Genomic DNA, 144179 nt, shown 5'->3' on the forward strand with positions numbered 1-144179 from the left:
GTTTGTATGATTTGAAATCAAGAACCATGCGATACAAGAATTTGGTACATTTTTTTTAAACGTATTTTAAAGCTACAAACTTCGTGTAGAGATTCTATTCAACCTGTATTCATCAGCGTTTCTTTATGTATATAGGTATTTTGTTACACGTTGTATACAGGCTCTGAAAACGAGGTCCAAGTGGTAGCAAGTGATCAGGAACGTTCGAAGAGTTGTCAGAAAGTTAAATAAATAAAACATATTTTTTATGTTAAACGATTATGAGCTTTTATTGTATGGTCGTCAAGATTTGTCTTTTTTTATGTTGAAAAACATCAGGGACCGCCACCGCTCCAACCGTACAGTCAATTTATAAATAACTAGCGACCTGCTTCAGATTCACATGGGTGCAATGGTGATATTATGCATATAAACCTTCCTCTTGAATCACTCTATCTATTGAAAAAACCGCATCAAAATCCGTTGCGTAGTTTTAAAGATTTAAAAGCATACAAAGGGACAGGGAAGGCGACTTTGTTTTATACTATGTAGTGAAGTAAAACAACGAAGATCAGAGATAAACCAGATTTTATTCAACAGGTAACAGGAATAAATAATAATAATAACAATATCGCTAGACTACATGTCAAATAAATAAATAAAAACAAAATGTATAGGCGAGTAAAATTAAAAAAATATAGGTTTTTATATTGTTCGTCAAAACTAATCACTATGAAAGATTCACTATATGTACTTTGGAATTGTATATCACAGACTAAACAGGTATCTAATTATATTACTAAAGAATTTGTTTTGTGAGTCTAGATAGATTTACGGCGCATTCCAATAAACTACGGATCGGTAGATGTGCCTACGAGCCGTAGAATTTTGACACATTTTGTATGGAGCTTATGTCAAAATTCTACGGCTCGTAAGCAAATTTACCGATCGGTAGTTTATTGGAACGCGCCGTTAGTCGATATTATTAAGTCTTTGACTGCTAATAGAAAACTGTTGAAGGCAAATCCTCCGCTAACGTCGGTCACCGGTGACCACAACGGCGTTCAGTTTTAAGAATAATTTACCATCACCAAAAAAAAAGAAAAAAAATCTAAGCAAGCACATTGCCATGCCGCCGAATCTCTTTTATTTTTAATAGTGTCAACCACATTTTGAAATATATATCAGAAACATAATTTAAATTACTTAATTGAATTAAAATAAAATCATTTGGTAACAATAATAAAATTAGAACATTTAACTAAAAATCACAGTTTACTCATGTAAATTAATGGAGAAAAGCATTACGTACTAGTTTCGAGTCACAGAGAGACTCTTAATAAAATTATGAGCAGCGCGCGCAGACGCGACGACGATGCGCAGCCTTGGAGAAGTCCCTCTGTGACTCGAAACTAGTAGAGCTTTTCTCGATTAATGTACGTGAGTAAACCGTGATTTTTAGTCAATTTAGTATGTCTCACGATAGTTATTATAAAAAATACAACTTTTAACAAAATTTCTTTTAAAGAAGCCATCGACCAAATTCACCTAGACATACAATTCAATATTTTGCAAAACAACAATAAGACAAACAGACCTATTTTCAACTCTATCACGACAGGCGTTAAAATAAAAATTTCAATAGCAAATAAACAATGTCTGCCTTTTTTTAACTAGGACGAAATAACAATTGAAAACAATTTCCAAATGCTTTCCAAATATATACTTAATTGTAACATTTCACTTATTATAAGGACACTTTGCAGTTCCTTGGATTCAACAATAGCAAAACCTTTGAGCTAAACCTAGCCATTCCGATACCATAGAGCCTAGTGTGAGCTTTTTAACATTAACGCAATCAAAACACGTTCAGCCCTCTGATTGGTCAGTTAATTGGAGCAGCCAATCAAAACGATCGAACGTCATAAACATGCCAATCGCGTTATAGTAAAACAAACTCGCATTAGGCCCTAACTACATTCTATAATACTGATTTAATTTTATCTAGGAACAAATTTATATGAATTGACGTCATTTCGTTTATATAAATTATAAACCTAGTTACATTTTAGTATTTGTTTAAGGAATATGCTTGGAACAGCAATTATTTAGAAAAAAAGTTTTCATGCACCAATAATGCATCTAATCACAATTGGTGTTGTTGTCAATAGATTATAGACCTTATGTCTGAAGCAATTAAAGCTGTTTTAATGTACCAATCATTACTACTAAATAAGTAAGTAGTCACACATAGAATTTCATCTAAAATCTATGTAATTTGGTGTACTGTTTGTGCCAATTAATGCTCTATTCCTAATACAGTAACGTTTATTCTAATATTTTGTAAACTAATATGACATTAGTATTGGAAATACTAGTTTCTGTGAAACTAGGTACACTTTCTACATCAGATCTAAATCATAAAATAAATTGTACTATAATTTAAAAATTTAAATTTGCACTAAATGTAAGCGTCCACAGGCCCGCATCGTACGCATCACACGCAACGGATTTGAGTTATTCTTGTATAGAAACTAACACAACACATCCGCATCGTACGCATCGCATCATCAGCAATGCCTACATGCGATGCGTACGATACGTACGATGCGGACCTGTGGACGCTTACCATAAAACAGGCCCGTTTTACCACATTTGGTCAAGTTTCCATTAGTCCTAACATCACATTACTGTCATATAAAATATGTCAGTTACGTTTCTAATAAACCCAACCGCTAGTGGTGAAATAGTCCCGTATATAAAATTACAATTTATCTTCTATCAAAATGAAATAATTATACAAAAATATTTGCATATTTGAATTATATTTTGCACCAACAAAAATAAATAAATTGACGACTGACAATTTGAGACCAAAAAGACTTATTAGCGCAGTTACTTGCACAAATGTAACTTAGCTTTTGCGCAGAGTTGCGCAAAAGTTGCGCAAAGGATTTCATCAAATCTCTTGAAAATTGCAGCCAGTTAGACCATTAAAAAAATATGAAAGTAAGTGTAGTAGCACTCAAAATGTCAACCCCCAATAACATAATAATCTTATACAACACGTAACTTGTCTAATTTGCTACTAAACTTGCATGAACCACTACAAATCTTGCTGCCTTTAAAAACCCCTAACTCATGTTGTCAGATCCATTTATTCCTAGACACAAAAAGATCCAATTACTCGATTTTGTTTCACAATCATGTCTCACAAAGCGTTGTGGCTTAGCAACAGTACTCGGTACTTAGACTATGTCTTTAACTGAGATTTTTCGCTCTTAGAGCTCATTCTGGAATATAATGTTTGGAATATTATGTATGGAAGATTCATTTCTACCAGGACGGCTGAAAAGTCTTCTCTAGATATGGTCAGGCCTGCCATACACGGACTGCATACAGCAGTCAGGATTGAGTGCATAGTGAACTACAGACTTGTATTTAGGTAATTAAATGTACCGCTGGAGCAGTTGCAACTGATTCGGGCGATTGACATTTCATCATGCGGTCAAGCAGTCGTCAGGCATACACTGACTGCTCGACCTGTCGACTACTCTCGTCGTCCGCATACTTCCCGGGCGCACGCTTCGTTTGTTTATTGAAATTCCTAACAGTTCGAGCAGTTAAGCTACCTTGTTGACCAGTTATCATTGCAGGCAGATAATCTGTGTGCCGTCAGAACGGATCCGCTCAAACTGTTACGGTTTTTTGTCGTCATAAAGGCCACTACAGAATAAACTCACACGGTTTTGTGGTTCTTTCCCCAAAAGGCCACTACAGAACGAACTCGCACGGTTCTCACACGTATTTTTTTCAAATATGGTATTTCTTTTCAGACTAGTAATATAACTTTAACATAAATATGTGGTCTTTTGTAGTTTATTTTTCTCTGATCGAGCTGTCTGTGTATGGCGGCTCTAACGTTTATAACTCTACTAATGATATAATGATGCTAATGACATGAATCTTAGCATATGAATTACTTTTGAAACTATTTGAACTTACTGTTGTGATGTGATTGTACTGATGTGGATTTAAAAGTATTTAGAAGGTACTTTGTTTTAATACTTTTTAGCCGCCCTTGCATATCAACATCAACAGCCTATAAGTAGCCACTGCTAACCAAAGGCCTCTTCTCCCAATGAGAAGGGTTTGAGCATTAATACAAGTTAATATTTTAACACTTCTTTTGAAATAGAGAAGGAGTATAACAGATATTTATCTTTAGTAAATATAATTATGTATTATTGAACATCTCATTATAATTCTTATACTTAATATATTTCTCGAAGTTTCAACAGGCATATAACATTCTCCGGTAAATATGTAAATGTAGTACTTATGCATAATGGTGGAGCTTACAGCTACATGGCACATATGAAAACTATGACTGGGATATTTCTCAAAAGTAAAATATAATATATTTTTTCTGAGATTCCAAACTTCGAAGTGATTTTTAAAGTCTATGTTAAATATATTCAACATAAATTAGATCGAACACATAAAGTGACATTAATTTTAAACATTTTAAAGCATTGATAAGTCTGAACACTTTTTTACTAAAAGAAACATCCCAATGAGAACTACCGCGCCTGAAAATTGACACCAGATGTCGCTAGTGAGCTAAGGTCCCTTATTCCACAGATAATGTTATAAGTCAAATACATTAGACATTATATTTTTGACAACTCCCAATACTATAATGCGAAGACGACCTTTTTCGACACTAGCGCCATTTAGTGGTGTAAAAAAAACGGTCCCAAAATTAACTAAAAATAAGATATATAGCTACAATAACTCAACTGTTCACAATACCTTGACCCATCGCCGGTACGTTGAGTCCATGAACCACGTGGTACTATCGTCTATGGGATGCACTATGAAAGGAATGGATGACAGCCCAATACCCACTGCCATCCACTTCCTAGTCATAGGCTTTATTTTTGTAAATCTCTTCAGACCCATTGAAGAATATGTGCATAACCTGGAACATTATTTATGTGGATTAGTTCATTACATGCTGCATCATAAAAATACCATAACTGGTTGGGCAATGGTGAGCTTGCGGCTCGGATTTCTGGGTCGGGCAATGTAGGCACTATTGAGTACCAGGCACTGGCTTTTTTTCGGTTTTTCGAAAATTTCTCAGTAATAGCACTGAGTCCGGAATCATGCCCAGTATATGGCAATAGGCTGACCCCCTATTACATGGGACTTAAAACACAAATGGTGAAAAGTTCGTGTATATTATATAGCAGCATTAAGTGCCGTAATGTGCACCTCAGCCTACCCCTTCAGGGATAAAAGGCGTGACGTTGCGTTTAATCTGTCCTATCGCTTCGATTAATCTCTTGACTGATACTATATTATGATCTTAATTATTTTTTTACATTTGATGAGTCGACGTTTGGCCGCTATCTCGCCTGATGGGTGATTCTACAAACTACGGGTTAAAAGACATGATTTAATTGGTCATTACCTGTTAATGACGAATCCAGGTATGACGACAGACGCCAGCGTCTGCCATATGAGAACGTCACCGGCTTCTATGAGCACTTGTTTCGGTCGGCCATCTGTCTGTAATCAGTGTTGGATCATAATTAATACCTTAGTATGGAAAAAGAAAAATTATGTATGTCCGCATGGTCAATAGACACAAAAATAAGTAAAACAAAAAGACTGAAACTTTCTCGCACCTTCACCCCTATTATTAGAATGAAAAATTTAAATGTCATAAAATTATTCAACCACACAGCACAAATTAATTTAAATCCTAGGGTTCAAGTTGTAAAGGCTCTACGTTAGTAGTAGTATTAGTATTACCCGGAGCTGCAGAGCCCAATAAGCCAGAGAAGAAACAAGGAGACACCTTCACACTCTACCTAAGGCCAGCAATTGGATAATTACCCCCAAAAAAAAAGAATTATAATAAAGTGAGTAAATTATCCATACCTTTAACATTTTGTAACTTTTGTCCGCAGTATCGGCGAAGGTGTATCCAAAGGCCACTGCATAGCTGAACCGAACAAGCCTGTAGGAGACCAGAGCTCGGAAGGATTCCCCCACCTCGTTGGCATACCCTGCAACATGGATCTGTTCAGCGACCGGTACATCATGAGGGATGAGGGGTGAGTATCAGATGATATTCTTCTATATTCATGTTCATTAGATATATGAGAATGTTAGTTAACACCTTCACCGCCAACAAAAAACTGTTAAGTTCCTATAAACCTATAAAAAATGTATTCAGAAATCTTTAATGTACTATGAGAATTAATTCACAGAAAAAATCTCACTACAAGATGAAAAAATTATGATGAAATTAAGTCCATTATTACATACATCTTACAAAAAGGTTCAAAATAAATAAGGTTTTAGTGTAAGAAAAATAATGATGCAATACTTAATATATCTTTATATTTACCTAAGTAGCGGACCCATGTGTCTCGCCAGATATCCTTTTCCGCTGGTTCAGTCATAGTCAGGACAGAATATCGACTTTTCTGACTCAAAAAAACGTTAGAAAATTACTGCATTGCAACTAAAATTCAGACCATGTAGGATGAATGTAACTTGTATAATACTACACATAACTATACCATGATTTATGGAATTAAATTCACGTGTTGCTAATGAAAAATACGGAAGTTATGTAAAAAATAAAACTATTAGGTAACGAAGTACGGTTACAGTCGAGCTCGGTACGACTTCGCGAATGGAATGTTTTACATTGAATAACCTTGTCATCTGATAATTTTAATTGTTCAAATAGAATGTTTTGTTTCTCCGTCCCATTATAACACTGCTTTGATAAATAATTTTAATGAATTTTGTCTCATACGCTTCGTTCTTCCAATTGATTATTTTGACTTTGACAGTTTACAATTTTGACATTACATTTCAATGACAGTTCTTGGGTTGCCAGCTACTATTTATAATAGTCCCGTGTTTTGTACTATTTTAACGTACATAGAGTACCAAAAGAATTTGTTTAAACTTATAATTTAAGACAATATAATTAAAATTTGTTTCACATAGGTGCTTACATCATAAACAATCTAGACAGATTGTTTGTTGCAAAGTCTTCTTACCGTGTTGTACTCACTGAGAAACTGTGTAGTGTAGGTACCTACTGTTTTTTATTAATAATTATAAATCAGTACACTGATAGAGTACACGGCCATCGGCTTGCGTGTCACAAGTTCATTAGGCTCAATTTTCAAATAGCAATTAATAAATAACTTTGATTGAATTCAATATAATAACTATGCTTGCTTAGCTGTCCTTTACTAATTAAAAAACAATATCACACGTATTTTAATATTTGAGTATTAATATTTAAATGTAATGTAAACTCGGGCTGGGTTTATTGATGACATTAATGTAATTATTTTGATAATAATATACATGTACCACATTATATACCTATAAATTAGGTAAATTCATGAAATGGTAACATTAAAAGATTGACAAAGTTGCCATACACTTTTTTTATTTTTGGCAAAAATGTCAAAACAGCTGTTCTGTTCTGATAAAATTCTCAATGAAAATAAACAAAAGATAAAAAAGGATCACCGTTTCTGTTAAGACATTGATGATAACTTGTGGTACCTAAATTAAATGTAGTTACTTGTAAACAATCAAAAGTTTAATTGAATATTTATTAAATGTGAATGTCTTCGTGCAAAATTTTCGCAAATCCATTTATGAAAATATATATTTTAATGCTTATTCTGAACTAGGACTTGCTATTTGGACGTTTAAAGTAATATAATTATGGTCATCATGACAAGACGTAGGCATGGCGATTTGCCGCGAGCCGCGAACGGTCGAAAGGTACTTTTGCTGACTTTACAATCAGCTGTTCATTCTCAGTTGTTGTAGTAAGACGTGCGTTTAGGTTATATTTAGTGCTGTCAATGTTTGTATCAAACAAATCGTTGTTTTACGCAGTATTCAGTGAACTAGTGAACTAAAATTAACTAAAGTGAAAGTGTACAAGGACATTATTTGTGTGCATAATCTAACGTTTCACGTAATACTTAAATTGCAATGTAAATATTATTAAATCGATGTGCTGGATATCGCTATAGTCACAACACAAGGTATTTGCAATAATATTATAACTCTGTTGTTTCCTCAATGTGTTTCTGTGACCGAAAATAAAATTCTATTACTGCCAAAAACGACCTTCGATAGTGATGTGACATTGACCGTTGTCTAATTGTGTCGATAAGAAATTAATCAATGAACATTCATACGTTTCTATTGAAATATTATTTTGGATCGTAATTTGGGATGAAAATTAGTGTTTTTATTAAATTTTTACTCCCTAGTGGAATTTATTAGTTAATAACTCACTGACTAAAACTAATTGTATTTACAGAAATGAAGTCTTAGTTCGTAATTATAAAATTATTTATACCTAGGTATAAATGGCAATCTTATGGCTACCAAATTAATTATTTAAAACTTCTTAGAAGGAAAATTTTAGTAAATACCTACCTACTTACAGATGGCAAAGGTGAGGTGAAACTAGTTTGCTGAACCAAAGCGTAATTTTTCGAATTAGTGTCACGTCGTATTTTTTTAAATTGCTTTCGAAAATAACTAGGAGACGACCTTTAAGACGTTATTTATAGTAATTTCTCACGTTACTACTAAGTACACTACAAAAATCCTTCATAGACCTATTTAAACACGAAACATTACACGTTTTTATTCAATTTATTTTAAAAAATGTCGATAATATTTCTAGAATAGATTAATGATAATGTATTTCTTATGTACTACTTGGGCATGAATTACCTAGATATGTAGATACCTAACTATAGGCACCTACTTAAAAAGCCCAGACTCTTAGTATCAGCAAAAATATCGTTACGTACGCATTTTACACACATGGTAGGTAACTATTTGAATAATATAATAGTGTACATTTTATCACCTTTACAAGTACGTTCGTTAAAAATGAAGGCAGTTCCTACCGTTATGTAGATATCAGGTCTGATGAATAAACTTAGTCTAGATAAGGTCTACATGTAGTGTATGATCACTCATGCAAAAAATATTTAAATTTAAATGAAGTACTAGTTAAATTAAGTACTGTAAAATTAGATTAATTGTATTCGGACTGGAATTTCGTCCATGTTTATATTGAAAACGTATAAGTCGACGCTACAGATATCTCGGACCTCTAGGAATGTCATGATAAAAATAACCAAAGCTCAATTACCCAACAATCCTCAAATTCCTTCACCGCCCAAAAGGCCGGCAAAGCATCTGCTCCCTTTTTAACTCTGGTGATTCGGGGATAGACGACGCCGATTGCTTACCACCATGTGACTTGTCTACTCGTTTATCGGCTTATTTAAAAAAAAGCCAGGACTGCTCTCTGAAAAATAAGATTAACGATGATGAAATCAGTCAGTCCAGTAGTTTCAGTGTAAATAAACGACGTGATAGATGAAATACACTTTTAGTTTTTCATCTCATTACTCTGTTTAAATAAAAATGTCGAATCATTGTTTACTTAACATTAATCTCGCGTCTGGACTAACAAATAAAGTCATAAACAAAAACCTCATAAAGACTGACAAGATTATATTTTAGAGAGATTACAGTTCATCCACTTTTCCTTGTTTATGTTGATAATTTCCTCACAATCAATCGGACATAATACAGGTGTGTATATTATGTACACGAATAATGAAAAAAAAAACTAAGTGTTTATCCGAAAAAAAAAAACACTACTTCACATACAATTGACTTCAAAGAACAACAAGCATATCAATATTTTGAAAATTTACATCTGTTGAGAGGCGTAACATTGCAACAGTCACTTTATTATCTTACTCATTTGTATTACAATAGAAACGAAGTAATACTGAATACAGTACAAGCAACAATATCGCGCTAAATACCGAATATCATTTATAAATAACAGAATGCACTTGGTACTTGCATATCCTCAGTCTGGTCGAGCAGTCATGTGTCCATTTGTTGTTTTGTGTCGCACAGACAGACAATAAACAATGTATGCACATACATATATGGATATTCTGAGAAAGAACGGGACAATGAATGTTTATAGAGTTTGGATTATTCATTGCATCAAATAAATCGTTGATTGCTAAGTGACTGATTGTCTGTTTGCGAAGGTATTCACAGCTTTTTGTAATACAAGTATTTTTTACATTATCATCATCATTATCAACAGCCTATAAATGGCCACTGCTGACCAAATGCCTCTTCCCGCATGGAGAAGGTTTGAGCATTAATCACCACGTTTGCTCAAAGCGGGTTGGCGATTTCAAACTTATAATAAAATTAGAAGGCATCTCAAACCTCCGGGCCACCACGACATATATCATTTTTTAACATTAGTTTTTGTGAAAAACTTAGATCGATTTTGTTATCAACTTGGGCCATTAAAGAACAATTTAGCATTCAAGATAAATCTAGGTTATCATCTCATCATAACTACAATCGCTGTAGAATGATTATAATCGAAGCATAGTTGTTCGGATAGTTATTTATTTTTATCTCCTCATTATGATCGCTTTTACACTCCTTGAAATACAGTCTAATACTAGATAAATACTATTATTTTCCAAGATTATTGTCAATACAAACTATATCTACCTATCGATCATTTACTGTACCTAGTTATTATATTTTTCACACCTATTATTTTTAAACGATTATATGTAGATTAATCACATTCAGCTACAATTTATCGACAACTCGACAAGGTCCGCTCAGCACATCACTAGTAGCAATCAAAAGATAATGAACATCAATGTTTTTCGCTTTATTTTATACTTATTCCTATAGCCATTTAATTTTGTTTTTTTAATGTAAAGTATCCTAATAGGTAGCGGTAGGTTAAAATAATCTATTTGGACATTAAGTTTACTAGAGAAATTGATATATTAGGTACTTTTCTAGACTTGCTTAAACATCACAATTAGATCCACAAGTCATGGATTTTATTGCGTAATTTTAAAATGTTTTCTTTTAACAAAGTCATGCAGATTGACTTAAATAATAATCGTAGACTTGAGTAAATATTTACTTATGTAAATATTCATAAGTTAATCTTGGTTATATTTAAAGCTAGTATTAACGTGTGAGTGCCATGTTTTTTGCCAGAGTAACGTATCAAATTATGCAACATCAAGTTTTGGAACCATTTCTTTAGTTCCGCCTTAAAAACTAAGAATAATCGCATTTTTAACGTGACTGGCTCTACGCATTTACTTCACTGGATTACTTACTTCTACCTATTACGTAGGTTCATATTTCTCTCGTATCAGGCATTTACAATCACATAGTTAGTAGTTACTTAATTAAGTATGTTTCACGAAAAAAGCTACAATAAAATTATAGTTAGATGTTATCTATACTTACCAACATTAATTAAGGTCGGTACCTAACAACTCGTGACTCCTGAACTACATTCTTAAAGTTATTGTCCCACTATCTACCTAAGTACACACTACTATACACAGGACACATCGACCTATACAGAACCAGTTAATCATGATCTCGCTTCGTATAATCTTTCCTAACACTCGCCGGTCAGTTTACACTGGATAGTACAGCTAGATGTGGAACTGTGTACCTACATATTTATCAATCACCCAGGTGTCACGTGCGTTGAAGTCTTGCAACATTATTTTCCTCTTGCATACTTTACTTACCCATACTGACACAGTCACTGACTCATGTGTTACTGAGAAATTTCTAAATTAATGACAATAAAGCAGGAGTGGAGTTATGTTATCAAAACCTTTTTATAAATTCTCCGAAATTGTAGTCACTACATGCCATTTACGTGAGACCAGAGTCAATAAAGCCAATGTCGTGGTGGCCCGAAGGTTTAAGACGCTTCTCATGCATGAGAGTGTTCGAAACCTACCAACGGCCAAAGTACCAATCTGACATTTTCCGACTCATACGTACTTTCTAAGATTATTTAGACACCACCGATAAACGGTGAAGGAAAACATCGTGAGGAAACCTGGGCTTATAATTTCTAATTATGATAATAGTCCACTGCCGGAGCATGGGCGGCTTCTACATAAAAGGGTTTGCCATAATCTCCACGCTTAAAAGATTCAGGTCTATCAAAGAGCGCTCTTGGTCGATTTATATCAAATGTTCCTCATTAAACACTGCAGTCTGCAAAAATAGGGATGATAACAAATACATTTTCATCTGTCACTATTACATCACTTATTACGGTCCTAAGTTCCTATCTCCGGAGTTGCGGACTACCCAGCGGGTTTACCGCGGCTCCAGCTCAAAAAGCAGGTGTGGGAACGGGTGGTTTATTGTCAGTAGGTAAAAGTCTGACACTTCCTCTCGCTTCACCCAAGGCGGGAGAAGGCATTGGATGATTTTCCCCCCTCAAAAAAAAAGTTTCTTTTTATTCTGTGCCTAAGCATTGGAGCTTGGAGCATCTTCAAACCAGTTTCTATTTTTTTTGTTTAAATAAAAGTTTCATGACGTCACAGTACTCTCCCACTTTTTGTACATCTTTCGAATTACAAGTAAATACATACCACACTATACATATTATTATATGTAGATAGTATGTTTGTATACTTATGTATAGAATCAAGTAACACCTGGCAAGGTCGACCGGTAAAGCAAAAAATAAGTAAAATATCTGAATAAAAAGTTTTTATGTAGGTATTGTTGAACTGAAGATGGTTATGATGTTCTTTAGTTCATTTATTCTGTTGCTTTACCTTGTAGGTAATAGTTTTCAATTACTACATATTCATAAAGTAACGTCATTTTACAGGTTATTGAAGAAAAGCCTAGCTTAGCCTAGTATAGCTTATTCAACAATAACCTGGTCGGAGAAACATTCTCCATCCCCTATAGGGGGCTTAATAAGGTTCGTTCACAAGGATCGGCGCACCATGTTCCCATTGGGACCAGGGTTTCCAGATTTCATAGCCATATCAAGCCACCTTCTAGTCTAAATATCTTCATCTATCTTGTACACAAAGAGTATACATAGTTCCTCCTCCTAAAACACTGAAAATTTAGAAGACAGAACAATACAAAACATGAGAATACCACTGCCATATCCCTTAGCACAGATAGACGTGATATGATAATTAAGTGCTAACAAGTTAGCTCTATTCTAACAAGTCTAGATCAACAGATGTACGATAAAATGTAATAGCAACTACATAGTTAACGGATAACGTCACAATCGCCTTTTTAACATTAAACCTTCTTGTAATCTTTTCTGCATCTCTTTTATTTATTGCGTATAAAAGTACCAAGAGCCATAAGTCTTAGCAATTATTATAGCAAATTAACTTAGAGCAATGTAATCACACTAATATTATAATTGTGAAAAGTTTAGTTGGATGTTTGTCAGTCAATTACACTAACACTACTAAACGGATTTTGATTGAGCTCACTTGGGTGATTGGACTTTTTATTCGAGAATGCGGGTGAAGCCTAAGGCAGAAGCTACTCGTAGTTTCCAATAATTTCCATTGTATCCAGACTTTGTATTTCTATCTAATATTTGTTTTTAGGAGTTTGTCCTCCATTTCGTTTACATTGAAATACTTACCAGAGAAAGCTTACATTATTAAGTTAACCAGATTTATATGTTCATTTCAATAGTCAAGAAGCTACGATCCAAAGTTCAGATTAGGGGAACTTTTGGCTGATGATATATTGTGTAACTACCATAAAAACAGACCATAAGTGGTTTGCCAAACACGTTCATAACTTGCCGAATTGTTTTTCTGAACGATAGCACTATACAATTATAGACGTACTACCTAATAATAAAAATAAAGAGACGTGGAAGAAAAAAATATAATGATCGATCTTTCCTAGCCTATTACCTACTTCCAAAAATACCTCATACATCATCAGCCTGTAAGCGGTCACTGCTGACCAAAGGCCTCTTCCCGCACGGAGAAGGTTCTCACATTAATCGACTGCACGGTTGGCGCGATGGTTGGACAACTGACTGCCGTGCAACGTGTAGCGGGTTCGATTCCAGCACGGAGCAACTCTTTGTGTGATCCACAAATTGTTGTTTCGGATCTGGGTGTCACGACACACAAAATAATCTGAATAATCTTAGAAAGTACATACATATAGCTCGGAAAAAGTCACATTGGTACTTGCTGTTAGTAGATTTCGGACCCGCATTTCTTATGCATAAGGAGCTGGTGTCTTAAACTGGGCTACCACGACACGGACAAAAAATCCTAGGTCAATCAATTTGACCAGATAATCTGTTGATCTAATAGGCATGTTTCCTACTAGTCAAATCTAATACTTTTTTCGAAACGTCAAAACGATATTTTCTATGAACTTTGTATGAAATACTCTATTATGACGTCATCAGATTTTTACGTCAAATAGCAGACTTATTTCTAGAAATTTAGCTAGAAATAATACAAAATTAAGTAGTTCATCAAATTTATGAATGCGAGTGAAAATTTTTAAATATTTTATTGTATTGAAAAGTTGTAATATGTAATTTATTTTTGACCCAGTCATCATTCCTATTGTATGCTGTACCCATTTTTGACAGTATTTTGTGCAAATGTAGCCTAAGGCCGTGAACAATTTATTTATGTAGGTACATCCAAGGTTTAAAGAAACCTTAACACCGGAACATAATGATACAATTGTCATGTAAGCCTTCAAGATTCTGCGCCACCTCGTATCATTGGCAACATTGACCCTATTTCCAGATGTGGCCTTTGAGATAATAGACAAGGAAAAACTTGACATTCTTTAAATTAACTGTCCTTCAAAGGGTTTTGAGAGAAATTGTCGGAATCATACAATGGATATCATGTAACGACTTGTCAATTGACATGCTTTTCAAGAAATCTATAATCTTGCATTTGTTTAAATGTGTTCGACTTTTGAAATTTCTCAGTAACTAGTAGCACGGAGTCTGGAGTTGTGCCCAGTAAATATATGGCATTTGGCTCGCCCCCATATTACATGGGACTTAAGTATAACACAAATGGCGAAAAGTTGGTGTATATTATTCATTGGCATTACGTGCCTTAATGTGCATCTCTTCCTACTCCTTCGGGGATAAAAGGCGTGACGATACATATAGGTATATTTTTTAGGAACTGTGTTATACAGCCCACATTAATTTCGATTACCAACATCCATCCCATGAGATATTTTTTTACCAGTCTGACTGATAGCTGGACAAAAACTACTCCAATCTATTTTCCTTGAAACGAGAAGGAAGAATAGTAGTTGTATAAGTAAAATGTTTAAGTCACACGCAAAGATCGACCATGAAAGCTTTTCCTCAATCTGATGCTATTTCAGGGTCTGCAATTAATGATTACGCGTACAATGAGTAAAATGATACAAGTACATGGTAAAATAAATTTAAGATATAAATACAAATGTAATACTATAGTCCTTTCCATCATCGAATCACAAGACAATCGGCGAAACGCCACCGCTTCTTTGCCGGTGGAATTCTTTGCCGGAGTCTGTTTCCTGATGGGTATAACCTGGGTGTCTTCAAAGCCCAAGTGAATAGGTTGTTTATGAGCATACGAGGTCCATCGTAGGCCGCATCATCACTTACCATCTGGTGCCGGTTATTAAAGAAATCGCAGAAAGTAAATAAATATTGCGTCGCACTTTCCCGTGTATGCCTTTGATGGTGGGAATATTTACGACCTTGAAGCAAACGAAAGCAAGCTTTACGGGAATCCCCACGACATTACAAATCATACCCCTCTCTATTAATACAACATAAAAATGTTACCTATTGTCCACATTTTAATGTGCCAGTTTCTGACCGCTTGTAACCGATCTACTTCTTAATACCTGATACCTGATAATCTATATATTAATACGTGATGCAAAAACTTTGGACCGCTTTTTACGAAAATTGCGCGGACGTAGGAGCATAAAAGAACATCGGGCATTTTTGTATGGGACACTTACCTACGGCGAACAAAAATAAAATTAGGTACGGTGGATAGGCAATTAAATCTAGTTCACAATGGTATAGTTCCCATATCTGTGGGTCGTGGCAATAAGGAGAAATTGGACATTTAAAAAATATTTATAAATGTTTTTGGGCAATAATTGAAGAGGAAAAGGGGAATCAAAAATAATTAAAACAACATATTTTTCTCTTAACTTTTATCGAAGGACTGCGATGATGATGACGAAGGACTGCGATGTAGTAAGATAAGCTAGCTACCTGCGCGAGCGCAACATATGTATACCAGTTTTAGGACTATGGGCGAGAGTGAGAACGAAACATGCACATCAACTTGACGGATTTAGTCTGATTGGGTTTACAAAAATACCACGGAGTGATATTTTAACTTACTGAGCGGTCGTTTAGTAATTAGGAAAAATAGTCAACTTAAAATATCATTTTCATTTTACTAATTATTTCCATTTTCCCATTATTGTGAATCAAAATAACTACACAATATTAAATATGATTGCAAACACTATCATTTAAAAATATTTTGGTTTATGTTCGCGACTTTTAAAAAATCGGGTAAAAAACGCCCGATGTCCTTTGGTACACCTATAGTTTATGTGTAAGAAAAGTGCAGAACGCTAATATTTTTCAAAAATAATGTATAATATAAAGTACATTAAATCAATAAATAAAACATTACACACACTACCATGCATAGTATCGTATTTGACAAAACGTCAAAATTGACAGACATTGCGATGATATTCTCACGTCTCATATAAAAAAAGGTTTCTCATTGAAGGAGGTTTGGTTATTCATGATGCGCCGGAATATATTAATTTAAATTTTACAAAACTAATAGCAATTCGTTAAATAAAAATTATCCTTGAACGTATGTTAAGTGGTATTGTAAATTAAATCGTATATGGTCGAATTTCGACCACTAGGCGACCACTAGTCTTAGTTAAAATGCATTGAGCAAGTATTTGCGTTGGATGTTTGCTAAAAAACTGACCAAATATTGAACGTTGGTTGGTAGGTTACCGTACCTACGTAAGACGTATTTTCCAATGTGTAGATGTTGCTTAGCCATAAATAGAATTAGCTATAAGGAAAATTTATATATGCTTTTTGTTATTCAAATTATGAAGATGAATAATGGTTTTTATTATTCAAATTATAAGATTTGATAATAAAGGATAGACAGCTTCATAGAGTGGTCGATGAAATGTCGTTTATTTTTTACTAGCGACCCGCTCCAGCTTCGCATGGGTACAATGGTGATATATTGTGCATGTATACATATAAACCTTTCTCTTGAATCACTCTATCTATTAAAAAAAACGGATCAAAATCCGTTGCATAGTTTTAAATATTTTAAGCATACAAAGGGACAAAGGATCAGAAAAGCAACTTTGTCTTATACTGTGTCGTGATAAACCCCTAGCGTAGCTTGAAACTACGCGAGCTGCATCACCAAGCAAAACGTCAGCAACCATAATTAGGTCTCAATAAGATTTGATTCTGGATTTGACTCAGTTTTCGCTTATTCAACCGACTTCACAAAAAGGAGTATGTTCTTATTGTGTCTGGAACGTTAAAGCGATTTGGTTTCTGAATTTGGTACTGTTTTAATAAGTATTTTTCTATCAATATTACTGACAGATCGAACAATGCTTTCATTCAGATTGATTATAGCTTCATGGTACATACATACGTACGTATGTCACTTTTATTACAAAGTGTACCCCAAAAATAAACCTTTTTTACTTCGATTATGAATAGACTATAAATAAATAAAAGAAAACATTACGATAATTATCTTTCCATAAAGGTCAGAATGCCATGAACTTGCGCAGTCGCAATCGGAGTGATTACTGACATAACCACGTGTTCGCACGCACGTGATATACAACTCTATTATGATTTAAATTAAAAACTATTATTCTCTAAGAGATTATCTGTTATCATGATTGTAATCTGAAGTTGAATGACAATGCTAGGAAAATATTGTTAAGGAAAAACTAAGATGTATCTTTGTAAAGAAATGTTGCTTAATAGATTGTAATCAATACAATTGGGTAATAGGAAAACAACAGACAATACTGACAATACGAGGGAGAAGATACCTTCTTTTGTTAAAGAAATGATCAGTTCTTACCCTTAATACCAGTTGGCTTTACGTTTAAAGTAATCGAAATGAGAGCACGTTTGGCCCTCTGATTGGTCGGTTTATTCGAGCTGGCCAATCAGAGTGAGAACGCGCTTTCGATTCAATTACTTTTAACGTAAAGCCAACTCGTACTAAGGTTACTGGATCACCATCCTTCCTTAAGGCAGATATTCGTCACAAGAAAATATAATATAGCTAAAGTTAAAAGTGACATTATGAGTTATCGAACCCAAAATCTTATAACTACATATTTATTTTGCGGAAATAGGAAATATAATTTTAAGATGGTGGGATAATAGTGTAAGGGTGCTTTTCCGCCAGAGATGTGCTATGTAGCTATGCTACGAAGATGTAATAGCTAAGCTATGTAACTATGTGACCGTTTTCACTGATACTTAGCTATGTAGCTGTGCGAGGAAGACGCGCAGTTCGAGTATACAATGTATCCTCGAGCCATCCATAGCACACATCCATAGTGCCAAAGTTCGTTTCGACTAGTGCTATACTATGTTTACCAATGAATATGATTGGTGGAAGCCAAACGCCGAAGTAACGTACCATAGCACATCTCTGATGGAAAAGCACCCTGACAGTAAAATAAATATTTCAATGCTACCAGAAACATTTTGAAATGTGATAGAAATCAAGTCGATAGTTGTCAAAGATTATCGATTTGTTATCATAATAATATCTTCACAATCTTAACATATTTACAGAGATTGAAACCTAACAGGTGTCAATGATTACAAAAGCACGTGCTCGGAACAATATGATATATACGTTTTTAATTTTTAAACAGTTAGATCCAATTTCTTATACCTACCATATGCATTTGTCACCACCCCTTAGACAGAGACAGAGTAACAGGGCTCTTTGTTAAACCTGAACCTTTTTAAACTAAGACCAGCAAGTCGCCTTCCAAGTTTAGAGGTTATGGCAAACCTTGAGCAGAATAGGAATAGCAGTGGAGTGTCATTTACGAGGTGTTGATGATGATGATATATGACATATGACACTCGACTTTGCTGAATAATTGCAACTATTTAATTGTCATTGCAGAATACATATGCATAGATGACATATCCAAATGTTGACGTTAGAAAAATAAAAATATATTTTTTTTATTCAGAAATGTAAATGGACCCAATTGTCCAATACAAGAAAGATGAACGTTTTAAAATGGCCATACCCTGTTTTTTCCTATGTTGTAAGCTATATAATATCTATCTAAGCTATATCTAGACCTACGTACATAATGCTAGCTAAAATGATGTAGGTATTAGAACTGACGAGAACACGCTAATTAGTAGTCCTGAACGAGCATTATGCATTTAATAGTCACGTTATAGATCTACCTCTGTCCATAGGCTATTTAGATAGCCTAGACTAGTGCCGTAGGCTCGTAGCGTGACCCTAAGGAACCACGTGGGAGCTCTATTTATACATACATAAATAAACATACTTTGCAAAAATGGGTTTATTTCTGAATATCGGAGGCCCAATTACCCCGCTTTCCCAATTCCCGATTCCCCAACAACCCTTAAATTTCTAACCCCTGAAAGGCCGGCAACGCACTTGTAATGCCTCTGGTATTTCAAGTGTCCATGGGCGGCAGCGATAGCTTACCATCAGTCGATCCGTATGCTCGTTTACCATAAAAAAAATCTATTACAAAACGCATTTAGGGACATGCTAATGAACTGACCATACCAACATCTATGGTATTGTTATTATTTTCACATATTCCAGGATTTATGGGTAAATATTATATACGTTTTTCACACATCCAAACATAGTTGGCGCCAAATATGACGCACACAGATTAAACAAGGAAGCTTTGACAGTTGACACTTACGTCATTGATATGTCAAAGTCAGTATGATGTTCAGATATGCCTCCATTTTATCTGCATTTAGTTGATAATTTTGCAATCAGATGATGTATATCTACAAAGTAGAAACAATCTGCGTGTGTTACCGTTTAGTATGACTTATCGTGTCACGTTTAATGCTCACTGGCTGGTATATTGACGTCAAATGCCATTCGTATTTTATAATCATTCGATTTGTGATCTGTGTCTGGAAAATTGCAATGTATCGATAAAAATTACACGTGCTTTTTTGAAATGTTGATTGGTACGTGTTTTTTTGTTAGTGTAGGTTAATATTTGATTTATTAATTTGCTTATAGGTAGCATGATAACCATTTTTTTTATATTTGAGTCTTTGACTGCCAATAGAAAACTGTTGAAGGTAAATGTGTTAATTGGGTTAATTAGATGCATGCATTATTTTGCAGCAATAGATTTCTTACATTATTCTCAAAGACTTACTGCCGCACTCAAAGACATTATATGATTACTTGAACTATTCCTTAGTAACGATTTTGTTCCGAAAACAATTGCTAAGGACTGGGTTAAGTATTAAGTAACCATTAAATGACTCTGACTGACTTATGCTTTACTGCTTCATTGAGAAATTAGTTATGAAATTTGTTATCTGAGGCTAACCAAATCCACATTCAATACAAGACAAGTATAATCAAAAAGCGATGCAATTCATAACAATTATTTAACTCATAATGATTATTTAGTTCAATGACACGATCTACACCAATTGCGTTTGTTGAATGTTATCAATATCAAAAAGGTGTAAGCAACTATCGGCGAAACACCAAACCTTCGTATTTATGGCCAGTGATCAATCAGCTGTCGGTTGGCATCGACACGTTGCGCGGGAAAACCGGGCGGCCATATTTGCGATCGTAATATTTTTCGGGAGTTAAAAAAAATATTTTTTTTTTTGGTTTATGGTTGAGTTTTGTAAGTTTTGTCTAAAATGATATTTTAATAGTATGTAGTGGTGTCGTGGTTTATTTAGTAGCTAATATTATTGATGTGATGTAAAACTTTTGCATAAGATTAATTGTATTTGTTTTGATTTGAAAACTTTATCAGAAAAAGTTCGTTCGTAAGTCTTATTTGAATGTTTTTAATAGTAAATTAATAAATCAATGTGTAGATAACCTGCCTATACAATTAATAAGATACCTCAGCATAAAAATACGTTTTGTTTCCATTTTTACACTTTAATAATTTAAAACATATTTTTATTTAATTCTTTAAATGTTATACATAGGTAATGCATTGTTCTGGTAATGTACCTATGTAACAAAAGACAATCGGAATTCTCATCTTCGTTTTACAATTTAAGACCTACAGATTTACCATAACACGGAAGAAATACCTACGTAGAGTATCTAGGTACTGATGGCAAATGAAGACTGGAATAGCCTAGTCGTCATTATCATCAGCTGGCATACATCCACTGCTTCATAAAGGCCTGCCTTTAGTGTTTCTCAAAAAAGATCGTTCACCATTAAAATTAACCCCGTACTTCGCACACAGTTTGCGTTTCGTACAACGGGGTGCTATTACTTGTCGCCGGTGAAGATTCTAAATGATTCCATTTTATTTCTTTTCTATTCCGTGTTTTTTATGGAATATTCAAACGAGCAGACGTATCACCTGTTGGTAAGCGATTAGCGTCGCCCGTGGACACCTACAACACCTGAGGAGTTAGTAGTGCGTTGCCATATCAAAAAGGAATACGCTCTTTCTTAAAATTTTGGAGGTCGTATCGGTTCGGAAATATTGCCGACGACAGCTGGTTTGCTAGGTTAGTTAGTAGTAGTCAGGTGAAACCTAAAACTTAATTTTATGAAAATCATCATCATTATTGATTGGCATACCAATAACATGTCATAGTTTAGTAACTATGACATTTTCATTGTATTATTAGTATATCTAGTATAGTTACTAGATAACCTTGCTTACGGCAGCGGAGAATTGAAAATATAATATTTGTCTTACCGCGATTGTCTTAAGAGCCACTTAAATTGATTACAAGCAGAGAAAATATTTATCTTCCCGCGGTTGTCTTATTCATAACAAATATTTATAATTTGGTTGAGACTAGCCAGCAGATGATTCTCTGACATCTTGACAACCGTGTAATTTAATCTACGATCTTTAACCCACCTGCCAAACATGGAGATTTTGGCATCATCATCATATCTCTATAGATTTAACTAAGAAATAAAGATTTTTACCACATTTTATATACGACTTACCTATATTAAAATTCTATCTTTAATATGCAAATCTACCGACAGATAGGTAACGCACAGACTGCATACGTGCCGTAAACTGTCCTACAAAGCAATCGAATGTAATGTCAAAATTAAACTAATGTCAAGTGCTCTGATTGGTTCTGGAATATTCTGTCATGTATTGACAACATTGACAGCTAATTTATAGTCTGTTACGCGTTTCGTTTGTCGTTCGGAAAGCGTCTTTAACTTTTGACGCGAAAGTTGTCAAAATGTTTAAGTTTAATTAATATTTTTTATTGAAAGATCTCTGGATGAAACTCTATAATAATATTATATAACTCTATAATAATAATATTATATACTCTATATATATTATGAGGGTAACTGTGCACGATGCGTTGTTTGACGAATGCGTCTATCCTTAAATAACAATAGGCGGCCTATAAATGAGGCGCTTGCCTCTTGCTTAGAAACAATAAAAACTGACAGTTTAAGCAAGTTGTTTCTAAGCAAGCGAAGCAACGAAGCGGTAATATCAAATCCGCGATCGTTTTTGACGAGTACATGCATTTTGTCAAAGGACGCAACGTGAACAGTTAAGTACGCTGCTTCCAACAATCATAGCGAAATAGAGGCCAAACGTCAACCCACCAAATATAAAAAAAATAATTGGTACACATTACTTAGCACTAGTGGAAACGGACTCAGCTAAGCAACATTTTTATATGAAAAGATGCGTGTTACGGATGCGTGCTATGGATATGCGCTATTCATGGCTTCCCTACTATGATCATCATCATCATCAGCCGAGAGACGTCCACTGCTGAACAAAAGCCTCCCCCTTAGTCCTCCACGTAGAACGACAAGCCGCCACCTGCATCCACTGGCACCCTACTATCCACTCCCCCCCCTTTTTCCTACTATGGCGCCATCGTAATGTCTAACATCACGTCTTGATGATGTACTTAAGCTACGGAGATCTCTTACCATGCTGGATCTTAGCCGGGCTGCTAGCTTTATTGCCACCTGGAGTAAAATAAATAAACCAACAATACTTTAGACTATAATTTGTAATAAATAATGCGTTTAACATGACTATCGCGGGTAGATTCAAAGCACTAACTAGTTTTCATAACAAATAAGTATTTATATACCTACATAGGTTTGTTTCACATGAATCACACAATATCTAAGTATTCAACCACATAGCCGACATAAATTCCTGAATAGTGTAAACTAAAGAATGTTCTAGTTCAATTTGTTAATGTTTTTTTTTTTATAATTTCTCCTTCTTTTCTATAATATTGACATCTTTACATGTGTCCATTATTAGAATTTTTAATTCATTCACTCCAAGAGCCAGGGATTGGACATACGTATACCTACGCTCGCAACCCGATTGGTTCGATTCATGGATTTTCAAAGATTTCTTACTCGTTCCTTCAGGTACGTACTTGGGATATCTATAATTTTGTTACTGATATGTTTAAATATTCAAACGTTATTCAATTTTAGAACGTTTATAGAAATATTTCTGTCTCTACAAATACTTCATAAAGTGAGTAGTTTAAGTATCTACTACTTAAAATTTAGTAGCTTTTCTGTATTTGCCCGATGTAACAAGTACCTAATACATAATAGGTAAATCCTACAGATTTAAAACGTAGATCAGAATTCCCATTCTTTTGTATTGTGCTTGTTTTGAAAAAAGATATAAGATTTAGGAAAATTAACGTTTTTTCAAATGCCACCTTCTCTGTGTGAGAGGTCTTTGGTCAGAAGTAGCCCCTTACAGGCTGTTGATGTATGTACCTATGTATAATAATGCCATACGTTTATGAATTTAAAAATAGAATATAGAAAGTAACTGGCTGTATAAAGAATGCCTTTTAAGGTAATCTAAAAAAGGCTGTAAACAAAAAAATAATAATATCTGCAGGGAAATATGTACAAAATGACATATATGTACAAAATGACACAGGCGGTATTTTTTGAATTTGGCGGCCTTTAACACAAAACTGATAGTGTCACCACGCGGCCATAACTATTTCCTATTTTCTGGCAAATTTTGAACGCATCCATTTCATTTATCACAGTGTTATGGCCGACGACAGGTAAACACTCCTTGCAAGTTTTTTTCGCGCCGTCAAAGTTTTTATTCCAATGGTAATTTTTTTGTTATTGATACTATTAATGCAGTATTTTTTTAAAGATGAACATTTATCTTCAGACTAAATTACTTATTTTTAGAAAAAGAGCTTGTTTTATATTTATTTACAAATTTTATTTTTTTAAAACGCTGTATGGACAAAATGACATACGTATATAACGGACAAAATGACATACCTATGCCATTTTGTCCACAGCATCTACAGCATCTATCGACCCACAGCCTGAAGTTTCACCTCAGGCTCCAACAACAAACGCTCAAGAAACGGTTTTAACTGCTGCTACTACCAATGATCGTCCATCGTCATCTGCTCTTGCTGTTCCTATGGAGCTCATTGGTATTGACTTCTACTCCTAATATGTTGGAAATAAAATCTAAAAATGCGCCTAAAAAACGTATAGCCCAGCAAAACCTCCAGCAAAGAAAAAACGTATAGTCTCCAAAACATTGTTTGAAGACAGTAGAGAAGGAGATTTTCCCAATATCTCCCAAGACGATGAAGATGACTGTGCTTGTATATATTGCAACGACCTTTATTCAAGATCCTAGCCTGGAGGAGACTGGTTGCGGTGCTTACAATTTCAAATTTTCACGCTTCTTGCGCCGATTGCCCAAAAGAAGTAACGTTTCATTTGCGAATTATGCCAATAATTCCGTCACATTTATCTATATGTCATTTTGTCCATTAACGTATGTCATTTTGTCCGTAGCATATGGACAAAATGACCAAAGATACAAAGATGATGAATGTGAACTATGACTGTTTTGTGACCTACCAATAAAAAGTTTTAATACAAAAACAAAACTATATGTCATGTTGATCACCACCTGGATGTTGCTGAAGTTCCTTAAGGTACGGTGGCTCGTGCAGCTGGAGGACCTACAGAGGTTTGAGGTGGGCAAATTAAACGATCAGAAACCCAATCATTCCAACTTGAATTGCGCAATCGTTTTGCCACACTCGACACGGCTACTAACTCATTGGACGAGGAGTGGAATCGGATCAAAGTGGCCTATACAAAGACCAGCTCCATCGTTTTAGGGCTTAAGAGCACCCACTCAAAGGAACTGGATGCGCAACGTACATGGGACCTGATAGAAGATGACGGAGACTTCATGAGACGCCTCGAAGCCCATGACGCTGTTCGAGCCGAACTTAACGTGCAATACCGTCAAAAGCGCAAAGAAATCTCGCTGTACCCGCAAGGATAGAAGGCAGTGGGCCTATTGCAGATCGTGCTCAACAGGCTGCAAACACAGGCAACTTAAAGGAGCTATATAAAGCTACAAAATCCTTGGCGGGTGGCAGTAAGTCCAGGAGAAAAAGCCGCTGAAAGCTAAAGATGGGCATACTCATATGTGACACCAGAGGGGCAGCTGGCACGCTGGCATCAGCACTTTGTAGAGGTCTTCCGGTTTACGACATCAACACCTGGCGACTTCATTTTATTCCCCACCAACAGCTGCTCTATTAATGTAGACCCAAATTCAGCCTTGGAAGTAGCTAAAGCCATCCATTCTCTGAAGACAGGCAATAGCACCAGGACTCGACCTTATCACTGCATGCTACCAGACTTACCTTCCGCTGTCGATGTTAAACGCTCCTAATCGAGCAAATTTGGACTTCGGAGGAGCTACCGTGGAACAAAGGCCTTGTTATCACTGTCTAAGAAAGGAGACCTTAGTATGTTGACAACTGGAGAGGCATCAATTGCAGTATTCCTGCTAAGGTTTTCTGCAAGATTCATCCTTCAGACTGGCAAGGGCCGTTACCCTCTCCTCCGCAGGGAACAGGCTGGCTTCCGATCGAGCCGCTCGTGTACGGACCAGACAAACTCTTCGTATCATACTGGAACAGGCTGAATGGCAGAGAGAGATTTACATACATATGTTGACTTCGAAAAAGACTTTGATACGTTGAAGTGGCCAAGCATCTGGTCAGCTACTGGAAATTGGAGTGCCACCTGAAGTTCCGCCTGTTGGAAAGTATCTACAGAAAGTACGCTGTAGAGTAACTCACAACGGTCTTATTTCGGAAACATGCGGTGCACGCAGGTGTTGCCAAGGCTGCCTTCGTCACCTCTGCTTTTGCTGGTCGTCCTGGACGGAATTATGCTTCGCATCACAGATAAACGGCGCCGCGGGATGAATGGGGACTGTCCAACACATTAGAAGACCTAATGCCGACGATCTTTGCCTGCTGAGTCACACCCATGCGCAAGCTAAGTTGGACGATGCGACAGGAGGCAGCAAAAACAGGGCTCAAAATTAATACCCGGAAGACAAAGAAATAAGATCAGGCGTGAAGAATAATACACCGTTGCTGATTGGCACGGAGGCAGTGGAGCGCGTCCACAAATTCACTACCTCGGGAGCGTCGTGATCGGAAACTGGAGGAATGAGGAGGACATCGCCTCACGGATCGCCAAAGCTCGAGCAACTTTCGCGCAGTTGAGACCGGTCTGGCAGTCCCGCTTGACCCGAAGGATCAAGCTTAAGATCTTCGGGTCCACGTCAAATCGGTGCTGCTATACGGGTGCGAGACGTGGAAGGTAACAAAGGACATTCCCGCCAAATCCAGGTCTTCGTTAACCGATGTTTGCGTCGCATTCTCGGTATTTACTGGCGAGACCATCTCCAACTTAGACCTGTTGGAGAAATGCCACGAAAGTTATCACTGATCTCAGTTAAATTTTGTTTGTTTTTTTTTTCTGTTGATTTATTACTATAAATGTTTATTAGTAACGATAATTTAAGGACCAAAGATGATTAATGTGAACTATGACTGTTTTGTGACCTACCAATAAAAAGTTATAATACAAAAACAAAACTATATGTCATTTTGTACATACTTCCCCTATAACAGCAAATAAATGCTTAATTATATTGAAAAATAGTAACAAAATGTTACGTAGTATTTATTCCAATAATAGGCTATCTAACAGCAATTATAAAGATATTCTATCAACAGCACAGGTTATTGAACTCAGATTAAAATTGCAAAATGCATGCGATGCTGTCATACATAGCTCTGATTATAAACTAACGAGATTTTATCATTATAAACTCTAATTTGATGAAAATAAAGCTTAATCTTAATTGTGGTTTCTATAAAAGATTACCTTTCTAACTTTCTTCTCATACTTCGCTGTTTGCCAAAAACGTTACTTTATACATACTTTGAGTTAAAAAAATGGGAATAGCCTTCCGCATACCTCCTAAATACTTTAATTTAACCCATATGTGTACTATGTAGGTACTCTGAATATCTAAAGAAAACTTCAAAACGACAATAGTCTTGCTGACTCTCGCTTACGTAAAACTAACATTAAACACAAAAAAGCGCTATGTATATATGTACTACTTAATCAACTGTCCTTTATTTACCCAAGCAGGATAAATGGTCAACGCACACGATGGCGATAAGTCATTAATTACATAACTACCAAAAAACGTGTGTACTTTTAAGTTTTCTCATACGTAATTACCAAAGAATTAACAGAAGTGACGTCACGAATAAATCCATAAGTGCCGCATTATTTATTCCGTATTTAAAAAATATCTGCTAAAACAACGTCATTACGGTAACAAAAGAAAATCCTGTACCTACGCCATTATTCAAATATTTACAAATAACTTGAGAACTGTTTGCAATAGTTTTGAAACAAAGCTTATCTTTGCCATAATCTATGTACATTTTATATGTTTGCCGACGTATCTTCGTATTTATTTTAAGATAATGTCTCTTTTAATCCAGTACACGGTTGTATCTGACAGTCTGTTTCAATTTCTACAAGAAATAATTTTGTTACGGTGCTGTGTCTTGAATAAATTACTAAATAATATTTAAATTTGTTAAATTGTTAGTAAATAAATGCGTGAAATAAAGATAAAAGAATAAATTAAATCATATTTCGATTTTGCGTTCGTCTCTGCATTGTCCATAGATTAAAAAAATCTTTTCGCGGTATTTTCGGTCGGTGGCTGTGTATTGTTTTATTTAAAAAAACAAAATTATTTGAATGGTTGATAATTTTGTTTCTTGTCCGTTGTTCATTTAAAATTTTGATTTATCTGCTAATTTAGTGTGTAACGTGTTAAATTAAATAATTATATTAGGTTGTTGACTCGTGCAGTAACACATAGCTACGCATATTTTTATTTTCTAATCCCGTGATGGCGTATAATTTCTATTCCTAGGTCTACATAGTAATTTACTTTATGTATGAAAATTAAAATTATGTTAAACAAATCAATTAAAGGCACAATAGTCGACAACTTTGTATTGGAGACTAGGTTGCCATGCCTTGCCCACAAAGAAAAAAAAACAATTAAAGTCATCATGTCATATTGACATACCAGCCAAATTGAGAACCTCCTCTTTTTTGGGAAGTCGGTTAAAAATAACTAAAAATAAAATTAGTGTTATAAAAACGTTACTTATATGTGAAGCTAATAATTGTATATCAATATTATTGTCGGACGACGGGTAGGTAGATGTAATATTTTTTAAAATAATAATCAAATACTCACTTAGATTTTGTGTAAAAAATACATACTTAAATGAAAGTTAAATATCTTTAATAACAGTGTTGACAAGGGATAAATTATAAAATAATAAATACTATGATTACACAATCTATGCAGGTAATTACAAGTAGAAATAGTAAATTATTACATCAAGGTACTAGTAAAATATATCTCATAAATTTCTAAGATATTTTCCGTTAATATAAAGATGTAATTATTTCTTTTTATTTATTTTATCGACTTAAAACAACAAATACATCACTGTTATTTTATTATAGTCTGTCATATGTTATGACTTTGCAATTACTTGCTTATATTGTTTTGCAATTACATTGCTCATTGCTTTTATTATTCTGCAATTACCTAGCTAATTAACTGTAAAACACAATGTCTTTTTCCATGTAAAGACACTACATACATGAATAATCTAGTCTTTTTCATGTAAAGACATTTCGTAGATAGAATCTCTTTTTTAAATTTAGACAGACAATACATAGATTCTATCTAAATTACAGACACGTGTTGATTTTTGAAAATATATGTAGAAAATACTAGTTCATGCCCGCGGCTTTGCTCGGGCGGATTACGGACACTAGCCTTATTTACTCCTTAGTACATCAGCTACTTTCCAATAAAAGTCCAGTCATTTCGTTCGATCGTCCATCATAACGTCCCGTATTTTAAAGCGGTTGTTTCAATCACAAGTATCAATATTACAAATAGGCACTCTAGTTTTATTTATTAGTGTACCTATATAAAATAATGGTTAACGTATTTTTATATTTCTTTTATGATAGTTCCTATTCACATTTCCCTATTGTCTTTACACAATAAAATATAAAATCTTTTTATCACTTCTTTAAATACAATACATAAATCTCTTTCACTCTTTAAATTGAAAAAGCCATAAACTAAAACACATGTTTAAGTGCGGACCTCCATTTTTTAAGTTGGGTAATGGGTGATTCTTCGAAAAAAGTCACAAAAAGTTAACGGCGTCATTATCCTCACCCAAAAGTTAACAATTCTGGCGATTGAAACACAAAATTTGGTTTCAATAAATTAAGCTGTGACACTGCTCTCAACCAATCAAATATAAATAAGTATGACAATAAGCTACCATGATGCTTAATAACGCGGGAGAATAATGATTTGTTAAATAAAAGTTAAAGTTTTTTGAAGAAACACCCTAATACTTATACCTAAAGACTTCCTTCTCAACCTGAAAAATACTTTGCTGAAAACCACATCAAAATCGACTTAGCCAAACGCGAGATAATCGCGCACAAACATACCTACATACATACAGGTCAAACTGAGAACCTCATTTTTTAAGTTAGTTAAAAACATAATAACATCTTAAACCAATCAAAATAGTACATTATTATGTAATGTACCTAAGACCTACCGCATAGACACGAATTATTTGTTTTTTAAAGTCGAACTGCAATATAATCAGACTACTGTTGACGTCAAACGGAGATAGGCCAGGGAAGGCCAATGCGGGAAATTAACTAGCGTTGATAATGACGATTCATTACGTCTTTCAAGCTGTGATTGTTTCTTTCTATTATTACTACATAATCAGTATCTGTAAGGTCGTGGTGGCCCTGTGGTTTAAGCTGCTTATGTATGCATAAGAGTGCGGTTGCGGTTTTTTTTATGTTATAATAAGCTGGTAAACGAGCATGGTTCCTCTTCCTTTCTTTGTCGGATAACTTCATTTCAATATCGATCCTACAGAGAGTCTCCTATCAATGCTCTCCAAAGCTCACTTAAATTAATTTGTATATTACTTAGTTATCATTAATCATTTCATTAAGACTTTAATTACATTATTTTTTCTAGACAAGTATTGCCCTCTTACTTACATCGTTAAATAAGTAACACCTCTTTCTATGTACTTGCAAAATAAACAATATTATATTTCTTTCGTGAAGGAACACAAAATTAAAGATAGCAGCGGTGTAGGTATGTTCATCAAATTAACGCGTTGGCAGAGACAAACGGTAACAAAAAGTAATTAGGTAGTTAATCTTCATCTTCAACTGGCAGACTTCAATGGACAAAGTTAAAAGTAGTTGTATTAAGTCTCAGTAAAACTATTATTAGAAGTAATGGGTTTGTGGTCGAGTTGTGATCGTGGTTAATTTGCTTTGTAGGTATACTTATAAAACCAAAAGTGTTTTTATGTCTAACTAGCAGACCTGGCAAACTTCGTACCGCCTCAATTTTTTTCTTTTATATGTCTTATATACCTGCCCTGGACTTCCACTAATAATTCAAGACCAAAATTACCCAAATCGGTCCAGCCGTTCTGGAGTTATAGCGACACTAACGAACAGCAATTGATTTTTGTTGAGATATTTCTAAGAAACTCGACCACAATACTAGCTCCATTGTTATTACCTTAATCTACATAATATGAAAACTGAAATACCTATATACAACATATTTCTTTACCAGTAGTCGAAACTAGATGCGTATTAGACGGAAGTTTATTCGTTTTGTCTTTCACAAGAAAACAATGTGAATATTATAATAGCTATCTAATTATATAAAAGTTAAAATATTTAAAACAACAGAGTTATTAAAATACCATTTATTTAATACCTACAGGGGCGCCGGCTCAAAGAGTTTTCAAAACCTAATACTTCCCCAAAACCTAACACTTCAAACATTTCCCAAAAAAAAAATCCTTTGCAAACTCTAAATTCAAGCACTAAGTTCTTAAATCTGTTCAAATAAGGCTTAATACTAAAACAACAGTATTTCGTGATCACATGACTAAACACAAGACAAAGAGTTTCAGCAATAACGGTAGCAAACTGAAAAATGCCGGCAAATACTTAGCCAAAGATATGATTTCATTTATCCTATCAAACATTTGCTTTACCTATCTTGGTTTTCGCATATAAAAACCACTACATTTTCGTTTTAATATCTTTTTTAAACGAACCTTCTATTAGCTTAAACATACATGTTAGGTGTGCAAATCCCGACACCCCTGTTTGTATACATACCTACCTAAAACATACCAAATAAACTATATATCATTTTAGACATAGTTACCTTTATAACCAAATACTAGACAAATATAAAGATACTATAAGAATAGTCAGTGATATAATGAGTGAACATTTGTGTTGAAATAAAAAAAAAATCTAATAAAAAAGTGGCAAAAATGAAAAACGCTGAGAATGGCACCGATTGGGAGAAGGAAAAGTTGGCTCCTTATGGCTGGTAAGTTCTTAATTATTAATAAGAATTGTTTCTATTCATAAGAATGTACCTATTCAAAAGTATATATTTTAATGTTACCACATATTATGATTAAACTCTAGCTGCGGACTATGTAGCGGGTTTACAGGGACTCCGGCTCGAAAAGCAGGTAGTAACAGAGTAGTTTTTAGTCAGTAAGAGTCTGACACTCCCTCTCGCCTCGCCCAAGGCGAGAGAAGCCACTGGATGATTTTACCCCTTTAAAAAAAAGACAATTAATCCCTATCTCTCTCGTCACATTGAGATTCAACAACTCATAACTAAAGAAGTAGTTATTTAATATTTTATCCTTGGCTAGAATTATTAAACAGTAAGTTTAGTATATTTGCTATACCTAGATTGGCTATAATATCGTACCTATCTAGATCCTATAAGAAACTTCTTTATCTCCTATCAAACTCATCTAATCTAATCTATCCACCTCTAATAATTTAGCTGTGGAATATGCGGGTCTCCGGCTCGAAAAGCAGGAGTAGGAACGGTCTGTCACTGTCTGTCACTCCTTCTCGCCTCGCCCAAGGCGGCAGAAGTCATTGGATGATTTCCCCCCCACAAAAAAAGCCATAATAATTTTATTTGTACCTAATTATTGTAAAACCTACGGGATATACCTTATTAGGTACTCGTTAGAGATCAAATCCTCTTATGCAAAACAAGCCCATAAGCCATAGTTCCTTAATTCAGCATCACGGTCACATCAAAAGAATCTAACCAAGAATTGTATTGTGAACCTGATTTAAAAGAGTAACCTATGGAGTTTCTTGCTCGCTCTTCTCCATAGGAAACTACATTTTGGAACGAGCAAATAGCTTCACTAGACGACTGAGCGACAGACAGACACTGTTAATATTCTATATTTCCTTTGACATTCAAAAGTGCCTTTAAAATAAATAATTTTGACATTGACTTTGACTTTAAAGGGCTGTTGATGATGTTGATACTTTCAGGCGGTTTGAAGATCGTATTTGAGCCGTGTGTTAAGACACTTGAACACTGCATGTTTATTTCATTAGTGAAATGGGGTTGCAAAGAAGTCGCAGAAAGGTCTACAATAGTCTACAACCTAGGGTTGCTTAAGCAAGGAACGGAAAATAAATCAGAATCATCCAATTGATGTTAAGGCTACGTTAAACATCAATGATTATTATTATGTAGCATTAATTTTATCTCGAAAACCAAGAATATTGAATCGATATAGATTAAAATAATCAATAGTCGGCTGTTATCACTACAAGTGGATGTCTTTGATAAATTATTTACCGTTGTTCGTAAAACTATAAATGATAGTCAATATTTTACATCGTTATCGGATAAAATCGTCTGACTGGTGATTGAATCAATTAAATGTGGGAACTAGGAAAACTAATAAGTATACGAGTATCAAACGCGCGATTTCACCCGCTCTGCTCGGCTCTTATTGGTTATAGCGTGATGTTTAATAGTCTATAGTCTTCCGCGATAAATGCACTATCCACCACAAAATCAATTATTAAAATCGGTACAGTAGTTTAAATCTAAAGAAGAGACAGAAACTTAAGTTACTTTCTTATTTATATGATTTTTCACTCACTGCTCGGCTCATATTGGTTATAGCGTGATTTTTATAGCCTTTCTCTAACACAAAAATAATTATTCAAATAGGACCAATAGTTTCGGAGATCAGCGCTTTGAAAAAAGAACAAACTCTTCAACTTTTTACATTAATAAAGTAAAAAAAAATACTTAATATATAGTATAGTTAAGAGAAGGTTTGCCATATTCTGCACGCTTGGCAGGCTGGTTCCATCTACTCAATACAAAACCCAAGAAGGGTTTTGAGAGAAACTCCGTGTTTCCTTGGTTATAAGAGCCTACTAAGGAGTGGAGTTTACTAGGATTCTACTACCACAACAATAGTGAATGGTGACTAATGCCTTTACACTCGGCCGTGAAGATACGGAAGGAAAGAGTTACGTAGGAAAATCTATTTAATATGTGTCTTACTAATGAATAGTTAGTTTGTGTTCTGGTTTTACCCATGCTCTTAATGGGTAAAGCCTCATGTTATTAAATGGCTTAAATGCTATAAGCATTGCACAATTACCTATGTAAGTATCTGTAAAGAAAGAATTATTAATAGTAGGTATCGAAGCTGCGGACTACCTAGCAGGTCGTCGCAATTCTGACTTGAAGAGCAAGAATAGGAACGGGGTTGTGTTTAGCCAGTAAGAGTCTGACACTTTCACCTCACCCAGGCGGGAGAAGACATAGGATGGTCTTACCCTTAAAAAAAAATAGCATTCCTAGTGTGACAAGTACTGTAGTAGTAGAGTTTCTTTACGTCTACAGTCTTCGAAACGAGAATGCGTTCGTCGGTCTGATTGGTCGGTTTATTCGTACCGATCTACGAGTATCAGAGCGCCTATCTTTAAACGTAAAGCAAATTTCTATTAAGGGTAGTGGACAATCACAGTAGCTAATAATTAATTGGCTATTAGAGCTTCACCATACCTATGGGTATGGTGAAAATAGTAATTGTCTAATAATTTTAATTACAATGTATTTATTTATTCTGTGCTAGAAACCGCATTGTTTATTAGATGCGGAAGGAAAATACTCAGTCTTCCTCATAGTTTGTAATTTAATACAACCTACAGAAAATAGTAATATACAACAATACAACCGATCAGTCATAAAAAACAGTTCGCGCAAAGCTTGCATAATGAAAACAGCGCCTGTAGTTAATAACATAGCACAAGACATGAATAAAATTTGCTCGAGTTATTAGTGAAGGCACTCTGGAAATAATTATGTATAAACATCGATCAACAATAAAGTATAAAGAATAAGACATCATTGATTCGAAGATATTAACTTTATAAAAACCATCTTTTTTATCCATCTTATTCATAGCATTCAGGTACATATAAAAGTTATGGACGACCTAGCGGATTTCCAAGGTTTCGACTCGAAGAAGGAGTAGGAACGGGGTGGTTTTTAGATAGATACCTCTCGTTTCACCTATGGCAGTTAAAGTTTAAGTAATCATTAAATACCTCTGAGTGCGGCAGCTAATCCTTAAAAAAATATAAAAAACGAGAACGTGCCGGAGGCCACAACGCCACATCGTCACGTTTTTGCCAAAATCTTTAGCACACAGCGACCTAACAAATGCTAAAAACAATTTTTCTAATCCAACATAAATACAAGGGATTACCGTTTCTCAAACAATTCCAAACATGGCGATGTGATATTAGCAATAGATTTAAAAATGCAAATATCAAACAATTTCCTGATTACGTAAATAAAGAAAAATCTTGGTATCTTAGTGACATAATAATTCATTGTATTAAGGGAGAATCTATTGTAATGCTTGCACAAACAAAGTTATAAGTACCGCAGTGTTGCTACTGAAAATTATGTACACAATATTATCTCATTATTTTTGCATGGGGGAGTTTGTTTAAGCCTTAACTTAAGCTTTGATTCCAATGCGGCAATTAGTAGTGCGGGTTATGGTAGCGGATTCAGAACTTGGAATCTATAACCACTTCTAAAATAGTCGTAGATCCAGACGGTTCTGGATACGGGTCTGAGTGCTTCGAGTGTTCGCAATTTGTGTTAAAATCTCCCTCGACTTTGGGAAATTTTTAGAATCGGGCAACATTGAAATATTTTTTTTTATTCTCAAGCTTGGGTAAATGGTGTTTTGCCTTTGCTTTCGAGATGAGTGACTCTGACAGTATTTCGGAAAAGAGGTAAAGGAATAAGGATACCGTATCCCGATTTATTCAACAAATAGTTTGAATAATACTTATAGTTAATTCTGATTGATTTTATTTCGATATTTTTGATTTTTTTTCATGAACATTACGCCTCGTTTACTTTACCATCGTATGCAACCTAGCTTTGATTAAATAAACTCAAATCACTTAATGCATTCATGTGAATACATAGATATTGTATAAGCACATTAGTTTCAACATGAAACCCGTGGCAATAATTGTTTGAAGCAGTTCATGAATAGACGTAGGCTCTCAATAACTTGTCCGCTTTCGGTTTCAGGACTTAATAATTCTTAGTTATATTTAAGTAAACGGTAAATAGAATCCACTTTATAACAGTTTACTCTATTAAATTTCCTCGATTCCCGAATACATTACAAAGTGTACTAAACACATGTCGAACAATATTATTATGTAATATCGATAATATATATTGTAATCTACATACGTACAAACATTCAGAAGTTCATGTAACACTCATTATACATATGTAGATAACGCTAACGCAATTGTTAAGTATAGATTATTTCATTAGCAGCTCTATGCTATAACACGATTATTGCTAAAAGAGGCTTAGCGTAAATATATCGAGTTTTTCTGGAAAAAAATGTGTTACAGTAGTTGGAAGAAATAGGTAGTCAAAGTCAAAACATTTATTGCAATTAATTCTAAATTAGGCACTTTTGAAACGTCATACTGAATTGTCTGTCAATCTGTCCGTCCGTGAAGCAAAGTGCTCGTTCCAAAGTGTTGTTTCGGTTTCGAATGGAGAAGGACGTTTAAATAATTCCATCGTTACTCTTTTCAAAAAGAAATGTTTCTGTAGAAATACTTAGATGTTACTTACTTTACTTATTTTAATTACTTCTGCCTGTTCCAAACAATAATAGAGATTATTTAAATGCTTTTATTTAGCAGCTTGTAAATAACAGATTCAAATATACCCTATCTTTTACTTACTATTTTACTTATCTGACTCTAGTCAAAATACGGACATTAAGTTAATCTTACATAACATTAATCATATCGAAAGGAAGAGGGTCGATAGCCTATATACATAATTAAATAAACATGTATGTGTGTACGGACATCACATGACCATCCCGAAGTAAGTGATAAGATGTCAGGGGTGCTAAACGCAAGGGTCAGTGGGTACTATTGTGGTAACCTCGATTGTTTGATATAAATAAAGGATTTAACTATTAATTGTTTTACAATTTACTAAGCTTATATTTTGTAAAAAAAACGTGGCAACTCCATTAATTTCAAGCCACAATAGGGTCTCATAATCATAAGCAAAATAGTGCGATAAACGCGGTCGTCGGTCTGTGTTGAAGCGATGAACTCAAAAACAGCTGGACGATTTTTTGTATTGTTTTCACTGATGGATAGTGTGATTCCTTGACCACACAGGCTTAACGGGAAGCTAGTAAATCACTACATAGTATAAAACAAAGTCGCTTCCTCTGTCCCTATGTATGCTTAAATATTTAAAACTACGCAACGGATTTTGATGCGGTTTTTTTAATAGATAGAGTGATTCAAAAGGAAGGCTTTTATGTATAATACATGCATAATATATCACCATTGCACCCATGCGAAGCTGGGGCGGGTCGCTAGTAAATAATAATTTAAAACTAAACTATACATTACTATCTTTAAACAAACTAATTTCGTCAATAAACGAAGGTCGTTATGTTAAAAATTTCTCTGAACCGACCAATCGTTGACCGTCCAGCCATGTCGGCTTGCGTTATCTCACAACTTACTAGATTCAGTACAAAACTAACCGATTTACTTATGAAACGTCGATCTTGTTACTGATAAGCTGTTAAACTAATAATTTAACTGACCATTTTAATGTTTGTTTTTAATAAACGCGTCCGTAACAAATTTTTGGTTAAAATTAGTGTGCGTGAGTGTGAATATGTGTTGATTTGCTAGTCACATATGTGATTGTAAAGCCGATAAATGAAATATTAACTAATGTTTGAACATTATTTTTGTGTAATGTGTCAAAAATAATTTTTAAATATATTATTTTAATGGTTGCTTAAGTATAAAAACGGACAATGCGTATGAAAAAGACGTTTTTGATTTACGAGAAAGACTTTGAGAATAATGAACATGAGCCGTTGTTGCGTTATCATAATGACGAGGATGACTATGAGGATGCTGAGGATTGGCAAGTTATTTATCTCGTTTATTAAAAAAAAAAATACATTAAAATCTATAACAAAATTGTAGTCAATTATTATCATATAATGGTGATAGTAGACGTAGACATTGTATACCGGCATTACGTGCCGTAATGTCATCCTCTGCCTTCTCCCTTTGGGGATAAAAGACGTGACGTTATGTGTCTTGTGTGTATACACGCATTTATGTCTACTGAAAGCGATATTTCAGCTTCAGTTTCCACATGTACGCCTGTAGTCAATGATTGTATGGTGGGCACAGTGCCTGAACGGCAGGCTGCAACGCAATGTTTAGTGGGTGCGATTCTAGCACGGAGCAACTCTCTGTGTGATCCACGTATTGTTGTTCCGTGTCTGGGTGTCATGTGTACATTGTGTACATATATGAAATCGTATGTAAGACGGACCCACGACACAGCACCCACAGCAGAAAATACTAGTGTGGAGCAACTTTTTTTTTAAATATCTCCACATGGCGTAATCACGATGAAGAAAGTATTTTCAAAATAAAATTAACATACTTATCTAGTGAAAAGTTAGTTTCAATTATGATGACTGATAGGTAGATCTAAACTAGAAATGTGATCTGTAGAAATTAAAGTTAAACCTTCCTTGGACTTCCACAAATAATTTAAGATCAACATTTGCCAATTCGATCCAGCCGGTCCGAGTTTTAGCTAAACTATAAAAGTTATAATTAAATATTTATTTACATGTGTATTTTAATTCATTTAAAGCCACGTACAAAACATAGCTACAATAAACTTCTTATTCAAAAAACACAAACCAATCATGTTTTGCTTGACTGCGCGCAACCATATAAATTGCCGTGGCAATGTTGCAATACAATGCAATAAATAGCAACAAGTAAGGCAGCAATCAAATTATGGATAAGGTATTCATGGTTAAAAAAGAACAGCCCGATATTGTGTACCTACTGCTTTTTTTGACGGGAGAATATCATCCAATGACCTCTCCCGCCTTGGGCGAGGCGAGAGGGAGTATCAGACTCTTAATGACTAAAAATCACCCCGTTCCTACTCCTGCTTTTCGAGCCGAGGCCCTGGTAACCCGCTAGGCCGTCCGTTGCGACTGTCCACTGCTGGACTATAAGCCCACTCTACATAAGGGGTTTGTCATAATCTCCACAGGCGGGTAGGAAATCGTAGTTTAAAAGGTTCAAGTTCAAACAGTCTGGAGCTGCAGACGACCTAACGAGTTACCGGGGCTCCGGCTCGACGCAGGAGGAAAGATGAACGGGGTGGTTTTTAGTCAATAAGAGTCTGACACTCCCTCTCACCTCATCGAATGCGGGAGAAGTGACAGGATGATTGTCCCCCCTTAGTAAAAAGATATATCAGAAAGCGCTGCTGCCCGGTCTCTGTCAATTATGTAGTGCCTTACAGCCGTATTCATCAACAATACTTTCCTCAGTGAGGTAGCAATGCTATGCGAAGTAACGCATTTCTCACTGCGATAGTCATGTCTTACAATACAGGGGGCTTGGTTAGCATAACAATAACATGAAAGTACGTTCATCTGATAACTTATCAAGTTATTTAATTTACTGCTACTAATAAATTACAATTTATTTATTTTCTACGCTAATAGCTAGCAGTAATTACAAAATCAATTACTTTGTTGATATTTAGTCTTGTTTAATCTCGCGTTTTAGATTTATTTTGTTTACAAATTAGAATATTGGATTGATAATCTTATTGTGGCTCTTTCAAATGTGGATGGAGTTCAGCCGCAATTATTATAACCACAGAACAGAGAAAATCTTCTGTATTCTGTGATTATAACCGATGTCAATCAAAATTATCGGTCATGTTTTCGAGTTTTGTAAATTTTTAAGCATGCTCAATAGACCGCCTTTTGGCGTGCTATTTTAGAACATGTGTAACACCTAGTACATTAAGATCGGTTATTCACTGTCACCATAACGGATTACCGTATTCATTACGGTGACAGTTGCATTATTCTTTATAGTCTCCACTTAACATATCGCACACCTAGTAATATATTGGCACATTTACGGTTTTCATAGTTTATCTGACTTGTTTAGTTTTTAGTTTACTGAACAATGAACCGTTGTTTTACGTGCGTGAGGGGGGAAACTACAATAATGGTATAATGACACTTACGACCTCTCTTGATGAATATGGAAATAAATAGATTAATATGAACTTTTAAACACGTAAACAATATAAAGTAAATTTCGCATTTTTGCAGATGTGCCAATATATTACTATATAGGTGAGCGATATGTATAGGTATTGTGTTACGTTTTGCCTCTTATTTCTTACTGAATTAATTTGTTTCTATCCTTTCTTGTCTTCAGTACCAATTTGCATAATATTTTAAACTTATTGTTTAAAAGAAAACATTTTAAACTTATCGTTTAAATATCGATGTTTAAGATATCAAGTTTTATTAAATATATACATCCTCTTTAATGACATAAAAAAGTTTATAAAATAACACTTTGGACGCTTGTCAAATGATTGTCAAAAGGATAAGTCAAATGAATTGTTTGAGCCGAGTAAACTGTAATAATAAACATATCGCTTATGTGAACATTTCATGAATTAATCGAGAAGTAATTTTGCCTTGAATATGTATTAAAATGTGCGTTATACTTTACTTTATATATAACATTGAGGGGTTATAAGAATAATTGTTAGAATGAAATGTTAAAAAGGTCTTAAAATATAAGAGGGATTTCAGCAGAATATACCTTTATAATTATTATTAATCAAGAGTTTTGCTGTCTTTAAGCTATGGTACTTGGGCTATGGAGAATTGTAAGGAGTTACTGTTGCTCCGGCTTCACGCAGGAGTTGGAATTGGATGGTTTTTAGTCAGTAAGAGTCGTGAAACACCTTGGGTTAAATTTCCGAGTCATGTAAAGTTATTCTTAAGCATTCTTTATTTCAATTTTTTCATACCACGGAATCTTAAATTATGCCTTGTGACTCGCCTCTTATTATACTGTTAGAAATGATGGTGTCATATCTACCTGTATAATCTTTTAGAGTTTAATAAATTCTTGATTTCGATATTTATATCTTGGTAGGCCGAAGGTTTAAGATGCACGCTTCTTATGACCGAAAGTTACTTTTTCCGAGTTGTAAGTACTTTCTAAGATTATTTAGAGACCACATACGGTGAAGGAAACCATCGTGAGGAAACCTGAGCTTTTTCTAACTAGGTATAAGTTTAAAATCGCCAACCCGCATTGAGCAAGCGTGGCGATTAATGCTCAAACCTTCTCCGTTTGAGAACAGTCCTTAGCTCAGCAGTGGCCACATATGTATAGACTGTAGATATGTGATGTGTTGAGTGCCATTTTAATAACAATATACCATGTTCTTTGTCACCAGGTCCCGGAATATCAGCCAGCAGCAGCTGAATGTGGTCCGGAGAGTGTACCAGCAGGAGACCCTCAACAAGGATGCTGACTATAAACTACCTGAGAAAACTGGTAAGTCAGGCAAATATATTTTCCATAAATTAGAATCCCGTTTTGACTTGAAACTATTAGAACTTTATTCGATTAGTTCAGGAAGCCTTCAAAAGACGCCAAGCTTAGTGAGAGAGACTAAAGAGATTTTTACCTCACAAAAAGAACCCTGATGATAACAATTAGCACGCCCAAGGGTGGAGGTATTCCACATTGGGCACCCGTTTAAATGGCACCCAAGCTAATGGCACCCAGCATGTTCCACATTCGACACCCATAAGTATTTTTCGTGGGTGCCATTTGTGGAATAATTTTTAATTTTATTTTTTGTTCCACTAATGGCACCTGCGCATAAGTAGATGCTAGTGTTGGGAAGTTTACGTTTCTCAGCACGTTAAATAATGCCATTTGAACGGGTGCCCAATGTGGAAAACCTCCAAGGGTGTACTGAGGATGCTCTTAATAGACCAGCCTCCCAAGAGTGTGGTCCTATGTTGACACACACACTTGTATACAACATAATAATCTACTGCGTAGTTCCCTAATCTCTTTTGAAATTAACCACCGTAATTGAAATAAATTAGCAATAAGCTCTCCTAACTAGGAGACCATTATTATGTTATCTATATTTAATGGAACTATCAGCAAATGTACTGATATGTCACTCAAGTCACATCACCAAACTGTCAATGATGAGTGTCCCACTCTTCGTTAAGTGAATTGAAGTGTGATAGCATTAAGTTTTATTTTTATCTATTTTTCTTGTATACGTGTTTAGGCTAATGACTAGGTATACTATCACTGCTTCAATTCCCATACGTAACAAGAGCAACTAATCTTTTTTTATGGTATAAGCCGGTAAACGAACTTTCGGATCATCTGGTGGTAAGCAATCGCCGCCGCCCATGGACACTCGAAACACCAGTTACAAGTGCATTGCCAGCCTTTTGGGGGTTAGGAATTTAAGGGTTATTGGAGAATCGAGGATTGGGAAGATTGGGAAGGGGGGAATTAGGCCTCCGGTAACCTCACTCACACAACGAAACACAATACAAGCGTTGTTTCACGTCGGTTTTCTGTGAGGCCGTGGTATCACTCCGATCGAGCCGGCCCATTCGTGCCGAAGCATGGCTGTCACACACTTAAAAAACTTACTACTAAATTTGGAACAGGGGTAGATTATTGTCTGGAATAACACATAGGATACTTTTTATCCCTCGGCAACTCAAGCGAAGCCACTGGCAGATGCAAGGAGACAAATAAACACAAGATTTTTACTTCTTTACAGTGGGTGAGCGAGTGAAGAAAGTGGTAAGGAGCTGCGGTTTCGGAGCCTGTCTGAAGAACTCTATACCAATAGTGAAATGGCTGCCCAAGTACAGCTGCAAGAACTACATGCTGGGCGACCTGATCGCCGGCGCCACCACCGCCGTCATGCACATACCACAGGGTAAGCATATTCTAAAATATACTGTGATAACTACATCTAGAAATATACAAGGCGAATCTGAATGGGGCCGTCGGTAGAGGGCGCCCCAGACGGACATATAGCTACCAGATTGGCGATATATTAAAAAAGGGCCAAGAAGTACTTTTAACCGACGAGCATGCATGAAAATACTGATGACTGTTGATGAAGCAAAAAAGATGTGTAAAACCGTAGCAATTGGCGTTCCATAGTCTGCGCTTACCCCCATGGGAGACAGGCGTGAGGTTACGTATATATGAATAACTACATCTGTCATCTGTTCACAATAAACTCAAATACCACTTAACAGATTTCCATACAGTTTATACAAAAATATAGAGTAATTTCTTAAAGATGATTTAATTGTATAACTCGCAGTGATTTGAGAATCGTGGGCTCACACATGCTTTTTTTTGAGGGGGGAAAATCATCCAATGACTTCTCTCGCCGAGAGGGAGTGTCAGACTCTTACTGACTAAAAACCATCCTGTTCCTACTCCTACTCTTCGAGCCAGAGCCCCGGTAACCCGCTAGGTAGTCCGCAGCTCCGGGTCACATGTGGACTAAGTTTTAATTTGTAGCAGATTTAAATTTTTTTTTCGTTTATTTGTTTTCAGGCATGGCCTATGCGCTCCTGGCTGAAGTGCCCCCCATAGTGGGTCTGTACATGGCCTTCTTCCCTGTCCTAATCTATGTGATGCTTGGTACCTCACCCCATGTGTCCATGGGTACCTTCGCTGTAGCCTGTCTTATGGCTGGAAAGGTAAGAACTAAAGATTTTATGAATTGACTAGTTTAGTAGTTACTCTCACGCACTTTCATTTACTGCTCGGCTCCTATTAATCTTAGCGTGATATTTTATATCGATAACCTTCATCGATAGATGGACTGTCGAACAAAAAAAGATTAATACAATTCGAACCAGTAATTCCGAAGATTAGCGCGTTCAAACAAACAAACTTTTAAGACTTTTTTATTTATTCTAATTCGTTCTATATTTTATTTGCAGGTAGTAACACAGTTTGCGACCCCCGAAGCAGTAATTGCAAGTGCAACAAACGCCACGACTGGTAAGCACTGCGAATTTTGGAAAAAAATACGTAACTCACGTAGCGAGCTACGAGCTACGCCGTAGTAAGCTCGTAGCAAGATGAGACACGGCTTTTCAAGTTTTCATTTTATTCTTACTTTTAATCGATTTTTAATAATAGTGCCCCCAATTTAAACTGAATAAAAAATACATATCTACCTTTTATGTAATAAATATCGTGAGACATACTAAATTAATTGAAAATAACGATTTACTCACGTGAACTTGAGATGGATTCGCGAAATCAGCTCGCCGCTGCTCATAAATTAGAGTCCCGTTTTAACTTGAAACTAGTAGAGCTTTACTCGATCGAATTGAAAATAAGCATTTTTATCTACTTAATTATTATTTTTATAATAATGTTTCGTTTATTTCGTTTTTCAGTGATGGGTTTAGGAGCGGATGAAGAAATGATGTATAGTCCACTACAGGTTGTCAGCGTCGTTTGTCTGTTAGTCGGGATATTCCAGGTAATTTGGTATTTTGATATTCTGAAATTGCGCCTAATCTATTACAATAAGATCGCCCCTGTTCCAAAGAACTCATACGTGATTATTAGAACTTATGACGGGATATTTACCATGTTTATTCACTTTTGATCTTGATTAACTGGATCAGTTAATCCGTGATCATGGCGCTTGAAACAGTGCCGAAATATCGGAAACTCCTCAAAATCAATAAACATGGTAAATATCCCGTCATAAGTTCTAATAATAGTGTTAGTGACCATGTCAGTTTAAAAACTCATACGTGAGTGCTAAAGATATGACGTTACTAGTTTTCCGCACGCTGCTTCAGGTTTATTAAGTTGTGGTTATGGCACGTTTACAAAAAAATATGAACACGATATTTTTTAGTTTTAGTTTCAAAATTCACAAATAGTCCGCATACCAATTTTTAGGTTTAAAATTGCAGAATGCTCCATACAAAATGGAAGGATGGCCCTCATTTTAGGGAAGTGGAGGGTTGGAGTTAATATATTTGTTATGCATAACTTACTAACAATTCAGACTCTTTTCTTGAACGACATAACATTCAGCTCCTCTATTCCAGGTAATGATGTGGACGCTCCGTCTCGGCGCAGTCTCCACGCTGCTCTCAGAGCCCCTGGTCTCAGGGTTCACCACGGCAGCCTCCTTCCACGTACTGGCCTCACAACTAAAGGATCTCTTCGGAGTGAAACTCGTCAAACTACCTCCTAATTATAAAGTTATTGCTGTAAGTCTAGCTTTGATAATTATTATATTATAATAACTTTAATAATAATTAATCTTTATTCATAAACTCATATGTAGATTATCTTCATAGATAGATTGTTCTTCTTTTTTTTAAGAAATCTGTGATCTATGTTTATAAAGATACTCTAGACTCGAGTCTAGTCTAGACTAGCTCGAGCTAGTAGGAAAGTAACACGATATACAGTTTACGAGATGACTCGACTAGTTTCAAGCTGTGTTGGGGCCCATAATCGTGACTTACGCTTCGCTTGTCAGTTGTCAAACGAGCTTTAAGCAACTAATACCCATTTTCTTCCCAGTTTCTTAAAATGTAAGTGAAGTTGGTAAAACTTCAAATGTAAGTGAAGTTGGTAAAACTTCACTTACATTTTAAGAAACTCTTAAGCAAACATAAGTAACACTAACATTTTGGTTTTCCTATAAGTGATACCTAAAGAGAATGGGTTAGTTTAGGTGTTTCTTCTTAAAGTAACTTTTAGTTAAAAGATATTTGGTGAAAATACAGTTACCTACGTGATTGAACCGTATTACCTAATTTAGTCTTTCTTTACTGAATTTTAATTATGTATGCTTGTTTTTACAGACGTTTATAGAAGTGTGTAAGAACCTACCGAACCTGAACTGGGCGGCGTTCGTGATATCTTTCATCACGTGCCTCATCATCGCACTTAACAATGAAAGGTTAAAGGTATATATCGTTTGGCAAATAAATTATTAAATTGTTTAATTAGATTCTCAAAATATCGAGCTACGTGACAATCACAAAATTATTTACTAACAAAGAACAACCAAAAAAGGTGTCATAATCGACACGCTTGGAGTGGATTGGAGATTAAAGTTTAAGAGCAGAGTTTGTTTGTTTGAATGCGGTAATCTCCGGATTAACTGCTCCTAATTTAATAATTATTTTTGTGTTGGATATTCCATTTATTGACGAGAGTCATAGGCTATAAACCATCACAGTACAGCCAATAGGAGCTGAGCAGAGCGGGTAAACGCGACTGTATCGTTAGTACGCTATAAAAATTCAAAACTAAAGCAAGCACGAAATCTGTTATTGTATTGATAAATATATATACCTAATTTACTTTGTACTAAGAAAAATATACAATTTTAATTACCATGTTACCTCATCTTCCAGCCCTGGGTGAGCAAAAGATCTCGCGTGCCAGTCCCCATAGAGTTGTTGGCCATTGTGATCGGTACGTTAGCTTCGAGGTTCGGACACCTTCGTGAAACCTACGGCATCAGTCTTGTTGGACACATACCTACTGGGTAAGTGCTTAGCATACAACTTTTAGATAGACCAAAGAAGCTACTACATACCTACAATCACTAAGTTCACTAAAATCTGTCAATAATTATGATGTTACTTCCCCTCGATTGACACACCACACTAATATTATAAATGTGAATGTTTAACGGTAAAACGAGTACCTAGCTTCACTGACAGACAGACTGACAGACTATTATTTATTTCTTTATTTGTTGACGTTTCAAAAGTACCTAAGTAAATGGTTTAATTGGAATAAATGATTTGACTTTAATACAGTTATTTTTATCGTGCTAAGCTCGACTAGTTTCAAGTTACACCGGGACTCATACTCATATTTCAATTAATTTAAATAATATCTTTCCAGCCTCCCCACGCCAACAGTGCCCCCTCTAGAGCTGATGCCGGACATTGCCATCGACTGCTTTACCATCACCATGGTGACATACACCATTTCCATGTCTATGGCTCTCATCTTCGCGTCCAAAGACAAATATGAAGTTGATGCTAACCAGGAATTGTTGGCGCTGGTGAGTTACAGTAATTTTAAATGTAACGGTCTTTTTCAGAAATGGAATGTTAGGTTGCTAGTATGAAAAAATTGTCGCTGTGATGATAGTGTTGCCAGGATTTTTGTTTTTATTTTTTATAATTGATTTTATAGTCAGATTTAACAGTTACAGCAGAATTAATTATAAATTGCCTATTTATATTGCTTCTTTGTTGCTGTTATTAAATTAAAATAGAGGCAATTAACTGTTAAATTTTATTATAATCAATTGAAAATATTTGATAATTTGAATAATGGTATGAAATGGAACATTATGGTACTGATTTGCGATATTCTTTCCCCAGGGTGCCAGCAACATGTTCGCCTCATTCTTCGGCTGTTCACCATTCTGCGCCAGTCTGTCGAGGTCCTACATTCAATATCAGGTAAATGCTTACATATCTTACTATACCTTATCGACCATGCAAATTAGTTCTATTAAGTTTATGGCAGTTGTCCCACCAACGGCGAGTAAACGACTAACTATCGGCTATTTTCTCGCTCAAGAAACGTACAATAGATATACTTTCCGTGTAAACAAAAGAGATGCATATACAAATAGTTGATCGCTGACTGTTCACACTGCCGGCGAGTGCTCGCTTCACTAGTTTGTCGCTGAGCGACAAGAGCTATGAAAGATAACACTCGCTCGGCGACACTCGCCAAGCGATTAAAACTCACGCCGAGCGAGCAACCAGTGGTCATTTCTCTACAGTGCGTATCGTAGTGCGAGTAATCGCCCGCCTCACTCGCACACTCGCTTATAGCCGAGCTACACAAATATCAGAACTACACACTCGCTCGCCACGTCTCGCTTAACTCGTTTCTAGTTCTAGTTCTACTCGTTACTCGTTCATCGTTGTCGGTGGGACAACTGCCTAAGACCGTAGTAGCACTACGGTCGAGCCGTCTCATTCGTGCCGAAATGTGACTATCCCACGTGAAAATCTATCTAATTACATAATAATAAAAAAATGGGACTCCTAAAAATCTACAAAACAAAAAAAAAGGAAGTCGTATTAGTTACACTATTTATAGCTCAAGAACGACTTAATCGATTTGACAGAAAATTGAGCAGGAGACGAACTAAGGGTACTTTTATCCAAGAATTTCCCGAAAATCCTATGCTAAAAACAGGATTGCGAAGTCACGGGCAGAAGCTAGTCTCTTACAATAAACAACTCAATCACCCAATCCTATTTAACAATTTCCAGGCGGGCAGCAAGACGGGTATAACGTCGATAGTGAGCGCGACGCTGATCCTGTTCGTGCTGCTGTGGATCGGGCCGTTCTTCGAGCAGCTGCCGCGCTGCGTGCTCGCCTCCATCATCGTCGTCTCGCTCAAGGGCATGTTCATGCAGATATTCGAGCTTAAGAAGTAAGTACTGTGTAGTTTTAATTTTTAATCTCCCCAATAAAAGGACTTAAAAATCTAAGATTTGATCTTTTTTTGGTATAAGCCAGTAACAGAACAGACGGGATCACCTGATGATAAGCAATCGCCGCCGCTCTTGAATCACCGCTCTTGCGTTTTGAAAATTAGGAATTTAGGGGTTCTTTTGGGCTCCGGGCAACCTCACTCACGCAACGAAACACAACGCAAGCGTTGTTTTACGTCTCGTGGAATCACTCCTGTCGAGCCGGCCCATTTGTGCCGAAGCACGGCTCTTCCACAATTGATTTAGAAATTATTTGAAAGTATATAATTAAACCTACATAAATAAACAATTTCAAACCGTCCTCTTGAATCACTCTATGTATTATAAAAAACGCATAAAAAATGCGTAGTTTTGTAGATAAAAGCATAGGTAAATAGGGACAGACAGCAGAAATCGTCTTAGTTTTATATTAGTAGTAATCATATAATTATATATTAAGACACGTATTTATTTCCAGGTTCTGGGTGCTAAGTAAGCTGGACGCTCTGGTGTGGCTGGTGACGTTCCTGGTCACCTTGTGTATCAACATCGATATTGGGTGAGTAGCAACCTCAGCACTTCTACTATTTATTATGTTACCTAAACGAGCTCTATTTTTTAAACGTTAGCCCACACTAGGATTGCCTCCTGTGTCGTGGGTGTGTTTACAAACGTACAAGTTCACACACACATGACACCCAGACCCGAAACAACAATTTGTGGATCACACAAAGAGTTGTTCCGTAAGGGAATTAAACCTGCTTCATGTTACGCGGCAGACGATTGCTCAGCTGTCGCGCCAGCCTTTAAAACCCAAGTCTATTGTAGTTTATTGATTTGAGAAGTAGAAAAAGAAGAAAGTCCTATGACTCTTCTTTTCTTTTCTTTTTTTTTCATGGCCTATATATTAACCAGCTTAGACTCTATAGCTAATCTTAGCAAAATTTCTAGAACTAGTGCTTAACTTTATAATCTTCTTTTCAGTCTGGGAGCTGGTCTTCTCGCCAGTTTGGGAGCCCTATTCATTCGCTCGCAGAACCCTTACACCTGTCTCCTGGGCAAAGTGCTGGACACAGACTTGTACCTCGACATCAAGAGATACAGAGCGGTAAGTAGCATTTCATGAACAGCCTATAAGTGATTTTATTGTAACTTTCGTGAGACATACTAAATTAATTATTATGTTATCGGCTTACTCACGTAATGTTTTGACGAGGAACTCGACTAGTTTCAAGCCATGCTAGAGGCTCATATTCATGAGCAGCATTCCGCGACACACGCCTCTAGCATGGCTTGAAACTAGTCGAGTTCCTCGTCAAAAATTACGAGAGTAAGCCAACAACATAATAATTAACCTATCAGTGCCTACTGCTGACTTAAGTTCTCTTCTCGCATGGAGAAGGTTTGAGCATTAATTCGTTGTATGTCGGACCGCAAATCTACACAAAATACTATGTGTTTTCTTTTGTGTCTTATATACCGACAGACCAGAGATTAATAACTACGGTTGCTCAATGCGGGTTGGCGATTTCAAACTTATAATTAGAAATTATAAGCTAGGTTTCCTCACGATGTTTTGTCAGTGGTGTCTAAATATTCTTAGAAAGTACATATAATTCGGAAAAAGTCACATTGGTATTTGCCATGTTTCGAACCCGCATCCTCAGCATGAGAAGCGAGTCTTAGGCCTCGGCCTCGAATTTTGCGGGCAGCGGGGCGGCGGCGGCGGCGGCGCGGCAGCGGCAGGATCTTATGCGTATAATCAAATGGACCGGTTTTCGAACACAGCGGCGGCGGAGCGGCGCGGGAGCGGGCAACGAGCGGTGCACTCCAGTCAAGCGGTGACCGCCCGCGTTGCGCGTCTGCATTGTAGTATAGTGTTGTGTACCTACACTTTTTTTGTGACGTATCAAAATGTCCTCGGACGTGCAAGAGCAAATGATTTCGGCAATCTTTGAGAGGACACCCATACGGAACAGCAAAGATGTGAACCATAAAAATAGAAGAAAAATTAACCAATTATGGGAAGAAATAAAAAACGAACTGAATATTGAAGACTAAAGCAAAAACTGAAATCACTCTTGATAGTTTCAAGAATATAGTCAAAAGTTTCTACACTCATTCTAGTGTAGTCGTAGAATTTGTCGGGATTTTGTCTCTGTTCTTCATAATTTCGATAAAACTCGCCATTTATTTTCCTTGCCCTATAGTAGGTCTTCTTCTTTTGCCCACAGTAAATCGAGCGTTAGGAATAAATTTGAATCAAAAAGATTTCGTTCGCTAATAAAAACAAATATCTCGACAACACAACCACGAACACAACACTACACCGCTGTAGTGCCGCGCGATCTGCCCGCTAGTTTCGAGAACGGGTCCGCCGCCGCCGCTCCGCTCCCGCGCCGCCGCCGCCGCCGCCCCGCTGCCCGCAAAATTCGAGGCTGAGGCCTTAAACCTCGCCTTCACAGCGGCCAATCAGAGGGCTGAACGCGCTCTCATTTCGTTTTCGTTGAACGTAAAGTAAACTCGTACTAAGGGTACTGATCACTTGATCAGCGAAAAATATTCACAAAAATGTAATAAAACAAAACATTTAAGACGGCAGAAGTATTTTATTAGTGAACAACAGGACTTCAAATGTAGATAAAATCGTTAGTTAACATGAGTTCGGTACAGACCCAGTAATAAAAGTACATGGAAATCATGATGCTTGATTATTGGGGTCTTAGCTTCTTAATTCACGCTTGGCAGCATCCCTCGACTGACGATATCGACTTCATTATTGTTGTAGATATTTAATATTAATAACTGGGCGGCACACATTACTGATAAGTAGATAAATGTAAAAATAATCCACTTTACAAAGTCAAATAGTCCGATCTCATAGTTGGATGAATAGGCGTACGTTTTATCAGAAATTAGACGCATTTTACTTAACCCTTTTTATATGAGGGCTGTTGGTGTTATTCAACATGTTTTCGCTGCTATTGTTTTAATGATATTTTCTAATCGTTTTTGCTTTTCGTGCCCGTCATTTTTCTATAATGAAGTGACGTGTTTTAGTTTGACATGACGTTTGATTTTCTTTTTTTTGGGGTTAATATGAGTGGTACTTTTTTTAGTTTTGTATTGAGGTCTTATGTCAATAAACTATTGATACTGATCTCCTTTATTGGAACTATATTTACCGGATGGAGCGGTAGGGTATGGTGGACGTGTGACCCTCTTGTTTTTAGGGAAGGAATCTACGATTTTAGTCGGACTCTTACCGACTAAAACCACACACTCCTTTCCAAAACCTGCTGTCTGACGCACGTCGTAAGATAAGAGGAAGATGTCTAAATGAGGATTACTCCACATTTAAAAATAAAAAAGGTGTGGTGGACGCTGCCTTTGCCTCCCAAGCTCGCTAGCTGTGCGTGTAGATACGGTGGTGTTTAAATCTAATTCTTCATACTTTTATCTCTCTCTTTGTTCCATTTAAACTTAATTTAATTATAACTATTCTATTCTAGGCTGAAGAACTCCCCGGCATCAAAATCTTCCACTACTGCGGTGGATTGAACTTCGCCACGAAGAATTTGTTCAGAAAGAAGTTGTTCGAGAAGATCGGCTACATGAAGCCCGCGGAGGTCGCTCATGATGAGGACAATAACCTCACCAAGAGTGAGTCTTACGAGTGGGATCCTACTCTTAGTAACAGGGTAAGTTCTTACTTATATTTATTTCTTTATAGTCTAAAGAAAGCAATGTTTTTCTTCTAGATTTTTCCCAAGGTGAGTTGAGGTGCATGCAAGTCTCTTATCAGGGGTCTCGGGTTCGATTCCTGGGTCGGGCAAAGTATTACTGGGCTTTTTCGGTTTTTCGAAAATTTCTCGGTGGTAGCACGGAGTCTGGAAATGTGCCCAGTATATGGCAATAGACTCACCCCCTATTACATGGGACTTATAACACAAATGGTGAAAAGTTGGTGTATATTGTGTAGCGGTATTACGCGACGTAATGTACACCTCTGCCTACCCCTTAGGGGATAAAAGGCGTCACGTGAGTTGAGGTAAATGTTGAGTAGGTATAACTAAGTACATATGTATCAGTTACATAAGTATTTCGTCATTAATATTCAAGCACTGCTGGTGTAGTGGTATCATGCAAGATTCCCATTCTTGCGACCCGGGTTCGATTCCCGGGCAGTGCATTTCTTTTTGCTTTGGGATCTTGACTAATCGACGGCTCGACATGCTTTCAAAAGAATTTTAATATCGCCGTAATAATATACTCTCAATTAGAGCTGTTTTATCCCTAAGGCAAACTAGATTTAGAAAGGGTGGGAGAGCCATGCTTCGGCACGAATGGGCCGGCTCGACCGGAGTGATACCACGGCCACACAGATAACCGACGTGAAACAACGCTTGCGTTGTGTGAGTGATGTTACCGGAGGCCCAATTACCTCCCTTCCCAAACTCCGATTGCCCAACAACGCTTAAATTCCAAACCCCCAAAAGGCCGGCAATACACTTGTAACGTCTCTGGTGTTTTGGGTGTCCATGGGCGGCGGCGATTGCTTACCATCGGGTGATCTATCTGCTCGTTTACTGACAAAGAGCGGAGGCAGCGCCAAAGAGAATTAGGGGCATCTATGAGGTCCCCTGTTAGGCTCTACTGTTAATATATTTTTCTCTAATGTCATTTACTAGGTAATATTCATATTTATTTTCTTCACAGGTACAATGTGTGATAGTAGATGTAACGGCATTGTCTTACGTGGACGGACCTGGCATCAAGAGCCTGGTGGCGGCGCAGAAAGAATTAGTTTCCAACAATATTAATGTTCTACTCGCAGGAGCTAACGGTAAATAATTCATAAAGTATTTCTTTTTAAGGACGGAAAATCATCCGATTACTTATCCCGTTTTCCCGGGAGAGTGTCAGACTCTTACTGGCTAAAAACCACTCCGACTCCTGTTGTTCAAGTCAGAGCCCCGCTAAACCCGCTAGATAGTCCGCAGCTCCGGATATCCATAAAGTCTAATCTTTTAGTTTTAATATCCAATAAGGTTAAGTGACAGATATCAGATTTGGCGCCATTTTTGTGAAGATATTTATTGTCTGTAGTCTGTGGTAATATTTTTTTTAGATAAAGAGTATAAAAAAGTATTTAATTTCTTAAATGCAGTATTGTTTTTTTTCTGAGTTTAATATGATAATTGTGGAACAGTGACGATTTAGACGAGTTAAGAAGTTCATAAACATTAATGACAATTTTCTCTCCACAGGTCCAGTGTTAGAAATGATAGACAGGTACAACTCAATAGAAACAGACATACTACAAATGGAAACGTTCCCAACAGTGCACGACGCAGTGTTATTCTATAAATATCTAGAATCTAAGAAACATGTCACCGTCACCGTAACCACGTGAGCCTTAAAGAACTTCCCTTAGGGAATAAAGTAGTCAAAAACCATTGAAATTGACATTCAGTAATTTGACATTGACATTTAATATATTTTGACAGTTGACAGATGTCAGATTACTGAATGCAATGTTCAATGTTGAATTATAGTGATCATAGGTTGTATTATAGCGAAAAAAAATAGGTCAATCAAAACACTATCCTATATTTTTCTTCCTTTTTATTTTTTAAATTACCCTGGGATTTTCTTTATGATTTTTCCTTTTAAGTGCTCATTTTTGTATACCTAACCTACAGTCTGTATTTTAAGAATACGTTATACGATCTTAAAGATCAAGGCAGAATGTAGAAATGTTTGAATTATTTAATTTTATATCACAGTCTAGAAAATATTTGGTAAAATATTTCCTAGTGGCTTGTGAATGATGCACCAAAAAGGTCGCAAATCGCAATCTTTGCCATTCTGCCAAAACCTTACACACAAAAGCGCCATTTTGTTTTTACCTCGGTCTTTATCCTAAAATACCTAGTTCCTACTATAAATCCATTAATTAATTAATAAGTAAAGTGCAGTAAGAAACATACAGGGTAAATGTAAAAATAAAATATAATGAATACTAGTAAATATTATACAGTTTACACGCTTATTATGGATCGACTTAATTATGTAATAATTATAAACAATATTATCTTAAAATGTAATCTGATTTGGGGCTATTTATATTTATAGTAGATGTCAGATATGGCCTTTAAAATCAGTCATATAGGGTGACTGGTAATAATTAGTGTCGGATATTTAAACACGTGATTGTACCCATGATAACAAACCACTTTTCCAAAGAAACTTTTTTACTCATTAGTTTTATTTTTATCACAATAACAAAACGAGTGTACAAAAAAGTTTATTTGGGAAAGTTGTTTGTAATCATGAGTAAAATCACGTGTTTAAATATCCGACACTAATTATTACCAGTCACCCAATATGTATTAAAATGTAGAAAGGAACCACGATCAATATCGATTAGAAATCTTTATAAACAAATCATGTATAAAATTACATTTGAATTCTCTGTTCGTAATTTAATAACAGAGAATAATTTAATGATTTTGTTATCGGCTTACTCGCGTAACTGTTTGACAAGGAACTCGATTAGTTTCAAGCCATGCTAGAGGCTCATATTCATGAGTAGTATTCAGCGACAGTCGCCGCGTAGTGTGAAGTGTGAAACTAGCCGAATCCCTCGTCAAACAGTTACGTGAGTAAGCCGATAGCATAATAATTAATTTAGTATGTCTCACGAAAGTTATAATAAAGTGGAAAAGAATTTACTGTAGTTGTCAGAATTTCTTCATTGGGGAATTCAAATGTATAAACATTATAAGACCAATTAACTAGAGCTGCCAATGGAAAGGACGTTTGTAGTCCCACAAATTTTTATCCAATAAAAAATTGGTTACCAATATATCGGAAACTAGTACTTAAAGTACTAATAAAATTATTTTACTTGTTGTTTTAAGAGATGTTTAGGGGCCTGTTTCATAATGTCTAATTAAGTTGTGCTTAGTGTAACTACAACTATGCACTTTCCACAAAAGTTTCTACCTACCACAGTGTGTGTATATATTACTGAATCGATACGATCTTTAAACCTTAAAAAAAAAACCTACATCGTCTTTTTTTAGAAAGTCGGCAGATCTTCTGTCTCTCTGATGTTTCACTGATTCCTTTGTCCATGAGCGGTGCTGATCGCTTACCAGCAGGCGGATCACCGTCTGCTCGTTTAGCCCTGATACCATAAAAAACTGATACATATTTTTCTTACGGATTTTTTATGGGATCAGCCAGCAAACGAGGAGACCATTCGTACCACCAGAAATCCAGAAATTAGAAAAAGTGTGTTGCTGATCTTTTGCATACAGGTTAGAGATTGGCTCTATTTTTGCATCTAGTTTCACTTTGTGAAAGATATATTAATGTTAAAAACATTATATTTTTATTAAGTATGTATATCAAATAATCAGTCAATTACACTTAGTTAAACATTGTGAATCAGGCCCTTAATGTATGAATATTGTGTTATATAATCAAAGTGCGCTGTTATTATTATTATTGTACAATACCTAGTGTCATAGATTTTTACTTAAAAATCTGTACTTATGTTAGTATGATTATTTATTTTTATCGTCTCGTCGTAAGCTTTTTCTGTGAAGTTTTGGGCGCCATCGGATGGATTGCATTGTGGCAACCAAACACAGTTGATACATAATATATTCGAGCACATGGAATTGTGCAGTCTGCCCAGTTATTTGTTATTTAAGAACGAAAATAAAAAGAATGTGACCATTGGTTGACTACCAAGCTGACTAATGGTTGCAACAGATATGGCTTCATTAAAAACCATATAGGTATGTATAATAGGGATGATGACGGGGTATGAAATTTAAACATACTTTTTTCGAAATGTCAATAACGATATTTTCTATGAAATAGTGCGCTATAACGTCATCAATTTTTTACGTCAAATAGCAGACTTAGCTCAAAATTAGCTAGAAAAATTTGAAAAGTAAGTAAATTAACAAATCTATGAATGAAAGTGTGATTCTTTTCGAATATTAAATTTGATTGTAGGTATTGAAAAGTCGAAATAATTTATTATTGACTGAGTAAACTACCCAATTGTATGTCTGTAAAAACATTCACGAGACGAAAATTTAGAAGACAGAAGATTAACCTTTCGTGCTGTATAAGACAACAATAGAAAATACATTGTGTCTCGCGTAGATCTGCGTTCCGTGTTCAATATCGACTGCGCGCAGTTGCTTCTATGCAGTCCATCTGATGATTCCCTTTAATGTAATAAAAATATTTAAATATGAATGAAATAGTAAGTTATGAAGTATATTTTTGTAATCATTGCTTATTTGTATGTGCCTAGTGAAATGCAGATTATAATTATTATAATACGTAATATTTGTGAAAGCAATATCTTATAGTACTTAATGTTTTGTAAGAACCAATCGAATATAGGTAAATGTTATATGTTAAACAATATATTAATGTTATATTAAACTTAAATAAAACACTGCCTTGTTCCTTGTTCATTGAATAATTGTGCTTTCGAGTTCGATTCCCGAATAAAGCGTGAAATGGAATAGATTTTCCGTATGTTTTCCCCTGTGTTTGGGGATGAGGGTACGACGGAATATTTCCTACATTTTTATATAATAATTATCGTGAAGTAACACTAAATTAATTGAAAATAATAGCTTCCCTTTCCTTGAGTTGCGTGACGTCACTGCGTGTGCGCGCTGCTCATGAATGAGAGTCCCGATGTGACTTGAAACTAGTAGAGGTTTACTCGATTAGTTCACGTGAGTGAGATGTTATTTTCAATTAATTTAGTGTCCTGCATGGTTCTTAACACCGATATGATGACTCTGGTGTTGCAAATTTATTTAGACTACGGAATCCGCTTACCATCAGGCGGGTTATGTACCATAAACTTGGTCGCTAACTCGCTACCAATAGTAGTATAAAAAGCACGAATCCTACAATTGTGCCCAGTCTTTCGCATTAAGCTTAGCCTATCTAATTACGTAAAGTAATTAGCTAATAAAAAAAAGGTAATTTAAAAAACTAAAAAACCCGACTGCGTTTCTTCATAACATTCAAATGAAAAAACCCTAAAACAAGAATACAAGAAAAATTTAAGCAGTCGGGACCCATTATAGAATGCCAGCCGTATGTGCCCCTCACTAAGTCTTCATAATATTTAGAATGGGTCCCGACTGCTTAAATTTTTCTTGTATTCTTGTTTTAGGGTTTTTTCATTTGAATGTTATGAAGAAACGCAGTCGGGTTTTTTAGTTTTTTAAATTACCTTTTTTTATTTTATTTTCTTTTAGTTTTATTATTTATTATATTTTGATATATCTAGTGTCACTCTCACAGTAAATACGAATCAAACGACCCCTATCAAGCCATCGAGTCGTTTAGGCTAGAGAGTGGGCAATATTCGAATTTGGCGCTAAAAATCCGCCATTTTGTTTTTATTTTTTATTTTTATACATCCAGTGTCACTCTCACAGTAAATACAAATTTAACGACACCTCTCAAGCCAAAATCTATCGATTCATTCAGGCTAGAGAGTGAGCAATATTCGAATTTGGCGCCAAAAATCCGCCATTTTGTTTTTTTTAACATTTTGATATATCCAGTGTCACTCTCACAGTAAATACGAATCTAACGACACCTCTCAAGTCAAAATCCATCAAGCCGTTTAGGCTGCAGAGCGTGCCAAACAATTATACATACATACATACATACATACATACATACATACATACATACATACATACTCTCGAAAAACATAACCCTCCTTCTGGCGCAGTCGGGTAAAAATGTGTGTAGAACAGCAGGTCAAGCTACCCCAATCAGTCAATTATTTTCATCGGATTTTGGACTCTATATCAAAGTCATAAAGTGGAAAATCCAATAAAAACAAAAAGGAGTACTTTGACCTGCTACCTACTGTATGTAATTACTTTAAATGCATCTGTGCCTTACGGCCGAACTCAGAGTCATTTATAATGATTACGTAACCCTTAACAACAGTGATGATGACGGGGTTGGAAAATTAAAAATCTATATAGTCCGTCAATTAGGTAATGAAATAATATTAGAAACGTATTATTTTGCTTTGTCGTACGAAAACAACACTTAGATAAAACGAACCAAAGTTTAGGAGTGGACGCTAGCTACATCATTTGTATCCGTAAGAAAACAAAAAATACGTGTCGATTGTTTTAAAATAATCTACCAGACGGACATTAAAATAGAAATTAGTCATTTGCCCTATTGTTTTTGGAACAAAATCGTAACTAAGAAATAGTTTAAGTAATTATTAAATGTCTCTGAGTACGGCAGTTAGTCTTTCGAAGTATATAAGGCTATGTTTTCACTATAATATAGACAAGCAAAGAACTATTAAGAAATATTAAGATTAGATATAAATATTGCTTAATACAAATACTAGACGAGTAGTAAGCAGTTATGTGAGAAAATGTATTTATTTTGAAATCTGTTGTGATATTTAGTACCTAATGAATTGTACATAATGTACTTAGAATGTATAAAATATAAATATATTGAATATATTTTAAATTTTGTTTCATTATACCTATACTAGTGATAGTTCACTTTTACCGACTTCAAAAAAGGAGGTACTGTGTTCGGATGTTTGTGTTTTTGTTCACCGATTACTCCGCCAATCGTGGACAGATTTTCAAAATTCTTGACACCAATTTCTAACCTGTCAGTGGGTGGGTAACTAATGGTATTTTTTTGCTTTTTAGTTTTTAGACTCCGGGCTACGGCGTCCCCAAAATGCGTAAGCAAAAAATAAAAACTTAAGTGGATGATTTTCCCCTCCCAAAAATAAAGAAGAAAAGGGCATCACCCAAACAAATATTTGTACGGGACGTTTTTGCCAAGGCCCGCTAAGCCACTGACATCCGGAGCTGCGGACTACCTAGCGGGTTTACCGGGGCTCGGGCTCGAAAAGCAGGAGAAGGAACGGGGTGGTTTTTAGTCAGAAAGAGTCTGACACTCCCTCTCGCCTCGCCCAAGGCGAGAGAAGTCATTGGACGATTTTCCCCGCTCAAAAGAAAAAACGCCACTGACATGTAATATGTTTGATATCCCTCTGAAACACGACACTGGTAAGTGGTAACCGCAATCACAAATATCAAGTAAAAAAATAAAATATATCTACCTAAAAATCTCCTTCACAACAGCCTTAGTAGTAAATGTAGCGAGACTAAACCCCGACTAAACAGTAGATAGTCTTGTAGCTAATGTAGTGTAGTACCTACGGCTGATTACTGGCTTACACTAATTGGGCGTATCTAGCACGTCCAACGGTTCAATTCATTACGGATATCGGTAACTGATACGGAATAATGAGGATTAACAACGATTTTTCTAGTTGAAATCAGTGATAAATAACCTTTTTTTACCCCCAAAAGTTGAACGTACTCACTGTGTCTCCTCACCTAGGGGAGATGAAAGGGACTGTATTTTTTTAGCAAACCCTCCTAATGGTAGATGACTAATTTTTAATTCAATGTCCGTCTTATAGATTATTTTAAAACATTAGACACGTATTTTTAGTTTTCTTATGGAAACAAATACTTTCAAAGATATTATGTCGATTTGAAATACCGCGTGACATTACTTCTAGGTACGATATTATATGTACGTAGAAATGACGTATTTGCTCCCTCTCCTAAACTTTGATTCGTTTTATCTAAGTATTGTTATCTTATATGACAAAATAATTTTCATTACATAACTGACGGAGTAAATAGACTTTTAATTTCCATACCCCGTCATCATCCCTATTGCTAAGGAATCTCTAAGTTAAAATAGGTACCACTTAACGGCATTTTGGTTTTCACCAATATTTAAGTAACGGTAGGTGTGTACAAGTAAGGGGTTAGTTTAGGTGCTACGTTATCCTTAGAAACTTTCAGTTAAGAGATGGTTTAGGGGTGGTTCATTAGACTCTTACTGACTGGCCAGGGCTGCGGACAACCATACTGATTACCAAGGTTCCGGATCGAAACAGAAGTTGGAGCGGGGTGGTTTTAAGTCAGTAGGAGTCTGACACTCCCTTTCACCTTTAATTTAATGATTCTCCCCCCTGAAAATCAAGAATTTCTTATTACAAGCCCTTAGTCAAACCCCTTTCAAACTCTCAAGTGGGTTATTTTTTTTGAGTGGAGAAAATCATTCAATGCCACTCACAACACTCCCGCCTCGGGCAAAGCGAGAGGGAGGGTCAGACTCTTACTGACAAAAAACCACCCCGTTCCTACTCCTGCTTCTCGAGCTCGAACTCCGGTAACCCGCTAGGTAGTCCGCAGCTCCGGATCAGGCATCAATCCTACTGAGTCTCATCTATGGTGGTCTGATTGCTCTTTGAGGCGCGCGCGGAACGCAACGCACCGTACGGACGTCTCTGGTTCTGGTCGGGCCACGAGTTCGCACCCGCACAAACTCTCAAGTGCGTGCAGGAAATAAATATTTCGCGGCAAAGGTACATAGAGAAGCGAGGTGTGGATCTTCACCGCACTAAATGCACTCAAATTTTGGAACACAAATCCTTACATTTGTCCAGCGATTGATAAAATAACAATCGATTTTATCGATTAGCGTACTAAGATAGTTATTATCTGCTAAGCCACGAAGCGTATCAAAAACCCCCTAATGCAGTGTTGCTAAACAAAACCGCATAAATACTCTAAGGAAGCAAGATCCAGTGGTAGATGCTAGTTGTGTTTCCAAGATGACCGGCCTTTACTTGTTTGGGTTACTCCTCATCATTGGTCTCGCTCAGGTACCTTCTTAATTACTTACGATGAACATAAATGCTATTTTTTGTAAATGTGTATAATGTGGTGACAAGACCTCTGATTAATTGATGGTTCATTGACGTGCAGTACTATTTAATTTTCCATAAAATTAGCTTCCATTTTCCATTACAGTATCTGAGTGCAGTACCATTTAACGATTTTCTCCAAAACATTGCTTTTATTTTCCACCATTACTGTATATGAGTTTCTGACTACTATTTTTATTAAAATCTAATTTAAAAGTGTTTAAAAAGTTAGCTAACTTAGTTGGAGAACCATTTTTGTTAAGATTCAATTAATTTATGTTAACAGAAATCCAAATATATTCTTCTATCCTTTCTAAATTCTAGTGCGAGCCGATCGAACCTGAGATCGCATATATCGGAGATTCTCTTCGAGGTAAGAGTTTTCTATCAAAAATATTTTATTTTTATGGATATAACCATGGTCACAACTATTAATCTTATTTAATGTCCAGGATCTAGAATCGTGGGCGGCTGGGAGGCTGTGAATGGCCAGTTTCCTTACACCGCCAGCATTCGTGGAGTTGGGCCTACAGGAGGTGTGGCTGGATGTACCGGCTCCATACTCTCCAATGAATGGATCCTCACTGCTGCTCACTGTCTGGCCAGGTTCTTATACAATACTATATAAGTTTTTAAGCTGACATGGTCACTAGTAATATCATTAGAACTTAGAACGGGATATTTACCATGTTTATTCGTTTTTATGAGTTTCCAATATTTCGGCACTGTTGCAAGCGCCATGATCACGGATGAACTGTTCAGTTCATCGGATGATGAATATCCCGTTCTAAGTTCTAATGATATTATACAATACTTTTTGGTCTTACCTCAAGAATTTACCATTTCAACTGTTTTTGGTTGAATAAAATCACTTAAATGAACATGGTCGTTGCTGATATTTGGAATTGATTTACTCATATACCATTTAAGTGAAACCCTGAAAAACCATCCTATCACAAAAACTTATAGATTTTTTACCACAAAACCCCTCAACACTCACTGACGAAACACCCATTGTCTGTCACACCCATTCATTGTCTGTCACACCCATGCCTTCTCTGTCACACCCATTCATTGTCTGTCACACCCATTCGTTTTCTGTCACACCAATTTATGACTCTTCTTCTTCTAGCCGCTACACATTTGTTGTCCGACTAGGACACATAGACATCACGACTCCAGGGTACATGGTGGAAGCGACGGAGTGGTACGTCCACGATGATTACGACACAAACGACATACAAGTGCAGACTGATGACATTGGAGTCATAAAGCTGGACCGCTACATACCATATGGAGGTAGGGGTTTCTTACTAATCTTCTGAGGAAATAGATGTAATATGGTGAAGATCACAGTTGTGATTATGTTGAAAAAAAGAATCTTTCATCTGATCTGAATAATAAGTCGAATTTCTGTTCTGATCTCTAGACTAGATAATAATTACCATACTGCAATGTAGGATGTAAGTAGAGTGGTGATAGAAGAGTAGAATACTTTTCTCCTGACTAAGAGACTCCAACGGACTAAGGGACTTAAAACAAAGCTTGTAAGAGTTATAAGATCTATAAAGCCCACCCCCTCTGTGATCACTAAAGTAAGGGATAAAAAACATGCAAGGGGCCTCAATTCGCTTTGCCGCCACTGCTTGACAGCATTACTTCCTTCTCATAAACTTGAACGTTAAAAACTTGAAAACTGCGATTTCCAATTTATAAAGCGTACAAATTATAGCAATCCCTCTTATGTAGAAGAGGCTCATAATCCAGCAGTAGGCTATCACGGGCTGTTCATGAATATTCGTTCTTCTTCCTCAGACTACATCCAGCCAATCAGGCTACAGAGCAGTCAGCGTAACTTTGAGGAATATACCAACCTGCAGCTGACTCAAAGCGGGTATGGACGTACCGACGACTGGTGGGTTGGTAAGTGAAAAAAAACTTCTTAACAACAAAAAAAACCGTTTTTAAACTGACATGGTCACTAACACTAACATTAGAATTTAAGACGGGATATTTACCATGTTTATTTATGTCTATGAGTTTCCGATATTTCGGCATTGTTGCAAGCGCCATGATCACGGATGAACTGGAAACTCATAGACATAAATAAACATGGTAAATATCCCGTCTTAAGTTCTAATGTTAGAATAAGAAACCACTTTATCAATTCATTTTAATAATTCAATCAAAACATATAAATTATGTTATACATTGGTAACATTGTTTCCAGAAATTGTTTCCAGTCTAGGGACTGCAAACAATTCTTCTTCATTCTTCTTCTTCATAAAATAGGGACCAAAATCTTGCGCTTTATCGTAGTAACCAATCTCTTATCTATCCTTAGCTGGATCCATCGTCCCCGACGTCCTGAGGTGGACCTACCAGCTCGGCATCTCTATAGAGGCCTGCCGCTCCTGGTACCCGACCAGCGAGATGATCGATGATCGAAGGACCGTCTGCGCGCAGTTCTACAATGACATCACACAAAACCCTTGCACGGTGGGATATTTAAATCTTACGATTTGAAACTTTTTTTAAAGAAAAGGCATAGCCATTCCATTTTTTTTAAGTCAGATATTTTCCCCAAAATATTTCTCCTAAGTCTGAAAAATACTATGCTAAAAACCGCATCGCAATCGGTTTGGCCAAACGATAATATCCTTTTTTTTAAGTCATTTAAAAATCTTGAAATTTGAAATCTTAAAATATGTATTAATTTACTCCTAAGCTCGGAGATTCGAGAGCTGCGGACTACCTAGCGTAATTACTGGACTCTGGCACGAAAAGCAGGAGTAGGAACGGGGTGGTTTTTAGTCAGTAAGAGTCTGACACTCCCCTTGCCCAAGGCGGGAGAAGTCATTAGATAATTTTCCCCCTTAAAAAAGGCCGGAGATTACGGCAAACTCTAGAAAATGGACATAGTTCAGAATATTATGATATTAATGACAGTATACCGAAACCTGCTTCCCAACAACCACCTTAACTTAATCTTCTTTATTTTATTCCCAGGGAGACAGTGGTGGTGCTCTAACATTGGTGGATCTTGACGGCAAACCCACACAGATCGGCATCATGAGCTTCGGATCCTGGCGCTGCAACCATCAGAACCCATCAGGTAAAAAGCACCTTATCATTTCTGTTTCTTCGTAAACTGGAGCATCAACATCAACAGCCTAGAAACAGGCCACTGCTGACCAAATGTCTCTTCTCACGCGGAGAAAGTTTGAGCATTAATCGCCACGTTTGCTCAATGCCAGTAGGCGATTTTAAAATTATATTTATAAAAAAGTCATTTATATCTAGAGTTCAGATATACAACGTGTAACAAAATACCCATATACATCAAGAAGCCCTGATGAATACAGGTTGAATAGAATCTCTACACAAAGCTGCTTCAGCTTAAAATTCGTTTAAAAAAAAATTGTACCAAATACTTGGTATCGCATGGTTCTTGATTTCAAATCATACAAACGTGTCACAACACTACAAGGGTCACTCGCTAGTGTTACGAAACATTTCTTCTATCAATCTGATCGCCTAGTACCTGTCTACCTAATTTTGATTCGCGCGGCGGGCGTTTGGAAAAAATCATAACTTGGTACCATGAAAACATGACTTTAAAAAACCCTTCCCGTATCGTTTGTAATGTTGTCTAGAAACCGTGCACTTGATATTATGTATACCCCCTTTTTGTTACACGTTGTATACCACAAAGTACCTACTAGTATATAAAAATCTACCAATATTTCCACCAGGTCACGTCCGTCCGGAGTACTACCACTCCTGGCTGGAGAGGACCACCGGCATCAACTTCGACTGGAACGTCGCAGACTTGAAGACCACGCCTGGTGGTAAAGACGAGAGCGAACAAATCAGATTTGTTGATAACTAAAACTGTAATAATGTTTTAATAAACGTAGCTATTGCTTTGTACAATATTATTTTCTATTATTGGCACTTCGAATATGATTAATAACGTCTTTGATATGGTTAAAAGTCTTTATTGGACAGGCGTGTCCACACAGGGTGAGCAGCGAGCTACCCGTGCTCGCCGTCCGCAGAATTACGGTGACGGGAGATCGTCACGCGATTCCCGACGACTGTGTCCTGTGGATGCTGGGGAATGAGAAAGAAGAATCGTTCGCTCAAGCGCTCTCCTCCTCCTTAGCACAAATGAACTCCTTAGAAAGTAGTGCCAACTTCATTTGTTACTAAGTGAAAACAAACATCGAATGAATAACGTATTTCATATTACCATAGCCGTAAAGATAAGACAATTAAATCAGTAAATTAATTACGATTTACATTTAATATGTAACGATAATTACATTATCTGCTAATCCTCTGACGGTGTTGCGCGGATTACACACATTATATAGCTGAGAACACAAGCTTCACTGGTTGTTTTACAAAGATGGCCGTCCTGTACCTTCTTGGATTATTCCTCGTCGTTGGTCTCGCTCAGGTAAATACCTAAATTAATATTAGTATTTACATTAAATCTTCAAATTACCAATCAATCAATCAAAATGCCATTTATCATTTAAATCATCAAAATATAATAATATAATAATGGCATTTTGATTGATATGTATTTTACATACTTAAGACCGATACGAACGGCGTGGTTTTAAGTCAGGAAGAGTCTGACACCCCCTTTCACCCAGCGAAAGCAAGTCATTGAATAACGTATGTTGCTCCCGTGTCCGGGAGTCATTAATTGGGTTTGCCAGTCACCCCCTGCCTGTTTATCCGTATGTATCATCATGTCAAATCATCCAATGGCTTCTCTTGCCTTAGGAGTGTCAGACTCTTACTGACTAAAAACCACCCTATTCCTAATCCTGCTCTTCGAGCCGGAGCCCCGGTAACCCGCTAGGCAGGCCGCAGCTCCGAAGTTACCATATCTACCAGTCCATTAGCCACTCACAACCACAACCCAATCATTTTCCTCCATATTGTACAATAGTACTACCTCAAAGGAGGATTGTTCTTTAGTGACTATTAAATAGTGCATAGAGAGATGATATTTGTCGGTTGAAATCCTTTATTTCTTCTACCTTTTTTTTTTTGAGGGAGGAAAATCATCCAATGGCTTCTCTCGCTTTGGGCGAGGCGAGAAGGAGTGTCAGACTCTTACTGACTTAAAACCACCCCATTCTTACTCCTGCTCTTCGAGCCGGAGCTCCGGTAATCCGTCAGGCAGTCCGCAGCTCTGAAGGCTGTCCGCAGCTCCGGAGTTACCATATCTACCAGTCCATTAACCACCCACAAGCATCACCCAATCATTTTCTTCCATATTGTAAAATAGTCCTGCATCAATCTTCTTTAGTATACTTTTATAGTGCATAGAGGGATGATAATTATCGGCTAAAATCCCATTTCTTTCTCCTACCTAACGTAAAATTGTTCAACGGGCTTCAGCGAGTTGGCTTCTACGACTTAATAGGATAGAATATGATAGGATGATGAGAACTTGATGGGGAAAAACCAAGATAATAAATATACAAATATTGATATCGTAAATTATCAAAATTATCTGGCGTACCATTAGTCTGGGTGTACAAAGTCACAAAAAAATCATTATCATATGACAAAGACTTGGTCACGGAAGAAAGTTAATAAATAACGAAGTAAATGAACACATTAGAAGGGAGGAAAGTGAAATATTAAGTCTTTGACTGCCAATAGAAAACTGTTGAAGGCAAATCCTCCGCTAACGTCGGTCACCGGTGACCACCACGGCGTTCAATGTGTCAATTAAAGCAGTTAATTTATTAATCAACTTCTTAGTTCTTAGTCTACAGTTTAAGTTCTTGATAGCATGGACATAGACCAGTGAGTGTTTTAAAACGCAAGGTGATGACATCGGAGTGCTGAAGCTGGACCGATATGTTCTTTACAGCAGTTGTTTGTTTCAACGCGCTAATCTACGGAACTACTGGTTCGATTTGAATAATTCTTTTTGTGTTGGATAGTCCATTTACTGAGGAGGACAGTGCTATGATATGAAGTTAAGTTAAGGAAGGAAAGTGAAATATTAATTAAAGCAGTATTTTAAAACAGAAAATCTTCTTTCTAAATTTCAGTGCGAGCCAGCTGAGCCAGAGATTGCTTACATCGAAGATTCTCTTCGAGGTAAGAGTCTTTTTTATGGAATACGTCGGTAAACGAGCAGACGGATTACCTGATGGTGATGGTAAGCAATTGCCGCCGCCTATGGACACCCGAAACACCAGAAGTGTTACCTACTTGTTTGTTGCCTGCCTTTTGGAGGTTAGTTAGTTTAAGGGTTATTGGGGAATCGAGGATTGGGATGTAATTGGGCCTTCGGTAACCCCACATAGTGAAACACGTCACAAGCGTTGCTTCACGTCGATTTTCTGACTCATGGTATCACACCGGTCGAGCCGGCTCATTCGTGGTGAAGCATGACTCTTCCACACTAACCTAAAGTCAATTTTTAAGACATTCTTATTAATACTTATCATTAAAAAGGCCTATAGATAATTCGCATTTTTATACAAAAATTCGTCTTGGCAACGAATGACGTTGAAATTTTTGAATAGAAAAAGTACCCTAATTTCAAAAGACATTGTTAAAAATCCTATAACGAATTTTCAGGATCAAGAATCATCGACGGATGGGTGGCCGTAAACGGGCAGTTTCCACACACCGTCAACATCCGCAGTGTGGGAGATACTGGCTTAGTGAGTGCATGCACCGGCTCCATACTCACCAACGTGTGGATCCTCACTGCTGCCCACTGTCTGGCCAGGTTGGTAAACACATCATCCCTTAGCTAACAACACCGTTCAAGTTGAAAATTGGCGGTTTTTACATTGTAATGCCATTGGATGAAGCTGCGCATTGCGCGTCGAACCATTCGTCTCATGATATAGATTAAGAAGCTCATCCCATTATCTTAATGGACTATGGCTATATGGCTATTTTTTGTGTGAGTGACAGCGCTCAAGTCGGTTGGCGTCGCAACACCGCGCAGTTTTTTTCGTCTCCTGTAAAGTTGGTAAAAATGACTTAAGCGGTGTTGTAAGCTAAGGGACGACATGTAGCCTTTAATCCATCTAAACAAACATACCGGAGGCCCAATTCCCCCCTTCCCAAACTACCAGAGTCCCAATTCCCCCCTTCCCAATCTTCCCAATCCCCGATTCCCCAACAACCCTTAAATTCCTATCCCCAAAACGCCGGCAACGCACTTGCAAAGCTTCTGGTGTTTCAAGTGTCCATGGGCGGCGGCTATTGCATACCATTAGGTGATACGTCTGCACGTTTACCGGTGTGTTGCATAAAAAAAACACGGAAATAATAAGTAGACTAGACTTAAAAATCATTACTTAATCTATCAAAGTGCTTTGTCCTTATCACACCAATTAAATAAGTCCTTGATAAAACTTATCATGACATTGATACACCATTGCGTATGTCTTTCCGCAAGAGATCATCTTCACTGAAAATTAGACACCGCAAAAAGATAATACTCAAGTTTAAAGTTATGGTTTACACCTTTTCGACTCTTATATACTACTAGCTACTTCCGCGCAGTTTCACCCGCTCTGCTCGGCCCCTATTGGTCATAGCGTGATGTTTTATAGCCTATAGCCTTCCTCGATAAATGGACTATCCAACACAAAAAGAATTATTCAAATCGGACCAGTAGTTCCGGAGATTAGCGTGTTAAAACAAACAAACAAACTCTTCAGCTTTATAATATTAGTATAGTATAGATTTCTGATCTGGGCTCAAAGCTGCCCCCGCCAAGTCGAGCAAAAAAGCGATTGACTTGGCCATCGCATGAAAACACAAGTATACCTACTTGTTTTTACATTCTCGTATTATATTGTTTAATCTATTGCATGATTACGTGGGAAAACCAAGTCGATCTATATTATTTAAAACGTAAAATAAATGTAATATTGATATGATAACAATAAGTAATTAAGACAGAAAGGTCCCTAAAGTAGAGACTAAATAAATTACATGGATATCACAACTTTTTACGGTAGAAAAACTGAGGTGCGAGGATTGGGTGTTTTTGATGGTATACAATATTTTTCTAACGAATTGAGCCACAAATATTACTAAAATACGGACGGACGGACAGACAGACATGACGAATCTTTATGTTCCGTTTTTATGCCATTTGGCTACGGAACACATGACAGTTCCTAAATAAATTTCTTTAAAACTTCACCGTTATTAATATAAAAGCCAGCAGACCACCACAGATGGGGCCCAGTAGGGCTGATACCCAATATAGAGCCGTGGTAGACCTGATAGGTTGCTGAGACTCTAGCTCGAAGAGCAGGAATAAGAACGGGATGGTTTTAAGTCATAACTGACTTGGCACACCCTGTTGCCTCACCCAAGGCGGAAGAAGACATTGATGAATTTCCCCTCAAACAAAAATGTTATAATTTTTTTTTATGAAACAAATATCGGTTATCTTACCGCAGACGTATTTATTACCTGATAGTAAGCAATCGCCGCCGCCCATGGATACCTGAAACACCAGAGACATTAGAAGTGCGTTGCCGGATTTTTGAGAGTTAGAATTTAAGGGTTGTTGTTCGGGAATCGGGGATTGGGAAGATTGGGAAGGGGAGAATCGGGCCTCCGGTAACCTCACTCACACAACGAAACACAACGCAAGCGTTGTTTCACGTCGGTTTTCTGTGAGGCGTTGGTATCACTCCGATCGAGTCGGCCCATTCGTGCCGAAGCATGGCTCTCCCACACAAAATCTTTAAACTCTCACAACCCTTTTCATATTACTTCCAGGCGCTACACACACATAGTACGACTCGGAGACGTGGACATCTCGACCCCTGGCTACATGCTTGAGAGCCAGGAGAGGTACATCCACCACGGCTACGACCTGGAGGAAACCTCCGTGCAGACTGATGACATTGCAGTACTGAAGCTGGACCGTTACATCCCCTATAATGGTAGGTAGAAAGGAGGGAACCGGGGTTGGTCTACTAAGAGGACCCGGTGCCTCTTTTAGGTGCAGATGATGGCCACTGGGGAGGTTTTAGTGAGGTAAAAATCCCACACTCCTAGTTTTTTCCCCAAAAAGCAAGGTGCCTTTTGAAGGTTTCACCCAACAAAAATAGGATGATTTAAGTTAATTATTTTTCTTTCTTTCTCCTTGCCTGATAGCAGTATCTATACGTATAGTCTACACTAATATATAAAACTGAAAAGTTTGTTTGTTTGAACGTGTTAATCTCGGGAACTACTGGTCCGATTTCAATCATTCTTTTTGTGTTGTGACTAGAATAATCCCTTACATGATATTCTTCCGCAGACTACATCCAGCCAATCAGACTACAGAGCAGTCAGCGTAACTCGATGGAGTACACGCTCATGCAACTGGTACAGAGCGGGTACGGACGTACCGACGACTGGTGGGCCCGTAAGCATACAAACACCTTATTCTATTTATATTTATATTTACAAGACTGCGCCGACTACGATTTTGTTGGTCGAGTGGTCGCAAGTGCGACTCCCAGACAAGGGGTCTTCGATTGATGATGATTGAGGGGGCTTCGATTCCCGGGTCGGTCGGGCAAAGTATTGCTGGGTGTAGTTTTTTCGGTTTTTCGAAAATTTCTTAATAGTAGCACGGAGTCTGGAATTGTGCCCAGTATATGGCATTTAGCTCAAGACTTATAACACAAATGGTGTACATTGTATAGCGGCATTACGTGCTGTAACGTGCACCTCTGTCTACCCCTTCGGGGATAAAAAGGCGTGACGTTGTGTGTGTCAAAACACATAATTATGTTATAGGTAAGATTGTTTCCAGAAATTGTTTCAATGTCCAATTTCTTCATAAAATATGCACGAAAATCTTGCGTTTTATCGTAGTAACCAATCTCTTATCTATCCTTTCCTTAGCTGGATCCATCGTCCCCGACAACCTGAGGTGGACCTACCAGCGCGGCCTCTCCATGCTGGTCTGCCGCTCCTGGTACCCTCACAGCCAAGTCATCGATGATCGGAAGACTATCTGCGCGCAGTTCTACAATGACACCAGGCAGAACCCTTGCACGGTGAGACATTTTACATTTAAAACTGCACGGTTGGTGCGGTGGCTGGGCGACCGGCTGCAGCGCAAAGTGTAGCGGGTTCTACTCGTATTTCCACACGGAGCAACTCTTTGTGTGATCCACAAATTGTTGTTTCGAGTCTGGGTGTCATGTTATAAGTTTTTAAACTGACATGCTCACTAACACAGTTTATCCGTGATCATGACGCTTGCAACAGTGCCGAAATATCGGAAACTCATAAAAATTGGATAAAAATAAAAAAATTGAAAAACATGGTAAATATTCCGTTTTAAATTCCAATTCTAGTGGGTGTCATGTGTATGTGAAAATGTATGTTTTTAAACGCACCCACGACACGGGAGAAAACCCTAGTGTGGGGCAACACTTATATTAAAAAGAAAAAACATTATCAAGCTATCTTGAAATCATTCCTTAGAACTATTTGTCTACAGTCTGCTTTACTTTAACCAACATATTTTCTACCCAGGGAGACAGTGGTGGTGCTCTAACGATAGAAGACATCGATGGCAAGCCCACACAGATCGGCATCATGAGCTTCGGATCCGCACGTGGTTGCAGCAGCCATAACCCATCAGGTAATCAGTTCAACCATTTTTAGAAGTAAGCAAGTCATAGAACATTTATGTATTGGATGGATGATATTATTCAAATATCTAATTGATTTTTTTACTGTCTACAAACGAGTATACATGCCTGCCGTTTGGAGAAACCTCTAATGACTTAATTTAAATCACATATTTGTTATCATCTTGGCTGACCATATATGCCGAAAAAATTAGCAAAATAGGCCCAGTAGGTAAGCCACAAAATGCATTTTTCTCATTTAACTAATTTGAGCACTATTTATAAATACGGCATTACAACAGCCGCGTAACATTCCTAGACAACTTACGACATTAGAGCTTCTTCTGTAGTCAAGAAACATGGAGCTGTTCAAACAGTTTTTTTTTTTATTCATTTACATCAGGCAACGAAAGTCCTTATTGATAAAATAATACTATACTAAAACAAAAAATACTATAAATATATAATTATACACTTTTTTAATATTTATTTAAAACACTCTAAAATTATATTTTTAAACATTACTTATAAAAATAAAAAACAAAATAACATTTAAAAATATAAAAATAGGAGCCGACCAGTAGCGGGAGCATGGTCCAAGCTACCGGTGGTTAGGGCTCCAAAGACAGAAACCTCCTCACAATACGTGCCGTTTCGAGGAGTACTGCCTTCTGCATCAGGCCCTTGATCCATCCGCCCAACCCCAGCCTCCTAAGGTGGTTGTCGAGGCTGTTGGGTATTAAACCGTTGGCCGAAACGACTATCGGCACAATGATAGCCAAATCCACATTCCACATGTCGACAACCTCGTGAGCCAAGTCAAGATATTTTATTTGTTTATCTTTTTCAGCTTTCACGAGGTTCTCGTCATGAGGGATGGTGATATCGATTATCATCGTGCGGCGCGCTTGTCTGTCTATCACCACTATATCAGGTTTATTGGCTACAATAGTTCTGTCTGTGATGATAGATCGATCCCAGTACAACGTGATATGGCCGTTTTCGAGAACTGGATCGGGCGCATACTTGTTGTATGGAACCTCAAACTCAACAAGTTGGTAGTGCAAAGCAAGTTGCTGGTGGATAATCTTGGCCACCTGATTATGGCTATGCAAATATTCACCATTAGCCAAACGACCACAACCAGAAATTATATGTCTTATGGATTCACCAGGGCTATGACATGCCCGACATATGTCAACGGTCCCATCCTTAATAATATTAATTATACATTTAATTATTAAGGTCACACGATGTGACGATGCGTGGCGTCGCATTACGCTGCTCGGTGTCACGTAGCCTGCCTCGAAAACGTCGGTATATGACACCCTTCGGCCAAAATTCTACAATTCTATTTTTAAAATCTCCTTCCATTCCCACCAGGTCACGTCCGTCCGGAGTACTACCACTCCTGGCTGGAGGAGGTGACCGGCATCAGCTTCGACTGGAACGTCGAGGATCTGGAAGCCAGCATTGCTGGTGGAGACCAGAACGAACAGATACAAGTTGTTGAATAAATTATGTAATAGATAAAGCATTTCATTAGGCACTTTGTTTTTTTTTATAAGAAACTTTATCTTCTTCATGATCCAGAACTTTGACCATTTGACGATTCATTTATTTATTAATTTTATTTTAGAAGATATAATTATGTTTTATCTTTCATCAAGTTGTACATCAAGCACATAAGGCACGAATTTCAGCTAGAATGTATATCAGTGAAATCTAGAAGCAATTTTTTTCTTGGAAAACAGAAGTTGGTTAGTTTTTTTTTTTTTTTGTTTGTTTGAATGTGTACGTCTCTGCAGCTACTGGTTCGAATGAAAAAAATATTGTTGTGTTGGGAAGTCCATTTTATCGAAGAAGGCTATTGACTAAAGATGTCAAGCTACAAAGCTAAGCGGCGAAGTAAACCACGGGTAATAACAACTTATAGTGTTCTGTATCTCTGTTAAAAGCTAATTAATTAGACATAAATTGATAATACAAGAATATACGTAGAAATAGTACAAAAGGACATAGAATAGATAACTGATTGGGAAAACACAGTTAATTCAATGTGTTACTTTGTCGAGGTGGGTAAAGCCGATGTGAGAGGATGTTTCGTACGTGCTTGATAACATAATAAGGAAATAGATAAAGTTATAAAACTTTTTTTACAAACGTTGTCCATACTAGGATTTTCTCCTGTGTCGGGAGTGCGTTTACAAACATACAAGTTCACATGCACATGTGGAAATCCATATGTGCTGTTGGTGTGTGCTATGGATGGCTTTCCATCGCTCGAGCGAGCTGCGCATCTTCCTCACACACCTACATAGCTTAGTATCAGTGGAAACGGTCACAGTTTTACAGCTTAGCTATTACATCTTCGTAGCATAGCTACATAGCACATCTTTGGCGGAAAAGCACCTTTTTTTGGAGGGGGCAAATCATCCAATGTCTTCTTCCGCCTTGGTCGAGGTGAGAGGGAATGTCAGATTCTTACTGCCTAAAAACTACCCCGTTCCTACTCCTACTTTTCGGACCGGAGCCCTGGTAAACCCGCTAGGTAGTCCGCAGCTCCGAGGAAAAGCACCCAAGAGTGATACTCCCTCTCGCCTCAATGGATGATTTAACTCATTAGCAGTAATCATGATTCATCAAATAAATACATCCAGATTAATATATACCTTATCGATCTAAGATAGGCAACCCGCGTGAATAACGTTGTAGTTATATGAAATAAATAAAATCCAAATTAATTATTTTTTTATCTTAATCTTATTGAAAATCCCAGCACGGTATCATCGCGGTACCCCGCTAGATAGTATGGTAGTACTTATATTTAAGTAGTTGATACTTTGAGATAGGTTTGCAAAGGCTGGCATACTGGAAACATGGCCGCTGCTTATATATTGGGTCTGATCTTCGTTTTAGGCTTCGTCCAGGTAAGTCAGGAACTAAATAAACTAATTATACAACGTAAATACATATAGCCATTATATAGAAAATTATATTTTAAGTGGGGGAAGTGTGGGCCCGCTCGACCGGAGTGATACCACGGCTTCACAGAAAACTGACGTGAAACAACGCTTGCGTTTTGTTTCGTTGTGTGAGTGAGGTTACCGGAGGCCCAATTCCCCACTTCCCAATCTTCGCAATCCCCGATTCCCCAACAACCCTTAAATTTCTAACCTCCTAAAAGGCCGGCAACGCACTTGTAACGCCTCTGGTGTTTTAAGTGTTCATGGGCGGCGGGGATTGCTTACCAACAGGTGATCTGTCTTCTAGTTTATACTGGATTTTTCAAAAAAAAAATGTTTATATGAACTGTCTGCCACAACAACAATGACGTGGTGGCCTTCAAGACCTTGGTTTAAGACGCTTCTCATGCATGACGTAGACGGTTATCTCATCTTAACTCTTCTTTATTTCAGGGTACGGAGATCCAGCCTGCTGAACCGGCCATCATCGAGGACGTGAGAGATGGTGAGTTCCCTACAAGATTCAATGCTACCAATATGAGAAAGAGAGAGAGAGAGAGAGAGAGAGAACAAGATATATTTCTGTCTTTGTAATTTTTGGTCTGACGTAATTGACGAGTCATTTGTTTTATTTTGGTTTTCAGCGTTGAACATAGGATTTAGAGAATTATAATTTCTTAGCCTCTCGCTCGAAGACAGTGGCTGCAAGCCTTGCCCGGCGGCAAGGGGTATCGGGTTCGATTCCCAGGTCCGCTGGGCTGTTTTCAGTTTCACCACCTATTACCATGGGACTTACCTACAACATAAATAAAATTGTGAAAAGTGGGGTGTACATTGTACGGTGGCATTACGTGCCATAACGTACCTCTGCATACCCCTTCAGGGATGAAAGGCGTGAAGTTACCAATAAAATGTTGTTCTTTTCAATCTTAATTTTGGTTTCCAGCTCTCCCATCATCATCGAGGATAGTGGCTGGCCAGCCAGCGGTCGCGGGTCAGATCCCCTACCAGGGCAGCTTGCGGATGGTGGCTCCGGATGGAGCGGTCTTCTCCTGTGGCTGCTCCCTCATGCATCATAAATGGGTCCTCACTGCTGCTCACTGCCTGGCCAAGTAAGTATTCACTAGGTTACAATATTCCGGAGCTGCGGACTACCTAGCGGGTTTACCGGGGCTCCGGCTCGATAAGCAGGAGAAGGAACGGGGTGGTTTTTAGTCAGTAAGAGTCTGACACTCCCTCTCGCTTTGCCCTGGCGAAAGAAGTCATTGGATGATTCTCCCCCCTGAAAAAAAAAAAAGGTTACAATATTACCGTGGTACAAACCTTGTACCGTGCTTGACTGCACGGTTGGCGCGGTAGCTGGGCAACTGGCTGCCGTGCAATGTGTAGAGGGTTAGATCCCCGCACGGAGCAACTCTTTGTGTGATCCACAAATTGTTGTTTCGGGTCTGGGTGTCATGTGCATGTGAAATTGTATGTTTGTAAACGCACCCATGACACAGGAGAAAATACTAATGTGGGTTAAAAAAAAAATACGATGGTGAAAAATATTATTGTTTTAATTTTGATTTATTAGTTTTACGCGTAAATCAGATAAAATATAAATTGTTTATTGATATTGTTAAATATGATTGATATCTGTTATCATATCATAAGCCAATTTGCTGTTTTAGCCTGTCAAAAAATAATACCTACCTATTAGGTACCGGAGCTGCGCCCTACCTAGCGGGGTTACCGAGGCTCCGGTTTGAAACGGCGTAGGAACAGTCAGCAAAAGGTCTGACACTACCACTCGCCTCGCCCAAGGCGGGAGAATATATTGGATGATTTTGCCCCGTTAAAAAACAAGAAAAAGGAGGATGTAATCATCTCCCTAATATAGAGAATTATGATAATAATAGTTGCCCTACCGTGTTCCACTAAATTTAACATGACATGGGATTACGTAATGTAAAAAACGCATTCACTACTAAATTCTAAAGCGACCCAGAAATGAGATATGATAAATTTTACTTCTTCCCCACCAGCCGCATCACATTCGTCGTCCGATTCGGTGTGATCAACGTCACCCGTCCAGAACTGATCGTGGAGTCCACCCACAAGTACATCCACCCTGAGTATGATGAGATCAGGGCTGGAGTCCAGACCGCTGACCTGGCCATCGTGGGACTTGACCACCACATCCCCTACTCCGGTAAGAATTTGATGTTTATCAAAGAAATTCTGGATAAAAATAAAGATAAAAGATAAAGGAGGATGCCAGAATTCCTATGGGTCCCACTTCCAATGTCAAATGTATGTTGCATCATTGGATAGGTCATTTTAAGCTGAATAAAAGTTACTATGGCGCCAAGTTCCAAATCTTAGTAAGTTCCAAAATTGGAAATTGGGGCCAGGATTTGCATCCTTCTTTATTTGTATAAACATGTTAGTATAGGTAACATTATACATATGAACGCAAATGCAGATGGTATTTTCAGAGAAGTGAAAAATGTAAGTCACAATTTGTTTTGCCATAATTGCTATACAATATTTTTATAAAATTTATAAAATCTATTAAAAAACAACTAAAGTAAAAATATATTAAACAAATTAACTTATAAATTATCATTTGATGAAAAATCCTTAATGCTGGGCTTTCCAATGCCTATCTCATCATATCTTTAGTATGGATTACTCCATTTATTACTTATCTGTGTCTTTAGATTAGAATATTACAGTGAGCTTGAAAACTACATTAGGTACATATACATATGTTTAAAAAAAAATTGGATCAAAAAGTTGTTTTTGGATCAATTTCAACCAATTTCCAATAATAATTTAATAATAATCAAAGAAACAGTGAAAATATCATTTTTTTCAAAAGAAAAACAGATAAAATAGAGCGCGAATTAAATTTTTTCGATATCTTCTTATTGTTTGTACCCTTAGTATGAGTTTGCTTTACGTAAAGTAGTCAAAACGAAAGCGCGCTCGGCGCTCTAATTGGCCGGCTCGAATACCAACCAAAACCAATTCACTTAAAGCAAATACTAAGGGTACTGTTATCGCTCACACAGTAAGAAGCTTTGCCAAGCGTCATGCAGCCTAATTATAAACTACGTCAATAGATAAACTGAATATTTTTGTAGATAAATAATTAATCACATACATAGTTCATTCACTAGGAGATAATACTAAAGATTAAAATACTAACCTAGTCTAGAAAAGTATTCTTTTCTTGATTTTTTTCATCTTTGGTTGAGTTAATGATGGTTATGTTTCTCGGACATTTTCTTGGAATCCGGAGCTGCAGACTACCTAGCGAGTTTACCGGGGCTCCGGCTCGAAAAGTAGGAGTAGGAATGGTGTGGTTTTTAGTCAGGGTGGGAGAAGAAATTGGATGGTTTTCTCCCCTTAAAAAAATCTTAAGCCTAATATTCGGGAAAATTATATTATCAGATTTATCGGTAATCTCATTACAGAAAACATATTGGATAAAACCCGCTAGGATAACCAAATATTTGTAAAAAGACAAACTAAACACTAAATTAATATATTTTTTTTGGAGACTTTTGTTTTATATCAAGTATTATTGAGATATTTTGCATAAAGTATAAGGTACGAGTTACTCATGTAACCGTGACTCGAATAGTTTCAAGCCATACTAGGGGCCCACAGAAATATTACTGTTAAAAACAGTATGCAGGAATAGTCATGAGCATGGAAAACGAAAGAAAACTTCATTGTGATTTCCCTACATTATAAAAGCAATTCACATAATATAATAGTTGTGTCTTTTTTCTTACTTCTCCAGCCACCATCCAGCCCTCGCGTCTGATGAGCAGTGCCCAGAAAGCCACCGACTACTCCGGAGTGCGTATGATTGTCAGCGGATTTGGACGTACCGACGACTTGTGGAACGGTCAGTAATATATCCTTTACCAGTTTCCAAAATATTGACGCAAAAAAATAGAAAAAATTTTTTTGCCACATCATATAAATAAAGTAAGAATATTAACTAAAAATCAATGATTACTCACGAATATTAATGGCACAAACGCGGCGACACGTCGCGCAGCCTACAGTCAGTCAGTCTCTCTGTGTCTCGAAACTAGTAGAGCTTTTCTCCATTAATATACGTGAGTAAACTGTGATTTTTAGTTAATAATTAGTCTATTTCGTGATGGGTATCATAAAAAGAATACATTATTAATATCTGCCAATGGCCTCATAGCCAAAAGCCTCGACAAACACCTGAGTAGGCTAACTTTAGGTGGTTGGATCAAGAGCCTGATGCAGAAGGCAGTACTTCTGGACACGGCGCGTATTGTCCGGAAATTCCTCTCTCTTTAGCCCTGACCGCCGGTAGCATGGATTTATCCCGTTACTGGTGGGTTACTGATTTTTATATTTTGAAATGTTTTTTTTTCATCTAATTAAATATTTAAAAATGTAATCAACTAGTATGGTAAATAAATAAATAAGAAAAAAATATTATTAAAAGCATAAAAAAACAGAAAAATAACAAATCTCGACCTATGTATAAAAATTATTAATAACAATTTTTTAATACTTTTTTGTAAACATTTCTCTAATAGTCTCATAAATTTAATTTAAATCTCCTAACTTGTCACAGGTGGAGCAACATCAGAGATTCTCCTGTGGGTGCACCAGCGCGGTATCTCCAACGCGGAGTGCAAGTCCTGGTATCCCACCTCGACCGTCATACAAGATGAGACCATCTGCGTCGCCTCCTACGACAACCCCTCACAGTCTGCTTGCCAGGTAAAGAACCACATACATATCGACACGCCTTTAATCCCTGAAGGTGTTGGCAGAGGTGCACATTATGGCACGTAATGCCACTGTGTACACTCACTTTTCACAATTTATGTTGTAAGTCCCATGTAATAGGTGGTGAGTCTATTGCCATATACTGGACACAATTCCAGACTCCGTGCTACCACTGAGAAATTTACGAAAAACCGAAAAACGCCCAGTAATACTTTGCCCGACCCGGGAATCGTACCCGAGACCCCTTGTCCGGCAGTCGCGCTTGCAACCACTCGGCCAACGAGACTTTATTATTTTAATATGTGTAAATAGATAGATTGGTGATGATATCGTGGTGATCCGGAGGTTTAAACCTACCATGGGCAAGTACCAATGTGACTTTTTCCGAGTTATATGTACTTTCTAAGACTATTAAGACACCACTGACAAACGGTGAAGGAAAATATCGTGAGGAAACCAACCCGCAATGAACAAGGGTGGTGATTAATGCTCAAACCTTCTCCGTGTGAGAAGAGGCCTTTGGTCGGCAGTGGCCACTTATAGGCTGATAAGAGAAATGCGTAAATGGATAGATTGTGACAAGAAATTATCAATATTATAAAAGAAAATTACAAATAACGCATTTGTAATTTTCTTTAGCTATTAAACTATTTAATACTTTGTTTTACGTTGCCGTTTTGCGTTTTTTTCTGTATCGTGGGTGCGGTTACAAACATACAAGTTCATCAGTAATCAGTAAACTTTGGACTACTTGAAAAATAATAAAAAATGTCAACCTTAGAGCTGGTTCAGACACGGCGGGAACCGCGCGATTTCAGAATCGCATGGAAATCGCGCGAGTCTTATTTGTATGAATTATTAATAATCGTTCAGACATAACCGCGCAGTTAATTAAGCCGCGCGGTTATGGCAACCCAACTGCCAAGAAATAAAATCGCGCTGCTCCCGCGCGTTTCTATTACTATGGAGTCTTTACTTCGCGTTCAGTTGCGTTGAGGATACCGCGCGGTTAGCACGTCACAAGTCGTGAGTTCTCGACCTCCATTTTCAAACTGATGTTTTCCCCGCACAAAATCGAATAATAACCGAAAAATAAGCCGGTGTCTGAATAGCATCACAATTTTGCGGTTTCAAACCGCGCGATTCGTGAACGCGCGGTTTCTGCATATCTGAACAAGCCTTTATACACACTTTTTGCTTAAAACTTCTTGCTGACCAACAGGGTGACAGCGGTGGCCCGCTGACCATCGAGGACGCTGACGGCAAGCGCACACAAGTCGGTATCGTCAGCTTCGTATCCGTTGCTGGATGCAACAGCCCGTTCCCAGCAGGTATCTATACTATACTAATACTGTTTGATTGTTTGTTTGTTTGTTTGTTTGTTTGTTTGAACGCGCTAATCTCTGGAACTACTGGTCCGAATTTAATAATTCTTTTTGTGTTGGATAGTGCATTTATCGAGGAAGGTTATAGGCTATAAAACATCACGCTATGACCAATAGGAGCTGAGCAGAACGGGTGAAACCGCACGGAAGTAGCTAGTATTCAATAAAATTTTATTTTACAAATACTTGGTAGAACATATTGGGACACAGAAGTGGAACTCTAATACCCGAATACTGAAACGCTACTCAATTTTAAGTTGTACTTAAAAATCGTGCTATCTCTGTCATTTTATAAAGAATTGATAGGGACAGAACTAGTTTTGAGAGCGTCTTAAAATTGAGTAGCGTTTGAGTATTCGGACATATTAAATCGAGTTTAGGTATTTGTGGAAGTTTACCACACACGGTTTGCTTTTTTTTTAAAATGGTTCAGCCTAACGCGTGATAATCGCACACAAACATACAAACAGGTCAAACTGAAAACCTGCTTTTTGAAGTCGGTTAAAGTTAGAAATAATAAAGGTGTTAAAGCTAATATCCTCTTTTCTTTTCCAGGTTACGTGCGCCCCGGTTACTACCACGACTGGTTCACAGAGGTCACTGGTATCGACTTCGACTGGGACAGCGATGCTCTAGTCCCTCCCGTATCTGGTGAGGACCAGCCCACTCCCTCTCCGGAGGACAGTTCCTCCGCTGAGGGCCAGCAGTGAAGAGAGCCAGAAAGTCCGTGTTGTCAATTAAATGCTAGTAAAAATGTGATATGTAATAAAACTATTTTAAAGTTTAAATTTTGTTTTATTTTACAAGCTAGATATACTTGGGCCCAAAAAATAAAGCCACTAGCGGTTCTTTTTTTATTTTTTTTTAATTTTAAATAACTCTCAATAAGGAAGCCTTTAAAATTACAGTACTTTGTTGTAAAACGAATACATTAGATTGCCTTTTATATGACATACGTTTCATACACAAAACATATTTAACAAGAAACGAAAAGAAATACAAGCTAGTGGCTCCGTTTGGTTGGTCCCAAATGTTGTCAAAGTCAAAGTCAAATCATTTATTCCAATTAAACCATAAATAGGTAATTTTGAAATGTTGACAAATAAAGCAATAAACAATAGTCTGTCAGTCTGTTCGTCATTGGAGCTAGGTGCTCGGGCCAAAGTGTAGCTTCGAATGTTACATGTTTTCTTTTTTTATGTAAACGAGCTGACGTATCACCTGATGGTACGCAATCGCCGCCGCCCATGGACACTTGAAACACCAGAGGCGTTACAAGTACGTTACCGGCCTTTTGTGGTTTGTTAGGGTTGTTGGGGAATCGGGGATTGGGAAGGGAAGAATTGGGCCTCCGGTAACCTCACTCACATAACGCAAGCGTTGTTTCACGTCGATTTTCGGTGAGGCCGTGGTATCACTCCGGTCGAGCCGGCCCATTCGTGCCGAAGCATGGCTCTCTGTATTCATTATGTAACTATTAACTCCTAATTTGGAAAAATAAGTAGTTAGTTAGATTTGCACCATCTTTTTCTTGGCAATCGGTCTTACAACACGATCACATAGATATTGTTCATTGTTTCATTACAAAAGAAATAAAGAGCTTTATCAATAAATAAATAATCCTACAGACGATTTGCTCACCCTACTTTTGTTGTTTACCCATATCGACTGTAAAAATTAAATAGGGTATAAGCGACATTTTGGTCAAAAATGAGTTTATTATGCTACCCTACGTAAAATTTTCCGCTCTTTCGAATGCGCTTACTCTCATGGCTCTACGATGACATTTTTAGCATTTATCCCCTAGCATAAAAAAAAATATTTTCCTAGTATTCTTTCGACGACTGACGAGTTTAAACGGCTTTCCTGAACATTTTATTTTTGTCGCTTATACCCTATTTCCTTTTAACATGAAATGTCGATATGAAATCTACAGACAATATCAAATCCTAATTAATGATGTTGATAGCGTATCGTAAGCCGAGATAATCGTGTTGTATTATCATTTAATTCTAATGTTCGATAGCAAATGATAATTTACATTAATTACTAAGTAAATACACTGCAGTTGGACATTCGTTAGGTGTACGCTTAAGATGGCGGCCACGTACCTGTTGGGTTTGCTGCTCGTAGCCGGCTATGCTTCGGTAAGTTATTTTATGATACTTACTGCGACACTCAGTCATTTAATGGTTACTTAACCCAGTCTTTAGCAATTGTTTTCGATACAAAATCGTGACTAAGGAATAGTTTAAGTAATCATTAAATGTCTCTGAGTGCGGCAGTTACGAAATGCGAAATTTTTGAGGGGTGAAAGTCATCCAATAACTTCTCCTGCCTTAAGTGACGCGAAAGGGAGTGTCAGACTCTTACTGACTAAAAATCACCCCGTTCCTTCTATTGCTTTGAGCCGGAGCCCCGGTAACCTTCATAAGTACCTGTTAGACGTGTGTGAGGGTGCTTTTTCACCAGAGATGTGCTATATAGCTATGCTACGAAGATGTAATTGCGAAATTGTGACCGTTTCCACTGATACTAAGCTATGTAGCTGTGCGAGAAAGATGCACAGCTCGAGTATTTGATGTATCGATAGTAGGGTCTTAATTCATAATTATCTGGTCTACCTGTACCCAGTGCCCTTAAGGCTTTTCACCAGAGATTAGCTATGCCACGATGCTGTGCCTATCACTGGTGGAAACGGGTTCAACTAAGATATGTTTTTCATATGAATGATGAGTGCTATGGATGCGTGCTATGGCTGCGTGCTTTGAATATGTGCTATGGATACATATCTGCCGATGATTTCCCCACTATCGAAACATCGCATACTTGAGCTGTACATCGTTCTCACACCCTACATAACTTAGTATCAATGGAAACAGTCACATAGTTTCACAGCTTAGCTATTACATCCTCTCAGTTAAGTTTCATAGCACTTGTCTGATGGAAAAGCACCGTGATTCAGTAGTCAGAGTTCAGGGTGACAATAAAATTGTATCTTATAACTGGCAGTAAAGAGATTAATGCTGTCAGAGACAGAAAAAAAAATACATGTGTTATAATTAACTATCCAATTCCATTATTTTCGATTGAAGCATTTTAATCTCGGATTATCACGTGATTTATAGATAAGGATAGCATAAAGCTTCTTTAGTATTTAACCCAAAAAAAGATATTCACGCGTCGTGGTTGTACATTACGATAGAAATATAGAATATACCTTCTTTAGTAAATACTTAATACCCGAAAAATAGAGAATCGTGGTTCGTAGGTGCCAAAATGGTCACGCAACTGTTGAAGTACAATTTACAAATCAGGAAATAAATATGGCTATCATGTTTGCAGGCTGCCGTGCTGAATGCTGATCCAGCCATCATCGAAGACTTGAGAGATGGTGAGTCACACATACAAGTTCAAGTATTATGTCGCAGGAATATGATAAAAACAGGGATTTGGCCAAATCTCTGAGTTGATCAAACTACGGAGGATGTCAAAATACATAACATGATTTTATCGTGTTGTTATAGTGTTGATATACAGCGTGTAACAAAATACCTATATACATCAAGAAGCACTGAAGAATACAGGTTGAATAGAATCTCTATACAAAGTTTCCAACGCGCCAAGTACCAAGCATGATTCTTGATTTTAAATCATACAAACGTATCACAACACTACAGGGCTCACTCGCTAATATTACGATTACGAAACATTTCTTCTGTAAATCTGATCGCCTAGTACCGTATCCACCTAATTTTGATGTTTCGGTTTCTGGAATTTTATGAATTAGAAAAAATCATAACTTCGTTCCATGAAAACATGAGTTTAAAAAACCCTTCCCATATCGTTTGTTATGTTATCTAGAAACCGTGCACTTGATATGTATACCCCCTTTTTGTTACACCGTGTATAAAGTCGTGTCATTATAGTTAAAATCGTGTTGTTATTTAGAAATCCTCCGTGGTTTGATCAAACCTTAGAGATTTGGCCAAATCCCTGTTTTAAACATATCTATGCGACATATAAAAACACCTAAAGCTCAAAATACTATACTAAAAATAAAAAATCTGTAGATTACAACATTGCACACGCGCCGTGTACGCATTGATTAGTAATCCTTTAATGATACTATAATCAGGATGAATAAACAAAGATATTATGTTCCATTAATTTATTAAGTACCTAATTAATTATATCATTTATGTCAACTCATGATTCGAAGTGACACATATAATGATTATTATGGACTTCAAGACTGGATATGAGATTATTAAACACTACGCTTACCCTACTCATAAACTTTCACATTTATTATAAGTTAGATCAATGGAGAAATGGTAGCTATACGTTTCCGTAGCGATGCCGTAGCATTGCCGTAGCACTACCGTAGCATTGCCGTAGCACTACCGTAGCATACCATAGCATCGCCGTAGCGATGCCGTAGCATTGCCGTAGTACTACCGTAGCATTGCCGTAGCCTTACCGTAGCGAGTGCTCGTAGCATTGCACATCGAAGCTACGTACATTTTGTGACTGACTACGCTCATAAAAACATTATTTTATATTTATTGAGTGTTATAAGCGCATCATAAATTATTGGGGAATAACGTAATTTGTTTGTAATAAAAATTAATTACAAGCTGACTAGTATTGCCGGAGATAACATTAATATGGGCTTCTAGTCATTTGAGTACAATTACAATACAAACTAAATAAACACAATAAAAGTTCAACACTTTCCATCAGTCAATACTTATCAAGATCTGTAGATCTGACATAATATACAAGCTTCACCATATAAAGACTCTATCTACTAGCCTTGATTACTGAAGACCTATAGATTATTGAAACGGCCGACAGTTAGCAAATCAAAATCTAAAAAACCTCTCCCAAATACTATCTTAATCAACGACTCCAGTCGACTTGCAACTTTATTGTAGCAGTTTTAAAATACATTTTTCCTATCACCATCAGCTGAACCATCAGGCTCGAGGATCGTGCAGGGCTGGCCTGCCGAGGAGGGTCAGATCCCCTACCAGGGCAGTCTGCGCATGGTGAGCCCCGTCGGAGCCGTCAGCTCCTGTGGCTGCACTCTCATCCACCACGAGTGGGTCCTGACTGCTGCTCACTGCTTGGCTAAGTGAGTATACTCTTATTGTACTTTTTCAATCTATCTCTGGCGACCTCTCGCGTCCGTTAGTGGTTCAGGCCATGGTGCGGGGTGAGGACTGGGATGCTGCCTCCTCCTTTTGAGAAGCAGTTTAAAGAGGAGACGGGGCGTTTAAGGGAACGAATCTCCTCACGCCTCAGCGTGGTATTTTGTCAGTAAGAGTCTGACACTCCCTCTCGGCTCACGCAAAGCCGGAGAAGTAATTGGACAATTTTCTAGTCTTTAAAAAAATCTCTAAAGTCTGTTCAAAATAAAATAAAAATATTAAAGATACATGTAATTTTAGTTTGAATATGGAAAGTTTCAGATTCTTGTTTGTTTCTAATCATATCTTAATAACAGATAGCGAAAAATAGGCAGACAGGATTATCAAATTAATTGGATTTTGAGCAACGTCATAGGTATCATTTGGACCAATTAGATACCTCTAAGAACCAGTATGTAGATACCTAAAGCCCTAAGCAATGGGTAATTACTAATTAGGGCTATCTAAAGTCATTGAACAAAACAGATTACATGACTAATCCCTGATAAGTTTCGAAATAACAAACAATATAATTTGGATTTGGAGAAAATTACAAGCATCTTTAGGATAATGTATATTTTACAACGTGTCGTGGTAGCCCGGAGGTTTAAGACACCCGCTTGTGATCAGCAGTGGCTACTTATAAGCCTATAAGTGGTAATGGTTGATGTGATGTGAAATAATATGAAATAGACGGGTATCTATAAAACTTTCAGTATTCTGCACTCCAAGTCCAATATACCAATTAACCAAAGGGAAAACCAAACTTACTTACCTTACTTACTTGTGAATTTCAATTATATCAAGTTCATGCAAATACTCTACAAATTGACTCCAAAATCGCAAACAGCACCACCATAGAACGTTATTAACATTGAGGGCTTATTTCTTTTCTGGTTTCCAATAATTATCACCTACCATTTATCACCAATCACAACAGACGACACTTAAAATCTTCTTTTCCACAGCCGTATCTCCTTCGTGGTTCGTTTCGGTGTGACCAACCTGACGCGCCCGGAGATCCTGGTGGAGTCCACCCACAAGCACATCCACCCCGACTATGATGAAATCAGGGCTGGAGTCCAAACCGCCGACCTGGCCCTGCTTGGACTTGACCACTACATCCCCTACTCCGGTAAGACAAGTTTCTTGTTTTTTTTATAACAATGGGAGGAAGTGGAAACTTACTATTCCTATCCCTCCTCGTTTATTACCCTAGGATTCATTGCTTCGCTTCGGTGTGCTTTCCCAGTACTGATAAATTTGCTTCGCATCGATGTGCTTTATGTTTCCAGTACTGATAAATTTAAGCTAAAAGTTACCCATTGCCATTGTAGTCGATTTAGCGATCTTGTCAAAAAAAAAGTAACAATCATTTTAAATCAGATTAGGTAACTGCTGTTGAGCTACCTAAAGAAGCAACTTCTCAACTTACTCCGACTCAAGTCCCAAATAACACCAGTTTCAGGCAAGATTACTTTAGCAGTGCCCAAAACGGCCCACAGTTGGGACATATTACTGTATTAAAATTGTAGACTACACTGTGCACTATGGACGCGTTATAATGATTTGATTTGATACACATTTCTTCTCATTTAAAAACACTGCCTAAGCCTTTGCAGTTACTACAATAGACAGTGGTCTATGTCACCTTCTGCAAATGATTTTGGTAAAAATCTATATCGTGTTTTTATGTCCACAGCCAACGTGCAGCCTTCCCGTCTGATGAGCAGGGCGCAGAAGGCCATCAACTACGCTGGAGTCAGAATGATTGTCAGCGGCTTCGGACGTACCGACGATCTGTGGAACGGTCAGTATTCTTCCCAACATATTGAAAGTCAAAATTAGGATCCATGGCGGAAAAAATCAAATACTACGTACTTTTCTTCTCCTCTAATAATATCTACTGATTTATTTCGTTGCGGGATCCAAGATGGGATGGGATGCACCGGACTTCAGTGTACTGCCGTTTTCATGGTTGTATCTACTGTAGATCCTGGCTTACAAGAGCTGCAGCGGTATAGAAGGTTGTGGCGAGCATGTCCCATTAAAAATACTAGGTACTTATTTATACCTACGAAGTTTATCAACACCTCTAAATGTCTCCAGGTGGTGCTGCCTCCGAAATCCTGCTGTGGACTTGGCAGCGAGGAGTGTCCAACGAGGACTGCCTCTCCTGGTACCCCACTAGCCAAGTCATCAAGGACGAGACCATCTGCTCCGGATCTTATGACCATCCTTCTCAAGCTTCCTGCCAGGTACGACCTTCTTTGATTCAAAGGAAGCTTTAGCTAAGTTGAAGCTATTGGAATATAATCGTTAACGATAGGAATCAGCTTTTCGCGTCCAACCACTGTCAGCCAGGATACCATCACTCCACTTACCTAGAGGTGCCTTGTTAATAACTCCTCAGGAGAACTAATTAAGTTAAAGGCCTCCCCCTTAGTCCTCCACGTAAAACGACAAGCCGCCACCTGCATCCACTGGCTCCCCACGACTCTGACGACATCGTCCGTCCACCTAGTGAGAGGTCTACCCACTTTACGTCTTCCAGTCCGCAGTTGGACTAAGAGGGAAGCCTTTCTTCAACAGAGGACATCTTCCGGCTGATGATGATGATGATGATGTCCAAGGCCATGAATACAATTTTAATAACTTTTTGTTTCCTCACCAGGGTGACAGCGGTGGCCCACTGACCATTGAGGACGCTGACGGCAAGCGCACACAAGTCGGTATCGTGAGCTTCGGATCCACTGCTGGATGCAACAGCCCGTTCCCGTCAGGTGAGCTATTTGTACCTTCTAATTCATGCAGAGTCCAGATGAACAATTCGTATCAGATCATTGCTGAACTGTGGGGCACCTCCACTATAGACCAAGGTTCCATTTATCCTATGTTTCAATCAATAAAAATGTTTTTACGGGGATGTGTAACAGTGGGGGGGATTTTTAAGGGTGGAAAATTATCCAATGACTTCTACCGCCTTGGACTAGGCTAGAAAGTCAGACTCTTACTGACTAAAACCACTGCTTTTCCAGCCGGAGCTCACGGTAACCCACTAGGTAGTCCGCAGCTCCGGAAACACTAGAGGGCTACGACGTTATAATTATTTTTTAGCTAAAACCTTTTCATGATATTATACGATAAAGTAGCATCCGTTCTCAACTCATTCTCTTTTCCAGGTTTCGTCCGCCCCGGTTGGTACCACGACTGGTTCACAGAGGTCACTGGTATCGACTTCGACTGGGACAGCGACGCTATCGTCCCTCCTGCATCTGGTGAGGACAGTGGCGACAGTGAGGACAGTAACTCCTCTGAGAGTGACAGCAGTGAGGAAGCTGACAGTGTTAAGTTCGTCAACTAAGTTACTAGCACACCTAAGCGATAAATAAAGCTATTTTTACATTATATTGTTGTTTTGTTTTAAGCCATTTTATTATTTGACTTGAGTATATATGTTACTTTCCAGCAATCATATTCCTTGGTACACATAGCTTTACACTGGTCGAAACGGACTCAGCTAAACTGTTTTTATATGGAAAGATGCGTGCTATGGATCTGTGTTATAGATGGTTTCCCTACTATCGATACATCGCATACTCGAGCTGCGCATCTTCATCGCACAGCTACATAGCTTAGTATCAGTGGAAACGGTCTCATAGTTTCACAGCTTAGTTATTATATCTTCGTAGCATTACTTGCACATCTCTGGTGGAGAAGCACCCTCAAAGTGAATGTGTGATGATGTCTTTAAGGCAAGCCCTGGTTCCTAGTGAACTGTCATAGAACTATGGAGTTTCTTGCTCGTTCTTCTCCAAAGGATTCTACACTTTGCTTCAATAGAGGACTGACCGACAGACAGACATCTTGTTTTTTTTTTAATGTTGTATTATTTGCTTTGAAGTTCAAAAGTGCCTTCTCGGTCTATTTGAAATAAATAATTTTGACTTTGACTTAAGATTGGTGATCAGTAAAACAAACTAATAGTTTACTAAACGTATAAACTTTATTCATATACATAGATACTACATACTTATAAGTCTTTGTTACATAATGTATAAGCGAATAAGTCAGGCATATAAAAAACTTATGTGCTTAACACATAGTACAATCATGTACTTGGTCGATTTTTCGAAATATTTCATCAAAATTTTCCAATGTATAATTCAAATTAATCTTTTCAAAGATAAAATATTGTGTAAAATGTGAATTTATTTTCCGAAAAATCGGTCAATGCACACGTATTTATTATTGTTTCGCGCATTAGCGCAAACGTAATTTAACCCGTCGTGTGCCGGAACGCAGATCTACGCGAGACACAATGTATTTTCTATTGTTTTTTTTTTACATTTGATGGGTTGACGTTTGGCCGCTATCTCGCCTGATGGTAAGTGATGATGCGGCCTACGATGGAGCACGTCTGCCTATAAGCAACCTATTCACTCGGGCTTTGAAGATACCCAGGTTATACCCATCAGGAAACAGACTCCGGCAAAAAATTCCACTCCTTAGCAGTTCGCACAAGGTAGCTTGAAGCGAAGCGCTTCGTGCGAGTGGGTGGGATATCTACCATGTTATCTTATATACGGCATACGAAAGGTTAACTTTTATTAGTTGATACATAACTACGTTTAATTCCCATTATTATATTAAGTATATGTTATAATACGATATGAAGTTATATAATTGGTAGTGAGATTATAATGATTAAATGGTTACTGGTATAAATAGTATTACAAAGGAGGTTACAAGTCTTGTCTACATTGAATCGAATCTACTCGTACAATCGCTACATATTACATAAATGACAACTGACAATAAGAACTCAGGTACTTAATAAATGCAATTTAAAGAACACAGATTATTCGATAGAACATAACTTGTTTCACAATGTCTGGATAGCCGCTATGTATCAGATAACTTTGAATTAAGAACGTAATTTGTATGCACTATCTGTTACATAAGTTTATCTGGCACTTATATGATGATGGTTAAAGGTAAGCGTCCACAGGCCCGCATCGTACGCATCGCACGCATCGTACGCAACGGATTTTAGTTTGTCTTGTATAGAAACTCATACAACTGCGTCCACTGATCCGCATCGTACGGACCGCAACATCAGTAATGCCTACATGCGATGCGTACCGATGACGTCATACGGAATGTGTACGATGTGGGCCAGTGGGCGCTTAACTGAAACAGGCGCATTTATGGAAACCATTAAGATATGTGCGTGTAATAATAACACTATTACAGAGACTAAAACAGACAGATCAAATATTGTACAAAATATACAAATAAAACAGGAAAATAATTTTGTAACATTACAAAATTAAATAAATCTAGACTAGTGGCAATCACATAAATCTAAATAATAGCCGCAGACATTAAATTACACCTAAACTAAAGCAAAATCTACAAAATCCACTCAATTACAACAAAATACACAATCAAACAAAATTATATACAACATTGTCTGCCGTTTTCAGAGACATTTAATGATTACTCAAACTCCTTTTCATCAACCTCCCATTCCGCTGCAACTCCTGTAAGTCAGGATCTATAGTAGATATAATCATGAAAACACCGGAATACTGAAGTCCAGCGCGTCTCAGGGACATGAATAACTATTCCTTAGTAACGATTTTGTATCCTTAACTAATTGTGTTTAGTAACCATTAAATGACTCTGAGTATGGTGATTGAACCCGCAAAAATAATTTACAAGCATGTACTTATAGAAACTAAAACTGGGACCAGCCGACGGAGATAGAATGCAAACTCGTACTAAGGGTACGAGTCCCTTAGTAAAAACCTGCTTAATGTATAGTCAGTTTTATTAAACTCATCTATTTGTAGATTTACATACAGAAAATTGAATATTGACACACACTGTATGAAATTTATTATTTTAAAACCCACATTAGGATTTTCCCTTGCATTGTAGGTGCGTGTACAATACAAACATACAAATTTACATATACATCACAGTCAGACTGGAAACAACAATATGTGGATCACACAAGTCGTTGTACCGAGCTAGAAACGAACTCACAACACGATGCACTGCAGCCAGTCACTGCATCAACCATGCATTACACGCAAATTGTATGTTACAGTAAGCAAATCTACAGATAGATAAATTGATAACCTGTAACTTAATTAACACACACTGTCTTAGGGGGTCATTGCACTCATCATTATGAACAACTTTTACTATGGCACCATTCAAATCAGTTGATCCATACATTTTTGGTCATGTGACTTGTCGAAATGTATGAAACAGTTGATTTGAATTTTGCGATTTTGGAGTTGGTGCCATAGTAAAAGTTGTTCATAATGATGAGTACAATGACCCCCTAAGACTGTGTGCGTTAATTAAGTTACAGTTTGTAGATACAGTCCATTAAACAAAGTTCTTTGGGTAAACATACAATGAAGATGAATGACTTAAGTACGCAACCTACTTATCTGGCTGGCTCCTCAACTGGAGATCGGTTTCCAAAGACAGTACCCAATATTTCCGTACAATACTGCTTTTCTTCCACAAACCTATCATCCCTCAACTCGGGCAAGTTCAGGTAATCTTCTAGAATCTTCTTGAGGTTGTACTTCGGGTCCCTGCAGAGTCTCAAGGTGTTGGGATCCTTGGAACTGATCAGGACTTGGAGTATGCTGAGCAGGTGCTCCGAGCTCTCATCCCGACCAGCTTGCAGTTGTGATGTTATCACCTTTACGATGTTGTGTCTTATTAGTTGCCCTGGAAATGTTGAGAGTCATGTGAGAAATATGTTAAGATGCATATCTTGAGTTTAAGTGAGTTAGGGTGCTTTGCACCAGAGATGTGCTATGCTAGATTGCTGTGGACGCGTTTGGCTTCCACCAGCCATTGCACCACCACATTTTCATTGGTACACATAGCATAGCACTGGTAGAAACGGACTCCGGTAAGCTTTGTGTTTTCATATGGAAAGATGCGTGCTGTGGATGAGTGCTACAGATAGCTCTTCTTGTACAACTACATAGCTTAGTCTCAGAAGAAATAGCAACCTATTGCTGAGTGGCGCAGGATTGATTTACGTACGGAACACGTTTCTTTGCGTTTGCGTTATCCACATACTTTGTGTTATCCACATACCAAAACACAGCATCACTGCAAGACGACAAACTAAACACGAAAATTGAAAAATACTTAAAAAAAATACTTACGTCTAGCATCAGCATAGTACTGTCCAAAGTATCTGATGAGGAACGCTGCCTTGGTCTTGGCAGCCAAGTCGGAGGAGCTGAGCAGTTCCACGAGCACAGGGCAGCCTCCCTGCGTGATCAGCTCGTGGCAGGCCGGCTCGTAACCACGAGACATACCTGGAAGCAATAGGTTATCATTAATTGCCACAGTTCAGCTATTGGAGTTGGAGAATATGATGATGTGACGATTTAATTGGTGAAAATTATTGAAACTTAAATAACAACAGGACTAACACGAAATATATCATGCTAGCTACTTCCGCGCGGTTTCACCCGCTCTGCTTGGCTGCTATTGGTCATAACATGATGCCTATGCCTTCCTCGATAAATGCACTATTCAACACAAAAATTAATAATTATTCAAATCGGACTAGTAGTTCCGGAGATTAGCGCATTGAAACAAAACAAACTCTTCAGCTTTATAATATTAGTAATCTATCTCTAATATAATTGGTTTAGTAATCTATTACCAAAGGAGATGAAAGTTGTAAGGAGGAAGACTTGATAACTATTACTAAATTCTGATAAACCTTGAAACTATGTTTAAAACTTAAGTAGTAGCAGAAAACTCTCAATTTTAAAAACATATCAACATCAACTTACATGAAATTGCGTACAAACACTTGGCAAGTGCAGCCCCCTGTTCCTTCTGCACCAAGTTGAGAAGTACGTGCAGTAGTCCGCACTCCAGCGCCCTCTTCTGGCAGAACTCATTGTTCTGGCAAATCGTGCCCAGCACGGAGCTCGCACGAGTCCTCAACTCCTCATTCTGACTGCCGTAGCATATTGGGAACATTGCAAACCCACCCATTTTGAAGAAATCTGTAATTTTAAAATTCAATATTTATAAATTAACTTATTTAAATCACGGTTTACTCACGTATCATTAATGGAGAAAAGCTCTACTAGTTTCGAGTCACAAAGGTACTCTTCATCATAAACAGCGTGCGCAGACGCGGCGACGTCGCGCAGCCTACTCTTTTTATAAATTCACATAAAAACTTAGCTTGATGCAATCATACTTAATTAACATGTAATAATTATGATAAGTGTTGCAATCTTCTAGAGAAATAAATAGGTCTCTGACTTCAAAATTACTGGTATAATTTATAACTGTTGACAGAGAGGTCTCAAGAAAAAGTGTAATTATTATTTCGCTTTTTGGAAATATGTACTAGAAATATCATAATTATCATCATCATCGAACATGGGGTCTCGGGTTTGATTCGCGGATTGGACCAAGTATTGCTGGGCTTTTTTCGGTTTATCGAAAATTTATCAATAGTAGCACGGAATCTGGAAATGTGCCCAGTATATGGCAATAGGCCATCACCACCTCTTAATTAGTAAATTGTAAAAAGTGGGTGTACATTGTTATGAACAGAAAGAAAAAAAAGATCTTTTTATGAAAAAAACCACCTACCATTAGCCACATCCAGATCATCAACATGGTCCAATAAGACGGTGAAGGAGTTCTTCACCTCATCAGGCAAGGAGTCTCCCTCCTGTATGCTGTTAATCTTCTCCGAGTTAGTCAGGACTTTGATGGAATTATCTAGCACCTCTGCTATGTTCACCGTCAAACTCTTTATGGCCTCCTCAAGGAATTTACGCCTCTGTAATAAGGAGGAATATTAGGGGTAAATTGTGTACTCTATAAATGAATTTTGTTATCAGTTTCCTTGGTTAGTCTAAGGCAAATTAATAGCCAAATATTAGAACATAAAAAACTGCTGTCAGCTATAAAATTGTAACTGCAATGTCAAACTCAATGATTATAGGTTCTAAGATCCTGGTGCTGTACCCTTAGTACGAGTTTACATTTAAAGTAATCGAAACGAGAGTGTGTTCGTCGTCCTGATTGGTCTGCCCACTTAGGGTAAAAACACAAACTCATACTAAGGGTAGTAATCTTGGGATGCATCATTTGGATGTATAATTTTGAACATTGCCAGTAATTTTTAAAAAAATAACCTTTAGTCATTCATATGGCATTAAGTTAGCTTTACATACCACTATTTAATAGAATTGTGTACTATAAAGTCTAAATACATAAATTATTAAGCCACTAATGGCCTACACAGTACCATACTTATAGAAGTAGGTGTTAAAGGTAAAAACAGTCACTAAAAATTTATTAAATAACAATAGCTACACACCTGTTCATCCATTGGCGCTAGATCCTTGTTGCCGGGAGCATCTTCAGCTTGTGTGGCCTCCATAGCAAACTTCAGCAGACCCTGGAAACACAATAACATACACATCAATAAAATGTACTAAGTAAAATTACACATCATAACATAACCAACCTCTTTCGATTTCTAACTATTAACTTAGCCTAGTATTTTATGAATGAATATCAGAACATACTAAAATCAAGATAAATGTGAACTGTTTATAAACAAAACATGAGTGGAGACACACATTAAGTACCTAGACAGATATTGGCTATATTATTTCAGTCACCAAAATCAAAATACAAGAGTATTGTAGAAACATCTATGTATTGTAGTTATATCTGAAAATGATGCAATTAAATGAAAAATGATGAGTGATGACTTATTTTACAATTTTAGTGAAGAGAGTTAGTTACCTGCAAGTTCCGTGGTGGTCGTTTCTGCGCAGAGCCTCGTGAGCTCGAGTCCTGAGGACTTAAGGGATCACTGTGAAGACCACCAGCAACTTCGTCAGTCGGATAAGTCAGCATTGCAGGCGCCGGCACCATCCCACTCGCTTGACTAGCAGCGGGACTAGGAAATGTAATCCCATTTGGATGATTATTTGAACTCATTTTGACCAAATCTGTTATCACACACGCGCGTTCAATCTCACTTCGGCCAACAATATCTTACTAGATTCACGTTTGTTTCAACACTGACGATAAACACAAATCACAATCGCTTTTATTCAACGAAATGAATCACCTGCCGCCGGACGATTTCTAGAATAAATAAGAAATATCGAGAACCATGCGAAGCGAAGTTCACCACATTGAATAAACGTCAAATTGGATTGACAATGACAATTCACAATTTGACAGTCATATTGTTACTGTCAAAAGCGTGACATTTGACAGCTTCAGAGACAGGATTATTTTTTTGTCAGTAGACATAAGTATTTTGGAACCAAGGCTATTTGCAATTAATAAAAAATAAGGGAAAGTAGCAAAACGATCATAATTATGCTCTACTCGTATATTGTATTCAGTTACAATGCTTTTTTGGGAAATTTATAAAAATTTTGAAAAATCTATAAAAATCTTGTACTTTATGCCTCTACTTATTGAACTCTTTATTTCAAGCTTTTATTAATGATTATTTTTAAACATCTACCCCTTACAAATACAATTAACCCTTTTCCGCCCACTTAAATACATAGCGCGCGGTTAGAAATAAAAAAATATATATCTACACTAAATAAGGAGGAGCAATCGTGTGAATAGATCGAAAAAATCATGCATATTCTCTATAGTTGTGATAAAGGGTTAATCGTCTAACGGTCTATCGTCTTTTGCTCTCGATTAGAATACAAAATGTGAAGAATCCTCCTCATGTTCTATACTAAAACGTATGTAATACAAATGAATACATTTACCTACTCAAAACCTTATTCACTCAATACCAAATTCTTCAATTGTTATTAATAAAAATAAAAGCATCCTTCCCGCCATGTTATTAAAAATACGAAACGTCTTAACTTCGTTTATTGTCATTTATTGTATTTTAAATAGGTATCTCCGGGTTATAAAGTTATTGAAAGTCTTTATTACGAATGATAAAGTACCAGAATTATTTACAGCCTGCTGTGATAAATATCACTTGAGATAACATATCAGAAAGATAGTGTTTTATGCGAAGTAACATGTTTTCACAATAACATCCCACGCAGCGGGAGACCCCACAAACCACCTTTTACTTTACAAATTAACATTTCAAATTATTGCTTTTTTGTGTGAAAATTGTGCGTCGTGTTTTTTTTTACTTAATTACGTGTCTGAAATTATAATTTGACCTAAACAAAGAATATTAATTAAATAATCTGCATTTATAAATAATAAATAGGTGAGTACCGAATCACATGATGTTTATGTTCTGTCTGTTACATCAAGCTAGAGACAAATAATACAGTGTTTATTAAGGAGTAACAAAAAAAAGTTAGTTATTGTCTATTTTGGAATTAGTACATCTGCTAAAGGCAATAGGCTCACCCCCCATTACATGGGACTTATAACACAAATGGTGAAAAGTTGTTCATTAGTGTACATTGTATAGCGGCATTACGTGCCGTAATGTGCACCTCTGCCTTCCTCTCTGGGGATAAAAGGTGTGATGTTGCAATACATCTGCTAAAGTTTTCTACTTCATTCTTATCCTATTTGTAAAGAAATAACCACATAATGTATGTATTAAATAATACAGCCACAATCATTGGCGTGATAAGACAATGGCGCGATATGATTGTGATGTCTACATATTATGTATTACAAGTGTCTACTTGTAAACCAATTATGTACCTATCATACAGAAAAAAAAAATAGAAATACCAAGGAAAAAACAAAAGCGTCTTTTTGGTATAGTATATTTAATAGATTACTATATCCGCGTAATTTGATTTAGGTGTACATTAAGAAATATTTCTGAAATCTTTTAGTTACTGTTTATTTTGAAAACCAAATCAATAAGTATAACAAAAACCATTCAAAGCATCATTAAATAAAACCTAGAGAACGGAGGGAGACTGTCATCAAAACAACAATGTTCAAATAAATAACACGGGATGTTATTCACTTCGCTTATTTTCTAAGAGAATAGATGTAACATTCACGCAAGGACGAGCCGTCTTATCGGATAAAATTATCATGTATCATACGCGAATCGATAACACGAGTAAACAGAGTTTCAGCTACATTATAATACAAATATATCTTACTCAGAACTCAAAATAAATTCTTCATTGTCACCCATTACTTGGAAAGCTACAATAATCCCGTGTTCTAACAGTTAATTAAGGCTTAGAAAACATTTCCATCAATCTTTATTTATTTTTTCCTCTACTAACTAGTTCATCAATCGATTTCCAGCGATGGCGCCTCGGCAGGACATCGTAGCCCAGCCACAGCCGATCAGAATAGAGCAGGGTAGGCAGCCCCCACCCCCGCCGGCGCCGGGGCGCCTCCAGCGACCCCCGCACGACAACCCTACCGTCTACATAAACAGGCCCACGAATATACCTCGCAACAATGTCAACACCAGTGAAATCGCTCGCACGTAGGCAAACACTGTGAATGAAAACAAAATCGTACGTACTTCCACTGGGTATGTTAGTTTGTCTATGACATGTTGTTTTTTTTTTAGAGCAAGGATTAATAAATTAGTGGTCTAAAAAGCCTTATATTCAAATATTATTAAAATTTGCCGCTTTTTTTGACAGTGAGATTTTCCACTTTCGATATTTTTAAAAACTGTTTACTGCCAAGTTTACGGTTTCTTGAAGCATTAATTAAATAAAACTACTCATAAGACAACAATTTCGTTTTTTAGGGATTATTGTTGTATGTATTCAGAAGACTAAAATGAGGATATTGTAAGAAGTACACAGTAACAAATCAATATTTTCACATAACATTGAATTGCCTGAAATACACCACAATAAAAATAAAAACATTTAACGTAAATACGATTTTGTTTGCGTCACCGACCGACCCAGGCCGCCCCTTTTAACAGGGTATTGAAATGAATTTTCAAATAAATCCAAATTACTTTTTAACTTTTTATGTAAGTCTAAATAGTTGTGATGTCTAAAATGTTGAAATGTCTAGAAATAAATGAACGGAACATATTGTTCTGTACCCTTAGTACAAGTTTGCTTTACGTTTATTTAAAGTAATCGAAACGAGAGCGCGTTCGGTGGTCTGATTGGTTGGTTTATTCGAGCTGGCCAATCAGAACGCCGAACGCGCTCTAGTTTCGATTACTTTAAACGTAAAGCAAACTCATACTAAGGGTACTGTATAAAATTACGTACCTAACGTTACTAATTTGGTGTTAGATAGCTATAAGTATGTATAATTATTCAATACCTAAGTATCTACTTAATAAATAATATTGCCTAGTACCTATTTTAGATGTAGCGGAGTTTAGTAAATAGTAGAAATATTGTATTTTCTGTATATAATAGATAGATTTTAGAAATATAATATTAATAAATGTATTTGAAATAAAATTTATGTTAACTATAGAAATATTTGTTTTTGTTTCTCCTCATAAATAAAATACAGTTGATATTAATTCTTAAACATAATTATCTTGATTGACACAAATAAATATTATGTTAAGGGTGCTTTTGCACCAAAGATGTGCTATGCTACATTGCTGTGGATGCATTTGGCTTCCACCAATCATATTCATTGATACATATGATAGCTTAGCACTAATGGAAATGGACTCAGCTATGTTTTTATATGGTATAAAGATGCGTGCTATGGATGGCTTCTCTACAGTCGATACAATTCATACTTGAGCTGCGCATCGTCCTCGCATATAGTTTCACAGCTTAGCTAACCCATCTTCGCAGCATAGCTACATAAGACATCCAATGTGGAAAAGCCCTGAAAAATAAAATATTCATGGGATTTTCAAAATAAAAAAATGTACTCTTTTGTGGTCACAAGAACCTGCTTATTATATTTTCAATGTTTTTATATAAAAGTTCTTTTTCTATCTAGCTAGTCTAGCCTACTTCAATGAAAAGTCAAAAGGTCTTTTCCACGAAACTTTTTTTACATCGCCAAAGTAAATTCTAAACTCGTTTATAGTTAAAAGTCTTAATTTTATTTGAAAGTCGTTGAAAGAAATATTCCTGGAATTTTTTAGCCTTTTAAATGTTTAATTTTCTTAATTCAATATGGCCTCCTTGTATTCAAATGAGGTCTGATGCTGAGGACACTGAACAATACATAGCCACTTGACAATTACTGAACGACACAAATCATCGGACGCAAATCCGCGTAACTAAGCATTGGATAATTCCGCGTAGGTATTTGACAAATGTAGCTAATTTTCAAGTGCGCGGGCATTCCACGTAAGATCCCGATTGGCACCCTTCTCGCTGACGTGTTTTTTTTAATAATGTGACGCTTTATATCCCCGAAGGGGTAGGCAGAGGTGTACCTGCACATTACGGCGAGTAATGCCAATGTACCTACACCCACTTTTCACCATGTATTGTAAGTCCCATGTAATAGGGGGTGAGCCTATTGCCATATATTTGGCATAATTCCAAACTCCGTGCTACTACTGAGAAATTTTCGAAAAACCGAAAAAAGCCCAGCAATACTTTGCCCGACCCGGGAATCGAACCCGAAACCCCTTGCAGTAGCACTTGCGACCACTCGACCAACGAGGCAGTCAAAAATTAGGCCATTTGCCCGTAAAATAACGATATTAAAGAGTTTTAACCTGCCCCCAACTTAGATCAAATGCAGATACGCGGCCTTTACTTACCTATCGTAGATTCGCGGTTTTGCACTATCCCCGACGAAATGATTCTTTTTTTATTAGAGCGTTCGTTAACAGTCGTCGCAAGTAAGTTGCCAGCTACAAAAATAAATCTCATTTTACGAGTCCCGTGGCAAATGAATTGAAGTGTAACTGAACTGAAGTAGATGGACCGACGTCGCTACTCGTTTATGGAAACCTCACACAGTCGAGACACTACTTAGTTGCAGCAACTTGGCTGTGATTTTGGCACGACGACGTACGTACTAACGTAAAAATGTTACCCGTTTCCAAAACTGCTGTGTGATAGATTTGTTATCTGTGTCGTCACAAACAGAGATTTGACTGTTGCCATAACTTAAAAGTTTTAAAATAAATTATCTGCAGTTTAGACGCTGAATTCCGTTGAAAGTATTTTGTTTTTCGTACGAAATACTAAGTTGAAACCACAGTGTTTTGTTTCTTGCAAGTATAGTCTGTCCCATACTATTAAACCTTATCATTAACTGGCCCTTTCCAACTATATAGGGGTCGGCACTGACTCGTAGCCATTCGGTCGATAGTTTTACATATGAACACGTAGAACTATATCATATATAACTAAAGGCGGTGCGACATTCCTCAACAACCCATCTATCCCCTATATCCTCATTCCTAAAACGCCGGCAACGCAAGTGTAACGCCTCTGGTGTTTCGGGTGTCCATGGACGACAGCGATTGTTTACCATCAGGTTATCCGTCTGTTCGTTTACCGGCTTATACCTACCATAAAAATAAACATTCTCAATCCGATTAAAGAACAAAATAAAACAATCTCTGTGTTAAGACAAATCGTTTTATTAAAGTCGTTATGCACATGTATTATAAAAAAAAGAAACAATGTACATATTGCTATTGCTATGGCCTAAAGCATTAATTAAAATGGACTCGCATTTAATAAGTTTACATGTTAGCTACAGAAAAACATTTCTTCGCGGATCTGTGTTTGGCAAACTCGTCATTATTGCATTTTATCGTGATGTAAATTCTGATTCTTACAAACAACTTCTTGACGTAATTTATTGGGAAGCACTGGCATGGAGGCACGTATGATATTTGGTTCAAACTATCGAAGATAGACTTCACAATCTTGCAACCGATGTAATAATTGTTGAAAAAGTTTTGGTAATACTTTTCCATCTCCGATACATACATTAGGAAATCATGAGGTGGAGTATAATGAGGTTGAACATCTTTATCAGTGAAAGTATCCAGGTGACTGAACTGATTCTTTTCCTCAGAATAAATATACGCCTTAAACTGCCTACAGTCCCCATGTAAGGTCACACATTTGTTAAATAAATATTCGCTGACGTAGTTCAGTCTGTTATCTTCCGGCAATTCCAGTTTACTATAATCTGCACTTGAAATAGCGGGATAACTCTCAGTTTCATTACAATCTTCTTCCATCCGCATTTCTTCAGCTTCAGAGCCCAAAATGAATCCTAATTTCTCAGTATTAACGAGTAATTGTGACAAATTACTTGAAGCATTTCCTTGTTTACCTGCCTTTATTATGTTAGAGAAGAAAACTCTCCTAAAAGCTGCCATAAATTGTCTGGTTGTCGGGTGTTTTCGTTTGCTTCGAACTTGGCCGAAGAATATATCAGTGACGTCTTGATTGAGCCGTCTAGTTAGTAGGTTGTTATACCCTTCTAACTTAAGGTCGGTAAACAAAAGAAGTATAGATGTTATCGTTACTTGATACCCCGTAATAAACTTAGCTGTAGAGGTCACATCACGTCCAGTCGTTGAATTAATTACCTTCAACGATTTAAAAAAGTGAAGCATATCATTCATGAATGTTGTTTGTGTGCCACTCCCACAGAACGCCTGCTGGTATTCGCATGTCGAGTGGACGGTTGAAGAATTTAAAACGTCGAACAAGTCATTTATCAGTTTAATGAACTTTACTGTTTCTTTAGCGGATTCGTTCATAGCTTGGAAATCTATATAGCACGATAATGCAGTTGCAACGGTATTACTCAACAGTTCTGTAGCATATCGAGCCTGTGTTTTCTCGAAATTCGACGGTTTTATGTGACTTTCTGATAATTTTGGAGCCAACCTTAATGATTTGTTCTTCTCACTCTCGTAAAACTGTAAAATGTGTTCGTATTTTGCAACCGAACCCTGGAAATGGAAGTCGTTAACCATAAAATGGTTTCTCAATGAATTTATAAGGTGCAACGCGTCAATTATGTAATATATTTTTCTGTCTTTAATATAAAAATAAGGTCTATCACTTGATATCATATTTCTTTTATCTTCGCTCAATACTTCTGATCCGAGTTCTGAAACGAACGTTCTAATATCTAGGCCGACATCAACGAGTTTTTCTAATAAGTTTTCAATCCATTTCGATACATCATCGTTGTTTTTACAATCCCCAAGGAGAGCGAAACCGATCGGTTGTTGCCAGTTTCCAAATATGCCCCTTATTAGGACTACTAAAGCCTTCTTTGCTAAAACTGGAGTCTGGACTCCATTTACCTCTTGTAATCCAATAATTTTATCTAGACTTATATTGTAGAATAGACTAGTTTTAAGACTAATAGAATCAACAACGACTGAGCATACTTTTTCTGAGTTGGACATATTATTCACTTTTGCTCTTAGGGTTGTCATAAGATGCTCATTTACTTCCGTGCTTATAGGGATAGAGTGCTTAGCTAGTGTTTTTGTATTAGGAAGACAGAGAGCTTCCTCAAGTAATTTGTAGGCTTGAGGACTTGTATAGTACAGATTAATACAAAATTGTTTATATTTCGGAGAGTACCGATTCCCTTTGCCGTGGTGTTTTAATTTCGTTTGCGCTTTCACGATCTCAGCCAAAGGTTTTGTCAAGAACTTGTCACATAGTTTGTGGAACGTGGCTTTATTCAGATGATTTGATGTCATCGATTTCATTTGTTTCTTACACGATGACAGTGCCTCTTTTAATTTTGTTACGGAAGGAAGGGACATTTGGAGGTAATTCGCTGTCTGTGCTCCCGTCGCTAGCTTCAATACATAGAAATCTGTTTGTGTGTATTTGTTTATCGTTTGTCTTATGTCTGTTTGTGTTTCTGAAGTGACTGTCTGTTTGTCTGGTAGTTTCAATGTAGGGACGGAGCCGTTTCTCAGTCTCTTTCGTTCTGGTGTGCCTTGTATGGTTCTTGGGTCGAAGTGTTCCTCGCAGACCACGTAGCTGTGAGCTGGTTTCTCCTGTAACTCTTCTCTCGATATCAAGTGCAGCCATATCGCACGTCTGGGAACAAGACAGAGATAATAAAACACTACAATTCACATTTGCAATCAAATGGTATTTTTACATTTTAAGGTAAAAATACCGACGGGATAGGCAGAGGTGCATATAAGGGCAATGTACACCCACTTTTCACTATTTGTGTTATAAGTCCCATTAGTCCATTGAAATGTTACAATTTGAGGGCCGAATAATGCATTTTTAGAGGACGCAATTTTATTTTTTGATCATGTAGGGGGGGTCAATAGAAGCTTAACTTGAAGTTTGTGGGGTCGCCAACCTTGTCCCCCGGCCGCCATCTTGGAAAAAGGGATGGAAACACTTTTTTAGCTATATCTCGGAAACTATGCATCGTAATAAATTTTTTAAAATCATAATTTGTAGAAAATTATTTTGCCTACAAATATGTTTATATACCTTTTTGCCCTAAATTAACAATTAAAGAAGTTATAAGTAAAAAAGTGAAAAATTTGTAATAAAATTTTCTTTTTTGCTCTATAACTTTTTTTTTACATTTTATAAATAAATTACTTTAGACCAATCTTGTAGAATATTTTTCAAGAATTTTTTTTCCCTAAAACTGTTTTCAATTTCATTCATTAGAAACTCAGTTACAGCGCTCCGAAGTTAACCGGGTTCGTCAAATTAGTCCAGTCAAACAAGCTTAAATTAGGTAAGAATCTCGGAATGCGAGATGACCAGCTGTAAGTTTGTATATACTTGTATATTGACCCCCTAAAACTTGTCTCCAAACCATGGTATATATGGTAGGGTGTAAGCAACTCTTAAAATTCAGGGTCAAAGGTCCCAAAAATCGTTTTTTTGCGGTTTTTTGGAAATAACTCATTTCCTATGGGTTTTTGGTATTTGTATTCATTATCAATATTGTAGAATACAAAATTCTCTACAACATTTGTCTAAATTTTTTTTATGTGGCGAACCGTTGTCTAGTTAGAGGGCGGAGAACGCACGGTCAATTTTCCACTTTGGAAGCGTCTATCTTTCAAACAATTGAATTTGACGAAAAATGGTTTGAGAAACTATAACGTCTTTTTTAATGTCCTATCCATAACCAACCATCACGGATAGGTTAGCTGAAAAAAAAAAATGTCTGATGTGATGCAGTGACCGCGCGTTCTTCGCCCTCTATCTCGAAAACGGTTCACCGTATAAAAAAAAAACTTAGTCAAATTTGTAGAGAATTTTGTATTCTACAATATTAATAATGAATACAAATACCAAAAACCCATAGGAAATGAGATATTTCCAAAAAACCGCAAAAAAACGATTTTTGGGACCTTTGACCCTGAATTTTAAGAGTTGCTTACACCCTACCATATATCATGGTTTGGAGACAAGTTTTAGGGGTCAATATACAAGTATATACAAACTTACAGCTGGTCGTCTCGCATTCCGAGATTCTTACCTAATTTAAGCTTGTTTGACTGGACTAATTTGACGAACCCGGTTAACTTCGGAGCGCTGTAACTGAGTTTCTAATGAATGAAATTGAAAACAGTTGTAGGGAAAAAAATTTTCTCGAAAAATATTCTACAAGATTGGTCTGAAGCCATTTATTTATAAAGTGTTTAAAAAAAGTTATAGAGCAAAAGAGAAAATTTTATTAAAAATTTTTCACTTTTTTACTTATAACTTCTTTAATTGTTAATTTAGGGCAAAATGGTATATAAACATATTTGTAGGCAAAATAATTTTCTACAAATTATGATTTTAAAAAATTTATTACGATGCATAGTTTCCGAGATATAGCAAAAAAAGTGTTTCCATCCCTTTTTCCAAGATGGCGGCCGGGGGACAAGGGTGGCGACCCCACAAACTTCAAGTTAAGCTTCTATTGACCCCCCTACATGATCAAAAAATAAAATTGCGTCCTCTAAAAAATGTAAAGCTCATGTAACATTTCAATGGACTACATATAATAGGGAATGAGCCTATTGAGCTAATAAATGACTGACGCGAGTATCATAAAACAGTCAATTACCTACATTAAACTACATATTTAAGACGACAATGGTTACGAAACAGTTCACTAAAAATCTCTACAAAGTCTTTATTATCATTTCAACATAGATAATTTGAAAATACAATCAAGTCTCAATTTAGAAAAATTGAAGACGTTCAGCGTATAATTAGAAGATATTCCTGGCCCATTCTCTTGAATCCGCGTGATAAAATCAATGAACGCAGAAATAATAGTGGAGGGAGAGACCGAGTGAAGGTGATGTAGGTACCTAGCTATGCGCATAATGAAATGCCTCCCCCCACCCTCGCAGCCACCAGCAGTCAGTCACCTTCCGGCCATGGAAGGTGCAACACGCCTCCACGTAACTTCCACGGATCCAACTATCCGTTTTGCGATCGTAAAAAGAGACGATAAACTTATGAATAGAGAAAACTTTTTCTATATGGAATGTTGCATTTATTATACATAGTTTCAGGTTTATATGTATGCCTTAAAATGGCTGTTTAATGAAGATATTTTGTCTTTCGTGTTTGGAAAATTTTGATTTTATTTTCCTTCGATGTAAATTAACTAAATGTTCTGAAATTTTGCATGAATACCCTGTGGTTGTAGTAGTCCAAGTCGACTGCTGCTACATGCATGCTGCTACATAACAATGCTTTGCTATAATCTCCATGTTTGGCAAGGGGGATGGAGATCGCCATTAGAAAGATTAGGTTTAGCCCGGTTTCTGTCAACTGTACATACATATAAGCTCACGCCTTTCTCCCATGGGGGTAGGCAGAGACAATGGAACGCCAATTGCCAATGTGTAGTCTCTTATTGCGGATTTTGATAACCAATCTTAATCCAAAATCTTTAGATTAAGGTCGAGTCTTGACATTAGTCCTAAGCATAGAGATCCTGTCAAAAATGAAGATCGATCCAAAGATTTTTGATTGATTGAAATTGGCAGTTAGACGGTCTTACGATATCTGTGGGAAGAGAAAGTTTTTCATCACTAAATAGGTGATGAAAAAATGTATTTTTTTTGTTTTAATAAATCGTTGCCCCACATTAGGTGAATCGAACCCGCTACACGTTGTATGGCAGCCAGTTGCCCAACCACCGTGCAGTCAATGTATTCTACTCTCTCGTCACCAGTTATCACACAGCACTGATTATTCATATTTATACGTATTCTCTGTATAAATAATAAAAACCTCTCTTCCTATAATTACATTCTTAATTAGACAATTTTCCAGGAAAATGGACAATGCAAAAATGGTAATGGAAGAGAAATTAATTTCCTCGGACAAAGGACTTTGTGGGGTTTTGCAAGGAAAGAAATATTATTCATATTTTTATAGGAAACTTGGAAAATTTAAATCTATAATGAGTGCAGAGTTTTTGTATTTCGATCTAAGGATTCATCATTAAAGAAGGGTAAAAAAAGCGTAAGTAGTAGGTACATAGCCATACAACGGTGCACCTGCTGGATGCATGCTATGGATGTGTGCTATGGATGCGTGCTATGGATATGTGCTATGGATGATTTCCCTACTATCATATTCGATGCCCATCTTATTTGCACTGCTACATAGCTTAGTATCAGTGAAAACAGTCACATAGTTTCACAGCTTAGCTATTACATCCTCGCAGTATAGCTACATAGCACATCTCTGGTGGAAAAGCATCCTTAAGGTTTCTTCTAACCAGTACTAAGAGCTAGATCTAAAACTTAAAGCAATAACAAGCTATTTGCTACGAACAGATGCGACCTATCCATTTCACAACTGCTCTTAAGACCAAACAAAATATAACATCGCGTCTGTGTTGTGTTTGTTTGTGCCTTTTCAAGAAGAAAAGTGTGCAAATCTTTCCCTGCATTGTAAAATCGTTACATAATAATGGCTTTTAATCGTCGAAGAAATTGCACAAATATTAAATGTGAGTGACAAGACCACAAGACAAATTATGGCCTATTTTGCAACATAAATGTCGCGCATCGTGCACAACTCCATCCAGCTGATTACAGGGTAAAAACCACCCCGTTTCTACTCCTGCTTTGAGCCATGGCCCTGGTAATCCGCTAGTCTGTCCACAGCTGATATTTATATGGACACCAAGGACGAGAGACATCATTGGATGATTTTCCCCCTTCAAAAAAAAGACTACGTTCTACAAACAATTTCAAATTAACAATAAAAAAATGCTAATAGAAAACAGAACTCTAAAACGAAATGAAAATGAAGGGAATGTGATTGCGCGTTGCAGTGCGGCCGGGTTCGCCTACACAGTATACATCTACATACTACATACATACATAGTTGGTATAGAATGGCCGGCATGTCACGAGGTGAACTCTCCGGCCTCCCGGGCGAAATACCGCGTAAACGATGCTTTGAATATTCTATGTGTGAATGCTCAGCTGGATAAAGAAAGATGTCGAATGGTTTTGGATGAATGAATGGCTACTTTACTAGTGAAATAGTTTTTAATCTAATGGGTTGAAGGATTGAAAATGGCGTTAATCTCTGTTCAAACTAAGCTAAAGTCTAATCATAAAGGATTGAAGAATTGAAAATGACGTTTTATTCTGTGTTTAAACCATGTCAAAGTTAAATCATTTATTCCAATTAAACCATATACTTAGGTACTTTTGAATACGTCAACAAATAAAGAAATACATAATAATCTGTCGGTATGTCCGTCAGTGAAGGATTTTGTGTTAAGTATCATATTTTTAGGAGACCATTTTATAAAGAGAATTTTAAGAGACCTTCTGAGCTAGTGCAAAGCTTATGGTGTTTACGTTTGTTGATGATGAACGGTCACCGTAGGTCCTTTGATAGTAAACCTTTAACATTGGGGGCATCACAAGTGCATTGCCGACCTCCGTTTAAACTATGTAGGAGTCGCTGATAATTTAGCATATGTATTTCCCATAAGTTTATCAATTAAGATACCAAAAACTTATCGTTACAGTGAAATAGACTCTTAAACGCTAATCATGGTTCAAAATTACCTTTCTGCTTCGGTGGGTAGTGAGAAAAACGATAAAGTAGGTTTGCTGACATTCGTATTAGGACAACCCAGCACAGAACAGATTTTCTTCGCCATTTCTATGTGAACTAAGCCAACCGGACTACCTCACGTAGCCGAGATCCGCACTCTACTGGTTCCCCCCGCTAAATTCCTTGTAAACAGAGACTTGCGTATGTGTGCGTCAGAATTTCAGGGTACTACAATGATACCGCATCCTTAGAATGAAAGTGACTTAACTCAAAATTTCTGTAACATTGGATTTTATCATAAAAAATTGGCGTTATAAAATATATTCTACAACCAAAGAACTAATCCATAAATCTAGTAAAAATCAAATATGTCATGGAATACGAAAGAGATATTCTAAAATGTATTCAATACATACTATAATTTTCTGAGACTTTCTGGCTCATTTCCCACAACGTTTTTGGATTCGGTCACTTTCATTATAAGGGTACTTGTTTCTACTCTTTTAAATTGTGGGTGCTTGGTGGTTGAGTATTTCAAATTTGACTTCTAAACACTGTGTCACATTTAAACATGGAATAGTATGGAAACTACACCTAGTTAGTAAAATAATTATCTTCGCTCCATTGAAGTAATAGGGTTGTAATATTATTTTTGGTGGTGAACCTATTGCCATATACTGAGCATTATTCCAAACTCCATGCTACCACTAAGAAATTTTCGAAAACCCGAAAAAAGCCCAGTAGTACTTAGCCCAACCTGGGAATCGAAACCGAGAGCCCTCGTCCGGCAATTGTATTAATTTTTGAAATTCTGAGTCGAATCCATTGCTCATTACGCAACTATTGGTTCGAAAAGATTGTATTATGACCAATTACAGTATTGTAGTTAGTTACAAATCTAGATAATATTCTAAAATTCTACAAGTTATTCTAGATATTTCTGCAACTCTTAATTATTACGACAACCACGTAAGATTATTAATTTAATCTACAATTTTTCGTTACCCACATTTTGCGGAAAAATTTACCCATAATTTTACCACATTTTTGTTCTTTGCAACACTTATCTAATAAGGGTAGGTAGGTATTTGTAAATTATGACTTACTGATGCCATTGGTTATTTTTGTGTTACAGAGAAAATATTCATATGAAACCAAACTTATGACTGGATCACTTAGGTATTTGTAGTTTTTACCGACTTGATATTCTTTTAACAATTAGCTACCCTTACTGACTGCAGTCAGGTAAATAATGTAGACTGGTACTAACGAAACTTCTACTTTAACTATTTTACTGTCAAAATAGCAATGATTGCTCAGGAATAAATAAGAAATTCTGAAGACAAATTAATGAACGTAATTTGGGATGACAATCGTATGCTAAAACCAGAAAAACTGGCTAAAACCAGTACTTGTACTACATTAAAAAGTTTATTTATTCAGTTGATTTCATTGAGAGTGAAGGGTAGGTTACTATGTAAGTGGGCAGGTGTCATTATTCCTTAGTAATAATTGATTGGCAACAATAAAAATAAACAGTAAGTGTTGCGGAGCGGGCGGCACGCCGGGCCCGGCTGCGGAGCGGCAACGTCGCACGATCGATCGACGCCGCGCTGCTAAGGCCAACAGGAGTTTCCCCAGCGTACGAGAAATACACTCCGAGTTTCTTTACAATCAGACTTCTTTCGTTGAGTGTTACGTAAATACCTACTTATTTGCAGAGAAAACATTTCGCACAAATTCTGAGCAAGTTCAAAGTTAGTTGAAAAACATTTAATTGAATAGACGCTAAGAGAAATAAGTCTTTTATTTATAGGTAAAAGAAATACCTCAAGTGGGTATCAAATGTGTACTTAGGTTGGATATTTGTTACTCAATAGACATTATATTTTATTTATTGGTTATAATATGTTAAGTATCTACTTGATTCTGATTTCAGTTCTTAGTTCAGGTGAAGTACCTATTACGTTATATTTCTATATTTTACTTAGGTATTCGATTTCCGTCAGGAATAAGAACTTGGATAGGTAAGTAGTCAGTGTCGGTGTAGACAAATACCTATCTGCTGAGATTGAGAATCATTGGTGTGATGACAAACTTGCAGATATGGTTACTCCACTGGAGTCCGGCAAACACTACGTATACTAGGCGTGGTCTCTACTTTTCACATTCGTCTCATTTATTCTCCAATAATATCGTCCACTTCAACCATCAAGTTCTAAATCCTCAGGGCTATCTCGACGCCTTTAATTCTCTGTCGGATTCATGGGTCAACGGATCGCCTCGTTTCGTCTTCGATCCTTCAGAGAAACCCATTCCTAAATTGATGGACTAATCGTAGCCATGCTATTAGTATTAGTATCCACACCTCGGGTCCGTATTATCGGTAGAAGCACTCACTAGTCTCATACTTGCTCAATATTTCGTCACCAAACTATGTTCTATCTACTTTAGACCCGGACCTACGGACTACTTAGCGGGTTTACCGAGGTTCGGGCTAGAAAGAAATAGTAGGAACGAATGGTTTTTAGTCAGTAAGAGTCTGAAACTCCCTCTCGCCTCGCCCAAGGTGGGAGAAGTTATTGGATGATTGACCCCCCTTAAAAAACCTACCTTAGACAAAAGCTACGTTGCAGAAACAAACAAGTTTAAGGTACTTATTGGCTACAACAAATACCTTTAAATTTGCCGTATCAACAAGGTAAAACGAGCTTCGAAGGAAATTACCTACAAAATGTTGCCCGTCGAAACATTAAAATAATACGCAGGGTAAAAATGGCGAACATAACAACTCTATAATGTAGCGACGCGACGTCGAAGAAATCCGTCATTCATTATTCTGTCGTAGATAAATAACTCGCCTACGGTATGGACGGTTCATTCAATTACTAGCTGCGAAAAAATAAGTCGTTATCAAGAAAATGTCGGATATTTAGGCGCATGAATTGCCAAGCTGGAATTTTTCCTGGCAACAATGTTGTAAAGGTAGGTGAAGCGTGAAGGTCACGCAGTGTGAGTATAAAAGTCAGCTATTCACTGTGTTTACTTTGATTAGTTATAACATTCAGCATTTATTTACTTAGTAGGAAAAAATTACCTATCTCTAATTTTGTTTCTCAAACTCCAGCCCAAGCTGAGTCTGTTATAGGCTTACTGATCAGTATTATCAACACAAAAAGTTTGATAGAATATCAACCCAAACCGTTCCATCTATAAAGTTAATGTCACGACCTCCAAGAGAAGAGAGGAGGTAACAAGAAGATCAATAAGCGTGCATAAAGTACATCACAACAAGGACAAAGCGTTGCGTTCCCTTCTACACCTGCAAAGGACAGAATGCCTATAGAGTGTTAGTCACAGCGCAACGGTAGCCCGTGTTGTGGAGCGGCGATAGCTAGCGTGCCTTGTAACGTGGCCACACCGCATTTTGCACCGACAACTGGTTCCAACTTCAGTGGGAAGCGGCTGGGTGAAAGTTACGAATCTCTACAGTTACTAGAACGAAATAAAGCAGGCATAAAGAATGTTATTATTTTATAATTTTAGAACCATTGTCTCCATTCACACGTTTGTCGCTGACGTCAAATGCTTAATCTAATGTTCAGAATAATTTCCATAATGATTTGGCCTACACAAATGAGTGTTTCTATGCAAGCAGTCGTATAAAAATAACATTAAGAGATGACTCATCGATGTACCGATCACAAAGCGCTTTTGAGGTGAGAGACGGCAAAAAATGGTGGATTTGTTCACGAAATTACGGTTTAACACGGAATGACTTGGCGGTAGCATCCTGTCTTGATTGTGGCGGCTTTGGCCGTGATTATACATGTCCAGGTACACTTTTATTGTCCTCTGGCCTGTGACAGGTGCTCCTATTGGTATTTCAACACTTTATTTGTTATTTCTACCAACGAGTGCATCCGTAATTGGTCTGTATGTGTTGTGGATAGGTACATTTATATTCTGAGCCGTCGGTACAATAATACAGACAGATTGCAAGAACATTGATCAGGCACACCGGGACGTCGAATGCGATGTGTTTGCTGTTGTCTGATAGATGGGTTTATCCACGTGAACAAATTAATTCTTTAGTCTTTGTTTATAATGGGATTCGAACTGTAATCGATGTTTGTAGGGAGGTCATTCTTGATGATCAAACCTTTGCTTTTGTTGACTGCACTTAATCAGGTGAAAATGTTTCTAAATTGCGTTAAGGTCATGATAATCAGGTCAGGGCTTTATGATCAATCTTGAATTACATTTCAGTCAATCAACATTGTAACAAAATGTCCAATTTATTCCAATTACATGGAAACTTCGAAGAATGCTGTAAAATGCTTTTAACTCAAAGAAACTTGAAAGTCTGGTCTTCAAAGCAGTCCAACCCAGGCGTCAACTTAGTACTAACATAAATGTAAAAAATGAAAAGCGTCTTGTCAGCCCGAAGATTATCTTGGCAGTTATGAACCACCCACCTATTTATACCGCGTTGTGTCGGTCGGCGCGACGTTGCCAGCTCGCGCCCGCTCCCGCTGGCGAGCACTTTGAATTTCGAACGTAGACCGGTATTATTGCCAGCGTATAAAACTTGCCTATTTAAAGAGAAAATGATAAGAAAAATATTGTGTCTCGTTTTATATTTTTTGCCAACTAAGCATTTACATTATTATTACGATGAAATTACATTTTATTCAATTATACAACAGGTATACATATATTAAATATTTAACCAGTAAAATAACAATAAGTATGATGAAGGTATAGACACAAACAAAATAAATACTAACTACTATGCATGTCAGCTCCATTCTCATGTCAATGTTTCAATACCGTTCTGCTTAAAACACAATAAAATTAGGATTAATCTTGTTTAAAAACACTTTTTAAATATTGAAGTTGCTACCTACATTACAACTTGTTATATGTTAACCAATACTTCAATTAACTCAAATTGACTTAGTTTAACATCTTCTAAAAACACAGGAATATAATATAAAAGTCCCGTTCATGATTCAAAGTCGCATAGAAAGCCATTAAACCAAGAAGTCAGATTTATTATGAAATATAAATCACCCATGAATGAAAAATACCAAGCCACAATGTTTTTATTAATTTCCAGGGAGATTTATCTTGGAGCTGGCAGCACTGGCATTCTTGTGGCGAGTTCGATGGCTGCCGCCATTCGGCGCGCGGGCTCGGGTGCAGTTGCGCGCGCTCGCTCCATTCCACGACACGATTTTATTCGCGTATTTTTTTACGATAACTAACATTGCACTTTGTAATATGAATCTCGGATGATGGTGTATGGTTTCCGAAATGGATTTTAGCGTTCATTTGTACACAGTATCGCTGTCTGACATAAAGTTCTAATGATTTACTGAAATACAGTTGAATAAATAATAATATGATGCTTGGATTTTATTCGCAGGCTTGTTTTTGAGTAGTCAACTGCTATGCTGATAGATTGGGTTACCACTCATCGTGGGAATGTAGAATACTTAGGTTTTATATGTCAAGGCATATTATTTGGTATTATATCTATAAGTATTACGATGTTTCAAATGTACTTGGTGTACAGATATATTATTATAGGTTGAGTATTAAGAGGTATCAGGTAATGAAAACAGACATTCGTTATAGGTATTGGAGGTCTTCTCAGATAGATAGAACTTAGTTGTACAGTAAATAGGTACACTGATTAGCTTCGATCAAATAGTTTTCGCGACTGCCAGGCATGGTATCCCTGGATCGGGCTATGATATATGTATTCTTATATGGTAAGTAAGTAATAGTTAGACATTTTCAATTTCATGATTTTCAGTGGAAATCAGTGGTTAGTCTGGAATTTTCAGTTTGGTGATATTATGACTTTTTTAGATAGTACGTAAATAGTGTATGTAACTATGTATCCACATAGGTATTACCTAGTACCTACTTGGTGCCTATACACATTCGAGGAATATCTTTTTTACAACGCACAACGAAAATAGTTTGGTTTCTCTTAGCTTGGGAATTAAATGACCTACAGACTTTGATATTTTGGATTTTTAGTACCTACATATATGATTACAGCTTACTGGATGACAAAACTTTCTGGTTCTAAAACTTCTGAGGTTCTGAAATAGGGGTTTGAAAATTCTAGTACTTCTGTACTGGAACCGTACTATCCTTAGTACGGCAGTGTTTGCTTCGCGTTCAACTTGGCGGGCCCACTCCCGTGCCTCCAAATACCAATAAAAACTTGTGCTTAGGTAATATGTTTTCGTCTCGTGTATAAAAAACGTAAGTTTAGTAGCTGAAGGCAGAATAAAGTGGTGGAGCCAACACAAATAGGTCACTGCTCGCAGTCTGGAATCGATAAACTGAATGCGTTACTGCTGCATGTGGCCGGCACAGATAGCAGTATACCTAGTATACCCACTAGCCACTAGCATAGAGAAGGATTATCTATTTTGATGGAACTATTGATTTTAAACCATTTTTGTGTAATAGTAATCGCGAAACACAGGTAATAAGGAGGTAGGTACTAAGTTACCTAATTACTGAGTACATGAAATTAAAAAATATTGTTTATTCACGTCACGTAAATTTTTCGAGAAAGTCTCTACTAGTTTCGTTTCAAGTCACTCTTTATTTCGAGAACTCATATTCGTATTTTCAATGAATTGTATTATAATGATTTTGATAAGATGACAACAACGGCAAGTGAGACCAATTTATAATAGAAAAATACTGCTTTACTCATATCACGTAAACCTTTCGAGAAATTCTCTACCACTTTCGTTTCGAGTCACTCTTATTTCGAGAACGTATTTTTATACATATTCGAATTTTTCAATGAATGACTTGTAGCTCCATGAACATTTTAAAATACTATGAAATACGGATACGTACGCTTAAAGAAAGAAAAAACAAGAACATAAAGAAAATAAGAGAAGCTTGTCTGTCTTAGCTTGCCGCATGGTGTAGGCGTCAAAGTAAATTATCTACTGAGTCTTTAATAAAGCTCGCGTAGAACAGTTGTTAGCAGAAAACTAATAATAAACTAACTCGTCCTTCTAATTATTAAAACAGGATATTCGGATGACTACAGGATATACAAGGAGACGTTGAACTTCTATTTTAAAACATAAATATTATAACTATAAGCTCAATTTTTCATAACAAAGCAAAGTCTTAATATTTAAGTGTGGGAGAGCCATGCTTCGGCACGAATGGGCCGGCTCGACCGGAGTGATACCACGGCCTCACAGAAAACCGACGTGAAACAACGTTTGCGTTGTGTTTTTTTGTGTGAGTGAGGTTACCGGAGGCTCAATTACCTACCCCCTTCCTAATCTTCCCAATCCCCGATTCCCCAACAATCCTTAAATGCCTCTAACCCCCAAAAGGCCTGCAACGCACTTAAAACGCCTCTGCTATTTCAAGTGTCCATGGGCGGCAGCGATTGCTTACCATCAGGTGCTCCGTCTGCTCGTTTACCGGCTTATTCCATAAAATATATTTTGGTTACTTAAGCAATGAGAAAGAAGGAAAATTATATGCGAAAATACTAAACAGTTTCTTAAACCATTTTACGCTTGGCCGGTTGAATCCTAGCGTAGCGACACCAGAATTCATTTTCAAAATGGCGTACAATGACAGTTTGAAATTCGAACACGCCTCCTCTGACTTGCACACATTTCACTTTTCACAACAAAACATAAAATAAAATGGAAGGGAACAAGTAATTGCATCTAATTATGTCATTTAAAAGGGGAATAAAGCATTTATTATACTTACATATTTAAAAATGAAACAGGAAGTTATTTCCACGATGGAGTTCTTTCGCCGCGAATTCACGAACGAGTTCTTTTACAAAGTAATTTGAAAGTTTCGTAAAAACTGGTGTAAAGAGCGACAAAGGAGGTTTTTCTTCAAAAATGTCTACCTATTTGAGTTTATTCTTGCTTCATATCGACCCTTGGTGAGTCGAGAACGTTCTACGCTTTTCATCCCAGTGATCCCCTTTGCTATGTAATCAACCTGTATCCACCCGTTAGTTATGTAGGTCTCCTAGGCGGCTGACTTACAGCTCGATAAGCTGGGAACTATAGGTAGTAAGTAGGTACAGAATCAATGATTATGAGTAAGAACTTAGAATACATCGTGATTTAAGTTTATAATACATCATTATACAGATATATAAACTTGTAAAGGTAGTATTAATATATTCCTATGAAATGAATATTATATTTTAAAGGCTTATTTTCCTCTTTGATGTATCTTGTTTTACTTACTTACCTTTTTATTTTGACTTAAACATATTATCTGCGAAACCGTCAATAATTAGTTACATGCCGCATTTATTATTGAATTTGTTTCTTTGTTTTTTTTTATATTTTAATAATTATGTTAAGGTCAAAATATAATATGTCACGGTAATTAGAAACGTAAAAAATAACATACCGGCCGAATTGAGAACCACCACCTTTTGGGACGTCGGTTAAAACAAACATTTAAATTCTTGTAGTTTGATACAGACCGATATTTTGGAAGGTACTATGTTCGTAGTTTAAAATTAGGTAGGTAAAAAGAATATTAAAAAATATCGTCCATCACGAGCGGTTTGCGTAAATTCTAAAGGACAGCAATTCGTTTGTTTATTTTAGAAATAAAAGCACCTTCTACACCCCGTGCTCGGTTATTGTCACCATACAGCTCATATTTTTCAGGATATTTCCCATTAATGATTTTGGGACCAACACTAATAATAAAAAATAATTAGGTAGTACAGAATATAAAGTAAGAAAATACGTGAAAGCAACACATATAGGTGTATTGTATCTTAATAAAACATATTATTCATATACCTAACAACACGAACAAATCCTTAGATAAAACCTACAAAACTCCCGTTCAATGTTTTGGGCTTAAAAGTTACACAGCGCAAATCCACGTGTCATGTTAGTCTTACGTATTCGAGAATGTTGGTGATTCTAGTGTGGTATGGGGGTGCGAGAGGGGGGCGGCGGCGGTGCGGGGCGGGGGAGGGGGGACGCGTGGGGTGGCCCGGGGTGACGACCTTCGCGGAAGTCCTACTCGCAGCTGTAATTACTGAAACGGCCTCAGCAGCCCTCCAACTCAATTTTCTTTGGGCTACATTGATTTTCGCCCGGCTCTGCGGAGCGCGACACGTACTACTTTTATGCTCGCCCCTGTTGATCTTTGCACTGGAAATTTTAAAATCAGCTGTTGGAAATTCGATGTGAATTCTATTTTAGTTTTCGCTTATTTCGATTTCAGACTATTTGGCGTACAAAAAAGACTTTTAAAGCAGCAAAAATCTTCAGTGTTCATAAATTACTTCATGTAGGCACTGGCAATGGCTGCCAGATTTAATTATTTGGGAATATGAAATATGAAACGTGCTGAATGCGGACTATTTCCAAGCGTCCGCTGTTTAACGTGCGGTATGTCCGTTGCCATACCAATTAAAAGAAAAATGTTGACTTTGTTAAAGCTTGGCAAGAGCACGCCTATGGCTTCCGTACAATAAGTAAATGGTTGGAATCGTACCAAAGAGAACGGCACTCGCGGCCAAGTGAAAACTAGCCTTTTAGCTAAGTTGGATCAAACACAGCTCTTGGACGTAGAACGTTACACGACTAGCAAAAGTAAACAAACAGGCTAGAATAGAAGGCTGGAATAAATAAAGCCGCTTGTCCGTTGTGCGATAAAATCTAAGATTTTTAAACAACAGCCTCGAGTATGTATGTACATAGTATGTAAGTAAGTACCTATAGTAATTGAATACACGATACCGCATCCAACTCAGCGTGAAGATGTGATAACGTTTCCGTACACCTAATTGGTGTTGCAGTTACATACAATTAACCATACATGCTTTATTATACCTAGTTTCTAGATGGTGCCTGCTTTAAGTATAAGTTTCTATACAAAGTAGAATTGAAAGGAGCGGTAGTGTAGCAGCCATTATATGTACTTAGTGGTTTATTTGTTGTGAGTCATGCTACTAGGATGCTTACAACAGTATAATTCTTATTAATTAAATCATGAAACAATTCTGAAAATGTAGCATTTACGCATTTAGGAATGATTTATTATCATAATCGTGGACTTATGATGAAACGATTTAAATTCTAAAGTAAATAGTTAATTTCGTTTGAACATCTAAAATTAGATTACTAAAATAAAAGAACAAAAAGATAAAGAAATAGATTGAATGGCTAAATAAGATGATTACAAAGATTTAGGTTACTGACATTGGCGTTGTGGACGAAACGAAGGCCGTTCTTCAATGCAATTACACCGGATGAATTAAATAAAAGTTGGAGTAAAATTCAATGCGTTTTCGTTATAAATAATTAATTCACACCATTGTAACACGCTAAAGCCCATTACGCTTTTGAATTTTACATGGTCACTGAATAATTAATCAGGTAACTACATCACAGTTCGTTAGTGAAACGAATATATGGGGTGTAAGTAGAAAACTTCGACGCGTGGGCGTACGTCCGTCACGCCCTGAGCAAGCAGATACCAAAAAAAAGTAACTTAGAATACACACACACAACGTCACGTCTTTTATCCCCGAAGGGGTAGGCAGAGGTGCACATTAAGGCACGTAGTGCCACTATACAATGTACACCCACTTTTCACCATTTGTGTTATAAGACTTATAAGTCCCATGTAATAGGGGGTGAGCCTATTGCCATATACCGAGCACAATTCCAGACTCCGTGCTACTACTGAGAAATTTTCGAAAAACCGAAAAAAGCCCAGCAATACTTTGCCCGACTCCCGATATTGAAACCCGAGACCCCTTGTTCGGCAGTCGCACTTGCGACCACTCGATCAACGAGGCAGCTAACTTAGAATAAAGAGTGGAAATAACAAAATTTTGTTTTCATTAAGAGCAAAAAGCAGAATTTTTCTTCCTCTTTTCATTTGTACACCCAATCCTAAATATGGCTGCAGTAACATTGTAATTTTGCTCATATTTTTACGACCGCCTGTAAAAAGAACGAAGCCTCACACGATCACACGATGCGATACGACAACGACAACACAATTTATTACAAGCAGCAATATAGATACAAGCTACCAATGCCTTTTCTATTTGTATTTCCAGCTTCTGTTTTGATATAACAATAAAACACGATTGTATGTGTGTCTATAAACAGCATAGATGACTAAGATCGTTCGCTTGGACGAAAGTAAACAAAGGAGTAATATAATTACGCCATGCTGGCGGTTCCTTTTGACTTTGCCCGCCTTATGTGGCGTACGAGGAGTTTTGGTAACAAGATAAAGTTAAATTTGTATGTTTTTTTATAGGACTTGACGCTGATGAGGCTGTTTTTATCTTTGTAGTTCCACTAATGCTTTGTTTCAAACACGTTTTTTGCCGTTATTTAGATGTGTATAGTAAAGTAAACGACATCAAGCAAAATAACCTAATTCAAAACACACAAGTGTTTGTCAAAAATGCAAACACATTTAATATGCTAAGCACTATTGCCTAGTTTTTGATCTTTAACACTGCGAAACTGATTTAGGATCACAAACAGACAATCTTGTTTATTTGTACAGAGATAGGGACTACGCCTTGGATGGGAGCCAACTCGTTTGAATTGTAATAGGCATAGTTTTATTGCGAAATTATAATTAATAACACTCATGCGGTACGCTTCATTTAGTGACATAACACAGGGTTTATGCCAGTCGGTCTAGACTCAGTGGGTTTTCAGATCTTTATAAAAGTATCTTGAACTTAATGTCAAAATAACTAACTATATTCCTAGAATTAAACGTTTGATTTGTCTAGTAAAGTTGTTTTAGTTAAAGTTTTTTTTTTAATGTAACTTATTTAAAAAAAAAAAGAACGTTGCCCCACGCTTGTATTTTCTCCTTTATCGTGGGTGCGTTTACAAACACACATGGACACCCAGACCCGAAACACCAATTTGTGGATCTCACAAAGCGTTGCGGGAATCGAAACAGCTACCCGTTGCGCGGCAGCCAGTTGCCCAGCCACCGCACTAATCGTGTAGTTGAAGTAGTATTATGAATTTATGCAATCAAAATAGCATGCCAAATATGTACCAATTTCTGCTTCTGATTACACAGATCATAATTTTATTACGCAATATTTAGTTCCTATACATCATCATCATCAGCCGAGAGACGTCCACTGCTGAACAAAGGCCTCCTCCTTAGTCCTCCACGTAGAACGACAAGTTCCTTCCCATACGTGTAAAGCTAATTATTTCCTTTTCTTTTTTCTTTCAAGATATTCCTAAAAACTTTTAACTACGAAACAAGAATAAAGATTTCATTCACAACAAAGTGCGTGCGAGCAGGAAATGGAAACGCTGCGAATGTCAGTTTGTCTGTCAGGCAGAACGCGCGATGTCCGTCAAATCCGGTATGAACCTGTCTCATGGTTACCCTACTCAAAAGTCAAGTCAAAATGGACGGGAAAAATGCGCATTTTTAACTAAAAATATATTTTATTTCGTGTTACAGTGAAGTGGACAGCTCTTCATTCAGATTCAGTATTTAAATGAGAACTTGTCGTTTTATGGCGTGTTCTGTTTGCTAAATTTAAAGAAATTGTGGATTCCTTGTTAAAAATCCAAGCCAGAAACATAACAAGTAAGAGTAAATACATAATACATGAATAACGACTAATCCCAAAAGGTAGAAATTAACATAGACATCATAATTATTAAGTACTTACTACCATTTGCCAGCAACCTTAATCGCGTTCACGTGGTAACATAATTATGGTTATTCCAGACCACAATCTATCCCTATTCCAAAATTTCATCCCGATCCCTCCGTCCATTTTGACGTAAATTGAGTTACAAACATACACATAAACACAACTTTCGCATTTATAATATCAGCATTAGGGATTGCAATCCGGTCCGGCGGATCCGGGAATCCGGCGGATCCGGTGTGTTTTTGGACCTACCGGATCCGGTGAATCGGCGCCGGATCCGGTGACGGATCCGGTAAAGAACATTACATTAAAAGAGGAACTAGAAAATCAAATCCTGCAAGAAAAAAAAGGGTATAGGGGAAAAGTTAATGCTAAAAAAGAAACAGATTATGAGAAAATACTTAAAAAGAAATGACTGGGTATGAAGTATTAGGAGTAAAAGGAAAACACATTTCGCTGATCTACAGTTACTTGATGGCGATTAGGCAAACCAGTGTTGAGGCAGAAAGGGCCTTTTCTGCCGCAGGTTATATTTGTAGTGCCATCAGAAGCAGACTAGGAGACAGTACTATAAACACTATTTGTTTTCTAAGATCGTTTTTTCAGGCACAGAAATGATTTTCATTTGAATTTTGCATTGCAAAAAATAAATGCTTCTTGTTTTGTTTCATAGGATTATGAACTGAAGTTGTTGATTTTATAAGTACAAATTTAAAAAACTGTTTTGTTATAACCTAACTGTGTAGATTATTAATAAGAGTTTAATACTTAAGTACTTTCAGATACTTAGGTACATAAATAGGTACAGCAATAAGTGAGAGTCAGACTGATTACTTTATTATTAAAAATAGTTTCATAATTTGATTTAGTACAAATAGTACCAAAAATTACAATTAATACCAAAACATATAATTAAAAGTGATTTTATGCTGCTGTTATGACCCGACTACCTCGCTTGTACATAGACAAATTTGAAAGCCTGGATATATTCCATTTGTCTAAGCTGTCATTTCGTAAATCACTTGTGGAGATGCTCACCGATTCGTAAATAATACTGGTTTATTCATTTATTATTAGTTATTTAATTATTCACTTTTAGTTGTTTAGCTCTTAGTTATATTGTTAGGTTACTTTTTTCCGCCACTTTCTAGTTTAATATAATGCATGCTGTGAAACTCTATTATTGGCTTCAGAACCTCATACTCCATACTATATCATGTACTTAGAAAGTAAGCTGTTGAGTTTCCTATAAATAAATAAATAAATAAATAAATAAATAAATTTTCTATAAATACGTATTTTATTTTCTTTTTATACATTATTATCAAAACTAAAAACCACTAAATACTAGGGCCTAAGTAACTTTAAAATCCGGCCGGATCCGTTCGGATCCGGCCGGATTAGCTTCAATCCGGTGAAATCCGGCCGGATTGAAAATGATACCGGATTGCAATCCCTAATCAGCATAGTGAGAAGTAACATAATATGCATTACCCTTAGTACGATTTTACATACTTTACGTTTAAAGTAATCGAAATGAAAGCGCCTTCGGCGCTCTGATTGGCCGGCTCAAATAAACCAACCAATAAAAAAAAATACTTTAAAGTTAAAGTAAACTTGTGCTAAGGTTGTTTCCACCATGCAGTTACGTTATAAGTCCTATCTCCTTTGCACAGATAAAAAATATCCCCTCTTAGCAGTTGATCTTTGGATTTAACGATCCAACTGGTGCCAGCGAATCCAAGAAACCGTGTGTGGTCCTCACACAGTGGCGAGAATAGAATCCTGAGAGTTCCACGCGACAGCAGTGCCGTTACTCAAGCAACAGTTTGCAATTAATATCTGCAATAACTGTTATTTAAAGTCAAAGTTAAAATTATTTATTTCAAATAGACCAGGAAGGCACTTTTGAACGTCAAAACAAATATAATAATATTAACAATGTTTGTCTGTCGGTCAGTCCAGCCAAAACCAAGACCAACAATGACTTCACCCACCTTGGGTGAAGCGAGGGTTCCGTTCCTTCTCCTGCTTTGAGCCGGAGCCCTGGTAACCTGTTACGTTGTCCGCAGCTCCGGATAAGTCCTAACTTTGTAATATTTGACTATAATAAATAAGTTTATTTAGAAGTAAAATGACATTCCAACAATAAGCCCGCAGTATCACAAAATAGTCGACGTTATTGAGTTTTAAAATGTTAGTGGTAAACTTCTATGTTAATAAGTATTTTTCATTGTTTTCTAGGCCGACTAAAGCCTCTCGGGTTTAATTTCCGGATCAGACAAAATATGCCACACTAGTACTACGGACGCTTGAATTATGCCCGTTGTATGGTAAAAGGCTCACCCCTTTTATGTACTTGGTATTACATAACCATTGTATGTAATAGTATGTATGTATTACCTATAGAGGGTAAGTATAAACGGAACACTCCCAAAGGCTGCAAACAAGTGATGGTAAAAAAAATAATTTAAATTAAAAAAAAAGAATTTAATGTTCATTTATGTAATAATAATATGTAGTTGTAATCAACCGTTTAAGGCTCATGTTGCACGAATAAAACGAAAACAAAAAAACTATTAAAATCACAAAAACAAAAAAAAACGTTTTTGGTAGCGTTCCGTTTACACCCTGATTGCACACCCTTACACAGATTAAAACATTACTTTTATTGCATATGCTACTCTTATGCTACATTAGATAAATAAAGTAGGCACCTAACATCACCCTAACAATACCTACACGTTTAAATATAATCTCCACATTTATCAGTTTACATTACTACGTCACCTGTTATTGCATATTTCGTCCGTTATCTAAGACTAAAATGATTACCTACAATTGTTATATGTTACTCCGTAGATACTGATACGGTTGTACTGTCTATTATCTTGCTTTTGTCTGATATTACACTTACGTTCAATATCGACGGTTAAAAGGAAATAGGTTATAAGCGACAAAAAATAAAATGTTCAGGAGAGCCGTTTAAACTCGTCGGTCGTCGAAAGAATACTAGGAAAATGTTTTTTTTTTGCTAGGGTATAAACGCCAGGAATGTCATCGTAGAGCCATGAGATGAGAGTAAGCGCATTCGAAAGAGCGGAAAATTTTACGTAGGATAGCATAATAAACTCATTTTTGACCAAAATGTCGCTTATACCCTTTTTCCTTTTAACCGTCGATATATAACTAGGTACGTAAGTTCGTGTTAGCAATGATTAGCACTTGTTGGTACCTGTCTATATGTCTATGTTACATAGGAACGCGTTATCAAACTTATGAAGATTCACAGTTTCATAAATTAATACTACTGCAAGATACAATAAGTTTACTAGTACACTACTTCACTTATACATAATATATCTCTCTAGATCTCTAGATGTATTATATTTTGACTAAACATTTCTATATGATACAAAGCGAGCACGCTCAATACTCTCCGCATATAGTTCTTCGTGAGGACGTGTTAAAACATCTATACAGACCTACGTAGTTACCTCTACTATGTGTAACCCCAGCGCGGCGCGGTAAATGTTAATGGCTAGGTACGGCGCAATAGCACACAGGGACCCCATACCTATCTAACCCCGCGCACTAAGCACAGACTGCTGCATTGGACCTACCTAATTCCTCCCTGGGGTGTCCTATTTCGCAAAAATTGTGAAACCTGGAACGGCGCCATAGGGGGTAAGCCATCGTAATAACTCTCATTTTGCACCATTCGCATGAAAGTTACAATGTAAAGTCGAAGCGGCGTGTTGTGTAATGCCGGCCGCTGCTTCTATTCTCTATGTAGGTGAGCGCATGGCTTCGCGTGTCTAGGGCTAGGTTCGTTAGGCAGGTATCAAAGGGCCACGGGGATTTCGCCGACTTTCGTAATCTGTGGAAACGTGGGCTCGAATGCCGCAGCGAGTTGGCAACGTCGCACGCTCGACCGACGACCTCGCGTTATCGCCCGCGGTGACGCGATACGCTGAAAAGGTCACCAGTCGCCACTCCACTCGCCATCATCCGCTAATGTCTTCGCCATCTAAACAGTTGCAGTTTCGACATAGAATCCCATAAGTACGCCGTGAAAAAAATATTGTTGCGACGTGGCGTCGTGGTGCGTAGCGGCGTCTCGCTCGCGCGCCCGCCGCGTCCCGCTCGGCTCCGCCCCCCTCCGACCGCAGCGCCGCGTAGCGGCCGCGCCGCGAAATGTACACGTCGCCTATACAGGCAGCGTTGCCATTCCGTACCTATAATTTCGCTGGACGTAAATTTCAACCGAAACAGTTCAATGGACTTTTCGAAAACTCTAAACGTGTCATTTTACGTAAAAAGTCCTGTGTTACATAGATTATTGTAGGGAGTGGTGTGTGACCGTCTGTTTTGTTAATATTAGTGATATTTGAGTGTGAGTTGCGTGTCCGTGCTTGTAATCCGTGAACGAAGTCCCGTTGGGAGATATCACGTCTGTTTTTGGCTCTAAGGTGAGTACTAACACGTTACTTTAGTAATACACAGTGTAGGATTGATGCCCAGTGGCTGGTAGACGTGGTAGTGTCTGGTGGAAACTGTCTCAGTAGTTCCCCTACTTTTCCTATTCTGCCTTCGAAATCAAGTTTCTAGGTAACTGCGCAAATAACGTGGCGTCAGTTTTCTCTTGCACAGTGTAGTTATATAAAAGCGTGGTGCTCGGCGTGGTGCCTGGTGGTGCACGTGCTGGTCCAGCTTATGTAAGCCATGATAAGCTCACGATAAGCAGTGGCGGCAGCCGGCGGTGGTCGCGCATCGTTATTTTTATCTTGGAATGCCCTTTGGCCAAACATTAAAATAGCTGTGCATCCGACACCAGTACCATGTGTCGATCAGTAGTGCGCGTGTAATTAGGTTGTGGTGTGAACGGCCAGCCTCGACCGCTGCCGTAGGCCTATATTGGTTCAGGGCTCCGGAGGTACCGCGCCAACGCCACGGACGAACGGCCGAAACTCGCCTGTTCCTAATTTAAACCTGCATTGATGTCCTCAAAGTCCGTTAGCAACCACTATCTAGTTAGAATACAATAGAATAGACAACAAAGAAAGTGACTGACATCAAAATAGGTTGAGAAAAGTAGTTTCCAAACACAACACTCCCACTCATAAAGTAGCCAGTGTTTGTCAAGATCATGCCAGGTTATTTTAGTTCAAGCGTAAATTACACTAGGATAGTGTAGCTGCAATATAAACCCATTTCTTATTCGATTCAGAAATAGTGTGCCTAGATAGTAGACAGATTTCTATGTACCTATATTCTAGTTAGTTATAATCAAATAACGTATTTCTTCCATTCCATTTAAAGACACGTACATTTCACATTTCAAACTTCGAACACCTCAGTGTAACTCACTCGCATAACATAATTTTAATGATGAATAGAAATACCTAGATACCTATTTCGTTACCAGTCAGTCTAGGTTTAGACAGACAGAACGATAATACTTATATCTAAAGACACTTATTTGTTGCAAAAATCTCATCTTACCTAGCAGTATACTGCCTACCCACTCATTGACCAAGTTTTTTAACCCCTTAAACATGGTAGGAGACTAGAAAAGATAACTAGAGAGTAGCCAGTCTACACAGGAATCTGCAAAGATACTCGAAAGTCAATTCTAGACGAACTAAGTTACATTTAGGGCATAACTATTTCATAACTACATACCTATTTCACAATATAATGTCTGATTAAGTCATTGTTACTCTGACTAACACATTTCGTGTGTAAAATAAAATACGTGCAAATTATCTGCCAATTAAATTAACAGCAACAATGACCTCTACAAGAAAAATCTACTTTATTTCTACCAGTAGGTATCAATAGCAAACATGTAGGATGTAGGTAGTTTCCGTACATTGACTCATGTTACAGGGAAAATATATTTTTTTAAACCTTTGTACTATACATATTTGTACGCCATTTTTAAACCTGTACGTATTTTGAGTGAATGAAAGGTAATGAACTAATTAAACACGTCATTATCATCATCAGCTTGTTCTCGTCCACTGCTGGACATAGGCCTCTTCAATTGCACGCCTCTGAGCTCACTCTTCAGCTCTTCGCAGCTACTGCTAGCTTTTTCATACATACCTTGATGTAAATTGCACTTAAAAGTATTTATTTTTGTTAGTGTTACTTTGCTATAATAAGTTTATACCTGTATAACTAGTTTTTCCATTACTAAACTTACCCTCCTTTTGCCAGTCGCGTAAAAATCTTATTAGAAGACGAAATAGTTAAACTCATTTCTAAAAGCGTCTTGCACAAGGATATTCAAAAATAGTTACATAACTTATGTACGTAAATGTACCTACTACCTACCAAGGTACAAAATATAAACTACCTAATTATGACAAACTATGTAGCTACATTCATATTTCATATATCCTCTTAGTGCAGAAACAAAAACAGCCCCAAAAGGAAATTAATTAACTATATAGAAATACCTAGTTATGTAGACTAAAATATTACAGCCTATTGTATTCTTAATAAAATTGAAAAGGCAACATTCAGAATAGGTACACATTTATTTTAAGAGTTATCTACTTACGTTTTATTTATTTCATTCTACCTTACATTTCGACTATATTCATATCACTATATTACATGGGATTTACAACACAAATGGTGAAAAGTGGGTGTACATTGTACAGCTGCATTACGTGCCGTAATGTGCACCTCTGCCTACCTCGTCGGGAATAAAAAGGCGTGACGTATTTAAAAAAATGAGACTAGTTATTTGAGTACACAATTAATGTAGGTATTATTACACAAGATATAGGTACATACTGAAAATAACATATTTAATAACTGTTATCGAGGTACGTAACACTAAATAACTGCGTAGTTATATTACGCAGTAGTTTGAAAATCCATTTAGTCACTAGTTTATAAATCTGTTTTTGTTTATTTTATTATTGTAGGTGATACATGTACCTGCCTGTGTTAATTGAAATAATATCCTATGTGATACATTCCTATGATATAATAAATACACGCCTTTGTCCCATGCGGCCATGCGGGTAGGCAGAAACCGCGGAACACTATGTAATCCAGTTAGAAAATGTTATTTGCCGAAGACGTAATCAGATATTTATTTTAAGTTCATTATTTTATCATCGAATCTATTACCAAATAGGTAGTCACAATTTCAAATGTAATATTTTACCAAAATTCGTACAGTAATTTTCGTTCGTCCATCCTCATAAACCTATTTCACGTTTTTTTAAGTACCTATACCTACCTTATTTACTGTATTGTAAGATGTCCCCTTCTCTTACGATGAAATACACAACCCGGGGTTTTAAATATAATAAAAGACCTCTTTTTAAAAATACAGAAAAGATAGTTGGAATAAAATAATTCGTTTTGCATAGAATTTCTTCCCCTCAGTGTCCATTTTAATGTTAATATCTATGTAGTTATAACCACATATAGTTATATGTATGTATATATAGTTATTATTGTACCTAGTTAGGTACAACGTATTTTCTGTCTGCGTTTATTTATCATCATCAGACGCTGACTGAGACGAATTTATAATCCTTTCTGCTCAGCCAGTAAAGTAGGGGAGACTGGGGCTGGTTGTAACATGGAGGTCGTTATAGTGATTGGTATAATGATAGTAGTTTAGCTGTGATTATAAATAAATGATTACTAAATATACATATACAATAGGCTCACCACCTATTACATGGGACTTAAAACCTAAATTGTGAAATGTAGGTGTACATTGGCATTAACTATGTGCCATAATGTGCACCTCTGCCTATGCCTTCGGGGATTAAAGGCGTGACGTTATATATGATTACTAAATCTACGAGTATGCATGGAAGAGACTGGTGAATGTACCTAGATGAATAATTGGAAGAAGTACATATATATGTCAGAATTGTGTAATATGACTACCAAACTTATACTAATCAAGTACTATAACATACAGACTAACTAGTTAACTAACTTACCTCAAAGGGACACGGCCGTGACGATATCTATTTATGTGTGCTCACTGTTAATGCAATTTTGTAACTTTTGCCTGTAATATTAATTTTGTGAGATAATATTACCTATTCTTCATCATCATCAACGGTAAGACGTCCATGACTGAACAAAGGCGTCTATTTTCCATTATAAAAAATCCCTCTGATATTGGTTTTGGCTGATCGTAGTTTCATTCTGATTCCCCATTTACAGCAAGTCATTTTAGTGAAAGCATTTTTATATTAACTAGCTGCCGTTACCTTAGCATCAGTCTATCCATGTCTCAACCTCATTCCTCCATCAGCCCTGGTATGAAGGTAGAAATAACCACCTACCTATAATGAGTCACTGTTTGTATACTTAACACAACTACCACATACGACCACTAAAAATGTTTTCAAAATATCTAGACGTATTGCGTTTACCTAGGCCGATAAGCAGGCGTAGTTGCAAAATCGTTACTGGCAATGAAAGGAAATTACCTACCTTATTTAATGACTGATTGGAAATCTGTATATTTAGGGCAATTATTCCTTAAGTTCATAATCATCTAGCATGCTGAATATAGGCCTAACATAACCTACCTTTACTAGAATTTATTTGAATCAGAAACTCCTTGCTCGGCAGTCGTCTTCAGAATCACTGGCTAAACTTACTAAGGAATTACTGTTGCACTCATAGACATTTAATGATTACTTAAACTATTCCTTAGTAATGATTTTGTTCCCAAAACAATTGCTAAGGACTGGGTTAAGTAACTATTAAATTACTCTGAGTACGGATATTAAGTATTTAATATCATTATCAACAACTTTTTAATTCAGCTTAGTTGGCACTTAGTAATCAGTCTGAATAACATCCTGGCTAGATAAATCTTTAGTCTATGCAATAAACTGTATACTCATTTATTCAGCTGCGGCCGCCATCCGTAGTCCTATGATAGTTAATTGCTTTCCATCAGCCTGACCGTAAGATTGTTCACCAACACCGATCTTAATTAAAAAAATCATAATGGAAAGGAAAGTACCAATTTCATCAAATCAAAAAGAACATCACGCCTTTTATCCCCGAAAGGGTAGGCAGAGGTGCACATTATGCGGCACGTAATGCCGCTATACAATGTACAAGAACTTTTCATCATTTGTGTGTATAAGTCCCATGTAAAGGGAGTGAGATTTTTATCAATTTTAATCATCTCTAAAAACACTTCTCGTTTTCCGAAGGGTGTTGGAGGTTGCGTAGTACGATTCTGTTTAGCAGACTCCGTAAAAACCCAATAACATCTAGAAGGTTCTATTGTACATATTTGGTTATCTAACCTCAATTAACTTGAGGTGTTTACCTAATCCGCTACTCTCTAGAGATAATAGGCCTCACAATTGCATAATACATAACACAACAGTAAATTAACTGTGTCCTGTGGGAGTAGACGGGTGATTGCATTCCATTCAATACATATTAACACCAGAAATTAGATTATACTAGTTATAAGGATAGCTGTCTTGGTCTTGTGATTGTTATAGGCTATAGACAGACTATCATGTGTGTAGTGTTAGCGTAAAATAATGTCTTAGTGCAAGTCGGCCATTTTGTGCTAAGAAATCGCAAAACGTATTGGAAGTGTCACCAAACCAGTCTATCTGCCGCACTTAGAGACATTTAATAATTACTTAAACTACTCCTTAGTAACGATTTTGTATCGAAAACAATCGCTAAGGACTGGGTTAAATAACCATTAAATGACTCTGAGTAACTACGGCGGTATATCTATCCTTTTAAAATAAAATAATTAACTACGATGACAATTTCCTAGATTTTTCTCATGAAACTTTCTCCTCGTAGAATTCTTTTTTACCGTTCTATAGAACTTCAAAGTGCTGTACAATATTAAAAAAGAGAATTCTGAAATCACGCTCCAATAAGCTGCGAACCAACCCTATAAAGGGGGGAAACGATATAGATACGTGATCCATTAACCCAATCACATGGCCACAAATAAAATGAAATTCGTTCGTACTACCTACCTATATAGCATGTGACCTAGATTTCAACTGAAAGACCTATATTTTATAGCCTGCCAGCCATATCCATTATTGGTTTGCTATAACTGTTATTCAACCACTTCGTTATTTTAGCACCAAAATTCATTTCGGTTCGGATCTAGGCACACTATTTCTCTTGCGTTCCATTTTGCAACGCTGTTGGTAATTTTATTACGGTTCGGGGTACGATCGACCGAAGTTTAACTTGATTTTGATGTAGCCTACACCTTAGACGTTTGGCTCCCGGCGAATTTAGGTCTCGGGTCTTCTATTGCACCATGCTTGGAATGACGACGAGATTCGATTTGCCCAGTACTACTCTTAGATTATACTCGAAGGTTCAGGCAAACTTGAAGCTTTAATCATCGTGATCTTTCTGAAATATCTCTAATAAGATCTCAAGGGCACTATAGGGGCTGTCCTAAAAAGTAATCAACCTAATTAAACCATAAGCTGTAGATGTGGTTTAAAAAACTTCTCATGACATAACCAATATCTAATTTCATATACTACCCTGCAGTAGCGATTACTAACCGCAATCCGTGTTGCATGTCGTAATGACTTCATTAACAAACTATACCCAGAGGTACCTCCACAGAGCACCATTAGTACAAACTGTATAAACTATAAAACACCGCTCACCTTTCTGACTAATGTCCGACACACAAACTGGATGGCAGCAATATGACCCGTGAACACGTGGACACACGACGCCACTGGTTTATGTAATTGGATTGCCAAAGTGTCGCCTTGTGGAATGTCAGTGTCGGAGCTCTGCATGCACAGTCCTAATTTGTCGCTTGAGTGCTTGACATGTCTTGTCTTTGAGTTGGCTATAGAATGATAGAAAATAAATGTCCAATTTAAGGAAACTAGATAAAATAGGAGAGGATAGGAAACTAGAAAAGTTGACAACGCATCTGTAACTCCTCTAGAGTTGAATACGGCCATGGGCCCCATTAAGTAATCATTTATAATCAGGCAATCCGTCAGACGGAAGACAATCCATCTCGTAGAAATGCTAGATTTCTAATTACCATGAACACAGAACACATTTATAAAAGCAAACCTTCCTTTAAACTTCAAACAATAGCTATATCTTCAATATTAGGATTCGTTACTTTTCCTTTTAGATCTATCAATAGATGACCAATATTCTTAGAATCCCTTGCTAACCCCTTTCATGTCGTCGCCATAGAAATACCTTAGCCACCGTTATTTTGCCGTTACGATAAACAAGGTTCTAATGCTCACGCTAAAAATACTCGCGCCAACTGCGTCTTATCTGTTTCTCCCTCACCTGCCCACGTAGACAGTTTTTATTAAAGCTGTAGTAGATAGGTACAGCTTTGTAAAGGATTTTAAAACATCTATTTGTATAATAAATTAATTACTGTCGTGAGAAATATTAAAACAGATTACTTATGTAAACTGTTCGAGAAAAACTCGACTAGTTTCAAGCCACACCGGGACTTATTATCACTGTGTGAATAGTTAACTAAAACTGAGTAAACATAGCATTCTTTGTTTATTCTTATAAACCACGAATCCCTTCCGGAGGAACAACACAAGTATCGAATATTGTATCCTTCCAAAATTTCCCATGCTTCAACTGCATGCTAACAAAAAACCTGCTCTTTTTTTTTTCAAGTTTGGTTAGCACTTGGAAACCTGATTGCCGAATCTTGGAACCGTTCTCAACTTCGGCATTCAGGTGCCATTTAAAAATATCAAAGCGGTTTGTATGAGTCATCCAAGAATCTGAGTGAAAGGCAGGAAAATCTATAACAATAATTTTAAATGGCCTGGCTTTTAGTGCTTAATGGAAATATAGACATTTTAATACGTTTTTTATGGAAAATTTACCTTAACTAGTTTGGCCTACCTGGTGGAATCTGTTCCGTGATTCATTCAGTTTTTATTAGTTTAAACAGGTCTTTGACTACGGCACAAAGTCACCGAACCGAACATAATTCCTTTGCGAATCGAAAGACCTTTTATTTTTATTTATTTAGCGCATGCAAGGCCCTCATAACTCAATGTTGACATCTCACTGAAAAGTTTTGACACGAAACTACCTCATCAGTCTAGTGATCGATGCTTGGCTGTCAGACTGAACTCCAGAGTTCAATCCCCAGGTGTAATTTATTTAGGAAAGATGTATCGGGTTTGGGGGCTATTTGGAGTCTATTGGTTTGTCCCTGAAATATCATTGAGCTGAAATATCGTAGGGAGTAATACAGTTTTGTAACTTGAATGTATTGTCTGCAGGTTATCGGTGCAGTGTCGTCGGTCGTGTCGGTCGTGTGCAGTGGTGTGTCGTGTGCATCCGTGTTTGTGTGTGTTGTGCGACGTAGCGCCGGTATGGCGCGCAGCTAGCGAGCCGCGCCCGCCGCGGCATGCGCGCCGCCTAGCCATGCCTGCTGCGCATCACGAGCCATGGCGCAGTACTCGCAACGGACACAGCCAATGCACAGGTACCATCTTAAACCCACATACATACCCACTATAGATGCTAAACCCCCAACATTACTATAAGAAGGCAACGAGAATAGCCCAGGACGTTTTGAAGACGTATGTCGAATCGACATCGGTACCAAAATTAACTTATTCACTTGTAACTTGCATTCTGTACGACTGTACCGTGCATGTGCAGTGTGCACGCTTCAATCGAATCCGACGAAAATTGGTTCCGTTCAATTTAGTTCCGTTGAAAATTGTGTCCATTTCCATTTTATCTCCAGCCACGGTTAATGGTATTCCTTTGAATACATTCTTTTCGAAATGAAACGTATTCAATGTGGAGATCGGACACACGTGCTATTTCATTAGTTTCTAGAAAGTTCTACGTGTAATAAGTATTGTAGGTCTTGTTTTATGCTAGCTGGTTGACATTCCACGAAGATTCCAAGTGGAAATTCAATTAAACAATAATACTGTCGGCTGGTTTGTTCATCTTAGTTTTACTGCTAGTCGGCTATTGGATACAGTAGAACCGGTCAGCCGAGCTAGTATTGTTGCGAACTGGCAACGTAGGTACGCGACACGGCACCCAAGCTATGTTAGAGACGGTCCCTCTTACCAATGGCTATTCTTTTATAACGGGACTTTTGTTATTGTACAAGCAATTTATACCGAGAATATTGCCATTGTCATATTTTTTTTATAACTGGTTTGAACATTCTGTCAATGCTCCCCTCATCCCATGTCCTTTCGTTCCAGAATGAATTCCGAAGATCCTATTCCCAAAAATTCTTGATGACTGTGGTGTGGAGAAGAAATTACTAACCATTTTAACAATGTCTGTTTTTGGCAAGCGTTTTGTCATACATAAATATATAATATTATTTCATAATTTTATGAGTGGATTTTATTTTATCATCGCTGTACTGTTTATTTTTACGAAAAACCGTCTATCCACACGCGCTACACAGGCTGAACAAATAAATGTAAAAAATAAATAAAACAAAATGAAATTCAGAATCATAATAACATTTTGTTGTTTTTTTTTCTGCGTCTGGCTGGACGCTGAGCCAGACAGCCAGTATTAAAAATAAATAAATTCTCACAGATAAAAAAAACGTAACTTTTTTCATTATACTTTTTTTATACGAAGGTCTTATGTAAGGGCCTGTAATAGTTTATTATTTATGACTTTTGTTTTAATGCAATTTGTTTGAACTGTTAATTTAATGTGGCTTTGGGCGTTTGTGATCCATTGTTCATGCGTAACAGCTGTCAATGTGTAGGTATGTTTACGTCGAACTACACCATAATTTAATGTCTTTATTATTTTCCCCATATATGAACTGTAGTAGTAAAAAGCAGGTGTATCGTGACGTCATCGACATTTCTACGTAAATTATGTAATTACTATGACACATGCCGTTTAATTTAAACGAATTATGTGCGATAAAAACGTGTACATAAAACTGCCAAATTGTCAAAGGTTTTAATTACGAAACAAATTATTTTTTAATTATGAATTCATTTCTACCACAATATCTTACTTGACGTTGTTTCGACTGCGACATTTAATTTACTGGTAAATATTAATTAGTGTTTGAATAGTGAAATTGCTTCAGAATAAACATGTCATTAGTAACAAAACTGCTTGACCGAATTTGATAATGTTGTACTTATCGTCTGATTACAAAGTATACAATATTGCAACGTCCTTTACAATCTGATTTATTAAAACCTAAATAAATATATTTCTGCATTGTAATGGTCACAATCTGGATGACGCATCTGCGATAGGTTGCGTGTTCATGAGAGATTTAATAAAATACCCTATTATAAATTATTTTATCAAATACATTTACCTACTTGCCTAGCTTGAATATTTATTTACAATATCTGCCTAAGATTTTAAACTAAGTAAGACAGACACATACATACATACATACATACATACATACATATCGTCACGCTTTTAATCCCTAAGGGGTAGGCAGAGGTGCGCAATGTACAATTGTACACCCACTTTTCACTATTTATGTTGTAAGTCCCCTGTAATAGGTGGTGAGCCTATTGCCATATACCGGGCACATTTCCAGACTACGTGCTACCACTGAGAATTTTTTTCGAAAAACTGAAAATAGCCCAGTAATTCTAGCGCTTTAATACAATACAAGCATAATAATTCAAAAACACTAGCGCTTTTAAAAAAAATTGAATTGGCGGTATTGACGTTTCCGACACATCGACAAAATCTAGACACACGGCAGTGTGTCCGCCAAGTTCGAGCAAAAAAACCGACACACCGGCCGTGGGTTATATTACACGAACCATTTCGGGCCAAGTTCGACCCACCTATAACTCAAAATCTATTTTATCTACGCATATGAAATTTCTAGTATCTATCGAGATCTACTTACTTATCTAAAATACAAAATTTCATTAATGTACCTATTGTAGATCTTGAGATATTGACGTCAGAAAATCGCTATTTTTACTATACACTCACTGACTGACTCACTCACTCACTCATCAAAAACCTAGACCACTTCCAATAGTCGTATTGACTTGAAATTTGGCATGGAGGTAGGTCTTTAGGTCAAGGTAAAGGAAAAAATCTGAAAATGGCCAAGTGTGAGTCGGTTTTAAAAATAATGAAGGTGTAAATTCATACCCCTAAGGAACTAAAACAAAAAAATTATCTATATCTTCCAATGGTCGTACCGATCTAAAATTCGTTACGAAGGTTTGTATTTAGTCAAAGTAAAGTAAAATAAGAAAAAAAGAAAATAAACCTTACAAAAATAAATGAAATCCCACCCAAAACATAAATGTGAAAGGATGCCAAGTTCGATAATATTGGAATGCTTCGCCTATAAAAGAAGTGAGATCTAAATAAGTACCAAGTTCCATACACAGACCTCAGTTAAAAATGATATAACTTGGCAAGTTTTAATAGAAAATTATATACTTGACTCATTGCGTTTAGTAGGTTTATAACAAAGTGTGTGAAAACTTGCCAACTTGTTATATCATTTTTAACTGAGGTCTGTGTATGGAACTTGGTACTTATTTAGATCTCACTTCTTTTATAGGCGAAGCATTCCAATATTATCGAACTTGGCATCCTTTCACATTTATGTTTTGGGTGGGATTTTGTTTACTACCACAGATTCTCAAATCAAATTCTATTCACCATTTTAAAAATGGATGCATTTGAAATGAAATGACGTAACATTTTTTTTATCTTCTAGTTTGTAAACATCGTGTTTTCTATAAAGTGTATCTATGTGGCGACTAGCTAACTACTCTAGTTTAGGTAAACAGTAGTTCGTCGACCCTCAATGATATGACGAAGTATGACGACACATTGCGCTAAACCTAACCTCTAAATTTAATATAAGACACGTTTACTTGTGACTTTATTGTCAATGGTTATATGTTAATGGTATAAAGTTGAGTGTATGGAGAAGTGAGGTGAATCAATAGGTTGGTTTGTAGTCTTTTTTTATGAAATTGCCGGTAAACGAGCAGACTGATCACCTGATGGTAGGCAATCGCCACCGTCCATGGACACAAGTGCGTTGCCGGCCTTTTGGGGTTAGGAATTTAAGGATTTTTGGGGAATCGGGGATTGTGAAGATTCGGAAGGGGGGTAATTGAGCCTCCGGTAAACACTTACGCACACAAAAAGAAGGTAGTACAGATAATAATAATTAAGAATTAGATTAGATTGACAATAAAGGGTAGACATTTCCTTGTTAATTTAATAATTGTGTAGGTAGATAGATACTATTAGATACTAATTATTCAAACCTACCTTCTACCTTCCTATATTAAAAGTAAAACATGAATGCAGTACATATATTCTGTGGTTCAAACTCTGTGTTACCTATTTACCATTTTATCAGAATAAAACCGTTCGGTAACGGGCCGAGTGATACTAGTAAATCCGTTGAATTATTAATCGCCATTCATTTTATACGTTTCACGCAGAAATTGGAACGGTGTTCAACTATTTCTGTTTCGTTGTATTTATCTGTAAACTTGGAACCGGATTGAGCAATAATTTGTTTTTAATTGAAAATAAATTACTTACATTACGAAAATAAATTTACTTAAACAAAGAAGTATCTTAATGTTTCAATTCGCATTTATTTTATTCTCGATTTTTTATGGATGGCAACATTGACCGCTAGTGAAATAAAATCCTAGTTTCAACTTGTAAGAACTCAAAATTGGCCCAGTGGTCCCAGTACTGTTGTTTGTCAGTGAAAGTGTAACACATGTGTTTTACGCATTTATAATATTGAATAAATAATGTTACACAATTAAATTACAACGTCAAGGTTGAATGAAAGTGATTTAGGTTACACATTTTGACCCTACGTTTACGTACCTACATGTTTTCTACAAAATAATTATTTTCTAGTCGCCAAAGCTAGACTTTATACTTTGTCGCAACGGTCTGGCAACGTCGCTCGCGTCAACGTTGACTCTTGCCGAAGGTTTACGAAGTTCGGCCGAACTCCGCGGGTGAGCGAACAATGGCGCCGAGCGGAGCGGGGCGGGGCGGGCCTGACGCGACGGCACGCTGACGCTAGCGTAGCGCCAGCGCCAACAGTTTGCTTGTGCATACAGCTCGAGGAACCCGCACTGCTACCGGACATTTTATTTTATAATTCTGACAAAATTAATATTAAGAATAGCAGTTAATCATGGACGTGGGGAAATTAATTGAATTAGTAAGACAAAACGTATTCCTTTACGACATCAGTCATAGAGACTACAAAAACCCCAGCCTTAAAAATGCCACGTGGGAATCAATTGCAAGCGAATTGAACGAATCTTGTAAGTAGTACATGTATTTTTATTTCCAATTTTCAGTTGCTAAGTAAATTCATTGAAAAGATTATGGAATTTATTGTTTATACTGATATTCTTATCTAATGAATTTCACACATTAGGTGAGTAGGTACAATAACAACGCGAAATTCTGGTTATAAAATACGGATTTATTGTGATCGTTCTAGGTGAGGCTTGCAGACATAAATGGAAGACAGTAAGAGACAGTTACATAAAGCACAAGAAACTATTAAAACGTAGAACTGGCAAGAAACCTATCGAATACATCTGGGCTTCACATTTAAGTTTCTTAGAAAAACACCAAGTGAACAGAAGAAGTTTTTATCAATCGGCAAATGACAAACCATATTCTTCACAAGCAGTAGCAACAACGACAAAAAGTTGTGAGAAACCTCAGAAGCCGGTTCGTGATGAGTTACAGTTACAGTCGATGTTGGCGCTCTCACCACCACCCCTAGCGCCATTGACTACTTCCAAAGACGACAGTACACTCAAATTCCAAACTTTAACGAAAGTTAGAAACAGCATAGACACTGCATCTGCAACTTCAACTAAAAGACTGAACGAAATAGACGCGACCGACCTCCTCTTCCTCAGTTACTCCAGTACATTCAAAACGTTCTCAGGCAGACAACAAGCGCTAATGAAGATTCAGCTAGCGAAATTATTTGCTAACACTGAACTAGAGAATTTGGATAATGCTGAGACTTCCAGAGATGAGATGGAAAGAAACTGCTCCCCTGTTATTGTTAAAACTGAGTGTTATAGTGAGCAGGAAGACAGTCGGAACAGTCAGTCTGGTACGTCTTCTAATGAAGAGGATGATGATAACTCGGATGACAAACCTCTGAAGCGAACACGTCGTGGTTCACAAACGTAGATTTAGATTTCAGCCATGATCGTCCCACTGCAGGGCAAAGGCCTCCCTACCTTCCTTTCACTCCTTTCTGTTTAAAGCTTTTTGCGGCCAATCCTTGTCATAGCTGTTGAGTTCGTCCCGCCATCTCCTTTTGGGCCTGCCGCGACGTCTGTGGACGTTGAGCGGGCTCCACTCAGTAGTGAGTTTTGCCCACCGCTCATCCGACATGCGGCAGACGTGACCAGCCCAGTTCCACTTCATAAACGTAGCTTTAATCTTTTTCTTCTCTTCTAATAATATTTTCTGATTTATTTCGTTGCGGGATCCAAGACAGTCTCATGTCCCAGGGACCGTTTCGGTGTTTCGATGTTTTCATCGTTGTTATCTACTGTAGATCCTGGCTTACGGGAGTTGCAGCGGTAAAGGCGGTTGTGGCGGGCTTGTCCCAAAAAAAACTAGCTTTAAGTAATTTGAATGTTCAATTTGAAAGCATTTCGTTGAAACAGTTAGAACTGTGTTATTGTTGTTAATTACATATGTCAAAAAGACTCATAAAAGATTTTATAAATAAGACTCATAGATCTATGTTTTAGAAGTTAAAATTCTTTATTGTTACAATATGTGATAATATTATAAGAAATTGTCGACAATGATTTTGTAAGAAAATGTTAATAAATATGAATATTATAATTTTATAATTAATCCGTTCTTTACTTTAATTCTTGCAACATTAAACCATATATGGACAAGATGTATATTGGTATTTCCAAACCAATAAATTCTTGTGACCATATTACACTGCATATTAAAACCAATAAATATTTCATACACATGAGAACATAAATAACACATGGTTCGAAATTTTCACACAAAAAGCAAATTTTGTACAAAATATTATGATATATTTTTGAACAAATAGCACTATATTTTATAGATATAATCGTCACAAAAATGGTGCAAAAAGATATGAAATAAACTACGTATATAGTTCAGAATGTCAAGGCAATGTTCCTAGTAATCTGTAGGTTCCGATAGCTAACTGTGGAAATCTAAATCTGAAAATGATACTAGAGATTTTTTTGCTACATATGTAGACAAATTCTATCAGCTAGGAAAGACAGCTAAAACCGATAATTTCATTAAACGAAATAGTAGAACGTGTTATTTTTCTAACAAAACACATTTTACGAAATGTAAAATCAACAAAATGTGTCACTTACTTTGTCCGTAGACACATATTCTACATGGCAGCCGTAAATGAAGCGTCTAAATTCCAGTCTAGACTTAATTTCAGGAACTAAATAATACATAAATGTTTATTATCAGTTACACAACTGATTTCTATTGAGCAAGCCGACTGGCCGTGACTCCGGGCGTCTACCAAGGTCTCTTTCATTGAAACTTTTGCTAACACTCAACTTTATAACTCCATACACGTGATTTGTTTTAATATTTCGCGTTACATCTTTTTCTCGGATTATTTTTTATGGTTATAAAAAAAATCTATATTTTGGTAGAATTGGCACAAGAAGAGGTTGAAAATTCTCCCTTTCCGATAGATCAGTTGTGAAACTACGGAAAAGTCATTAGTACGTACCTAATAGACGTAATTCTTGTTGGTAAGCTTTTTCAGTTCACAATAATCCACACATTTGGCTTTGCTAAGGTGTTAAAAACGTGTTAAATATCAGTATTGCGCAGTTTCCTATGAATTTTGTACACGTAACCATTTTTGCTGTCGTAGAATTTATCACCACGTGTCCTTAAAAATGTTGGACACGTTTCCAGCGCTATTGATGATTAAGCCGTATTAATATTGCACGGAATATTCTTGGAAATGTCCACCCAGACGCTTCGGAGTATTGTTGCATAATGAAGCCAATAAAATCGTCGACAGAAGATTTCAATTTTTCAATTTCATTTCCATTATTATTGGTTTGGAGGTGCATTCACCTCCTCTTTTTCCTTTAAAGGCAACATCCATCTACCACCTGGTATTTTACGAGTTTTGTGATACTAAACTAGCGGCTGAACTGAGTATTTTGAAAACCAAAAGCCCAGAAACACACTATTCTCTTACAGCTCGACCATTTCATCAAAGACAGATAAATAAATCATAATTTTATATCATGAATGTAATATGATTGAATCATTAACATACGCCATCAAATCGAACATAAAGTCTTTAACGTTTGCGATCTTCTATCTAGTCTGTGATCATTGAGACTTGTTTTTTTTTTCGCATTCGTAAGTCTCAGTTATGGCATGACGCCGGCGAGTCGTGCCAACGCCAGGCGCTACGGGTGACGCCCGCTATATCAAATGACTTAGTTAACGAACAACACTATTTGAGCGACAGTTACTGACTCCAATTTATGTGGCCTCGCTTCTTTGAAGATTTTTTAGTATTATACGTACTATTCCCTTTTGTAAAAAGACATATTTTTGGCACACGAATGTTAATTCGTAAATCAAACACAGACTTTGTCTTCGATCGTAAATTCGATAATTATGATGACGTTAACCGACAAAACGTCGTACAAAACAGAAAATTATGTAAGCTCGTAAGTAAATTACGTTAATTTGTAATCTGGTTACTGTTTACTTGTAAATATGCTTGACCAAGGTTCACAGTTCACAGTAAATAACAACAATCGCATTTGTCCTCGGCCCTAATGCCAAACTATTGATTTTTTAGCCGGAATGCGGTCAAAGGAAGGCTGAAAATATCCGCCGCATCGATTGTACCAACAATTAGTCTAATAGACCATTGACCTGGCCTTATTTCTAAATAGAAGTGCTTGTTTTATGCTGCGACCTGCTGTGACCTGACTTCCGAAAATAAAGAGAGTATCCGACGTCTGGAGACGCTTATAACACCATCCGAATAGAAACTGGAAACGTCCCAGTTTTAGTAATAGATACTATGTTTATAAAGGTATAATGGTAGCTTCTAACAGCCCATCTGAAACTCAACAGGAGGTCTATGTTCAGCAGTGGAAGTCTTATAACTGATATAATGGTACAGTGATTGGTATAATGATTGCAAATATTGATGCTGTTCGATACTTTAACACATTGAACGCCGTGGTGGTTACCGGTGACCGACGTTAGCGGAGGATTTGCCTTTAGTCAATTGGCAGTCAAAGACTTAATTTAATTTCTCGATACGAATCTCTTTGGAAAAGAATTGGAAGACCAACTATATCGATACGCAGAATTTCAGAAACGAAAATTCAATTCGAATTGGGAACACTTCATTGGAAGTGGTTGATCGAATGATCGCCTGTTTCAACTCAGCACTTTTCTAAGTAGACGAAAAAAAAACTAAGTTATGGTACCTAAACCTAGTAACATGTATGTCTGTGTATTTTTTCTGTCCTTTCAGCTTTATATGCTCATAAAAGACACGCTCAACTTCGATGAAGGTAAACAAAACAAAAATGGGACATGAATTCTGCTCAAAAATATGTAAAAACCTAGCCCTGTCTAGCCAGCTATGTCAGGTCTGTATTTTCCGAGCGAGCCACGATCGAAATAGCTATTGATTTTGAATTAAAACAAGCCGGTCAGCGTTCATTGAGCTATTCGCTCGCAAAATACGATTTAATGTCTTTTATAACCGAACCCTTGCAAACGACTTTCATTTGACTTTTCGGATGTCGATTTTTACAAGTATTCA

At 37.0% G+C, this 144179-nt stretch overlaps 7 protein-coding genes, 1 long non-coding RNA gene, 1 other non-coding gene and 1 pseudogene across 19 annotated transcripts; 8 read left to right on the forward strand and 2 right to left on the reverse strand.

The window, feature by feature from the left end:
• Positions 1–550: 550 nt before the first annotated feature.
• On the reverse strand, positions 551–6874 carry LOC118275035 (mitochondrial fission process protein 1). Of its 4 annotated transcripts, XM_035592875.2 has the most exons (6): positions 6719–6874; positions 6404–6520; positions 5932–6059; positions 5459–5556; positions 4795–4963; positions 551–3272 (listed from the first exon to the last, which is right to left on the reverse strand). In XM_035592875.2, exons 2-6 carry the CDS (start codon positions 6456–6458, stop codon positions 3261–3263), a joined length of 462 nt encoding a protein of 153 aa, XP_035448768.1. In that variant the 5' UTR covers positions 6459–6520; positions 6719–6874; the 3' UTR covers positions 551–3260. The 4 variants fall into 4 exon arrangements, with proteins under 4 accessions (XP_035448768.1, XP_035448771.1, XP_035448770.1 ...); XM_035592878.2 differs by having other exon boundaries at positions 551–3142; positions 4783–4963; positions 6404–6873; XM_035592877.2 differs by having other exon boundaries at positions 4783–4963; positions 6404–6873.
• LOC118275033 (prestin) lies at positions 5968–57204 on the forward strand. 8 transcript variants are annotated; one of them, XM_035592866.2, is made up of 18 exons: positions 7833–8084; positions 32010–32190; positions 41578–41678; positions 42946–43107; positions 43743–43888; positions 44135–44195; positions 44600–44685; positions 45269–45433; positions 46037–46141; positions 46595–46728; positions 47094–47256; positions 47582–47662; positions 48491–48654; positions 49173–49253; positions 49679–49802; positions 52207–52395; positions 53414–53540; positions 53965–57204. In XM_035592866.2, exons 2-18 carry the CDS (start codon positions 32132–32134, stop codon positions 54108–54110), a joined length of 2094 nt encoding a protein of 697 aa, XP_035448759.1. In that variant the 5' UTR covers positions 7833–8084; positions 32010–32131; the 3' UTR covers positions 54111–57204. The 8 variants fall into 8 exon arrangements, with proteins under 8 accessions (XP_050552961.1, XP_035448759.1, XP_035448760.1 ...); XM_035592867.2 differs by having other exon boundaries at positions 7833–8033; XM_035592870.2 differs by having other exon boundaries at positions 7833–8014.
• Positions 52816–52886, forward strand: Trnag-ccc (transfer RNA glycine (anticodon CCC)). Its single transcript has one exon. It is a non-coding gene; the product is annotated as a tRNA-Gly (tRNA).
• Positions 57205–61382: 4178 nt separating the features above from the next.
• Positions 61383–65482, forward strand: LOC118274984 (collagenase). Its single transcript, XM_035592809.2, has 8 exons — positions 61383–61502; positions 61869–61917; positions 61997–62150; positions 62677–62843; positions 63360–63467; positions 63889–64043; positions 64554–64659; positions 65300–65482. Exons 1-8 carry the CDS (start codon positions 61452–61454, stop codon positions 65434–65436), a joined length of 927 nt encoding a protein of 308 aa, XP_035448702.2. The 5' UTR covers positions 61383–61451; the 3' UTR covers positions 65437–65482.
• A 405-nt stretch (positions 65483–65887) lies between these two features.
• LOC118275036 (collagenase) lies at positions 65888–73752 on the forward strand. Its single transcript, XM_035592880.2, has 8 exons — positions 65888–66009; positions 67634–67682; positions 68169–68322; positions 70347–70513; positions 70876–70983; positions 71469–71623; positions 72108–72216; positions 73589–73752. The coding sequence occupies exons 1-8, from the start codon at positions 65959–65961 to the stop codon at positions 73720–73722; spliced, it is 927 nt and encodes a 308-aa protein (XP_035448773.2). The 5' UTR covers positions 65888–65958; the 3' UTR covers positions 73723–73752.
• Positions 73753–74981: 1229 nt separating this feature from the next.
• LOC118275037 (collagenase-like) lies at positions 74982–82120 on the forward strand (annotated as a pseudogene).
• Positions 82121–83327: 1207 nt separating this feature from the next.
• LOC118275039 (collagenase) lies at positions 83328–89935 on the forward strand. The gene is made up of 8 exons (XM_035592882.2): positions 83328–83479; positions 84678–84726; positions 86307–86472; positions 87496–87662; positions 88230–88337; positions 88637–88785; positions 89202–89310; positions 89710–89935. Exons 1-8 carry the CDS (start codon positions 83429–83431, stop codon positions 89889–89891), a joined length of 981 nt encoding a protein of 326 aa, XP_035448775.2. The 5' UTR covers positions 83328–83428; the 3' UTR covers positions 89892–89935.
• A 576-nt stretch (positions 89936–90511) lies between these two features.
• On the reverse strand, positions 90512–96789 carry LOC118275040 (hsp70-binding protein 1). The gene is made up of 6 exons (XM_035592883.2): positions 96368–96789; positions 95934–96014; positions 95198–95390; positions 94378–94596; positions 93736–93891; positions 90512–93286 (listed from the first exon to the last, which is right to left on the reverse strand). Exons 1-6 carry the CDS (start codon positions 96563–96565, stop codon positions 92994–92996), a joined length of 1140 nt encoding a protein of 379 aa, XP_035448776.1. The 5' UTR covers positions 96566–96789; the 3' UTR covers positions 90512–92993.
• Positions 96790–96971: 182 nt separating this feature from the next.
• Positions 96972–100007, forward strand: LOC118275182 (uncharacterized). The gene is made up of 2 exons (XR_004783546.2): positions 96972–97835; positions 98855–100007. It is a non-coding gene; the product is annotated as an uncharacterized LOC118275182 (long non-coding RNA).
• A 39027-nt stretch (positions 100008–139034) lies between these two features.
• LOC118275047 (transcription factor Adf-1) lies at positions 139035–141199 on the forward strand. The gene is made up of 2 exons (XM_035592891.2): positions 139035–139623; positions 139806–141199. The coding sequence occupies exons 1-2, from the start codon at positions 139491–139493 to the stop codon at positions 140516–140518; spliced, it is 846 nt and encodes a 281-aa protein (XP_035448784.2). The 5' UTR covers positions 139035–139490; the 3' UTR covers positions 140519–141199.
• Positions 141200–144179: the final 2980 nt, after the last annotated feature.

Source organism: Spodoptera frugiperda, chromosome 11, assembly GCF_023101765.2.
Source record: "Spodoptera frugiperda isolate SF20-4 chromosome 11, AGI-APGP_CSIRO_Sfru_2.0, whole genome shotgun sequence".
Taxonomy (NCBI): domain Eukaryota; kingdom Metazoa; phylum Arthropoda; class Insecta; order Lepidoptera; family Noctuidae; genus Spodoptera; species Spodoptera frugiperda.

What these genes read in the sequence shown, in the direction of transcription:
- LOC118275035 (XM_035592875.2), bottom strand. Translation starts at nt 6,458, where the DNA reads ATGACTGAACCAGCGGAAAAGGATATCTGGCGAGACACATGGGTCCGC. An exon ending in AAAGTTACAAAATGTTAAAG is followed by an intron (nt 5,557 to 5,931) that starts GTATGGATAATT and finishes CACTGATTACAG; the next exon opens with ACAGATGGCCGACCGAAACA. An exon ending in CCTGGATTCGTCATTAACAG is followed by an intron (nt 4,964 to 5,458) that starts GTAATGACCAAT and finishes ATAATGTTCCAG; the next exon opens with GTTATGCACATATTCTTCAA.
- LOC118275039 (XM_035592882.2), top strand. Translation starts at nt 83,429, where the DNA reads ATGGCGGCCACGTACCTGTTGGGTTTGCTGCTCGTAGCCGGCTATGCT. An exon ending in CCACTACATCCCCTACTCCG is followed by an intron (nt 87,663 to 88,229) that starts GTAAGACAAGTT and finishes TTATGTCCACAG; the next exon opens with CCAACGTGCAGCCTTCCCGT. An exon ending in CAACAGCCCGTTCCCGTCAG is followed by an intron (nt 89,311 to 89,709) that starts GTGAGCTATTTG and finishes TCTCTTTTCCAG; the next exon opens with GTTTCGTCCGCCCCGGTTGG.
- LOC118274984 (XM_035592809.2), top strand. Translation starts at nt 61,452, where the DNA reads ATGACCGGCCTTTACTTGTTTGGGTTACTCCTCATCATTGGTCTCGCT. An exon ending in TCATCATTGGTCTCGCTCAG is followed by an intron (nt 61,503 to 61,868) that starts GTACCTTCTTAA and finishes TCTAAATTCTAG; the next exon opens with TGCGAGCCGATCGAACCTGA. An exon ending in GCTGCTCACTGTCTGGCCAG is followed by an intron (nt 62,151 to 62,676) that starts GTTCTTATACAA and finishes TTCTTCTTCTAG; the next exon opens with CCGCTACACATTTGTTGTCC.
- LOC118275040 (XM_035592883.2), bottom strand. Translation starts at nt 96,565, where the DNA reads ATGAGTTCAAATAATCATCCAAATGGGATTACATTTCCTAGTCCCGCT. An exon ending in GACCACCACGGAACTTGCAG is followed by an intron (nt 96,015 to 96,367) that starts GTAACTAACTCT and finishes TTGTGTTTCCAG; the next exon opens with GGTCTGCTGAAGTTTGCTAT. An exon ending in GTACTATGCTGATGCTAGAC is followed by an intron (nt 93,287 to 93,735) that starts GTAAGTATTTTT and finishes CAACATTTCCAG; the next exon opens with GGCAACTAATAAGACACAAC.
- LOC118275036 (XM_035592880.2), top strand. Translation starts at nt 65,959, where the DNA reads ATGGCCGTCCTGTACCTTCTTGGATTATTCCTCGTCGTTGGTCTCGCT. An exon ending in TCGTCGTTGGTCTCGCTCAG is followed by an intron (nt 66,010 to 67,633) that starts GTAAATACCTAA and finishes TCTAAATTTCAG; the next exon opens with TGCGAGCCAGCTGAGCCAGA. An exon ending in CCAGGCAGAACCCTTGCACG is followed by an intron (nt 71,624 to 72,107) that starts GTGAGACATTTT and finishes TTTTCTACCCAG; the next exon opens with GGAGACAGTGGTGGTGCTCT.
- LOC118275033 (XM_035592865.2), top strand. Translation starts at nt 38,066, where the DNA reads ATGCGTATGAAAAAGACGTTTTTGATTTACGAGAAAGACTTTGAGAAT. An exon ending in CCTGTCTTATGGCTGGAAAG is followed by an intron (nt 43,889 to 44,134) that starts GTAAGAACTAAA and finishes TTTTATTTGCAG; the next exon opens with GTAGTAACACAGTTTGCGAC. An exon ending in GTTGGACACATACCTACTGG is followed by an intron (nt 46,729 to 47,093) that starts GTAAGTGCTTAG and finishes ATATCTTTCCAG; the next exon opens with CCTCCCCACGCCAACAGTGC.
- LOC118275047 (XM_035592891.2), top strand. Translation starts at nt 139,491, where the DNA reads ATGGACGTGGGGAAATTAATTGAATTAGTAAGACAAAACGTATTCCTT. An exon ending in AAGCGAATTGAACGAATCTT is followed by an intron (nt 139,624 to 139,805) that starts GTAAGTAGTACA and finishes TGATCGTTCTAG; the next exon opens with GTGAGGCTTGCAGACATAAA.